At 38.5% G+C, this 144,085-nt stretch overlaps 2 protein-coding genes across 2 annotated transcripts; both read right to left on the bottom strand.

Annotated features, from left to right (window-relative positions):
- Positions 1–22,442: 22,442 nt before the first annotated feature.
- On the bottom strand, positions 22,443–129,360 carry LOC140246746 (uncharacterized). Its single transcript, XM_072326084.1, has 13 exons — positions 129,264–129,360; positions 125,746–126,051; positions 121,948–122,289; positions 120,240–120,362; positions 119,749–119,826; positions 115,849–117,389; positions 114,562–114,723; positions 90,145–90,327; positions 29,477–29,656; positions 27,469–27,639; positions 24,989–25,063; positions 23,536–23,584; positions 22,443–23,125 (listed from the first exon to the last, which is right to left on the bottom strand). The coding sequence occupies exons 1-13, from the start codon at positions 129,334–129,336 to the stop codon at positions 22,443–22,445; spliced, it is 3,966 nt and encodes a 1,321-aa protein (XP_072182185.1). The 5' UTR covers positions 129,337–129,360.
- Positions 45,940–54,681, bottom strand: LOC140226566 (uncharacterized). Its single transcript, XM_072307023.1, has 4 exons — positions 54,427–54,681; positions 51,542–51,639; positions 49,873–49,948; positions 45,940–47,148 (listed from the first exon to the last, which is right to left on the bottom strand). Exons 1-4 carry the CDS (start codon positions 54,561–54,563, stop codon positions 47,091–47,093), a joined length of 369 nt encoding a protein of 122 aa, XP_072163124.1. The 5' UTR covers positions 54,564–54,681; the 3' UTR covers positions 45,940–47,090.
- Positions 129,361–144,085: the final 14,725 nt, after the last annotated feature.

Raw genomic sequence — 144,085 nt, 5'->3', positions numbered from 1 at the left:
CTGTGTTAGTAATAGTTCCCAAAATGTAGATAACACATTGCCTACAAGGTCGGGATACCATGTATAACCTCTATGAGGAATTTAAATATTTCATGTTGTGAGCTAATTATGCTTCAACAACTCTTGGATAAATCTGAACTTGAATGAGCAGGACAAAAACCTTTCACTTTAACAGTCGATCAAGACCTCCAAACTTCAGATGATTTAAGTGGAAGCGGGTGGAGTCAATACAATTACAAAACCTCACCAGAAAGTGCATCTGGGCCGTCATCCCAACCAAAATGCTGATTGTATGCTTTGTTTATAATATCATCATAACCTGATGTACATCAACGTGTCAACTTATAAACTACTACTTTTCGCCCATAGGTGCGCATGTAACCAGACTCTCAGTATGAAGTATGCCTTTTTTCCAACTACTGGTGTGGGGCCTAGATCATTAAATGCGACACAGTATTACGTCTCCACTGAATCTATGAGACATTTTATCCAAAATGTAAACTTGGGTTGATGTCCACAGTCCTGCGACATGGGATGGTGGTCCCCTACAGTCGAACCCTATTACAAGGACACGAATAGGACATCCCGTTACTTTTAAAAAGGTTACATTATAACAAGAACATTCTCACAGACTGTTTTTAACACAACGGGGCTTGTCTGAGTATAAACAATGTGTGACTTCATGGAATGATAGAAAATTGCTTCTTTCCGCTTTATCTCACGTACTGATAACTTGAACATTATATGACCGGTAGCATGATATTTTTACATTTGGACAAATACATGTAAAACTGTAAAATAAAATCAAAACTTGACATGTAGAAGATAGAGACTTTAAAATGGAATCATGAGTCACATGGAGTCAATAAGTTACGTTGAGGAAAATACCTTTGTAAGTAAGGACGACAACATGAAAATACATCATGGAATGCTAAAATGGTCAATTAGCTTCAGGCAGCCTGTTGCGTACAAAAAGAAAAAAGGTCCATTACTTTTACTAAATTTTCCCCCTGTTTTGTCTAAGTAATTATAATTACACTGCTGTAAGCTCTCTCTTTACACCTCCTTGTATGTAACATGTGTGCTTACACAGGGCATAGTGTTGGTTATCAATCAATATGACGCAATGTAGAAGAAAAAGAGAAGAATCAAAACAGAGATGAGGAGATGTCAATATTGATCATATATCTGTTAAACTGTTGAAGTATATAAACGCTAGAGTATGTACAGCTGAAAGAAAAGCAGTATAAAAGTTTTATACTGCTTATAATGTACTCAATTTTCCATTAGTAGATCATAATGACAGAGATATTTGGCCATTGATGATCAAAATCAAAAGTGCAAGCTTTTCATTGCTGTTTTGATTGCGGCCGATCAACATCAAAGCACAGTCAGGTTACACACACAATAACCAGTTGTAGAAGACTTCACACATACGTACTAATTATTATTCTGTGTCATACTGTGCGTGGTGATTCTAGAAAGCATTTTAAAGGACATTGATCAAACTAAAAGACATAATAATGGATAGAAATAGATATCATGCAGCTTTGGTATATACTTTAACAGCAGCATGTATCTGTTGTGGATGTGTATGTGTGTATAAACGGGATGGGGTGGAGTGGTGGACATGTGTCTACGTTTGTGTGTGTGCGTGCGTGTGTGTGTAACAACAAAAGACAACACTTTGCATCTATACTAACACTACACACTCGCATTTTTAATCACCTAACTGTTGATAATGATAGTGCAAAATATCTTACCAACATCTCGTACTACATGCAGATCCTACAGTGAAACTCCTTCCATACAATGGCGCTGCCACATGCCTTGGGAAACATACGTTTCTGTAATAAGTGTAGTCGGTGATGGAATTTATCGCACACCTTCATGCCCGAATTGTTTTCATGTACATACTAGAAAATCTATTTATCTTATCATAAAACAAAATCTGCAACTGTGAAAGTTTTTACATTGATCTGCGTGACCCAGCAGCAGATGTCTGATTGTATTGAAATGGAATTGTCATGGAGTTGACAGCTTCTGTGTATGACTGCTTTTGTGTTTGTTTCATTGATGGTGCACATGCTGCAACTGTCCAGGAAAGAGAATAAAAAAAAAACATACTAGTATATAGCTGCCATCAGTATCTTTACAAAGTACTTATTACATCTTGAGTTAACACATTAAGTATCGACATGGAGAAATTCATTATGTTCATATGGAAATTGAATAAAGACAAATATGACATATCTCACAAAGACATGATCTATGCATGTTTAGAATTTGTAAAAAAAAAAAAAAGAGAGGAAAACTAATTATTTACACATAATATGTCTTGACTATACATTACTGTTACTCATAGCGACATTTACTGGATGCAGCTGAACACACACGCACACACACACACATACATGTATTTTTGATGATGACTACCTTGAAACTAACGAATTCTCGGTCAAAGTGAAGATAACTTCAAGTTTCCTTACAGTATCAATTTTTACACAAAAGCAATGACATGTCTACTCTCCATGCACGTTATGCATGAGTGGGATGTGAATAAGCCAGTTCACAGTTCCAATCTCAGCATGTGCAGATAAAGGTCATTGCATACCTTATATTGCAACGGATTTGCAACCGAGGTATTCAAAACCTAGATAGGGCTTCATGACAACTGTGTTTTAAATGAACCAGTTGCAGATTGGTATTTACAGGTGGATGTGTATTGTTGCGACACGGATTGTCGCCCCGACACGGATTGTCGCCCCCGTCACGGATTGTCGCCTGGCGACAATCCGTGACGCTTGTGCAGTTCCCAGTTTTTGACCTCGAAGGCGACAATCCGTGTTGGCAAAAAAAAAAAAAAAATTGTTGCCACACGGATTGTCGCCCCGTCACGGATTGTCGCCCCGTCACGGATTGTCGCCCCGGGCTCGGGGTGGTTACTCCGGTGTTAAGCTTTGGTGGGATGGGTATGACTGTTAAATTATGCGTACGTGCAAGGGCGTAGCGAGGGGGGGAGGTGTTTTGGGTGTTCAAACACCCCCCTTTGCCGAAATAGGGGTGTTTGAGGTGTTCAAACACCTCCCTTGGGCAAAAGGGAGGTGTTTGAGCTGTTCAACACCCCTCTTCAACAATGTTTAGATGTTAAAAAAATGAAACAAAAGCTGTCTTTACCGCTTTTATTTCCGTTTTCAATTCCGCCTTTCCTTTCTTTTGTGCTCATTTTCTTTCTCTCTCTCTCTCTTCCCTGCTTTGCTTTCTGGCCGAATCGCGAAGATACATTGCGCATAATGTTTACCGTTTACCGGTATTATACCGTACGCGGTACCGTAAATTGTGTATGATGCATAATTATTATGTGTGTGCAATGCATGCTATACCGATTCTGTGACGCGCTTTGTGTATTATCGAAGCATCGACGTTTCTACTTCTTCTCTTCTTTCTTTTCCTCACCTTCTTGTCTTTTTTACTCCTTTTTTTTCTTCATGTTTTTTCTTTTCCTTTTTTTTTTGCGTTTTGGGGGCGACCACACCCATCGTCCCCCTGGCTACACGGGTGTGGTCTGGGTCAGGTTCTCCCATTTGTTTATACACAAAATGCGTCGGTTACTAATTATCCAATGCTGTTTTGCGCCCTTTTCCATAATTATGCATGGCAGGCGTTACACCAAAAACGGCGATCTATCCGGTCTTCCCCTCTCCATTATCTTTTGTAAAAGTAATTCATGAAATTGGGGTCTTAAGTCTTAACTATACTGATGCTTCATACATTTATTACTAGTAGTAACATTGGTTATACGAGCACAATTTCGCCGGCGGAGGGGAGGGGAGCTGAACCTTTCGGCTTTTTGCCAAATTATCAACTTCCTTATTTTCCCAAAATAAAGTGAGAAAAAACGCTACACAATGCACTGCCTCAAATTTTGATTTTTTGTTCTTAATAATTGAAGTTAATTTAAGCTAATGTGTGTGTGTGTGTGGGGGGGGGGGGATTCCAGACTATTAACACTAATATAAAAACAAAAGCCTTTAGCTGCCACTTCCATTTCCGGAAAATGAATAATTTTTATTCCTCCAAAATTAAGCTACTATTACTCTGTCTCATGATTTGACCACAAATTTTGAAGATAAAATGATATGCAATAATTTGAATGAGTTTTGATAATATAGTTATTAGACCCATTCATATCCGGGTTTTACTCTTTTTTTCCTTTTTTTTTGTTGGCGGAGGCGCACAAAACTAAAAGTTCCTAATTTTTTCACGATCGACACTCCTAATAGCCCTGTCATGACGTGCCAGTATCAGCAGACCCAAGTTAGTTCTGTTCTGTAGTGTCTGGTGTGGGAATATTTTATTCGCCAACGCAGTGCATCTGTGCAAGACGAAAATGGGAAGTTGTTGCAGTGAAAGATTTTTTGTAATGATTCAACTATAGGTATCGGCTAAGATTTTACACTTAATGTCTAAGATCATTTAATATCAAATTATTTGCATTTAATGCGCCTTTTTGAACACCTCCAATATTACCGGGGGATGCATGTATGTTCTTGAGGGACGCACATTGCACCGTGCATTGCCCCCCCCCCCCCCACACACACACCATGGGCGTAAATCCCGGGGGATGGGGGATATATCCCCCCCCCCCCTGAAATGGAGGAGGGGGGATGGCCTGTACAATCACCCCCCCCCCCCGAAATTTGAGGGAAAAAATGGAGGAAGCAGAAATGTGATTGCATCAATTTTGGCATATTGCATGACGTTCGTACGCCCGCCTCCAGACAGGTAACAGAGCTGAATAGTCTTGTAGGATAACGCATACATAATTTTCTCAAGCGCTCGCACGCTTCGCTCGCTCGCAAAGACAGTAATATCGACATAAGGTATGACCCAGACGTTGACAACGTCAAATAGTATAGCCCTATAGGCCTACATTGTAAACATGTAAATCCAAAATTTCACCAAAAGTGTGCACTAGATCGCTTAATTTCAGGTCTGAAAATGCAAAATCTTCCTCGTCTGAGAGGGGGGTATCCCCCTCCCACACCCTCCCCCATTCGGTCGCTCCGCTCCCTCGCACAGATATTCCAACTCCAAGTCCCTCCCCCACCCACCATCATTACAGAACGATGCCTCTGGGATGATTGCTTTATTGACTTAAATCAAGAAAATAGAAAAATACAATACCTACAGGAAGATAATACCGGTACGTTATTACATACAAAGAAATGGAGATCCATATTACCATTTCATTGAATATATTTGGGCATTATTCAGGGCTATGCTACGTTTTTAAAGGGAGGGGGGGGGGAGTCAAAATCACCTGTCAGTCAAGAAGAAAGAAAATCAAAAGATAAAAGAAACAACAGCAAAAACTCCTCGTTCTTTCAAGGTCTGATTTTCCACCAAAAGTCGGCTGACAAGCAAAAGAAAAATAAACAAACAAAAACAAAAAGTCTTCATATTTTTGCTGCCACTTCCCTCATACTTTATATTTCATGCAAAACAGTGGTACATTCGATCCCTGTTAAGTGTGTGTGGTGGGGGGGGGGCGCCAAGCTTCCCCCCCCCCCCGCATCCGCTCGTAAAAAAAGAATAAAAAACTTACCAAAATGGTAATTCAAGGGTTACTAAACTGCTTTTGAAATCGACATGAAAGGGGGATCAAGAAATAAGATATTTTTCTAAGATTTCTTGTAACCATAATTAAAGAGGTATATAACGTGAAACATTGTGCAAAAAGTCCGGAGCCGACAAAATATTGCGATTCAGCATAATTCCTGGTTGGCATTCTGAATATAAGCAGGATGTGTGCAGTGTACTCAGAACATCCGAACGGCAAAAAGAGTCGCTGTAACGTTGCGCAATTTGATGTAGAATGTACACCTTTGTACCTTACGCTTCGTTTATTATATCAAAGCTAGATCATTAATGATTTTGCAGTGTTGCTTTACATACTAGTCTATATCAAAATGCCTTGCATTGCCAATAATAAGACTTGACCTGGGCTATTTCCTAACTTTTTCATGTATATAAAACACACACAGACACAAACACAAACAATAATATTAGAGGATGTTCTAAAGTGCAGGTTTTGGATATCCTTCCCCCATTTGGTCAACTGACGTCCCCTCGCTGGTCATGCCTCCCCAAATCATGAACATAAACCGACACCATTGACTACCCTCTCAATTTCCAAAGCGTAAAAATATAGCTACAAAAGGCAGTTTTTGGAGTGCAAAATGTCAAAATCTTCAAGCTCACTCGGTCCGCTCGATCGCATTTAATCGCTATGCCATTCTCCTGATGTTGCTGCCAGTAATTGCCAGTAGTTGCGCCCGGTGCGCCCCCCTTATTATAAAGTATAGCTACAAACGGCAGTTTTGAGACTGAAAAATGTCAACATTTTCAAGCTCACTCGCTCCACTCGCTCACATTTAGTTGTTATGCTATTCTCCTGATGTCACTGCCAGTTATTGACAGCAGTTGCGCCCGTTGCACCCCCCCCCCCTTAATTTCCAAAGCCAAAAAAGTATAGCTACAAACGGCAGTTTTGGGACTGCAAAATATCAAAATTTTCAAGCTCACTCGCATTTAATCGCTATGCCATTCTGCTGATGTTGGTACCAGTAATTGCCAGTACTTGCGCCCGGTGCGCCCCCTCCCCTCAATTTCCAAAGTGAAAAAATACAGCTACACAAACGGCAGTTTTTGGACTGTAAAATGTCAAAATTTGCAGGCTCACTAGCTGCGCTCGCTCGCATATTATAATCTTTATGTTATTCTCCTAATGTTGCTGCCAGTAATTGCCAGCAGTTGCACCCGATGCCCCCCCCCCCTTAATTTCCAAATCGAAAAAAATATAGCTACAACCGGCAGTTTTGGGACTGCATGTAAAATGTCAACATTTTCAAGATCGCTCGCTTCGCTCGCTCGCATAATAATCGTTATGTCATTCTCCTGATGTCGCTGGCAGTAATTGCCAGCAGTTGCGTCCGGAGCGCCCCCTAATTTCCAGAGCGAAAAAAAAAAGCTACACAAACGGCAGTTTTGGGACAGTAAAATGTCAAAATTTTCATGCTCGCTCGCTTCGCTCGCTCGCATTAATCGTGATGACATTTTCCCGATGTTGCTGCCAGTAATTACCAGCAGTTGCGCCCGTTGCGTCCCCTTAATTTCCAAAGCGAAAAAATATAGCTACAACCGGCAGTTTTGGGACTGTAAAATGTTAAAATTTTCAAGCTCGCTCGCTTCGCTCGCTCGCATATAATCGTTATGTCATTCTCCTAATGTTGCTGCCAGTAATTGCCAGCAGTTGCACCCGGTGCCCCCCCCCCTTAATTTCCAAAGCGAAAAAAAAATATAGTTACAACCGGCAGTTTTGGGACTGCATGTAAAATGTCAAAATTTTCAAGATCGCTCGCTTCGCTCGCTCGCATAATAATCGTTATGTCATTCTCCTGATGTCGCTGGCAGTAATTGCCAGCAGTTGCGTCCGGAGCGCCCCCTAATTTCCAGAGCGAAAAAATATAACTACACAAACGGCAGGTTTGGGACAGTAAAATGTCAAAATTTTCATGCTCGCTCACTTCGCTCGCTCGCATTAATCGTGATGCCATTCTCCCGATGTTGCTGCCAGTAATTACCAGCAGTTGCGCCCGTTGCGCCCCCTTAATTTCCAAAGCGAAAAAATATAGCTACAACCGGCAGTTTTGGGACTGTAAAATGTTAACATTTCCAAGCTCGCTCGCTTCGCTCGCTCGTATATAATCGTTATGTCATTCTCCTGATATCGCTGCCAGTAATTGCCAGCAGTTGCGCCCGGTGCGCCCCCTTAATTTCCAAAGCGACAAAAATATCGCTACAACCGGCAGTTTGGAGACTGTAAAATGTCAAAATTTTCAAGATCGCTCGCTTCGCTCGCTCGCATATACTCGTTATGTCATTCTCCTGATGTCGTTGCCAGTAATTGCCAGCAGTTGCGTCCGGTGCGCCCACTTAATTTCCAAAGCGAAAAAAATATAGCTACAAACGGCAGTTTGGGGGACTGTAAAATGTCAAAATTTTCAACCTCGCTCGCTCCGCTCGCTCGCATTCATTTCAATTGTTATGTAATTCTCCTGATGTTGCTGCCAGTAATTTGTCGTTTCATTCCATAATCCATAAGGAAAAAAAAAAATGACTGCGCAGTGGAATGTATCATATTCCGTTATGTATTGCAGTCCCCATTACAGTTTCCAGACTGACAGCACACGCACATACGCGCACACACACATACACACGCACGCACGCACAAGCATGCATACACACCCTCAAAATTACTTTTCCACGAGGTGCCCCCCCCCCCCCCTCCTCCCCCTGTCTTGACCAACCCGCCACGGTACGTCACTGGCTGCACCCGTCCGGTTATGGGCTTGTAATCGTGGTGATGGTGACTATCGCCGATCACCCCCCCCCCCCCACACTCCTCAGCACGGATTTACGCCGTTGACACACACACACTTGTTCAACGTCCGTTGGCAAAAGCATACGGATTTGGGAGCCCACAGACACGACGTAGCAATTTTAATGGAGAAATTTCTGCTGCGTCCGGGCTGTGTTTGGGCCACGGATTCACTCCCCGTATGGATGATGCGCGTGCTCTCTACAGCCATCGAGCGCACAACGAATTGACACCGTGCGTCTTTTACGAAAAAATATCAAAGACGCCCGGTGTCAGGGGGGGGGGCACATTATGCCCCCCCCCTACCAGATTTTCATTTGCCACTCCTTCGCCCTTTATGTACAATGATATTGTACAATATACAATATAAATACAATATAAAAAATGTAATATCCATGGAGCGTAAAGTGGGTAAGACTATAGGGAAATACTAAATTCGTTCTCATTTTATATCGTTTATCGCTGTCCCACACCTTCCCGGCCAGAAAAGTGAAAATAAAACCAAAAAACAAACATGCTGTCACCTCATCCCCAACCCCAAAATTGCTTTCCGAGTTTCGAAAAATATACATTCAAATAGTACAAGGAAAAAATGTTCAGCACCAATGGTCAAGCGATGTCATGCGTATATTATGGATGCCACCTAAAATGACCATATCTTATGTGGGAGGAATTTAGTAACTTGACTTTGCGGTTCTGCATCTCCACCGCTCCGAGTGTGTTGTAGCATTCCTTCAGGTAAATGCGCTGCAGCTTGGCAACACGAGTTGTGTGGCTTCCCGCGCGTCTCTGTGCCCCCATGCGAGTGGAAAACAGAAAACGTCGAAGGACGTAATCGTGTACAGCATCCGTAACTCTCTGGAAATATCCGTAAGCGGATGAAAGTGTTGATTTCGAAAACTTACGGTGGACGTAAACGAACGTAAACGGAAGGGAGGTAAAATGTTTTGCGGATGGTCTGCGTTCAAGCTATGGAGAGTTACGTTCAGTTACGGGTACTTACGTTTGGTAACGGTTACCTCACGTAAGTCTGCGTCCGTGGAGTCCCTCTGCGAAATTTGAACATTTCAAAATTTCGCAGGTTTGCCGCCTTCATTTTACGTTTCTTTACAGACGAGTTACGGACAGTTACGTCTACATACGTCCCTGCGGATGCCTGCGTCCACGCTGCGTCCCCCTGCGTCCACTCATCCGCATCTATCCGCGGCGTACGTAACCCATCGTAAAGCACTGTGTGACTGTTGCATTAGCACGCAGGAGATAATAGGAACAAAACATTCAAGCGACACAATTCCCACAACACGAGCAGCGCTCCATCACACACACACACACACACGCACACACACAAACGGACACTAAATTATCATGTGCACGCGCACATACACACTTCCTTGAAACCTCACCATGACTTTTTACATGGCATGTTTGCATGGATGTAGCCATGTAAGTTATGTGTCTAGTGTTAGTATTTCAATGATTATGTCAAGAACGATATTACCCAGCAAAATGTGCTTCGAGGGCGGGCGACAATCCGTGCCGCCAGCCCTCGTCACGGATTGTCGCCAGGCGACAATCCGTGACGGGGGCGACAATCCGTGCCGCCAACGCCCGTCACGGATTGTCGCCCCGAGCAGGAGGCGACAATCCGTGTAGGGGCGACAATCCGTGTCGCAACATGTATTCTTTCCAGCAACATTTAACAAAAGCCAGTGATGCAGCACTGACATGTAAATTACCCCGAATGACTTCCTGCATGGCTGTTTTCAAATGCTCTTCCTGAAGGCTATCCCATATTTTACAAAGTCTGTGGTTGGAGGGATCATTTGAGACTTAGCCTAGTGCTAACTGTGAACTGGCTTATTGTAATCCTTTTTCAACCTGTATGGTCCATCCTCTGAAAAAGAATTCAGTAGACAATCTTAATTTGTAGTAGAATCCAGTGAATGCTACAATGGTAATAGATCACATACAAGGATGTAGTTACATGAGAAAATATGAAGGCATGGTGCCACTTATGAAAAAAAAAAAAGAGATAAACAATAACTCACCTATCTCAGGAGCTTTATAATAAATAGAGCCCAAGTTATTTTTTTTTTCATACCCTCACATTTTTAAGAAATATGAACCCTTCAGTAACTGAAGATTTTGTAGGCTTACATAATGGTCTATGGCTCTTTATAAGGTGTGATATGGCTCTCATTTCGACAACTTTCTTAATGATGTTAAATAAATCTCTGCACGTTTACCTTTTCTCCCACAAGCTATGTTTACTTAAAAGCATATTGCATCGAGACTTAACCAAGAGGATTTTGTGTCACAGAAGTGATTTCTAATAAACGATTAACTATTGCATCCACAAAAGAAGCCGCTTCAAATTTTGTGGAGCATTTAATATCCACACACATTAGCAATATCACACCTTATCTTGACGTTATTATTGTCATCAAAGAGCATCTTAACTACAACATAGAACGAAACATTCAGTGCATCTTGCGCTTCAGCGGAAAGAACGGACTATTTACTAATATTCTCCATAGCCCTCCCCCATGTCCTCAATGGTATCTGTAGACGCTAGAAAGAGGCAGACTTTTAGGGATACATTTAGAAATACACATAAAAGGTAGAAGTGTAAAATAAAACAAGAAGAATAAGAAAGCGAAATTTCAAGTATCGTTCCCCACATCTACTTTGACAATTGTTTTAGAACAACCTCAGAAAGAGCAATTATTAAATGTTTATGATTTCTTGCTTGTGAATAATCATTCTTTGTTGTTGATGATCACTACGATAATTTGCAAGTCTCTATGCATACTACCTCTAATTGGTCATAATACTGCGTTCTGTTGGGATCGATATGATCAGCGATCCCCTCGACCACATACACTTTTTTGGAACATACTAATGAGTGTCATTTATTCACAGCAGCTATACTACACTGTCATGGTGCAACCACAAATCTTTCTCCCTTGTTCACACCATCATGCATAACTAACAAGACATAAGACTGAATTTATGCTGCTTAATCTCGGAAAGTATTACGAAATACACAACTTGAATGGTGAACTTTAGACACGCATAAGATGTTCTATCTAAAGAAAGATTTCATAAAAAAAAAAAAAAAATCAGAAGACTTTGAAGACAGGAAAGGGAGTTAATATCAAGAGGTCCTGGCAGGAGTACAGATACCTTCACAAAATAAGTCCAAGCAAAAACATTGTTGCGATTTGATGCTGAATCTTCTATTCATTATCAACATCATATATTGTTGAGTTAAAATGATAGAAAAAAAAACACATTAGGGACTTTTGCTTTAAACGTGTGATTGTTTGCTCTGCAGTAGCTTTCAAACATCTTAATTGCTAAAGCTACTACTAATTCTTAAATCGGCAGCAAAATTCACACCACAGCTTATACTAAAATGATCCTCGTTTTTTTTCCTGAAATTGGACAAATGTTGTCCATTTCATTTCGTTTTGTGCAGATAATTAGTATGATGAAATAACACACCTAAGCCCAATATCTCTTTCGAAGTAAGATATTAGTATACAGTCAAGAGATCAATTTACTGACAGTACACTTTCTTTTTGTGAGTAATTTCCCCTTAAATAGAACTCGAGTATATGATTAAATATTGAAGGATTCCGTTTTTCTTGATTGGGAATATCCTCACATTGAATCCTTTGAAAAATGTATTGGAGGTTGTATTTATGATTTTAAATAAATGGCTCGGAAATAGTGCTTACAACGTTGAATTTCACATTGTATGACAGAAGAGGGGGATAAGAATTCGTTCGTATTAGTTATTGTCAAGCGCAAGTGAAGTTCACTTGGATTGGCGCATAGGATATGAATGACCAATTCCGTTTGTTTGTTAACAAACATGGCATCGAATACAAGAAAATACAATACAATCTAATACAAAAGATCAAAAGTATATCTCAGAAACAATAAAAAGAAAATCTCAATAAATTTACAGCAGTGTCTTTCGGTCGCATACCATATCCTTTTTACGTGTTTTGCAACATACCGTTATGAACATCCATGCGCAGGTCTCCATCAAACTGAACGGGCTATAAGGATGGCTGAGATCTGTTTTGACGAAGTCCTTTAGGGTTTCTCTCTCTGAAATTCTTTACTCTCCGCCCAGTGTTCACCTCTTTCATGAGCAATCGTTTCTGTTTAACATCCTGCTCTAGTGGGTTCTAGTCGATTCCATAGGATTCTAGTAGAGTTAATCAATCTCTATGGGATCTGCTAGGATCTTTTCGCTCCTGCCAATGTCCTCCCGAACTACCGGAACCGGGTAAACTATCTGTAGTTCCTTTTCACTCTTCCTTTTCCAATCTCATTTCTGGACGTCACCATTCCTTCCTCGTCGATTTCAACGCTGTGACTCTTTTGATTTTGATTTGATTTTCTTTTATTGATTTCCGCACTATATCATTGCTCATGCAGATACATATACATTGCTGGTGCCATACAACTGCCATAAATATATACATAAACATTAATTGTTAACAAAGTAAGTTTGTTCATTGCCTTTACATGTACAACAAAACATAACAGCAATGCAATGAATAACACAGAAGGGCTACAGCTTAAGCATTGCTTGATTTTCATGAAGCCCTCATACATATGATACATAACACATAGGAAAATAGGAGGGAGGGATGACTTGCATAGAGATAGGATAGATCTTTGTTATAATGCTGTAAAATGTCAAAAGAGTTCTCATCTCATGCTGTGATATTGCTCTCATAGTGGCTTTTATTTATTTTATGTGTGTATCCATTTTCTCGTCCGTATTTCTACTTCTGCCTGTATTTGGTTCCTTATCGGAGCCGGTTATATACGCTATTGTGCAGAACCGTTCCTTGATCCGAGTCTTCTCTCACATTATGGACTGCTGCAAGCAATGCCAAGTTACTGTATTGGACATTGAAAACAAAACCAAACAACACAAATATTGTAAATATATAGCTCAAAACAAATAAACAAATAGACAAACAAAAGAAAAGTAAAAGAGATATTGAAGTATACAAATAACTGTACACTAAAATCTCATTCTCAAAATAAAAAGGTACCCCTAATAATTATTTCTCAGTATCTGGACATTTTGGGATTTCTTTTAACTTGAAAAAAAAAAAAAAAAAAAAACTGGCACTTCCCCTTTATTATCACTTATTATTACCTATACGAGGTAGTCTTGCGAGGCAATTGCATTTGTTATTTTGCAGGGTTAAAGGTCAGCAGTTATTATTTTGCAGGGTCAAAGGTCAGCAGTCAATATTCGTTTCGCCACGTCGCTGCGTGTCGGTTACACACACCGTACTGTACAAATAAAAAAAAAAAAATGTGTACAAACAGTGCAATCTTCCAGTTTTCGCCTTTCACTTTACACAGGGAGGTGGGAAGAGAAAGAGTGGAATCTCTCTCCCCACCTCCCTGCTTTAAATGTAAACATTCCGATCAACCACGAAAGAAAACATTCCAGGACGTCGATAGGTGCCGGTTACACGCTCTGCAGAAGAACGCTGATAAATCAACTCATACAAGATCGACCACTTACAGCAGCACTACGCGTCAAACAATGACTAGTTCATTGTGATTTGTGCTCAATAATTGAAGAGTGTGTTCGCAAAAACGTGTTAAAGTCCATTTTTGAGGATTTTGAAGTACGGTCTCTGTCATAAAGTACAAAATAATACCTTTGAAATGATAATTTGGTCAGTACATGTAAAGGTACATTTTTGAAGTTATGGTCAAAAAGAGCAAAAATGTTCTTATTATTCTCTTTATTTTTCTCGACCTTTAATCGCAAATATCTCCATTTGGCAAATATAGGCTTATCGGTTTTTGCGAACAAATCCTTCAATTGCACAGTAACCATCAGTTTTACAACTATCCAAATTTAAACAGAAGTAAAAAATAAAGTGTAAAGCGTTCAGATGTTTGAAGTGCGCCTGTTACAACTACATATGTATCTTTGGAGTTGAATGATGTATATGGATGAAAAAAAAATTCAATTATTCGACAAGTTGATGATCTACAGGTAGTCAAATGTGGCTTGATCTCAATACCATAGTGTATAGCCGTATTCAAATATTTTCTTAATTTACCTAGGGGATAGGTAATAACTATGATGTTAAATGGCCTTGAGGGAGATACCAGATAAATATTGCCCGCACTGAAAGAATATTTCTGGTATCTCCCTCGAGGCCAGTCAATATTATAGAAATATTCTTTCCTGACCACAGATTCACCACCCAAAAAAAAAAAAAAAAAAAAAAAAAAAAAAAATAGAATGAGAAAGGGGAACAAAACTCTAGAACATTTTGGCAAATTCTCCTCCCACATAGCCATAAGGAGGATTCGGTACACCGTTCAAGCAGTAGAGGTATTGGTCTTTGAAAATCATGCAATATATTTCATGAAATTCCGGCATATTCCATGACACAAATCCATGCAAAGTTTTATGTTATTCATTGATATGCACATCTACTGAGTACGAAAGCTTGTCACAAGAACATTGGTCGCTCGTCGGAAGCACGGTTTGTTGTTTCCGGTCACCCGCCAAGTGTATTGGATGACAGTCTGATGAATTCGACATCTGTTAGTCGACTATAAGGTCAGTGTCACATGTCAGACGTCATCCGATAAGGCCAGATCGTCCGGTGAAGGAACTAAGCTCAGAGCTTATTTCATCATCGGACGCCCTTCGTGATCGATTAGTGTGGGATGAGTGTCGAGTCAGTTTGTTGCGTGTCAGATTTGTATTGCGCAGCTATCGGGCGTGTATGTGTAGTGTCCAATGATTAAAAGTAATCGGACGTTCATCTGATTCCAATCTGCAGCCTGCCTGACGTGTTCGAAAGTCGCCCAGCAAAAATGCCACTTATCGGAGGGTAAACGATATTCTGTAACGTCCGATTACTATCCGTTGTGAGATCGAAAGGTTAATGGCTCATCAACTCAACTGCCCCTGAAACTTATCGTATAAACCTAGTATAACATCCGATGGTCAACGGTCTATAAAACGAAGGTGATCCCACGGTCAGCCAACACGGGCGCCTTGGCAGATTTCCATCTGAAAATAGCCGTTAGCTGTATACATCCTGACTGTAAAGATTGGGAGTTGACTACCGAGTCCCCTTATGTGTTTTGATGTGGAATGAAACCTTAGGTAAATAAAATGTGTATTGAGTGAATGTAGCAGTATTAGTTGAACACAACAGTGAAAGCTTGAGGAAAATCGGATGATCATTTCAAAAGTTATGAATTGTTAAAGTTTCTGTGCCGCTACTGCTCACCTGCTGGATAAGAGGACTACAACATTTTCTGATGTTACGTATGGAAAACGATATAACGAATTCCACAAAATTGATTTTTTTTTTTTTATGTGAAATGCTCACTTTCACTCGAATTGTTACTGACATATGATAAGAGAAGATATATCCCCCCGCCCCGCCTTTTTCTGAGTGAGGTATATAAAGTGATATTGTTATATTCCAGAAAAGTGAAACAATATGTTTTTCCCTGTATTTTCTTTTCGTCGTCTTCCATAGGCGACGCTACGAAATGTTGCAGACTTCTCATCCAGCGATAGCAGCACCGAAACTGCACAAGATTTATAGCTTTTCAACGGATTGACCGATTTTCCTCAAATCATTTCACTAAGGTTTTCAAATAATATTGCTGCATCTGCTTGATACATGCGTAGCATGCACGCTAATCCATGGGTACATTTGACATCATTCTTGTTTAGTGCCAGCAAATTCTCCTATGCCCCTATAAATCTAAATTCCAGTGGACTATCGCTCTTATGAACTTATACGCCTACGATTCCCTAGGATTCAAGGACAGAGGATACTCCGGTCCCTGTAACCCCTCATGCTACTGCTGAGACCCAGCTAGGGCTCCCTCAATTGGGAAGTACGGTTAAGTTTACGAAAAAAACAACAACAAACAAACAAATAAACAAACAAACAAATAATAAAATAATATCTGTTTATGATATAAGACTTGTTGTTTTGAATTGCTTCCGTTTCCTTCTCTAAAGACTTCAGGGATACATGTAATTGGCATTTTATCTATCGTCAGGTGATGTACTGTTTGGGAGAATCTACTCGACTCGATTTCCGAGTTTGGCGCAAATAAGCCCAGTATCTGTTCTGGGTTTGATAACCACGCGATAACTGACTGATTAGTCGGATTGGTGTCCTGCGATTGTCGGAAGTTTTGGATCAGTGTCAGATCACCCTCCAATCACAATCAGATGAACAGATGACTGATATCTGGCAGCTACCAGCCTTCGATTCTGATTAACGTCAGATCTTTGTTTGAATTGCTGGAAATCAGGGCCCCCTTGTTGGCTCAATTTTCATTGGAACACATCGGGACTCATCGGAACGCCGAAATTTTGGTACTTTGGGGATCAAATGAGCCTCCGCTAGGTCAGTGGAATGGGACCATCAGGATGTCTCTGTAATACCACCATTCTACAGAGATTTCTCATCGTTCACTCATCGGAAACTAAGTTTATCGCTTCCAGCAACCTACCGAAGTGTATCGGATCGCAGTGCGATGAATCAGACACGTGTTGGTCGACTATCAGGTCACTTTCAGGCGTTTCGGGGTGATCCGATGAGGCAAGCTGGTCTGATGAGGATCACGAGCGACATGACACTCACCTGATACTCGACCGAACAGTCGGATTCATGAGTCTATGATCTGATACACTTCGATGGTTGGCCAAAGGCAACAATCTTTGCTTCCGACGAGTGACCGAACAGAAAAAACTCTCTGTGGAATTTGGGTAAAACCCTGACAATGCCGAGAAATATCTCCTTTCTTCAGTAAACCAACAAACTTCCTCGTGTTTGCTTTATTATATCAACAAAGCTTAGGATTTCTTTCCTGCATTTTAACTAATAGACGAAAACAAGATGCTTACTATATATAACGAAATCAATCTCAGAACATAAGAAAAACCCTTCATGTACAAATTATACAGTAACACTTATACAGTGTACAAAACGACTCACATTATAACAATCACGTTCATTCACGATTAGGAATTAAACAGATGTGTTTTAAGGAGTTGCTTAAAGGAATTGGTTGAGGAAGCCTGACGAAGAGAAAGGGGAAGATTGTTCCAGAGAGAAGGACCGGCGTGGGAAAAGCTGTGGTCTCCCCAAGAGTGAGAGGATAGAGGAACATGGAGAAGTGAAGTACCAGCTGAACGGAGTCTACGAGGGGGTTGATATAAATGTATGGAGTTCTGCAGGTAGAGTGGCGAGGATCCATGGACTGTGTGGTTGACCAGTAAGAGAACTTTGAAGATGATACGCTTTTCAACTTGTAACCAGTGAAGTGACTGAAGAAGGGGAGTTATGTGACAGGATTTCTTCGTGAGGGTGACAAGTTGAGCTGCAGAGTTTTGGAGGCGTTGAAGTTTGGAGAGCTGTCGTTGGGAAAGGCCGAGGAGGAGTCAAGGCGAGAAGAGATGAGGGCGTGGACAAGCTGTTCTGTTGCACTTCTGGTCAGATAACTACGAATGAAGCTGAGGTTGCGAAGTTGGTATCTTATGGATCTTGATATGTGAGAAACATGGGCATTGAAAGACATATTGACATCGAAGATAACGCCTAAATTGCGAGTCTGGGGAGATGGGTAGACGACGTTATCGCCAACGTGGATGCCAAAGTCCTTCATGTCAACTTTGCCGAGCATTTGCTTTGAGCCCAGAACAATAACCTCTGTCTTCTGCTGATTCAGTTTTAGACCAGATGCACACATCCATTCGTGGATGTCTTTGATGCAAGCTTCAAGGCGTCTTACAGCTAATGACATCGAGGTGGAGGTTGGAAAAAGAGACACATAGAGCTGTATGCCATCGTAGCTGATGCCATGACTCTTGATGATGGGACCAATAGGCTGCAGATACAGGGAGAATAGGAGGGGGCCTCCTACCGAACCTCAAAACGAACATAAAGTCGCACACACTGATTTTGCGTGAGGACTGAAAATAAGTGAAATGGGTCAACCTAGCCGAACTTGATTTTTTCATACTTTCTGAAAGAGCGGGTCTTCTTTAACATTATGCTAAAATTTGGTATCATATAACAGGCAGGAAAGTGTGTTTTTTTAGCAGTTTATCTCGAACATTTTTGGTAGAATAATGTGATTAGGTGTGTCTTTAGAATCCCTTTTTCATTTCTGAAAAACCCTGTCCACACTCTTCACTTTCAACTCTAATAACTTTTGAAAGGATAGTGCTACTGCTTTGAAAGTTGGCATTAATTATGGACAGAATGTGTTAATGAGGCGTGCTTAATTTCAGTTCAATCTGATAATCCCTTCATTGCTGTTACTCTGGTGGTTTACTTCCTGTTTTTTTTTTTTTTTTGTCCCATTCATCGTACAGCCAGCACGGTTTGGTAAAGATTAAGCGTTTGAATAGACACTGTACTTCAGGGCCTCTTTTCTCAGTTCCCACTTTTCCTGAGTTTGTGCTTTCTTTCCAATATTTAGATAGGTTAGGAGAGTCCATTTGATTTGAGTTATACATCATTTTAAAGCTTAAAGTCTGCTCTTTTAGAATATGGTCTTAACTAAACATTTATGTCTGGCGACTTTTTGTTTGTTTTGAGGTGCAGGGTCACATATTGAAACGTGAGGCCAGATCCAGAGTAGAGGTATGTGTTGGCAAAGGTGATTTCTGCTTTCTGTTCAGAAGATCACTTGCAATTTTGAACAGTCGTTTTGAGTCTCCAGAGCAGTCCTTGATTCGTTCTGAGTAGTATTTCCTCTTCGCTGTACGAATCAAAGACAGAACATGTTGGCGATACAGTTGTTGTCAGCTCTAAAATCTGTATTTATCTACGACTGACGATAAGTCTGGTTCTGCTATGAGATACACTGTAATTAACACACTTCAACACTTCGTGAGTTTACTGAACAAAAAATGCAGCTCTTATGCTATTTATTTTTCCAACAAGACTTCATAAACAAAAAAAATATATATTCTAAAATACTTACCCCCCCCCCCCGAAAAAAAAATATTACAACTGCGGTCGTATTAACACCAAAGAAATTATAGAAACGTTCAGGAGCAATCCAATGAGGTAATATAATATGCTAATAAATCCTTTCCTCATGTAAACACATTCTAGACTAATCTTATAAACACATCCTAGACCCGGGTTGAATGAAATACCTGTGATTCAATACTTTACTGTGCGCACGTGTGGTTTCAATGTATACTGTCCGACGGGAAGGGGGGGGGGGGGTGTGAACTAGTCTGTGCGGTAATGCAGAAGTTGCCTGGATAATCGCGATGTCGAGGATGTCGTCCGGCTGGCGGAAATTGTCGTTGTGTCGACCGAGATGCCACCGCTTGCACCGGAGGACTACCAAGGTACGGGAATTCTGTCCGGGTAGCGGGAATTGCTCTCACGCTAACCGAGATGCCGTTGAGCTACTAGCGATGATTCCGCCGAGCGTATTTGCTATGCCGTCGAGATAACGATGATTCCGTCGAGCCCAGTTCGTCGGTGTCGATCTATATGGGGATATTATAACCACCTCTCATAACATTATATATTCACAGGGTAATCTCAATCATGAACCACAGTTCAATACTTTCTTATACTTAACCAATAATGCTCCTGTATACTTCCACCATGACAACAGACCTATATGTGACCCTGCACTTCAAAACAAACAAAAAGTCGCCAAGACATGAATTTTTAGTGAAGACAATATTCTGAAAGAGCAGACCTTAAGCTTTAAAATGCTGTATAACTCAAATCAAATGGACTCTCCTAACCTATCTAATTATTGGAAAGAAAGCACAAACTCAGGAAAAGTGTGAACTGAGAAAAGAGGCTCTGAAGTACAGTGTCTATTCAAGCGCTTAATCTTTTAACCGTGCTGGCTGTGCGATGAATGGGACAAAAAACAGGAAGTAAACCACCAGAGTAACAACAATGAAGGGATTATTAGATTAAACTGAAATTAAGAATTCCTCATTAACACCTTCTGTCCATAATTAATGTCAACTTTCAAAGCAGTAGCACTATCCTTTCAAAAGTTATTAGAGTGGAAAGTGAAGAGTGTGGACAAGGTTTTTCAGGTTTTTCTATTAAAAGACACACCTAATCACACTATTCTACAAAAAAAAAAAATGCTAAAAAAAAACACACACACTTTCCTGCTCATTTTATGATACCAAATTTTAGCATAATGTAAAAGAAGACCCGCTCTTTCAGAAAATATGAAAAAGTCAAGTTCGGCTAGGTTGACCCATTTCACTTATTTTCAGTCCTCACGCAAAATCAGTGTGTGCGACTTTATGTTCGTTTTGAGGTGCACGGTCACATATATACATACTACAGAAATAAACCATCGCCGTGTATATACTCATAACTCACTTAACATATAAACATGACAGATCATCTCATATAAACTATCTCTATCAAAAACCAGCTAAACTGTACTCTCTTAACATCAAATCCCTTTCTCATTATAACTAACATTTAAATCCTTCAGCAATCAAAATTATCACTTAACAAACTTCTAACTTCATTCACTTTAATTATGAACAACAAAACCTGGATTGTATTTTCCTGATACAACCATAGAAAACCAAAATACACTGGTATCCACAGCTATCGGTGTAAATTTAACCATTCCACCTGAAACATTCACCTGCTGACTTGGCCTGTCTTCCTGCCAAACTACAACAAATCCTATTGCACTCTTATACAACATATTCAATCTGATATGTAGCACAATCTTTACTCAAACAAACTTAATCCACACATTATTATAGTGAACCAGCGAACATAATATGAATCTCTACATAAAAAATAACAATGACAAACTCAGAATATTACCAAAAAAAAAACACACTTAGTACAGCTACAAAACTACTTATGTCTGATTTGGTGTTCATACCCTCAAGTAATGGTGAGGAGGAGACTTCAGCTGTTGTCAGTGCCTGCAGCATGTCTTGCGCGTGCCCTGCCGTAATGCGTGGGGCTGCTGTGCCATGACTCTCCTGCCTGAAATGCAACGCTGCGTTGTAGGCCGATCAGCTACCTCTCTACTCCTATCACCAGTGAGTTAGAAGATTATGTCACTGTATGTAGGGGACTCGGTGGAAGAATTGTACTTGTCCACATACAGTGTGTTGTATTTGATGTATCTGTCTCTGTTTTGTCAACTGTAATGTTTGTTTGTGTATGGCCCCCAGTAAGAACAGTACTTGCCTACCGATGGGGCTACCCTGTTGAAAAAAGACTAAATAAATAAAAAATAAATAAAGCATGTCTTGCTCTCACAGATGTTCAGATCCAACTGATTTTTCCCTCCAAATCTACTTTCCTTGTCGCCTCTAATATAACTCCACCCTCTACTGTGCTTAAACTGTTTCCAACTAGCTTTCCCCTTTTTATTACATGTCCCTTTTCTTTCCAACTAATTCCCCCTTTTGGCTTTAAACCTATCTATCCCAACTATCTCCCCCTAACTAAATACATGTTCTTTCATACCAACTCTCCCTTTCTACATTAGCCATTTTACCCTGACTCCACTGAGCCTCCCTCTTTCTTCCACACTGTCCTTTCTCCCTAACCACTTCTCTCCACCTGGCTTGCCCGATTCTAAATTTCTATGCTGTTTACGCCTGCTGTCCCCATTTCCCACCTGATGGCTTGCCTGAACAAAGGAATCTCACACATTCCACACTCGCACTTTCAGTCACATCGTGACATTTGTCGATGTATTTCGAGCTTGGAAGATCGCCATTTTCTCTCATGTTGCCCACGTAACAGTTTTGCTTCTGCGATTTCTTGCGTGTACCATTCAGTGTTTGGACGAACAATATTACAGAACGCTGTCGGACAGGAGCATGCTTATTTAGAGTCTCCTCAAGAATAGAGTTATAGTTGTTGACGGCAATGTCTGCATTGGTCAACATGCATTTATCCGTCAGTTAGGCTTTATCCAGATCCTCCATGAAGCAGCTGGCCTTTACAGACTGGATGTTTCGGGACACAATAGTTTGTCGTGATGATTTCTGACTTGTTATATGAAGATGACATATGATGGCTGAGTGGTCGGAAATACCATCGATGACACTGACGTCAGAAAGCACGATTACATCAGTTTCCTTTCGTGAAATGAGCAGATCCAAAGTATGGCCCCGTATGTGAGTTGGCTGCTGGATATGTTGCTGTAGGCCATATGAGTCAAGAACATCAATCAACTCTCTGGCATCAGGAGCAGAAGTGTCGACATGAATGTTGAAATCACCAGCAATGACCAGACTGGATTGTTTGAAGAGACAATCATCCAATAAGTTTGAAAACTCTTCCAGGAAACACCTGAATGGAACTGATGATCTAGGAGGTCTGTAGATAACTACCAAGTGCATCGACTTTGAGTTCTCGATTACATCCATCTGCACCATTTCAAAGGACTTGAAATTGTTGACCTGTGTATGAACTTTGACATTCAAATGACTCCGATATAGGAAACCAACTCCACCACCGCGTTTCCCTATCCTGGGAAAATGCTTGAAGGTGTACCCCCTGGGGCTAAGCTCTGCAATGACAGCATCGTCGTCGGTGTAAGATAGCCAGGTCTCACAGATGCTGACTACATCGAACTTGTTGTCTACAACAAAGTCAAGAAATTCACTGCTTTTATTCCTGAGAGATCGTGCGTTGATCATACAGAAAGAGGTTGTTGGCTCTCTCATTATCCGTTTTGTGCTTCTGAAATCTTTACTAAATTACCTTGGCAGCTGCTCTCTCTTCTGTTTTGTGAGGGGTCAAAGTTACTTTGAGCAGTGACAGGTTTTCTCCGTCTCCCATGACCAACAAGCACTGGAATCAAACTTTGAGGGATCCTCCTTCTGTTAGTCCCAGCTTTGCAACCCCTACGTGTAAGTCTTCAGAGAGCACGATGCTCATCAGGATCATATGTAGGTGGATGCAGCAAGCATGGGGTCTGTCTGATGTGTAAGCTGGTGATATACCTGCATGTATGTAGCTGGAAAGGACATGCTTGGTCATTAATAAAACCTTCATCCTTGTTCAGCATAAAGAGCGGGGTAGATGTGTAAGTGAACTTCTGTTGATGGGAGGTTGAATGACCAGAAGTCATTGTAATCTTCAATAGACCTCCACAGAGATAAAAGGATGACAGTGAAAGACTTGGCGGCTTACTGCTTCCCTCACAGCTGGCTAATCCATGAAGGTGATGGTGCACAATCCTAGGCCACTTGTGGTGCAGAACTGACCTATTGTGAATGTTCGTCTTCTGGAATGCTATTGTTTGAAGTCCATGTTGTGTGAAAGCTGTTGAAGAGATTGATGCACCTATGTCCAAAATACACAGAAAAGTCAAAAAAAAAAATGATCCAAGATATTCTCCAACCAGGAGTCCTTTCAGCGAGAGTGCAGCAGCCCTTGATGATCAGTGAATTCCAATTGATATGAAACTCATGATAGATCTCAAAGTGGAAAAGGCTAAAAGCAGTCGAAAATGAGGAGCCCAATGTCGAGCTGCCAGGTAGTAGCGCTTCACACATAACTTACAAAAAAAAAAAAAAAAAAAAAAAAAACCGGGAATGGAAATGGTACAACTGTCTCAATTTTTACGATATTCATTAATGGGAAAACATCAGTTATAAATGTAACATATATGCCTTCATTTCTTTTTTTTATGACCCGACATGTTTTTCACGTTTTTCAAAATTCATTTTCAACGTAGTGTACCATTATTCGTACATTCACTTATTAATGATTGCATCTGAATACTGGAGAGGTGTTTGCTTGATTACTGTCTCCTGTTTCGACATTGACAATGATTACATTGTTGTTAAGTTCTGAATAGGACTTTTCGGGACTATGCAACATTAACAAGTGAACAAGCCTGTTCAACATGTTTTGTCTGCCGCCCTCATTGACATCTGTCTTACCTGCGACATTTCAAGGAAAAACCATAAACCTCCTAAATTCATGAAACAGATATACTGTCAGTAACTTCAACATCTCCCTTTACCTTGAGGTTAGATATCTCTTCCTTATACCTGATAACTGGCAATGTTGTTACTATTGACGGAATTTTACAAACATTTTGAATTGTGCTTACTCCTTTTTTTTTCTGTACTCATCTGACGAAAAGAGAAAGGCAATACGTTTATCCAAAACGCGAGTATATTGCTTATAAAAAAGCTACAAAGGGGAAAGAGGTTTGTAGTACCTTTTCCTGTGGTTCCCGACGCGTTATCCTCACAATTATAACTTATGTGAGCTCATCTATAAGTTTGTGATGTCGTTCGATCGATTTACATTATTTCTACCAACATCCACACATTCATCAAATATTGGAAGAAAAAAACAACCTTATGTATAAATTGTGACATAAGGTAAGATAAGACAACTTTAGAACAAATCAGATCAGATCAGATCTTGTCAGATCAGATCAAGTAAGATAGATAAAAACCAAGTCGTATAGAAACAAAGTCCATACCTGTGTAGTTGTGCCTCCTGACATTTCACTGAGCAAATGTTTCAACGGTTTTTCATTGATAGTAATGCCCTCAATCTGTAGAATGAAAAGAAAATACCTTAGGCCCAGTAAAAAAAAAAAAAAGATAGTAGTTTCTCGTCCGGGTTTTTTGAGCAAGGCGATGAGGGAGGTCCTTACTATTTGATATCTTACTATTTTTTCGAGGATTGTCAAAATGAAAGTACATGGTGTAATATGTGTTCTCGTCCGGTAATTCTGAGAAAGGTAACGAGAGAGGGCTTTACTATTTTCTATATCCAATTTATGAAATGAAATATATCACTCTGGTAGCTGTCTTATGAGAGACAAGGTCCTAAGTTTATGTCTTGCCTGCACTCTGTGCATTTTCAAACAAATAGATTATGTACCATACTTGAAATGAAACTTCATGCATGCAGATGAAATACATTTGCTTTTTCTTTCCACTAAAGATGTCAAGGGAAAATGACCATCTTAATACTGGTATTAGTGTTGTAATGGCATTTCTGATACCAGTATACTTGCAATTCTGATGTATTGTGCTATTAAATGAAAGAGGTATAAAACATGTTTTTCAACAAAGAATGTACGACTGAAATAAATTCCATGATATTCAAAACACTGCTTTATTCATCATTGGTGTTTGTGACTTTTTGTGTCCACACAGCTGGTATGTATCTGCATTTCTTCACAGTACAATTGTAGCACATTCAACTAGAAACTGCAGATGGATGTCAAAATAATACTGATATGGCATTATAGCATTAAACATTTAAAGATGTTTCTTCTTGTTCTAAAAAGACATTTGATAATCACTCATCATTTGGATGATGAATGATTGTATACCACACTACAGATGATACGACTCACGGCCGTGTCCGTGAATTTACATCGTAAAGAAAAGCATCCCGCAGAAATACGAGATAAACCAGAATCCGTGGAAAATTATTTATTTTGTAGATACACCCATTTGATAATTCTGCATTTGCTGGAAAAGTGCATTCATTTTCTCTTCAAAATAGAACAATACATCGCCGTCAGATGCAACGTTACAGAGCAGAGTGTACGGGCTACTACACATTCGAATGTGTTCATGCGTGCGTGCAGACAGCTGACAGACCAGCTGAGTGGTGTTTCATAAAGCTGTTCGTAAAGTTACGAATGACTTACGAGCGACTGGTGATCAGTTCTTGTGCTGAATTATGGAAATTCTGATAAGTATAGCACATCAGAACTGATTACCAGTCGCTCGTAAGTTGTTCGTAACTTTACAAACAGCTTTATGAAACAGGGCCCAGGGGATGGTACCGGTGACCGACCCTGGACAACTACCCGACAGACACGCACACTTTCCCAATACGGTGCGGCACGGCCACTGCAACGGCACCGTACCTTCCGACACTGCACACACATGCACATAGTCACAATGACATGAAAATGTATAGGGCTTACAAACTCGATACAATCCTCACAAGCATTTGTACAGTACAATTCATCCGCTTGAAATATGAGAAACGGGGAAAAATACGAAAAATGCGCGAAATATGCGTGGAATATCTGCGATTGATCGCAAAAATGTTGCCGCTATCGCGTTCACGACGTACCGAGTGCACTGTACATCACAGCTAGCCCGCCCAGGCCCGTGCGCCCGCGCCCATCCAACTACTGTACAGTTCGACTGCTTTGTGGGTCATTCCTTCTTGCCGAGCTCGCAGTGTGAAATGCATGCGTTATTACATACGTACTACAGAAGCTACAGCTACTAGCTAAGTAGAGGACGCAAGGCGTAATTAGAAACGAGACAGCACGATTGGTAGGTAAATTGTCGATTTTTTTTTTTCGGCGGCCGAAAAAATAGAAAATATCAAAAAAGTCGATGCGGCAACTGAAAATCAATGCGGGCGGGGAGCGGGCTGAGACGAAAATTATGAATTTCTTGGTATTTTCAGCGCCATTTTGAAAATAGTAAATAGTAAAAAAAAATCGATGCGGCGGCCAAAATCGATGCGCGCGAGGACGAGAAACTGGTTTCTTTTTTTACTTGGCCTTAAATATATTTTAGCCATACTCAGTCCCCGATAAGTAGAATCTCATCGCATTTTTTCTTCATGATTAATTGCAACATTTTTATTGTGATATTGCTGAAGATTGATACAGCTTATTTCGCTTTGACTGATTTAGACTGCGATCAACTTGAGTAGTTAAATAGCGGAGATCAAATGACATATTACAGTATAAATGATTTTGGAAAATCGTTACTTGTAACATAACTACGACAGGCATGAAAACGGAGATCATAAGACCGGAAAGATATTCCCAAAAGTATTCTTAAATGTCGCCATAAAGGTGTTTCAATGCAATGGGAAATTATTTGAACTCTCTCTTTCTCTCTCTCTCTCTCTCTATATATATATATATCTCGACCAACAAGTGAAAATCGTAAGGTATCATAATGTATTTACCTTGGAGCTTGTAATCTGTGAAGCCATTTTCGTGAAGAATGTGCCAGGCAGGCCGCGCCATGAGACATAGGCACGTTCAAGATGAGGCATTTTGCATAGAAATTCTGCAAGGTTTGCTGTTGTTGCTTCCGCCTTTAAACTTCCGCGACATATTATGGAAAGTTTGCGAATCTGAAAAAAAAAAATAAGAAAAATACTTCCATCAAAATATCTTTATTTTTTTTTTCCTGTAGGAGGGAGAGGAAGCGGTCTTCACAAAACAACGAGGCATATCTTTCCATAGTATAGATGCCAGAAGATATACACTTATACAATATGAGGCCATGGTTTCGAATTTGGTTTAGCCAATTGAAGTGTGGAGACAATAATGACAGGATGATTTTCGTTACACTATCTTTTTGGTTTCAACTGGTAAGTTACCGGCGTTATGTGCAGCTGTGGCTACTACTTCTATCTAGCCGAAATGTTGGAGGCCAAGTATGCCTCTTCAATCTTCAGGGTTCCCTCTAATTGTGCAATTGAAATTATAAGGCTGAAAAATGAATATTAAATAAATCTACAGATGAATGCTAACGCTTGTCATTATTCTCTCTATTCTGAGTTTGATATGAGTGATACGTTTCGCATGTCACCTAGCACTTCTCGAATATTTCGGAACGTACGGTACTTCCTAGACTTCTTTGAATTCATTTCTTTAAACAGGCAGGGGAGCATTATAGACGCCCTACTGCCCGAAATTGCACAAATGACCATACGAATAGGGACTATTCAATTTCGCACGAAGTTTGTCTCGAATTTACAAATACCCCGATGTTTATGCGATTATAACTGAGTTTGGACATTTCCTTTTTTGTGTGTCCACCTTGCCCTATTTCGGGACAGTGTGACACCTGCTCAATGAACGCGCGAGGATGGGAGATATCGAAAATCCCTATTCCCACACGGAAATTGACAATCCGTCAAAGAAAAAGCATTGGAAATGTTTCTACTTGAACATTAAGTTCAACTATAAACGTCAAGGAATTCTACGTTTGATTTGCTGATGAAAATTGAAATTTGTTTATAAAGAATACACCATTTCATAGCTTCGTCCTCAAAGAGATGCATGTACTTCTACGATGATTGTGTTCACTTAAGAAATGGCTGGATAGGTCCGTCGACAACGTTGGTACGGGAAGTTAATTCCGTATGGGTGAGAGAAGAGATTACTCTTGACCGCTTACTTTTCTAATTACCGCTTACTTTTCTAAAGAATACGAGTAGGCCTAAGATTTATTCATAACGATGATATGATTAAAAAGGGTGCAGATGGATGGAATAACATTGAGCTGAAAGAGGTCAGGGTATGGAAGACAATTATGACGTAATTCTCGACCTGTATTAAGGTGTTTTGCAGCCGAGCATGACGAGTTCTCGTTTTCCGGTATGTCATAATTATGCCGCTCAAACATGAGGTCATAAAGCATACGCTGGAGACGTTTCGGAATTCTAATTTCTACAGTATTTACACTTACATTATGGGAATTTTCGAATGAAATCATATAAGCCACACTGTCTGGGTATTTCGCTTCACCCGATTTCAACTCGGGTTGGCTTGGATCTGCACTTATCTAAGTGTATATTTTCAAGCCTTTTCAATTAATTTACGACAAATCCTAGAGTAAGGGAACTGAGAGTGGGGATGACATGCTAGATGAAGTGAATAAGACTTATTTATAAAACCCCTCTCATTTTTATTAAACCTGTCTGGTCAAGTATTTTTTTTCTATTAAACAAAAAAAGCTCCATATAAATTGTATGATACTCTTTAACCTGCTCTATACAGCGTCCTATGAACATTCCTTTTAACAGATTAATTGACAACTGCAAGATAGGAAAAATGTCTGTATTGGAAACTGGTCAACAATATCTTACCTCAGTAAATTTTATCAAAGTAAACATAAACGGTTCAGTAAAAGGATCTTATTCGTGACTAAAAGTCAATCATGAATAATCATGGAAATCATACCTGACATGATGATGCAAGGTCGACGGCTGATGAGAAAAAATTATCCGGCAAATAGAGGAATTCCAGACTGAACCTTGAAATATTTGGCATAGTACACACCCATCGGGCACAATTTTCACCCAACGACGATTGATGAGAATCGTCAGTCGATCTGGAATCAATGAGATGCAGGTCTTGGATCTGCAGGGGAAAAAAAGAAAATCAAGTCAAATAAACAGATGAACAAACAAATGAAGAGTTTGTTTGCAAAAACCGATAAGTCCATATTTGTCAAATGGAGATATTTGCGATTAAAGGTCAAGAAAAATAAAGAGAATAATAAGAAAAATTTTGCTTCTTTTGACCATAACTTCAAAAATGTACCTTTATGTGTAGTGACCAATATATCATTTAAGAGGTATTATTTTGTACTTTATGGCAGAGACCGTACTTCAAAATCTTCAAAAATGGACTTATCGGTTTTTGCAAACAAACTCTTCAAATAGACACAAGTAAAATCAATAAAATACGAGAAAAATGAATGAATGAACCAACGACCAATGTAACGTAGACACCAGGGATCAGAAGCCTTATAGATATATGAGAAAAATTAATTATCTCTCTTTCCTAATCGCGCATACTATTGAAGTGCAAAAAAAAAAAAAATGATACGTTATGTATAATGCATATCTCGAATATTACGAGTGCTAATGGTTCAATGAGCACCTGTCGTATAACCTTACACATTGTAAAGACGGAAATAATGCCATTGTCTCCGTTTTCAATATAGTGACAGTGGAAACATTGACGTCTACTAAAACGAATGGTAAAAAAAAAAAATGTAAAGCTAAATACTATGATATTGTTCCATTCATCCCTATGAAACAGCATTCGTAAGAAATGTTCTAACCTTTTAAAAAGCTTTACCAATGACTCATTTTTGTTTGTTTCAGGTAGGCATATTCATATTTCAAAAAATCAAAGGCCCTTATGATATGATTTTTAAGAAAACTGACATTAACTCTCATTCCAAATCTCGCATACTATTGAAGAACAAAACAAATAGTATCCGTTCTGCACAATGCATATCTGTATAGTATAACGAAAGTTAAAGGAAGTCCACTTTCATATGTGACCCTGCACCTCAAAACAAACAAAAAGTCGCCAGACATGAATTTTTAGTTAAGACCATATTCTGAAAGAGCAGACTTTAAGCTTTAAAATGATGTATAATTCAATTCAAATGGACTCTCCTAACCTATCTAAATATTGGAAAGAAAGCACAAACTCAGGAAAAGTGTGAACTGAGAAAACAGGCTCTGAAGTACAGTGTCTATTCAAGCGCTTAATCTTTACCAAACCGTGCTGGCTGTGCGATGAATGGGACAAAAAACAGGAAGTAAACCACCAGAGTAACAACAATGAAGGGATTATCAGATTAAACTGAAATTAAGCATGCCTCATTAACACAATCTGTCCATAATTAATGCCAACTTTCAAAGCAGTAGCCCTATCCTTTCAAAAGTGATTAGAGTTGAAAGTGAAGAGTGTGGCAAGGTTTTTCAGAAATGAAAAAAGGATTCTAAAGACACACCTAATCACACTATTCTACCAAAAATGTTCGAGATAAACTGCTAAAAAAACACACTTTCCTGCCCGTTTTATGATACCAAATTTTAGCATAATGTTAAAGAAGACCCGCTCTTTCAGAAAATATGAAAAAGTCAAGTTTGGCTAGGTTGACCCGTTTCACTTATTTTCAGTCCTCACACAAAATCAGTTTGTGCGACTTTATGTTCGTTTTGAGGTGCACGGTCACATATACACGTAAATTGAATGAATGCAGCGATATTATTAAAAGACACCAATGAACGTTATGGGTAGATCGGACAATCCATTCAAAAGTTATAATCTTAAGAGTATCTGCTCAGGACTGCTGGATGAGAAGACTACTAGTACTAGATGTCACATGCGTAGAACGATATTAGGAAAATGTATATTACAACATATTTTTTTTTTTTTGAAGAAAGTGCACATTTTCTTGACTTGTCAGTGGCGTATATTACGAGTAATATTATTCCTCCTGCCTTGTGAAAAAAGTGAACATATAATGAATGTTCTTTATGTTTCTTTATATCGTTGTAAACATGTGACATCACAAGCCGTAGTAGTCTTCTCATCCAGCAATGACTGAGCAAAAAAAAAAAAAAAATCAATACTTTTGAACGGATCGTCCGATATTCCTCAAACGCTCACTGATGTTTTCTACTTTTAATACTGCTGCATTCACTCAATCCACATGTCTATGAAGGTGGACTTATCCTTTAGTGGTTCAAAGAGCACATGTCGTATGACCTTACACATTGCAGAAGCTTTAAATAAAGTTTATTCTAAAGGGTGGTTGATATCTCAGAGGAGAGAATTTATCGCATGAATAGAAAAGGAGACCTAGGATCCTGTGAATATCACGAGTTACAGACCAATTTCACTTGTACATGTGGATAATAAACTTCTCACATAAAACGTATAAGCAAAAAGATTTTAAAAGTTTTGGGTAAAACAAAGTGGGATACAAGAAAAAACAAGAAAAACAGAGAAGCCATACGGTTATTAGACAGTATGACTTGCCATTGTATGACATAAAATAATTGATATATATGCCATAGCTGTTGTTTGAGAAAGCGTGTTTCTCTGTTTCAATTTCGTTTTTATTAAGTAATATTAAATGGTTTTAATTCGGCCATTCATTTTGCTGTTGAGTAAAGATAATTTCTACAGATGAAGAGTTTGTTCGCAAAAACCGATAAGTCCAGATTTTGAAGTACGGTATCTGTCATAAAGTAAAAAATAATACCTTTTAAATGATATATTGGTCACTATATTATAAAGAAACATTTTTGAAGTTATGCTCAAAAGAAACAAACATTTTCTTATTATTCTCTTAATTTTTCTAGACCTTTAATCGCAAATATCTCCATTTGGCAAATATGGACTTATCGGCTTTTGCGAACAAACTCTTCAGATATAAGTGGTTGTGTCACTAATCGTATAGGGGGGGGGGAGGCATCCACGAGATATCTTACATTAGGAGAAGGATTTCCTCAAGGCGACCTAATTTCAGCTCCCCCTTATGCATTTTTGCGTTTTTCCCTTTCTCATTTTTACATTCATTTTTCTTGAATTAGGCCATGGGCTAGTAGGGGTCAACCTGCACCCCCTCCCTGCACCTAACATTCATTGTTGTTTCCATGTAGCCCTTGGTCTGGAGATTCAGAAAAGCGATGTTAACAAAAAAAAGTTAGGTCCAAAGACCCGTCCCGTAACGTTTTGTGACGTCACATCCGGAACGACCTTTTAGTGAATATGGGGGAACAGCATTTGAGTATTATCGTAAAAATGTGGTCCCCATGCCTTTATTATTCAATGATAACCAAAGATTTTGGTATTTCTAGATTCCTCAGAAAATGGGAGATATGATACAAAGCAAAGTTTGGCAATATAAGTCCTCAGATTGTCGTCATCGACAACGAAACGGGCAACGATGTCGACAAAATTTTACAAAATATTACACAATTTGTGCATTTTTTCAAGTTTCACCCTTTAAGTTTGAGTATTTTCGTGAAAAATTTGTTGAATAACTTGAAATTTGGTCTGGATATTAAATGACTATTCCTTTTTACGAAAACAAAAGGTTTTGGTCTAATTGTAAACTTATCTTCTTCTGTAAACATTCAAGTGTGCATGTGCGGTGTTAGAAATAAGCCACCCTAATGCCCTTTGTTTGATTTCCAATATCAAATATGAGTTACAATGCATCTCTTTATCATGTAAATTCACAAATTTAATCATATTTTCAGTCAGCAATCAAAGTTGCCTTAGAATGAGAAATCAAAGGTACCCATGGTCCTTTTTGATAATGACGTTGGTCCCGACATCGAAGATGAAGACGCCGTCAAAGACTAAACTTACGACATAGCAGCGATTCTTTTAAATCTCTTTTAATCTCTTTTACAATTTTGTAAAATATTGTAAGTCATGTTTGCAATTGGGTCAGTCACATAATGCGTACATTTCCTTGTTGGTAATGGTTTTATTAACGTCAATATCTGTTTGTTTGTTTATTCCTTTTATTTCACTGAATTGATATTCATTTGATTAATACACAGTATGACCTAAACTACTCTGATTTTTTAAACCATTTTCTTTCAACAATTTTGCAATAGGGGCTAGCAGATCATCAACAACGAAATGGGCATAAATGAGGTTGACAAACTTAGTCAGCACACGTTTTTTGCTAATTCAGATATCCATTATTTTGTGGTTAATTCACTGCAATATGTATATGAATTGGAATTCAGTCTTCATGTTAAAGGATAAGTCCAGCTTCATGTACATGTAGGCGAAGTGAATGCAGCAATATTAGTAGAATTCCACATCAGTTAAAGTTTTGGGGAGAGCGGACAATCCATTCAAAAGTTTTGAAGTTTTTAAGTATTTGCACGGTCACTGCTGGATGAGAAGACTACTAAAGTGTAAGATGTCACTTGCGTATAACGATATATATACAATGTAAGGAAAATATAAAGGGAATTTTGCATTTTTTTTTTATACATGCATTTTTCTTCGACATGTCAGTGGCTTATATTACGGGTATTATTCTCCCTGCATTCTGACAGAGACAAGTCAAGTGTTCTTTATTTTTTAAGAAAAGTGAAAATATGTTGAATTTTCTTTGTTCTTTATATCGTTCGGTTCTACACATGACAGTGGAATCACAAGCTATATTATTCTTCTCATCCAGCAGTGGGGGAGCAGTAACTCCAAAAATTCATAACTTTTGAACGGACTGTCTGACTTTCCTCCAACTCTCACTGATAAGTTCTACTAACATTGCTGTATTCACTCAATCCACATGTCTGTAAAGTTGAACGTGTCCTTTAAAGATAATATAAAGTTTTGGTATGACCTCAAAAGTTTCCCTGAATTTCCTTGTCTTATGGGGTGTTGCAAGGAAGTCGAGTTGCGATTAATTGCAAATATCTATTGCAACTTTGCGATAGATAGATCTATTGCAACTTGCAATCAATCGCAAGTTGCTGTTGCAAGAAAGGAGCTTGCAATTAATTGCAAGATGCAATCATTAATTGCAAGTTCCTTTGCTGTATTTTGTATTTATAAAAGCGACTGGCAAGACAAGCCTAGCCAATTTGTCCATTTTTCAATGCATTTTGCATGCATGAGATACTCCATATAGCTCAATGTGTTGTGTGTCTCCTGTGGTGGAGGTTTGCTGTGCGATCGTTGGGGATTCGAAACAGAGTAAGTTACAAAAATTGTCGATTTTGATCCCATTATTTACTCATTGTGTCTTGTATTTAAAAGAGCTAGTTCCTTAGACTAACTTCTTGTAAGAATTTTCTTGAAAAATGGGAAAATGTGTTTCCTATAACTGACAGAGTTGTGGCCGTCGCGACCACTCATTGGGCACACAGTACATCAATCATAGTCCCACACATAGCTTTTTGTGTTAGCATTTGTTCTTGCATTGGCAAGCTCCTTTTCTTTTCTTTTCTTTTTTCTGCTGCCAGAGGCAGGGCTCTTATGTCTATAGGCTAGCTTAAAAAAAAAAAGTCAATGTCAACTAGACTTTCTGAAAGTACTCTAGACGCTATTCATTATCGATTCATTATCCATATCCGCTACTTTCAAGCAGGATTAGGAGCTATCGGTAGAGTGCTGGTGAGTGCCATGGCGATGAATAGGTGCTAGGCCTACGCTGCGCCTTACACAATGTACGTAATAAAGTACAGTCTATACTCTAGTCTAGAAGAGACTTGAACCATCTAGATTTTACTTAGCCTAGGCCTACCCCATTGGCCTCATTCCCCTCCTGTACATGTGGGCTAGTTATTTTGCAGTGATACTGTCCATGTGACGTGAAAGCTTGCTGAATTTTTTAATTGATTGTGTAAATTTATTTTTGATAGGCCTAATCACTCGATTAGACTCTGTGGTCTAGGCCTGTGTTAGGCCTATATTAGTATATAAAATAGTCTGTAGTTAGGCCTATTTGTAATTTGGGCTAGTTTCTAGACCTAACTAGGGGTTTACATCTAGGTAGGGCCTAGAGGTTCTAGGCCTAGTAGAAGTTCTACTTTTGCAGGTCTTAAAGAAAGTTAAAGGGTTGGCCCAAGGGTACGTGCTCCACGATTTCACTATTTTAGTCCATTAACGGTTAGAACTAATCAACCGTATCAACCGTATCAGCGACCCCTACACAGACGTGTCGTTATTGATATTGGTGTGGGCCTAGAGCGCCCCGGGGTTTAGTCTAAAACCTTCTTTGAGCAGGGAGGTGAAATCAAAGAGGTTGGAGAACTTCTTTGGGTGGAATAGACCTTGCTTTTTTAGGTTGTTCTGTTCTGGAATTTGGACGGATCAATTGAAATCTTGCAATTTAGTGTTGACTAGCTGGATCAATAAAAAGATTGCATCTGTTTGGGTAACTATACACAGCCCAGGGTCCCAGTCGCTGTACTTCGCACCGCATCTGGTTGGGCTACTGTTGGGGGGGGGGGGGATTGAACCATTTCTATAGCAAGTACCTACAAGTAATCAGAGTTGCAATGATAGTACTGTAGTGTAGTGTATCAAACAGTGCCAGTAAAACTTTAAGTTTTGTAATACAGTGTGTAAATATAGGTCTATAGTCACCAAGGCTGAAATTTCAGACAAGAAGCGTACGGATAAGATGAGCAAACTGACTGTAGGATATCCAAGCAGAAATATTTACATGTGTCAGTGCTTTTGTTGAAAACAAGTGCCAGTGGTTGAAGGGGTACACTTATGAAAGCTACCCAGGCCTGGAATTCAAGTGATTTACTTGATGGAGTCATAACTATTATGAGTACAACCATTCTTTATGCTCTCTTTGTTTGTGGAAAGAACAAATAGGCCTTGTTAGAATGCATTTAAACAAATGGTATTTATTGACACTTACCAATTAGATACCAGAATTTGCACAGTACCGTACTCTACTACTTACAAGGTGTGTGCCACCCTATAGTGTAGTTGTATGTAACCCCATAGGCCTACCCAAGCACCATGTCACGGTGACCTCCGGATTTGGGAGATGAGGAAACATAGTTGAGAGTGCTTGCAATAGGCAGAACACATGAGAGCCTAATGGATGTGTGATTTGTAATGTACATTGTATAACATATACGGTACAGCACTAAAAATATTGTACATGTCTGCATATGAATATGAGTGGGGGTGATGGATTGATGGGAAGTCAACAGTCAACCGTGCCTAAGTCGATTTGATTTGGACTAAAGAAATAGATTCTGCTTCAAGAAATTTTGGCTTATGAAGATTAAAATTAATAGAATATAAAGAGAAGAGGATGTGAAAAGACTGTAGACTTTGGTGATCATTTGACTTTAATATGCAAGGTGAATGACTGTATAGAGGGTTAATTTGTTACAGAGGGGAGGATATGAAAGCAGTTCAAAGAGTGTTCCAACATTATTGTAATATCAAGAAAAAAGTGCCTGCTTCTAAACATCAATGTCAATTTTGTTCCTACACTGTTTGGTTGTAATTTTGCAAATTCTCATTGCTCTTTTGTACTTCTGCAAGATGAGACAATTTCATCTGTTCTATCAGCAGGGATAGGAAGAAAAAGAGGAGAAAAACCATGTTTCTTCAAGACCGAGACTCACACCAGCATGAGAATTCAAGCCAGTGCACACAGACAGTAAGTGAACATTGTACATTGTACGATAATTTCCAGTCAAGAGAGAGAATAAAATGTGTAGAACCTCTCAGCTTGAAATGTGAATATATTGATTTGTTGGAATCTGTCATTATTGTTTTAGGATAAATTCTGATGTGATATCTCATTTGAGGATACGTGTACAATGACTTCATCCTACTGAACAAGAAAATGTACAGCATGGCATAGTAATGAGTAAAGAAGACTTCGCAGCAGTTCATACAAAATTATAAGCAAAAATGATGCATTGAAATTTACATAACACAAAGTTACCCATAATGAAAGGAATGTTTTGTACAGCAATGGCTTATATTATGTTTAATAAAGAGTTTAGACATTCAAATCTCTTTATCAAGCCCCCTGAAAACTGAAAAATGCTCTATATATCCTGACAGTAGTATTCATGCCTTCATGATTCAGGTACATTGTATTATTTTGGCGCATGAAGTTGCATGTAATACGAATTCTTCAGTATATTACTGATTGTTTGAAATTTCCCTCATTTTCAAATTAAAATGTTGGCACCATCATACCATTACACAAAACGCCTTTTGGATGTCCACAAAATGACTTTGTGAGTGCAATGCTTCCATTTTTATTTCCCATTTCTTATTTCTTCAATATTTCTTGTATCATGTATAGGTATAACTTCTGTGAATCAAGGGGAATGGCAGCTGAGGGCAGACAGGCCAAACTTGATGTCAAGAGACGGTATACACTGCAAAGGATGTGCAGCTCGCTGTCAACAATGAGGAAAAGTGCGAACAAAACAAGGCAGTGATTTTTTAAACACATTTCATGAGGCTGAGGTCATCACTCTTATAAAACAAGGGACACACGAAGCAAGCAGTGTTTCAGAGCTGCAACAAGTGCATGGGTAATAATAATCTCGGCTGCATCACATGCATCCAAGTGTGCTAGCTACAGTAATAGCACGTTGTACTTTTCAAAGATATTGAAGAGTCCTCTGGATATTTTGCCCCTGTCACTTATTCTGTGTGAGTCATTTATTCTGCAGTATAAGCACTGATAATGGGATAATCAACCTTTTACTGAACCAGTGTTCAAGAAGTTACGTGTAATATCCAAAACCCTCCATGCAGAGATTGGCAGAAAACATATTGCAGAGCCCTGTTTTGTTCTTTTTCATGGGAAGAAATGTTCAGTCCATGATGTGAGTATGTATATAATGCAGGGAGGTGACTCACCTCCCTGGTATATGTATGTACACCACAGTTTGAGTTTCTAGAGAGCTGTAGGACAATTATAACTTTAATATACAAGAGTAATCTGGCCATGAACATCATGTCTATGGACATGTTTTACTATATTTTTTTCTTACCCTGGTCCATTATACACCGTAAATACAGCTATTACTGTATTCATAATCTGCAAGGTAACAGTTCACTGGTCCTTGTTTTGTTATTCAAACCACAAAATATGGTTTGTTACTCTGAAGGCTTGTAAGTCTCAGCCATATTCCATTTCAGGCTATCAAACCTTTAGAATAAGGAACATTCAAAATAACAAACAGTTGTATTAAAGGACATCATCGAACTCAAAACTGCCAAGGTATATTGTGAGACATTTTCTGTTTCTTGGTGGTAAAAAAAAAAAAAAAGTTCTTTAATAAGTACTGGTTGAAATTATGATGATCTTGATCTTGTTTACAGTTGTGTAGCACCACCTGGGGGCAGATGAACCTGTGCTGTGGCAAGATGGCACTGAATTTGATTTCTCGGCAATTGAACCACTCATTTGTATTGCATTCATGGGTCCTGGATAGTTCCCACTAGAAGGCTAGAAGGTAGTTACGAGATATGTAGTAAACCATATTTTCCAACAAGCTGCATCTGTTTCACACTAGCACAAAAGATCAGTAGATACTGCTGTGGGCCAATTTGCAGATTACATTACTAATCAGTTGTACAAAGTTACATGTATACAGTGAACACAATGGTGAATCTTTTGTGGTTAATATGTTGTTTCCCAATTGACATCATGATATTGTAGCATAATTGAACACATTTCTAGGGCATTTGCATACATTTTTGGGCAAAAAATTAACAGTTCTGCATGTCAGAAGTATCTGTGACATTTGGTTACCTTAAACTTAATAAAGACATGTTTGTATGAGTAGATCACAGCACACGTATACAAATGCAGATAAGTTACATGCAGATAAGCTAACTTTATGCTTGGTTGTCTTGATATTCAGTACTGTATTAGTACCTCTATGACCATGCATGATTAAAAGATATGCATGAGTGCATGACAGTGGGGAACACACACATGAGTATTCAGCCATAGATGTGAGTTAATTTTGAGCTCAGTTGATGGTATGATCTGGGATAGATAGGGTTTATGCAATGGGAAGAGAAACTTGGTGTAATTCAGATATGAGTGCATGATGTTATCATGAAGATGTTCATGTCATACACTACATAAATATGTATGTGTTCAGTCGTGCTGAACTGCAGAGAAGACATAAGGTATAGAATACAGATTTCAATGTGGAGGATTTGCAACATTTAGCGATAGGCCTACATGTCCTTGGAAGAGAGCATGTGAAGTAATCCTATTTATGAGGATAGCTACAGGTAGTTGACTGAAGGGTTTCCAGCAGACTGTCAACCAGTTTGCAATTAAGCATGTTACAGAGACTGTTCATTTAATTTATCAGTTTTAAGTATAAATGAATCTAATTATTGATCTAAAGAAAATGGAACAATCACAAGCAAGGGATTATTGAAAACATTTTTGTTCACTGTTTTAATGGAGTCAATCACACAGTGAATAGGGAGCTATGTATGGAGCAACATACAAGAAACAATCAGCAGTAATGAATTATTGAACCTTGTAATTATTCCAGTAGTTTAATGTTACATATATCATAATAACATGTAACACTTTGATTTACTCACCCCTTCTCATTTTGTAGGTGTAACTAGTGTTTCATAATGAGGAGTGTATACTAAGTACACGTGTAATTGGCTCTTCTGTACTCGGCAATGTGTGCATTGTCATTAACTGCCTTTTCATACTTGTAGTATGCTTTTCTTTTGCACATTTCTCTGTACTATCATTCATTATATGAACATTTCTTTCAATATGAGAGCAACAAGAAAAGAGGTACAATGTAGGGGTCCTACGTATCTGTGAAAGTGCATGCTGTCTTGTTCAGAGAGACAGTGTGTCTTTTGTCTCCATCATGTCTTGTCATCAATTGCCCAGCATCATCTGATATGGGGCAAATGGGGGGGGGGGGGTGGATGAGGAGCAAGCTTAATTTGCGATACTGTTCGCGCCATATATTTAACAAGTATTTATGAAGACTGAGACAAATTGTGCAAGTAGTTCAATTCATGATTGTGGGGTACAAAGTACTGAATGTAGAAATATATGTTTGCAGATGCACCCTAATGTCAGTGTCAGAGTTGATATTTTTGTGTGTCTTCAAATTCATGGATACATGTAGCAGCTGTCTTGGGAAATTCATGAAGATATATACCTTGCAGAATATTGAGCATATACAGTAGGTTAATTTTAGTGTGGTATGGTGTATATCATGTAATGCATCATATTCATACTTTACGTCATAAAAAAATGTCATTCTAGTGCTTACAGCTGCTTTAATAAATACTTGAAGTGCACCTTTAAAGCCCGTCTGCATTAGTCATTATTTTGATGCCACAACTTTTTTTGTAAAGAGCGCCATCTATCAAAACTTCCGGTGGCCGGGTTACATCCACGGAACTCTAGTCAAAACTCTAGTTCTGTGGTTACATCGTTATTTTATACTGTGGCTGCGCTGATCGCCGCCTGCCGGTCAGCGCACGATCTCACAGCAGCTTGTGCGCATACGCAGAGCCGAGAAAACACACACAAGCAGTGCATATTATGGTGGGGTACCGAGAGCCCAGCCCGGCCCGCCCGGCGCGGCCTCGATCTTTCGGCCGATCGCGAGGGAACGGGTTACTTGTCGCGAGAGAGATCCACGACAATCCACTCACTCAGCCCAATGACCTACTCACCAGCGTAGCGAGCAGAAAAACATCGCTGGGCGGTGAATTACTAGTACTGTAATGTGGCCGTCGGTTTCTTCGTCGGGCCAGCGAGCTGGGATTTGTAACTTCTGAACTATAATTATTCGCCTGATTATGGGTTGGTCAATTACAATGACATGTGATTAGTGATCGCATTTAGTTTGTTGGTTGTCAATTCCAGCTCGTAAATAAACGTAGTACAGCATGAACACGTATTGTACCAACGATCAATCACATTTCCACGAAAATTTATCACCCACCTCGATCTCCGCGGTATCCTATCTCCCTGTGTAGGCGATACACCGATAACGGTTTCGCTATACCTCACTTTCCCGTACGTTTTGCATAGTTCATTTTGTGTTGTTTATTTTTTCATTACATGTACAGTTGTATATCATAATCAATGTCAAGGCCCTACGGCTACAACTGTACAAATGCTTGTAAACATGAATCACATGCATAAATATGAATATGTCAATAAATAAAAAAAAAATAAACAGTCCAGGAACCAAAACAGTAAAGATCGAGAAGGACGACTAAAACCCGTGTCCATGAATGTTACTGAAGATGGTCGATAGTAGGTGGTTGAAGATAGTAGGTCCTTATAATAATGATGATAGTAACAATGAGGATGATAATGGTGATAATAATAAGAATAAGAATAGTAGTAGTATTAGGAGTACAAGTAATTGTATCAGCAGAAGCAGTAGTAGTATAGTAGTGACTATAATAATAATGATACAGTAATAATAATGATAAATTACTTCATGAAGCGTTGAAATCCAATCTGCAAAATGCTCTTAATCAGTCTTGTCACAGAATAACAAATCTAATGGACAAGTATTTCAGAAATGGCAACTCTGCAACATACATAAAACCAGGCCTCAGTGGATTCCATCTCCCTGTTAAAAACAAACCTCTTGAAATTTGCGCAGCAAAGGCTACCAAATAATATAGAAATTGTCCGAAAGAAGCAAGTGAAAGGCTTGCATAGAAACTCATTATGAAGGAGTCCTTGGGACCATGGAAATTACAGTATATCCAGCGAAATTGAAGGTTTACACAGAAAATGTTTTCAGCTGAATAACTTATGAAAGCATCGCACCAAGGAACAACATTTTAGGTATTTTTATACCGAGATATAGGAGATTCAGGTGTATTACTCTTTATCTTTTGCCAAACACACATCTCCAGAAGGATCAGACCACAAAGGACTTAGTTAGGCCAGTAGGCAGGTGCATATTGCCAATTCTGAATTTGTACCCTTGCAAAACTTTTCATCCGTGAGCACTAATGATTCGTAATGAATTCAACTTTATAATTTCGTCCCTTTGTACACTGACTACTTATAGTACCATCCAAAGATAATGTTGCAGAAAATTTGATTCAAAAGACGGAATCCATGCACATGCAGGTGCAGGGTTATAACTTGGTTTATCCCGAAGCTCAGACAAACATTACATGAGCCCTGTCTATAGCTTTAGGGTTGCTAGGGAATCCATGATTGTAGAAGTGAACTCAATACGAACGTTTATTGAGCCGTCACTAAGGTTTTGTCATTACTAACAAATAACCAAAAGGCATGTACACCACACATGACGCCAGTAATGATGTTCAGTAAACAACAGGTGTAATTCTGCTGGAATATCATCACAAGGAATATTTGTCATGTGGACAGATGCATGATACACACAATCTAATACAATATGTATACGACATACATTGCTTTCCTGATATTATAGGTTTTGTGTATTCTTGAACAAAGGATCTCTACTTTGTCCGAAACTTTGACCGAAATGTCCGACCCTTTTCAGCAAATATAATCTGCGCTGATTTTCAAGACAGTAATCGTCTTAGCAAAAAGTCACATGAACTGTCATCACTCGGGGAAGAAAAAATGTCCATAAATTTTAATACGTGTACACAACTAAAATTGTCTACTGCTTGTGACAGGATAAATTTCGGAATGTATACCGTGTTATTAGTGTACTGCATATTGTATGCAAACTTCGGCAACAAAGGATCTCCATAGCAACCCTTTGCGAGCAACCAATTCTAACCCTGTATTCTATCTTTTGGATCCAAATGTTTTTGACACAGGTTGAATAGTCTCTGTCACGGTGCAGGTAAGGAAATGTTCATAAATTTGAATACATTATGGAAATGGTCTGTTCGAATACAACTGTACGTTACAAAATGCTCTGCTGTCGTGCGGGTTGGCAAATAAAACGCCTAAATTCCCTCTACAGATCAATTAGCAAATTCTCAATAACCTCAAAATAAAAATAAAGTGGTCATATCGTATCGATAAATGTATCTTTTTGTGACCTGTATAGTCGGATGTCGTTCCCAATGTTTCTACATGAAATGCGGGCTACTTGTGATTAGGAATTCTGACCTTAGTGTGGTAACTGAAATAGTCGAGCAAGACATGGCTTAGTGTTCAAATTTCATGCATACTTCCAATGATTTCTAGACCAATTCGAGAGCTTGTTCCAGCTCATAAGGTGTTTTCTCCAACATTCAGGAGGAATTTCAGTCAGAACTCTGAATCCAACTATTTTTGACAGGTTCTCTGGGCTGTTTCTGCCACTAAGCAGGGACGAAAATATGACTTGAAATTCACTACAAAACTGGTCTAGTACACTATGCAGGTGAGTGGAACAAAGTGGAACACAAGATTTGTGAGTATTGATGTCGGACTCAGAAACGAAGTCGCGTTTCCTTCTTTACCAGAGTTAGTTGCATAAATCTCAGGACACCTAGGACAGAAAAAGAAACGAGTGATTGTTTTCTTCTTTGCTCTTTGTGTTTATTGCGAAACTGTTTCAATACACATGTATAGTACCATGGTTATCATGTACAAATGCTAAAGGGATAGGATTAGCTTGTGCTAATGTGAAAACCAACCACAGAGAAAAAATATATTATCAAAACGAGATCTGTAGGAAATACACCAAACACTCACTACCACAGTTAATGTATGTGTAGGCATAATGACAACACACCAACTTACATTATATATTTCTTTCACCATCCACTGCACAGGGATTTTGACAAGGGTGAGCACATCCCGTTTGCATGTAAATCTTGCACATATGTGACCGGCGACAACGGTTTCAGGCAAAAGTCGGGAATTTTAAAAATTCACTTTTTCACTGAATCTCATTGCCCATTTCCTAAGCTTTGCATTGATATAAAACACTTGTATTCTTCGGCACCATAAGTGGGCATAGAAAGAGATATAAAATGCCCTTTTTAAGTTGTTAGCCTGACAAAATTGCGAGAAAACAGGCTTTGAAGATTCACCTCTTTCTCAAAGACAATGTCCGAGCGGCGATGCGAGGGGAAAATCACCCATCCGTACGATGGTGCCAATCGATGTTAAGCTCCGCCTCTAGCAACCACATCGCCTTCTGATTGGCTCACTGAGAGAGTCAAATTTCCCGGGCACCTTCCACGGAGCTCAGCGTATGGAGCCGATAAACAATGCATTTCGCTCGGGTTTGTTTACCAGTACGTCTTTCAAGATGGCGAATACGATAATTGCACGTATGATGTACATGTACAATGTACATGTGTATGGTGCACGATTTACGCAATGGCATCCACATGCCATGGCCGTGTGCACGTAACAGGAGCGGTGACGAATCCACACATACAAATCGCGTTTTCATTGTGGTGCCATTTGAAAGCAGAACATTGCTAGTGCTGGCAAGGGTCACGCTTCCTGTTTGTTTTGCCTTTACAAGACATGCATATGTTGCTTTATTCGGGGGTGCTCATTAAATTAAAACAAACAAACAAACAAACACGACTCGTAAGTTTGGTGCGATCTTGACGTGTAGTATTTGAATATAATTGGTCACATGTGACCGCTCCTTTCCTCTCATCTACCTTCCATTTTAGTCAGTCTGCTGCTGTCATAATTTTTACTACATGTACAAGTAGACAAATTTGAGAATATTTAGTTTTCTTTTCACACGATTATGTCATGCTACATGATTTTTGTTTCACTTCCGTTGTCGAACATTGCGGTAGAATAGTTTGGATAGAATAAGCCAAACGAAGAGCACACACTACAGAGCGAGCGTATAAACCACTATAGCAAGAACAATGGAGCATGTAATCGTGCACGCGTGGACAAAGCATTCCCCAAACGCATGCAACTGGTGTCTCCGAAAGCCAAATTATGTAAATGTATGCGACGCACCAGCCAATCGCGTGCGAGACCCTGCGCCGTAGCAACGCTGAAGATATTGGCGCGGCGTTCGAAAGAAGCTCGAAACTGACGAGTGCGATCCAACATAGGGTGCTTAAAATTCCATTTTCGATAGGAAAAACCTAGTCTTATGCTATGAAATTTAGTGTAGATGTAGAAAACATATCAAAGATTCGATTTCTGCAAAAAACCTAAATCGACAAAAATAATGGTCAAAATCTTTGTACCCCGCCTAGGAGGGAATTTGCTCTTGCGACTTTTGCCTGAAACCGTTGTCGCGGGTCACATATTCTGTCTTGTATATTTTGGGGGATAAGAGGCTTTGCCATTTTCAACCTTCAAATCCATGATGATGTCGAGTTGCGAACTTCACAGTCTACATCAAACCAACAGTTTATCATGGAGGTAGGAGATAGACCGCCATGTGTTGATATAGAGAAGCATCCCACCTCACGAACTATAAACCCTGTTCTGTCAATGAGGATGTGCATATCATATTCATATATGTTTTGCTGGCAGAATGTGCATACAAACGTTTTAGCATAGGGATGGGGTGAAACAAAGTCTAAATAACTAGTTACCGCAAGATGGAGGCATAATAAGTAGCTTTGCAGACAATAAAAATACAAAGAAAATGTTTAGAAATATCTGCAGCCTTTGCAGACAATAAAAATACAAAGAAAATGTTTAGAAATATCTCCATCCAATACATACTTGTATACACATATTGGTAAAATGTCTTGTACAATTTTTTTTTTCCACATGTAGTTTTATACATGTATCAGCCACAAAGGAAGTTCGTCATCTCTGGCGTGTTCTGTTAGATTTACTCACCTATTCAGCATTTTACAATATCACTAGTGTCTTGAAATGAACATAATGTCTCATACAGTAATTGATACCTGCATATAAGTGCATAAAGAATCACTCATGCGTAATAGATAGTAGGCCTACAACAAAGGGATACTTCACTATGTTACATGTACTATGAGCACACATCTCATAGAATAATCGTAAGACCTAACCAAACTAAGAGCAACCAGTGTCGTCTATTGAAAGTATGTTGCAAGATCCAAGATACAAGGAAAATGGTTGTGGAAGGAGTATAAAGTTCGACCCTATAACCATCTCGGTACCCTTTGACCTCCTGATAACCTACATAGTGCCCGTTAGCAGATGAGTACTGTACTCGGTTCTAATGGCCCAGACAGAACAGGAGGGAACCACTCTTCGATTGCCAGCGCCCAATTTGTCGTGCTGCCAATGGACGTACAATGTATGTGCGATATGACGCGTGACGGTATGATCTGTTGCCCCTGTCTGCGGCCCAGGCGTGCTGGTTCTCCAGGTTGTGGCGAACGATGTCGAGTACAGCTGGGTCCAAACAGAGGCGACGGAATCGTGCACAGAGCGAGTGACACTGCATGTTAGCTTTTCTGCAGCATTTTTTCTCTACGTCATGCGCCATCTCCCTGCACCGCCCACATTTGCACCATGGAGGCACGGCTTCTGGCTCTGGCTCTCGTGGCGGCTGTGGCGGTGGATGAACAAACTGCTCGAAGAAATCTTCCAATAGTCCAGCTGTCCTTTTCAAGTTCGTGATGGCCAGCTCATTGACTTGATCCCTGGTGAGCGCCTCCACCTTGGCCTACGCATGAGAGACAGAAATAAATAAGAAAAATAATGAAACAAATTCTGCCTACAGCTGTACATCAAAGGTACTGTAACACAAAATGCGCATGCATTAATTCATTGACTGTTGATTGTTTGTTTTTGTTTGCATGTTGGTTGACTAGACATTATAACATTCAATGGTAATAGATGATATTATCATGTATTAAGACTTGTTGCTGCAATAAAGGATGCCCATATGGCAACCCTAAAAGCTTGTTCGAGCTCATGCGATGCTTGTCCGAGCTTCGGGAGCAAGTAGGAGCATAAAACCATATTGTGTCTCTTGTGTCCAGTATTGTTTGTTGCAGGTTCTAGAATTGTTGTCAATGCTAATGAACGGGTTTCTCATGTATTCAGATTGTATTTTTGTAAACAAATAATGACAACCCAACAAACTTTGTCCGCGCTCATGTGAAGTTTGTACCAGCGTCGTGAACAAGGAAGATTATATATTCTGACTGTCTGTGACAAGTTCTTCGAATTGTTGTCAATGAGCGCATGGAAGGAAACAAGTATAATTGTGTAAATCTGGATACAGTACGAAAATGGTTTATGGAGCAGATTGCAAGTTTCTCCTCCAAATTCAATACGGTCTGTGGGAAAACCAAACCACGTCTTATCAAACCCCACAAGCCACAGGCGATTAAATTACCACTATAAAACATTGTCTTTGGACTTATATGCTCTAGGCGTCACATTAGTATGATGGTTTTATGGCAAATACGTTTCTAAAATATTTTATGTTGAGTATATGGGTTCAGGTACATAATTTTGTCAGTCAACTTAATCAATATTTGTGAGTCAAATCATGTAGAAAATCTTTCATTGTACCAATATATCTTCCATATTGTAATTAATTTAGCAATGCATCAGATTTTCTTGAGGTAACCCTGAATCTTTGGTCATTACTAAACTACAAGATACAATGTAACACGACATATCAATTTATCATATGCAGCTCTGATTGGGATTTCCGATACTTGGCTTAGAAAATTGATTCTGTCTCCTAAATTTGATTTGGAATTGACGAAATTGTGCTAACTAAACTGTGTTGCAACCTTTCCAAATTCATACCGAAATCGAACAACTGATAAGCCCTACATGTACAAAACTTGCACACTGTATAAAACTTGTACACTGTATATGTGGCTTCATAACAAACTTCAAACTTCAAAAAGTCTACTATTTTTCAAGTGCATCCACGATTTCCCTGCAAACACATGTCAAGGTAACCAGAACTATTTCTGCTATTCCTGTTACTATACTCTAAAGGTACAGTAGTTAGGTGAAGATTCGATGAACAGAAGTAAATGGGAGGCTTCTTATTTTAATGTCCTATTGACTTCACAGCAGCAAATCTTTATCAATGCTTCAGTGTAACTAAATGTATGTAAACAGGATTGAAGAGAAAAAAGAGCAACAAACGCTTCTCTCCCTGTCTCCTCTTTCCCCTGCCATGAACAATTCAGAAAAAAAATACCCCCCCTCCTTTTTCCCCTAGCGTGAATGACGAGAAAGAAAATCCGCAAGACTTCCTCGAATTCTTGAAGTTCTTTTCTGTCTCTTTTTTTTCCCCTCGCACATGAAAGATGCAAAACACACACAGACCCAAGACAGAGACCACTACCATCAGAAAAACAAAAACACCAACTACTAGTAAAGAGACAGAAGTGCTAGACAGGGTTGGGGCCTGGGAAGGGCTACCGACAAAGGAACACGGCGCGCACACGCATTCTTTCGTGAGATCTTATTACAACTGGCACCTGGTCATGGCCTGGGAACAGCGCCAAGAGTATAGTCTTGTCACAGACCCCAATTATTAGACCTGGTAACATGGTACCCAATAGGGTTACAGCTCGTTATTCCAAAGGTTTGTCATTCCGAAGGCTCTTCAGTCCGCAGATTCGTTATTCCGAAGATTTGTTTTTCCAAATATCATTTCGGATTAACAAATCTTTGGAATAACGCCACAAATGTTCAGATTGATGAACCTTTTTCATTTTCGGATTAACGAACCTCTAGGTATTGGGAATATGTGTGTTTCGGAGTAACGAACCTTCGGAATAATGAACCTTCAGAATATCGAACATTCATTATGTTTGTTTGAGGTATATGTACATTGTACATTGCTCTAGTTTATTGAGATTTGCTACATCCACCTTTGAAGTTTTACCCAATTTTACCCAAAGTCTAATCAAGTGATTATCCCACCTTGCTTCACCCTTGTTCAAAGTTTAGTGAAATTTGCTTGATCCAGTCTTGAGTTTTAATATCACACAGTGAATTTTTAGAATTTGACCTTGACCTTTGACTCTTGCCAATTTTACACAAAATGTTATCAAGTTAGTGCCCTATCATATTTTACCCTTGTGCCAAGTTTGCTGAAATTTGCTCAATACAGTCTTGAGTTATTGCATAAACTGTTTTAGATGACCTTCACTTTTGACCTACGACCAATTTCTAATCAAGTGATTGCCCAATCATACTTCATAGTCGGACTATGTTTGGTCAAATTCCGCTCAGTATTACTCAAGTTATTGCGTATACTAAAGTAGACAGACAGACCTACAACCCAAAAATATCATGCCTCAAGCACCCATCGGACAGAGGAATAAAAAGGATTCATGGTCAAATTTGTGGGCATTTTATTGTCAATAAGCCTGTGCATAACAATGATAATTTTTAGTTTGATACTCACCTGACTTGGTTCAGGAGGGTCTTAGAGTTGATCGGTGAAAACAACACTCCTCTGCGCAGAGGAGCTCTCCTAGGAGCTGTAAACACAAACAAAGCATACTTAATTAACCACATACATGTAATGCAACAAAGTCATAATTACTTTCAATTATACTAATGACATATATTTTCCGAATGAGTGTCAGTAAATGACATTTTCATGTCGAGTCAAGTACAAAATTTTACAGTTTGATCCTAGATTTTTAGAGTCCTAGATATCAACGAGCAAGGTAGCACAACACTCCTAGAAAGAACACATCAGTATGTATTATGGTCAAGAAAATTCTCAGGGATACGTGAAAAAAAGAAAGTACCCAAAAATATTTATATGCTAATTGGCTGAAAAAAAGTGCAGATATAGGGTGTTGCAAATGCTCTTTTACACACAATTTGTGATCACGATATTGTCTTTTTAACATGGATGGGAATAACATATTGAAAAGGCAATCATTGTACAGTGCATTTACCATGAAAAGTATGATGTGTGGCAAACAGCAGCAATGATCTTGAGTATAATACAGTGTACTTCTCAAAAAGTAAAGGTTACAAACATTCTTTCACAACAAACTCCTAAAATTGAATGGTAATTGGTCAATGGGTATACACTGTAGGACACACTGTGTAGAGTATAGAGTACACATGTATTGTTCCTTTACAATGTAGCTGAGGGATCACACTCTTATCAAAGCAATGGTTTTAAGAGTTTTAATAAAATCAATTGATTTGTATACCGGTATACGAAATAAAAACATTTTTTCTGAATAACTCACAAACTAAACATCATCTGGTATACTAAAGGCAGTATTCTGACCAAAGAAAACATGTTTTTTTTTTATGTTTTCTCTGAGAGGAACATTTGGATCAGTTGGATGGCCATTTGCATTCTTTCATTCCTCATTCAGAACATTGCTTCCAATGCACAAGTTATTTCAGCTGGCATTTTTCCTCTGAGATACGAGGCCGAAGATATCTTGGGCTGCAGAACTTAAAATAACACTAATTTTGCTGATGGTAAACTTCCACTTCAGCAGAACATTTCTGGAAAGAAATAACAGGAACAATGAGTACCGGTATATAACTTGATGTTTCCAGCAGGATACATCCTAAATACTGCATGCTATTTTATGGGTAAAATCAGCAATTCCCAGCACTGTTCGTTACAAGGTATCCAGAAATTGGCCAATCATGAGCTATTTTCCATGTTTGGTGTTAGATATCAGCATATCTATCCAAATCAAAATAACTCATCCCAATGTCATGACTGCTTTAGTTGACCAATAAAGGTCTTGAGTTTGAACTTACTTAGTAACTGTAAGTCACCTTTTTTTTTTTTTTTTTTTTTTCGTATCACCGAACAGATGATAAGGAGGTTTGTGTATGAATACATTACACTATTCATGTACTGTGTCTTCAGAGGCAACCATCTACTATTAGCCACTCAGGAAAAACAAACTGTATGGGGGAGGGCTATTGACAGGCTAAATGAATATTCCAGAATAGTCGGCATCTCTGGGTTTATAGGATATTTTTGTTATCCATCCCGACAGGATTATGCTGTAAGAACAAACAATGATCACAAAATAAATTTCGGACCCTATCAATACTACAATGTACGCTTCAAGAAATCTCACTTGAAGTATCTACCGGCTGGCCCAATTCTTGAGTCCTTGGGAGTTCGAGACGTATCTGGACAGAGCTTCCTGCAGGTAGATCTTCAGCAGTAGTTGCTCTGAAAAACATATGAACTGACAGCTTGTACTACACAATATAACCAAAGACATCTAACTTTGAAGAAAAATTAAATCTCATTGTTATTCCACACAATGTATTTCCATTGGCACAAAATTCCAAGAGTGCCTTGAAACATTGACATCGCCTTAGGGCTCTGTTAGACACTGTAGCTGACCTCTGTGTGTAAAATACCTTTTTAATCAACCTGCAGAGCATGCAAAGAGTAAGGTTTCCATGCAATCAAAATCGTCCAGTGGACATTATGGATTCTGAGGTGATTGACAATGCACTACATATTTCAGAGGAGCACAACCTCAAAGAAGACAATGCTGTACAATGTTTGTCAGCAACTGCAGAGGTGGAGATGGTTTCTGTCTGTGATGTTGTGCTATCAGCTGCAGAGGCTACAAGTAAGTCAGATTATTCTGATGACCGAGAACTAACACAAAGAAGATGCACAGGGGCAAATAAGTTTATACATCGTGTATACTTTATGCCCAACATCAAGGTAAATCAAGGCAAGAGCAGTACAGCATAAAACATAATGTTAGTTGGATACCATGCATACAAATGTACTGTACCCCAGACTTTTCATATCACATTAGTGAATATTATATGAGAGGTTTCAGCAGCACACTAAAAACATGTAGTCTGTCCCCTTTATTACCAATCATGCAGCAATGACCATGTTGAAGAAAGATGAAAATCCCAATAGGTTACAGTAAAAGATTTCTGTGAAACAATACACCATACTGCATGGCCCGGTAGCCTACTGAGATGGTATGACAGTGCGCTAGAGTAGCGTGCGACTGTGCTTTCGTACCAGTAAAGGTGGATGAGACATGGAATTCTTTCATTTCATAAACTAGTGTAAAATGCAATTTCAATTTAAGCGATTTCCATGAATTCCAAACCACTGTTCACGCATCTTTGGGGGCAGATCTACATAATAATCATAATATTGGCTACCCTTTCATGGTATACCAGACATATTGCATTCAGCTTGACGAATATTACACTCGTCCATCGTGCAATATTCATCTGGCTTCACATAATTGATCAGGTATACCACTCAAGGACAGCCAATTACTCCGCTGCAAAGCTATCTTGACATCAAGAAATCAGTATTTCTACTACACTGTATATTGATATTATGATGGCAAAGAAAAGGTGCTGAATTTGATGGGAGTGTACATTGGCGTGTAGGGTCTGTACAGTGTAAATGTATGAAATAGCAGTTTTGCATGTGTGACAATTATACATTGTACAAATGTGCCTGTACCTTCCTTTTGTTCTGGCCTTGTATTTCCAATAATGCCCACAAATCAAATCAATTTATTCTGATATGCTCTCTTTGACCTTGGCCATTTGACGTAAAAAACACCCAAATTTTCTCATTTTAAATCTTAGTAAAATTGGTGTCCAGTTACTGAGCCCCAACTGTCCTTAGTTGTTATATTATACAACCTACCGAAACAGGGAACTACAACTGTAACCATACTCGAAAAAGTACAGTACAGGTACGTACATGTATGAAAGGCATAATGAATTATGTCTACGTCTTTCATACAGTCCAGCTCGCAATGCAACAGCGCTGGCAACTAGGTGCAAGTGAGCTCACAAAATCTGACCAACGATAGATTGTGCAATCCTGCAGCCAGGGCCTCCAGTCAGTCCAAGGGTTTGAATACCAAATCTTATTTTTGTAACCAGTGGAGGTGTTGCGTGCAGGATTGTGCGATAAGTGGTAACCCATATCCCATGGAGGCACAGGCTGCAGGTCTGCGCAATCTATTGCCGGTCACCATGTGAGTTCAATTGCACCCAGTTGTCTGCAACGTTGCATGCAAGCTGCCCTGTATAAGACTGTCGCTACAACTGTACATGTAGTCAAGCATTTTATTACCATAAGGTTTTGTACGACCAAAAATTATTTTCAATAGCTGATTTAGATATACTACACGATGTGCAGAAAAATATTCCTTCAAATTTCATGCTCTTTATTGAGTTTTCATGAAGTCCAACACAATGAGTGATGAAAGCTCCAGATGCGTTATCTCTCGCACATAAATCTTTGCTAGTACTAAGATAACTAGACGGTAAGAGTTACAGATCTAACGTTAGTACTAGTCAGCACTAGTAGTCTAGTAGTGATTAGTAGTACCAGAGCAAATGTACACGCGGTTCCTAGTCCTACTGTAGATCTAGGCCTACAAGTATATGTAGGCCTACAGCTGATGTGCTGTCCCCCTGAATATTACCACACATGTGAGAAATGACACCAATCTCGAGATTGCAATTGGAAAACAGATAACATATCTTGAATTGATCATGATTTCCCTTCCTAGAAATTTTGACAATTTGTTGAGACTGGGTTAGTGAGGAACAATAAGCTAAAAATGAAAACGTTCATATACGGCTAGTGATAATTTACATGTATGGCTGGGTCTACTACTGTGACCGTACACGTTCACTAATTGACTTAATCAGGCCTAGGTCTAGTCATCGAGTCATCATAGTACTTTTTGTCGTAAGTTGGACGTCAGTATTTATTGTGATAATCATTAAAAAAAAATGTGAATAAGGCTGTTTTAAATTGTGTCATCGTTCATCGCGATAGTTGCATGATCAACGCTGCGGTACAACTGTACCGGTAATTCAAGTAACGGTAACGTTATCGTTACATGGATTTGGAAGGTTATAAATTCAGCGTTCAGTGAATGTCATTTGCAACTGAATAAAAAATAGGTACAATTATATATCATAGAAGTTGAGTTTCACCCACCTTGGCTTATCAGAGGCTTCTGACTCAGTCTGAGTGCATGTAGAAACTTTCACAACGGGTTGATCCCGCAATCCTGGCACACAGTGCTGATGCCCAGTGCGAGTGGTGGACATCCAGCAGATGACCAGCAAAGTCATCCTGTGTTGAATGGCTTGATGGGCCGTGAAGGGCAACGTTTATCTTGTTCATTTCTTGCCGATAAACAGCTCGCACCTCCTCCCACTGGATCCAGCATTTACCAAGTCGTATCCGCGACATAATGGCACGCAGATTGAAGTTCGACACAAAGATCAGAATAAACGATATCTGAGTGTTGAAGACAGTGTTTGAAAGCACCGAACAGATCGCGAAGTGATTTACGTGACAACGTACGCATAACCATGGGATGTACCATCGATCATGGTATACATACTATGCACTGGACTGCGCATAATGCGGGATCGAAGCAAGCCGCTGCGCTGCAAGGCCATCCCCTACGGGAACCTGGTGGTCTGTGTGTTAAGTCTATGGGGATTTCAGAATTCAGTGTGGAAGGGGTTAATTGCTGCACGCCGCTTGGCATTATGGGGGAAATGCTGGGCACCACAGAGAAAAATGAGCCTTATGATGGCGCTAGACATGTTTCTTGCCAGTGCAGACGCACTTTAAAGTACCATCCTGACATGCGCCAAAATTTCTTCTGAATTTCCTGAAAACTGCAGTTGAATTTAAATCTGCATTTTTAAACTTGAGTTTAGGGTCAAAATGCACTGTTTCCATGACAACAGAATTTCAACTATACTCCTGTTAAATGTGTCCATCACAAATTTGCACTGACCTTGCTATGTGTGTTTGTGTGTGTGTCTGTCTGTTTGTGTGTATACATATGTGTAGTACCTCGTTAGTACCTGGTGAATTTGACTACAGGTACTTCACAATTGTGGAAGTAGTTCACTCAAAAAGATTTGAAGAAAATATGCAGTAACCATGGCAAGACGTCACATACAAACACAAAGAGTGTCTTGCATAACTACACCTTTGGATCATTACACGCCCTACATACTGAATTTGAAATAAATAAACTAATTAGTTCGTTCAGCAATGTTTTGGGTAGTTACCATGGCAACGCTTTCCCCGACAGACACACAAAAACATGTCTTGCATATCTACACCTCAATGTCATTATGTACACCAATTTTGAGTTCAGTTGCTGCAAAATAGTGAAAGAAGTTCAAATCTTAAGATTCTAAAGAAAATATGCCGTTACCATGGCAACGCCTTGTCGGGTACAAACACAATTAAGTGTGTCTTGCATAATTGCACCTATAGATCATTATACATACTAAATTTGAAACGAATTGCTTAAATACTGTGAAAGTAGTTCACTCCACAACGTTTTGGGAAATTTGTGGTTACCATGGCAACGCTTTCTCTGACAAACACAAAAGACATGTCTTACACATCTACACCTCGATGTCATCATGTACACCAAATTTGAGTTCCATTGCCTTAAAACTCGAAATAGTTTCACCCCACATGATTTTTCAAAGAAAAAATTGCCGTTACCATGGCAACGCCCTGTCGGGTGCAAACACAAAGTGTGTCCTGCATAGCTACACTTATAGATCATTATACATACCAAATTTGAAACAAATTGCTTAAATACTGTGAAAGTAGTTCACTCCACAACGTTTTGGGAAATCTGTGGTTACCATGGCAACGCTTTCTCCGACAAACACAAAAAAAAACATGTCTTGCAAATCTACACCTCAATGTCATTATGTACACCAAATTTGAGTTCAAGTGCCTCAAATGTGTGGAAGGAGTTCACTCCACAAGATTTTCAAGAAAATTAGCATTATGCCGTTACCATGGCAACGCCTTGTCGGGTACAAACGCAAAGTGTTTCTTACATAACTACACCTAAAGATCATTATACAAATAAAATTTGAAATGAATTACTCAAATACTGTGGCAGTAGTTTACTCCACAAGGTTTTTGGGAAATTGTGGTTACCATGGCAACGCTTTCTCCGATAAAGACAAAAAAAAAGGTCTTGCACATCTTCACTTCGATGTCATCATGTAACCCAAGTTTCATCAAAATTGCTTCAAAACTGTAGATGGAGTTCGCGACGCAAGATTTTCAACGGACTGCCCGACCGACCACATGCTGATTCATAAACTAGTATACTGAGTAACCCCTTATACACTTTGTGTATGTTAAAAAAAAAGAAGTATCTTACACAATCATACATTACATAAAATGTCATTTATACGGGATATTTTCGTCCTTTTTCTTACAAGAAATGATCAAATTTGGAGATTTGTCCCCCAGCATCTATATAAGCAGCCGCAATAGGCCGGTTTATAATGTATGCACAGATCTTTAATTTTGCACACGGCCGCAACCTCGGGCAAACAAAGGATGCGAGCCTGCAACGTCGGCTGCTGCAGCCGTCCCCGATACATCCCCACATGTAGACTTACGTGAATGTTGTGTACATGTGTACGATGCATCAACTTCGACTTTACCTCGTGGCATTTCGTGTGGCTCTAAATCAATTCCCAACCTTAGATGAGGGAAAATTCTGCTGTGATCAAACGCAATTTGGACTATAATTTCGATTTTATTGAATTTTGGCTTCGATTTTGTCTTCAGTAGTTCTGGAAATGGGTGGAAAACACTGCTGCTACGGAACATACAACAGTATGACCGCATCACTTCAAACTTCAATGATTTTAAGCATTATGATTGATTGTGAAATCTAAAGTAGACAACGAATCTCTCATAATCGATATGTTTCCAAGGATTTTTTTTTTTTTTAAGTTAGACTCAGACTGATTAGACTTCATGAAATAGAATGACGATTTTGACCTATTTTTCTATTAACAATAACAGTTAGGGGGCCTAGGCCTAGCCCTATATAGACCAGATCTAGAGTAGATCTAGACGTAGACCAAAAATTAAAAACAAAAACAATGTTAGACCTAACCTCCCTGACATTCGCAGTAGGCAACATTTATTTCCCCCGTTGACTTATTCATCACGACCCAGGTCTGGTACGTTGGTTTGTTGAGGTATGTCCGGTCGGCCTAACCTCACTAAGGAAAACACGAAAAGGGCTCGTGTCCGAAACCTCGTTGAACTTCAGGCTTGAAACACTCCCATCCGCGAAAAGACGGTAGTCCTCAAATGACTTGTATCCCTTTAGCTTTTCCAGTCATAGTCAGTCCGATTGATGATAAGGTAGTTGAACACGTCAAAGAGTCCAAAATCTGTCAAAGTTGGATGGAAACCCAGCGAGCTTGTTAGGATCGGAGAACGAGCAGCCTACAAGAGCGAGCTTCTCCTGCAGTGACCGGCCGGTGTCCGCCCGGGAGAGGTCGGGATCGATGGGCGAATCCAAATCGGCTACGGCAGTTGCACTAGTTTGATGAGTTTCTCCTTGTTGTAGCCGCTTGTGCTCACACCTATATCCCTCAAATACTCAGTTAATTCCTTAACTGTCCAATTCTTCCATGGCTTGCTCGAACTTTGGCTAGAACTTGAAGCTGACGCCATCTCAAAGCAAGATTATAGCAAACAAAAGTTGTCGATCATCCGCAGCGAGTAATGATCGTAGACAACACACGCGTGAATGCAAAAACAGTGTGGCGCGCGCGTCCGCGCTTGCCCGACCTAGTTACAATCACTAGGGTCGCTCGGCCGTAATAAGGCAAAACAACGTAACTCAGAATATCATGTTCTGAGAAAAACGAGTTTGAAAATTCAATTGGTTCCCATTTTTCCGTCATAGGAGTAAAACACTTTTGAAACAGCGAAGTTTCTTAGGCATTAATAAGGAATATCTCGATAAAATTTCAGTAAAATAGGACTTCCCGTTTTAGAGTAATTGCCATGTTTAGAATAGATACAGCATTTTACCGAATCACAGCACTGTGCTGATGAGTAATTCTAGTTTGCCAAAAGAGCGTATCCTTACTTACGTTGTGAGAGAATCCTTACGCGGCAACATATCAATTAGGCAAAAGAACGTATCCTGACTTACGGCGCGTAAGCATTCTCCCGCGAAGCCACTTCAGTATGCCAAAAGAACGTATCTTGACTTACAAATATCTGCGCCTTAACCCTTTCATCAATGTAATTAGGCAGAATGACGTATCCCGACTCAATGGCAACCTCTATCATTTATTTATTTGACAATTTTCCTAACTGGATAATAAAAGTCCCGTTATATGTTTTTAAATATATATTAAGAATAGTAAAACAGAGTAGCTTGCAAGATTATCGATGCAAGTGAACATTTTCATTTTTTTTTCTGAAAACTTACCGAGTATGTGTTAAAATGTAATTAGTTGTTATCTACCAATCACCGTACATTTTTATTTTTCTTTATTTGCATATACAGTTTATAGTTTATTGAGATGCCCATTCTTTATTTATTATCTTTAAGTGTATGCTTTTTATCCCTTGATGTAAGATTTTTCATTGGGAACATAATTATACATTGTATTTGGTTTATCATTCATTTGTTTTAACAAAAACATGGATTTGGATTAATATTGACAACTAAAGTACGAGTTTGGGTAAAGTTTGTAAAATGGATTTCATGACAATTCTTATGCCATGTGCTACAATAAAGATGAACTTGAAATATGTATAATTTTTAGTATGACAATGCATGAGTGGCAAATATTATGACTGTATGAGAACTGGCAAAAAAAAATAAAATCAAATGGGTATTGAAAAAAAATTGTATAGACATCTGCACATACACTTCGTTTCAAAGACACATACACGCAATTTAATGTGTTGCTATTGAGACTCCTATTTTAATTTCTATCTTTTCTTTGATTTATCAAACGATTTCCATTGAGATGAAAGGATTTGAACAGAAAGAATGATATTTTGTACTCTGTTTATCGTTATAAGTTGTTAATGTTTGGTTGATTGCATGAATTGTATCCGTAAGGTTAAAACTTCTAATGATAATATGCCTCAATTCTTTGAACAGCAACAATAATAACAATGATTTATCAGGTAATCATGAATCCAGGTTTTAATGTTTTTAGGTGTAACTTGACCACTCACACACACACACACACACGCACACACACACAACCAAGCAAGTACAAAAACACACAAAACACACACACACACACACACACATACACACCTCAGACTTGTCAGAGTTGCAAACATTCTCTCAGTAGAATAACTTTGAGAAAGACATGACAGAAATGTAGATGCAGAGACTGATTTACATCTTCTAAAAGGTTTATAGGGAAAAATGTGTGTACATCTGTTTCTCAAAGACAACAGCATTACAAAAATCATTAGATTATTTGCAAGTCTTAAGAATATGACATAGATATCTACGCTTTCTTATTAAAATTTAAGAGAGAGTTTGACTTGCCATTATGCTTTTATCACATTGAAAGCAAATCAGCAGTAACTAAACGTTATCATGATGGTTAATAAGAAATAAAAAAAAAAAGGTAATTTACTTCCCGAGTAAAGTAGCTTACATACGTACCACAGTTGAACAAAACCCTGGGAACAAAATTTTCGACAGAACATAATTGTTTTTTTTTTTTTTTCTGGAGATTAGTTATACTATTACCATATCAGACCTTCGCATCAATTTTTACCTTGGAAGATCAGAACATCTACAAATCAAAAATTATAACTAGCACACATAACATTTTCAATCCTTACTGTTGTTGAAGATCAAGTGTAGTAGGAAGTAAATACTTGGGTAAAGAACAATTATTAGGCAGCATAAACGAAGGGAAAATTTGCAACAGTATTCACTTTAAACACATTTCAATAAACGTCTTATCACAACAGCGATTTGCTGTGCTGCAATACATCTGCGTTGTCTGAGAGCTCCCGAAGGGATTAGGCTCAAAATAAAATATGAAAATTTTGCAGGAAATAAGGTTACCATTTCCCTGGTTTTCTGAAATATGTTGACATGTTTCAATCGACATGATATTGATTTTGAGGGCAAGCATTTACAACAATATTTGATACGAACAAGTGACAGTTTTACCTAAAGTTGATAGTCATCATTTCAAAGGGCAATAAGCCCTCATCATATTTTTTTTTTCGAAATAGAACCTTTAGTTTCATATTAATATAAAAACAAAATCTTTCTCGTGCCTTCATAACGTGAGAATAGTCATTAACACTTCACAGTTGAGTTTTGCGAGTTCTTAATTTAATTGTGAAAGATTTACCTGATCCTATATAAACAATCCGAGTGTTATTTTTTTTTCTTCTAGAGTTGACTGATCTAGTGCACAATCCACTCCATCTTTCATAAGATTCTGACGGGCGTGCACAGCTGTTCTGAAATTTGTATAGTTGCTCTTTTCTTTGCTTTCGAACTGCTCGGTAGACCACTGCAGGAAAATGTAAAAGAAACGGAAAAGAATATTTAATACAAAATAAGGCACTCTGTATTTTCCATAAAAGACAGCTAGTGAATTTTAATTCTGCTTTAGTTATATTATGTGATTAAATTCTTCATTAGACATGGTTGTGTGTAACAAATCCTCTCTCACAGATCCCCTCCCACTGCCAAAAAAAAAAAGCAAAGAAAACGAGAATGAGTATTTAATATCGAAATACACTCACAATATCTATTATTCAACATCATACAAATACCCCGTGAGGATATACAAGGCTGTGTGTTTGTTTTTGAGAGAGAATGGTGACTATTTCGTCAGTTTTCATTTAATATTATTTTTTTTTTATCGCTAAGGAATGACCTGTGAAATGTGGTATTCTCAAATTATCAAAGAGTCATCATCATGGATTCCGCCTTCTTTTATTTTTTTCTTTTATAATTCTTCCAAATGCCGGCTTGTGTCGCCAGTGATAATGACAAAGGTGGGATTCATTTCTTCCCCCTTCTTCTACTTTTGTTGTATGAATTATTAGGTGATTATTCAACTTGTACCTTTTATTGTACTTGATACACTGCATTCCTTTTCTGTGCTGGTCTAGGCTGGCGGTTGGTGTGGACACTGAAAAGAGAGACATGGAAATATGTATTTCAACACGAATGTTAATATCATCTAAAGTACGCGATTGGGTCTGAATATTTGAACTTTCCATAGTATTTAAAACCACCTAACTTAAGAATATATAGATATTTGAATTCTATGAGCTTTTGCCCTCAACATTTTTATGGGGAGGGGTGGAACGTATAACATGTATAGGATCTACCATGGCTACAATGCATTTTTTTTTTGTATCGAAATGAAAAAAAAAATGTTTTAAAGAATATGTACAGCTGCCTAAAACTGCACAAAGAATACCCCCCCCAAAAAAAAAATGAAAAGATAAATCAGGCTTCCATAATTAGCAGGTACAGAGTACCATTAAATATGACTTTATTTTTGTAGGCTAATTTTAAGTGGATAGTATTCCTGTATGAGTGTATGTATGAAAACACCACAATCATATTCTTCATCCTTTCAAGAAATAACAAACAAGATCTAAGACTACTTGTGTTTAACCAAAGATGTAGACCAAACATTATTTGTTGTCCTTGCTGTTCTTGCCAAAGTAATGATGTTAATGTCATTATTAGAACATATCGTCTTCCATCAGTTCATGTTGCCACTGAAGACTAAATGGAATTCATCAGTATCAAGCTTTATTGTCATTAGCTTGAAGTCGAGTCTACTGTTTATTATAAGACTTTTAGACCAAAACTGAATTTGAGGTAGAAGACGTCAAGTCGATGATCATTACAGTATATTGGGGTCCACTTAATTTATTTGCGCATAGGGCCTAGGTAAATTTCTTTTGAGAGTCACTACTTGATCTATTAGACCACTAGTAGTAGCACAAGTATCCTACATTTACATAGTCCTTATTACATTAGTAGAACCACAACCACAACCATACCAATGAGCCACGTTTTGCCAAGCTCACCGAAAGGAAAGACTGTCATACTCATAGCTGTAAGTTTGCTCTTTATTGTCATAGCTTGCTGAGTTTTTTGTTTATTTTTTTACTCATCGATTTCTTAAATCTAAGTGAAAACTATTACCGAAAGTACTGGACCCTACGACAGTACTAGCAAAGCGTACTGTCGTCCAGTCTGTACAGCCCAATCGACGTACTTCGCACGGCTTCTGGTCGGGCTAGATCAAACTTAGACCTGACAAAAAAACGTAAAACTTACCGGTGTTACCGCTGATTTTCTTTGTGGTAGCATTAACTGGTCAGGAGAATATCCATTCCATGACTGCAAAACAGAACAATGGGCATGACTTCATGGTTCACACTGCAGCAAAGCTTGCCTGCCAGTCAACCAGTCGGTGTAACTCTGCTTTTTCAAAAGCTGTTGTCGCAAGCGGCGCGGCAGCAGCGGCGGCACTACATACACTCACTGCCGCGGCTGAAATGGATCTGCAGCACGTAGCCGTAGGTCTAATACACATAGAGTTATGCAGTGTAGCGTGTGTTGTGATGGCCACGATGTTGATACGTTGTTTTGCCGTGCTGACTGTAGCGCGCATGGCCCTGATTTTATACAGCAAAGCGCTGTATGATGACATACGTTCGTTTGGCGTCGCAATTTCCTTCTTTTTTCTTGAGAAACCACCATGAAAAAACAGTGTATGTAAAGATACGTTCATTTGCCGTAACAGCGAAAATGCTTTCTTTGTCATTTCTATACGTATCTCAGGTTACGTTGTTTTGCCTAGCTGGAAACGGCAAAGTTGTGAAAAAGGTGTGTAAGATACGCTTTTTATCTCTGAAATGGTAAACATTTGAGAATTGAGACATTCATCATTAAAAAGAGCGCATTTTATTTAGGAGCCATAAGCTCATAACTCAAAATGCCCAAATATTGAGTTACGTTCCTTTGCCTTATCACGGCCGCGCTGGGGTTGACGTCATTATGCATATCATTACTAAACCGGTCTATTATGACATTTGTAATCTATTGCAAATCGATTGCAAAATGTGCAACTACCCCTGAATGTATTGCAAAGTTGCAATTGATTAGCAATTGATTGCAGAGATGCAATCGATTTGCAATCAATTGCATCTTTCTTGCAACAGAATTGATTGCAACTTGCAATTGATTGCAAATTTGCAATGGATTTCAGGATTTGCAATAGATTTTGGGGACTTGCAATTAATTGCAGGTTTCTTGCAACACCCCCTTAGTTTGTGTTTCAGGTTAAAGTACCTTTCATATGGCTAACACTGTGAGACTTACTCGCCCCAAAGTGCTCTCATGTCTTAGTAATCATGCAATAATGGTTTCGTACCAGAGCCGCCGCCGTACGGCGGCGAGGTAGTACACGTATTGTACGAAACCATTATTGCATGGTAACTGCGACCAGCAGCGTGCAGCCCCATACGCATACTGAGTAGCTAACTGCGACCAGCAGCCCTATACGCATAGCTAAATGGGGCTTCGCATTCTAGCTTACAGGATCATGACAGATTTAGTATCGCGGGTAAATATCAACTTAAAAATTCAAAAATTTCTTCAATTTGAAGACTTTACCAGTTAAGTTGAAGTATTGAAAACAGGCTTCGGGCAACGTTTGGTTTTGCCAATAGTCCCTTTCTGTTCGAATTGACGACTGAATGTGACTCGGTCGAGAGGACCTTGGGAGAGCTACACTGAATTGACGGCCAGCGCATGCGCACACAAACATTTTATCCGTTCATGGATTTGAAATTTGTTCGCATGTGATGTGTGCGTATACGCTGGCCGTAGTAATCAGTGTATGTAGCTCTCCCAAGGTCCTCTCGACAGAGTCACATTCAGTCATCAATTCGAACAGAAAGGGACTATTGGCAGAACCAAACGTTGCCCGAAGCCTGTTTTCAAGACTTCAACTTAATTGGTAAGTCTTCAAATTGAAGAATTTTTTGGATTTTAAGTTGATATTTACCCGCGATACTAAATCTGTCATGATCCTGAATGCTACAATGCGAAGCCCCATTACGCTATGCGTATGGGGCTGCTGGTCGCAGTTAATTGCATGATTACTACGAAATGAGAGCACTTTGGGGCGAGTAAGTCTCACAGTGTTAGTTATATGAAAGGTACTTTAACCTGAAACACGGAAATTCAGGGAAACTTTTGAGGTACCAAAACTTTTTATTATCTTTAAATAAATAGCCATCTTCGATTAAAAAAAAAAAAAAAAAATGAGCCATTAATTTCATCCTGGCCTCTTTTGTAGACGTTCAGGATGGCATGTGCTGAGTACGAAATAAGAACCAACAAAATTTCCTTTTAGGTGACTAGTAAATTGATATAATAACTTGTATATTTCAAGTAAAATCGGAACTTTAATCATTTGCTTTAATCACCAAACATCTGTTGAAATACATTTGATTCAGTGATGACGGCAAAGACAAAATTGACATTGTACAGGGGGTGTCGTCGAAATCACAAATTCAACTGAATTTAGCAATTAGTTTGAAATGACCCTAAAAGATTAACACTATTAGCCATGGGAAAACAAGACTTTGATTACATCTGCTTTTTGCCATTTCAACAAACTCGAATCCTTTAAAGAGAATTAAGTACAAGTGTATGTATTATTAATAATCCTGTGGTCTTTTAAGATGTTTATCGTGCATGCAAGGTGTGTGAAACGTAAGTTCTTTTCTGCTGTCTAGCAAATCAGTTTTTCATTAAAGATCAGAAACTTCAAGTATTATAATTTTTATCAAAGAAAATGTAAAAAAAAAGTAACTAAGATGAATTTGGCTTGAAATTAGAAATTAGAGGCAGCTATACAGTTCTCTTATCGGAAAATAGCATACAACAAACACATACTGAAGCTTTTCGACATGCACTCATCAGAGTAAAATCGCATGAATGAACAGAAAGCCAGAAACGAAACAATATAAAGGAAGCGAAGGAAACCATACGGGCGAAATGATGAGCTGTGATTGGCTGTCAAGGTAAACAAAATTAGCCTTGCTGCCAGCCGTTTGGTTGATTAATGCTAAAATAATGCAATCGTTCTTACGAACTCTTTCTGACGGCACAGAATGGAGTCCGTGAGCTGAATGTATACTGCCTTGAGCATGCGCAGATGCGTGAAACTTCTCACTCGACTGAGAACATTAAACCTTCTCTTATCATTTCTGATGACCATAATGACAACATAATTCTATCATCTTCCACGACAAATCATTCAATGTTAATATAAAGGCATATGTAATTTTCCAATTCATGGGACATTTCTGAAATGGTTATTAGACAATGATAGTTCAGTTACCCATAATAAGAGTTTGATTTCATAGATCATATAAGGCATATAATACATTCCTATTTTACTAAAAGTTGGTTACTTTTAGATCCTCAAATTCTCATAGCCTTTTTTTTTCAAGAGTATTCTTTTGCTTAGTCAGGTTTTGTAACTTGTGCTTTGAATGTATTATTAGCATTGTACTTAGTCAACACTAACCGATTGTATTTGTGATACCGTTTTTTTAAATTTTCATTCCATCTGAAAGTATAAAAAACTTTTGAATGTAACACTGTTCACAGTAGAACTGGTTATTATTTATTATGATGTTTCATATAAATTATTTGCTAATTGTCATGTATTTTTCCAGCATGATTAACTTCAGTTCAAATTATTGAGAGCCCAACATCGAAATGCTTCAAATGATTACCACTGGCTTAATACCTATATGTTGAAATTGATGAAGTCATCTACCAGCTCTAAGTTATCCTTTTAAGGTCTGACACTCGTTTGCTCATGAACATTGTTAAAGTTAAACTCCAATGTCACTATCATTGTAACTCTGTGATTCTATTGGTTGAATGAATTCATTTTCACTAATGTCACTGTCACCATCAGTATCGGGCTCTGTTTCATAAATCATGGTGCCTAACAAGATGTCGACAAGCTGATGCGGAATCATCTTCCAATCCTGTCAAATTCTGACATTCATTTGCACATGATTCTGAGCCAAATTAGACTCCAATGTCGCCATGATGGTCATTTTCTGAGTGCGATATCTGTTGAATGAATCCATTTTTACTCATGTCACTGTTGCCATATCTGATTCATATTCAGCCACAGTGACTTCCAGGATGCATGTCCACAAGCTGACGCGGCAGCACCGTCCTCCTTTGTGGTCTACAGAGGTCGAATAGATCTTCATCCTTTGTCCATCCATGTCCTTCGTTTGGATTTGTTGCTAGCTTTCATATTCTTGTTTGATAATTGCGTAGGATATGCTGCTCTAAATCCTTTCAGAAGGGCGGTACCATAGCCAGATCAAAAGTTTTTACCTTTGTGACATTAGCCATTTTACCGCGGCAGTTGGACTGTAAAAAGTTGGAGGGCATTCACCTTCATATTTCTTATGTTACCATACAAGGCAAAAGTGAATCGTTTCAATTCATCCATCATCTCAGCTATAACATTTCAAGATTCACCAAACATTGGAAATGCAACATGAAATGACTCATCAGCCTCAACATTGCTTTTTACCTTCCCCTTACGTTAAAGGCACTAGTGGTATCGCAGCAAGTAAATGCGTGGAGTCCTACAAATTCTGTGCATACAAGGGCTGAATCTTGAAATGGGAAAGCTGCCGTGATGGATGAACAATAAAGATTTTTCTGTGTTTTGCATGGTAACAGAAGAATTTGGAGATGAATGCTCTGCGATTCTTAACACTACTGTCTAATTGCGGTAAAAATGTTTATGTCACAAAGGCAAAAAAAAAAAAAAAATCAGAAAAAAAGAAAAACCTCAGAGACGTCTCTGAACAACATTATCTTCTAGCAATTATCATACTAATAATATGGAAGCTAGCAACGGACCAAAATAAAGAACATTGATAGACGAAGGATGAAGATCTAATGCGACCTCTGTTGATTTCAGCTCAGGGGAGGTGATGCCGCAAGGTGTCCTGAAAGGCACCATGACTGATGTATCAAAGCCCGGTACTGGCAAAGCAGCAGTGACAGGAGTGAAAATAAATTCATAAAACCAATACGCTCAGGAAATGACAATGATGTCGACATTTGAATTCGATTCAGAGCTCATGTGCAAAAGAATGTCAGACTTTGAAAGGATGGCAAAGTGATTTGGGGTCATCCCACAAGTTCGACACCCACGAACCATACAGCAAAACGAGTCGTACAGCCCATGACTTCTACAGCAGGCAAGGCCCATGTGTCCGACAGTATGCTAACAAGGCCCGCAAGTTTGACACTAGGCAAACAAGGTCCAAGACCAAGAGTTTGACACTTGTCTAAGCAGCACACCCCCCCCCCCCCGTAAAAAAAAAAACCCGACATTACATCGTAGTGCCGTAAATGTGTTTTTCCCTTGGGTCTTGTTTATTACATGTACGTGTTAAACTCGTGGGCCTGGATTGCCTAGTGTTAGACTCAAGGGTGTGGAACTCATGGGCTGTACGACTAACAGGCTGTATAGCTCGCAGGCTCTATGACTAATGGGCTGTACGATTCGTGGATGTCGAACTCGTGAAGTGCAACCGGTGATTCAGCGTCAGCTTCTGGACATCCATAAGGCACCATGGCTGATCTAAAAAACAGTGTTGTCTACATAAGATGCCTGAATTAAGATGATTTTTTTTTTTATCTGTTTGTTTGTTTTTAAATCAAACATGGCTCTTTATCTAAAGCCAAACTAGATTAATTTCATTGAATGAATGAACCACAAATAATGGATATTTAGATGGTATAGCGTGAGAACTTGCAAAGTTTTGTCAACCTCATGCATGCTCACTTCGTTATCGATGACCTGCAAGTCCGTATTCCCAAATTTTGGAAATAAAATGATTAAAAAAATACAAAAATACAAAATCAGATAATGAAGTTAACATAATCATTACCACCGAGAAAATATACATCATGATTGAATCGTGATTTGAACTCGCGTCCTCCGATCGGGAGTCGCCAGAACCGCCAAGAACCCAAAAGTTGCCATTCCATAGTTAAGAAAACATCATAGTAATTTAGGCCTCTTAAATTCCATCGTCTCCATTATGAAACATGTAATATGTCATTTCTGTGACAAGTACAATGTAGATGCAATTTCTGCAGAAAATACAGGAAAAAATCTTGTAAAACTATTATCCATCATGCCTGATACAGATTTATTGTGCCAGTGAGTGCAGCGTAGTTGAGATAATTGTTTTAATTATGAAACTAGTTATTAGCCTTAATCTAAAGGGTAAATCCAGTTCAAATAAAATTAGTCTGATAAGAAAAGGTAAAATATTACGAGTTCAATGGTAAAATTATGATCGAAATCGCATGAAAAATAGGGAAGTTATGACATTTTGAAGTTTCGCTATTTTTGAGGAAACAGTAATCGGTCAATGTGAATATGCAAATGGCAAAGTGAGCAAGTCATCCCATCACATCTTGCCATATAGTTTGTAGGCCTACATAAAATTTTGACATTTCCAGCTTTTCATTCAAACGCCGCAATTATGCTCGAGGATCATATCATAATATATCTAACATCACTATTATGAAGTTATGCAACAAGAAATGACATCATGAGTAAGATTTCAATGACAGAAACAATTACTTTTCTTCATTTTTTGTACACGATCAATGGAAAATTGTGAGGTTATGATATGATCAGCTCACTCATTTGCATATTCTTATCTAATGTACAAGAACTGTTTTGCAGAAATTAGCAAGAACAATCTTCCTAATTTTTCATCAGATTACAGTCAAATTCTTACCGTTGAACTCGTGAGATTTTTATTCTTTTCTGTTTATCAGACTAACTTCTTTTTTAGACTGGATTTCCCCTTTAAGCAGGATTTCAGTTTATTTCAAGGAAATAGAATGTCAGTAGAATTGAAAAATCATTATCTTAATTTCATTTATTGTGAATTTATCGTTAAAATCAATCAATTGAAATGGAGATTTGGAAAACAAACCCTGCTTTATCGTAATTCTAGTCTCTGATGTCGTCTTCATCTTTGATGTCGTGACCAACGTCATCATCAAAAGAACCATGGTCACCTTTGATTGCCTATTTTAAGGCAACTTTTATTCAATCAGGTGATTGCTGATTGAAAATGTGGGATTAAATTTGTAAATTCACATGATAAAGAGATGCGTTGTAACTCATATTTGATACTGGAAACCAAACAAAGGGCATTAGGGAGGCTCATTTCTAACGCCGCGCATGCGCACTTGAATGTTTACAGAAGAAGATAAGATTACAATTAGACCAAAACCTTTTGTTTTCGTAAAAAGGGATAGTCATTTAATATCCAGACCAAATTTCAGGTCATTTAACAAAATTTTTCACGAAAATATACAAACTTAAATGGTGAAAATTGAAAAATTGCACACATTTTGTAAGATTTGTTTGAATTTTGTCCACATCGTTGCCCGTTTCGTTGTCGATGACCATAATCTGAGGATTTATATTGCCAAACTTTGTTTTGCATCATATCTCCCATCTTCTGTGAAATCTAGAAATACCAAAATCTTTGGTTATCATTCATAAATAAAGGCATGGGGACCACTCTTTTAGGATAATACCCAAATGCTATTCCCCCATATTCGCTAAAAGGTTCTGGAAGTGACGTCGTAAAATATCACGGGGCGGGTCTCGGGACCCATTTTTTTTTTACATCATTTTTCTGATTCTCCAGACCAGAAGCTACATGGAAACAACAATGAATGTTAGGTGCAGAGGGGGTGCAGGTTGACCCCCAATAGCCCATGGCCTAAATTGAAGTAGGATTTGTTTGTTTGTTTTTTATGTGTATAACTGAACATGCTATCCCTTTATCTACTCAATCATTTACTGAATTTAGTGACACACAAACTCCGAAAAGAAAAAAAAAAATGTACCGCACATAAAAGGAAGAAATTTTCAATCATCATTTATAGATAATGTCATTGAAAAACAGAAAAACAGAACAAGGTATAAAAAGACACCCAGGTTACCATGGATTTCAAGATCAATGCTTCGTTCAAGTAATAGGAAAAATAGTTTGTATTATAAGTACAAATAGGAAAAAACTGGGCGATCGAAGAAAACAAATACATCATACGAAAATACTTCGACAATAATTTTACGTTCTGAAAAGAAAAAATATTACTTCGAGCAAATAACGAGCTATAAGTTTCATATAAAAATACTTTGAAAGTTTTAAAACAGGCCATGAATGTTCCGAGTTAAAACTCTGACATTGACAAAAGTAAATTGAATAATGAAATGATTAATGATCCCTTTCAAATTGCAAATATTTATAATTTTTACTTTTCAAAAATAGGCAAAAATTCTGCTCATAATATTCCTGCAACAGAGACTCATTTTACTGAATTTTCAGGTCAGCCTTACTCTGAATCCATTTTTATTACACCATCTAATAGATTTGAAATCATTGATATCGCTTCCTCTTTTGAAAATAAACGAAGCTCTGGTTATGATGAGATAGATAATTTTATACTTAAGGGTGTTATATCCTCGTTTGCTGATCCACTTGCTCATTATATTCAATTTGTAATTCTTAACGGTGTGTTACCTGATAAAATGAAATTAACTAAAGTAATCCCACTATCTAAGAAAGGTGATAAATTTGAAGTCAGCTTTTTATCGCCCAATTTCATTATTATCCTCGTTGTCTGAGGTTTAAAAAAAAAAACTTATTTACAATGGAATGATCAATTTTCGAAGGCACATTAAGCTTTTGCGAATTCTCAGTTTGGTCTTCGTGAGAAACATAGTACTACGCATGCTCTTTTGCATTTTGTTGATAGAGTGGTTCATGCAATCGATAATCATTCTCATTCAGTATTTTCTTGGACTTCTTCAAGACCTTCGACATCATCAATCATGATATTTTACTTTATAAGTTATCGCATTATGGAATGCGTGGGAAGGCCTTGGAGTGGCTTAAGAGTTATTTAGTTGATAGAAAACAATTAGTCGCAATTAAAATCAATGGTTTAGTAATCAGAGAAGTTAAATGTGGCGTCCAACAGGGAAGTCGTTTAGGGCCGTTATTGTTCATTATTTATATCAATGATTTTTTTTTTTTGGTCGTGTATCCGACGACCTCTCTTTTATTCATTCGACAGATGACAATAATGTATTGTTTGCCCGTAATGATATTGATTTTCTCGTTCACAAAATCAATATTGAATTGAAAAAAGTGAAAAACTTGATTAAGCCAATAGCCTATCACTCAATGCTCAAAAAACGAAATATATATACTTTAAGTACAAATATAGTATAAGATGATTCTCATCTACAAAGAGTATCACAAACAAAATTTTGGGGTGTCATTGTGGATGACAAACTTTCCTGGAAATCACATGTAGATAATATATTGCAACATAATTTCGCTTAGTGTAGGTGTTGAAAATAGATTGAAACTTCATATTCAACAAAAATCATTACTTATGTTACATTCGTCGTTTATATTGCCTCTTCTTAATTAAGGAGTTATAGTTTAGGGCAACACGCATCAGGAATTATTAGAGAGAGTGATCTTTCTGCAAAAGAAAGCACTCCGTGTTATTTGTTATTCCCCTGTACGTTGTTATACAAAATGAGATGTTTTTTGCCTCTAACAAGCTCTTAAAATTGTGGGTTTTTTTTTTTTTGGGGGGGGGGGGTTAATTTAGGGCAATTTATGTAGGCCTACAAGTATAGATATAATTTGCTTCCGTCTATTTTTGATTCTATGTTCTCAAAAATCAATCATTTCTTGAATATCCCACCAGGCGTTCCAATGAATTACATTTACCTCTTTTAAGAACGACGTTTGCGCAAAACACACTTATTAATGTAGGCCCAAATTATTGGAATTCTTTGAATCATGACATAAAAAACGCCACATCCACATATTCTTTAAAGAGGAGACTGAAGTCTTTTTTATTGCAATTGTGTGACTCTACAGTGCTGAACTAACCATTCGGCCTTCTTTCTTACATACTGACCTGTTCACTTTGTCCCCTCTTCGAAGAATTAGTGGTTTGTTTTTTTGTTTTTTTTTACCTGGATATTTGTTGTAATCTATGCCATTTTGTCCAAAGCGTCTAGGAGTCTGTGGAATTTCCGTATGTTACTCCTGATCATACGTCCCTCTATTTACTTGTCTTTTTTTTTTCAGGCGTTGAAATATAACTTTTCCCCTAAACTCTCATCTGTTTCTCTTGGCATGCTTCTGCCCGAAATCGCTGTCTCCGTTGTGCGTTTTTGTCTTCTATTTTTACTTCTGTTTGTCAGTCTTGTCCATCCCGTTTTGTCCTGTACAGTCTCTTCTTCAGTAGTTTGTTGTTGTTGTTGTTGTTGTTGTTGTCTAGTCTTGTCTCATGTTTGTTCGCGTCTATGAAAGTGTATTTATCTGTTAATCTCATTTTCAGTGGGCTTCCAGACGTCTTCCTCCTCTTATTATTATTATTTTTTGTATTTACGATAATTCAATTTATCTTTCCGTCAATGTTCTTGTCCAGAGGGGCCCACATTGTACAAGCTCTGTCTTTTTACTGGGTCCCTCCATAAGAAAACTTTAACTATTTTAGTCCGAAATTTCACTGGCAGAACGTTCGACATAACAAAACTGATTTCGTTTGAAAAGCAACATGTACTTCACTTCGATCACTACTGTTGCTTTTTTACTATACAATGTATAATTACTATAGGTCCTCAATTGTTGTACAGTCTTTTCATTTCACAATGTTCTGTTTACCTTATTCTCTGTCATCAAAGGGAGTGAAACGTATGTTTTGTCGGAAAATGAAATACACTTACAATTTTGAAAAAAAAAATAAATGAAGATTGTTGCCACTTTCAAAGAAGGTAAGAGCCAAGATTGGGGCAGAATTGATACTTACCTTACTTACGCAGTATATCTTTGGGTGCACATTTTAAATGTCTCAACTGGCCTCGTGCGAAATAAAAACAAAATCGCAAAAAAATATTCCAATGCACAAGGTAGGGGAGAAGGAGACAATGTCAATCATTTCAGATCCGTATTTTCTTAACTTCAATGTCTATTTCTTTTTAAAGAATGATATACATCAAGACAGTAAGATTTTTTAAAGCCATTGCTAATTTTTCAAATTCTAACTTTGGGTTCAGGTAAAATCACACCACTACGCGCGCACTACTCACATTTGGTTATAAAAAGTGAGCGAACAAAAACTAAAGGATATAACTGCCTTTTGTCTGGTCACATATTCATTCTATGCCGCTCTTGCTAAATATTTCTTTTTTCAAAAACTCTTTTCTCTATTTGATTTGGAAAACACGCTAAGAGCTGACTAGCTCACCTTCCAACTAGCTATTGGTTGAACAACTGAATTAACAACGACAAGAGAGGGCACATACCTGCAAAGGGAAGTGGTTATACATTAATAATTTCTTAACTGAACGGATCTTTATTAAAGGAACAATTTTGCAAACTTGCATGTTACGAAGAATGGGACAAAATATGATGATTCAGAAAATGATGATTCAGAAAGTCAGTCACATTCGAGACCAAAAGTCAATCATTCATCGTCAAAGGTAACATACCTGACATGATGATGCTAAGACGACAGCAGTTGAGAAGAAATTTTCTGTCAAATAGACATTTTTCAGTATGACCATCGAAATATTTGGCATAGTACACACCCATCGTGCCAAATTTTCTGACAACGACGATTGATCAGGAAACTCGTCATTCAAGCTCGTAACAACCAGATTTAGCTCCCGCATCTGTAGGGAAATGAAATCAGATTAACTTATAAAAAACAAAGTAAATACAAAAAAAAAATGAAGTTATGAACAAGCAAGCAAATTAATGTTGATGCCGAGAAAGGCTCTTTGATATGATGATTAAGAAAATAGACATTTACTCTCATCCCTAGTCTCGTATATTCTTTTAAGTGCCCCTAAAAAGCAATCAGTATACGCGCTGTACAATGCATATCTCGGGCATTATGAAAATTAATGGTTCAAAAGTTACCCTCTTGTGTTCATTCATTCATTTATTCATTCATTCATCTATCATCTATTTCTCCATTACACTCTTAAAGGTGTGTGACGTTAAACATTGCATGAGCTTTCAATGAGCTTATTCTAAGGATAGTTTATCAATATCTCAGAGGCAAAGACTTATCATATGAATAGAAAAAGAGGACAAAGACCATGTAAATATTAAGAATTATAGCCCAATGACATTCTGGTTTGTAGATTGTAGCATTCTCCCATAAAAGGTATTATTTATCAAAAGCAATGAAAAAAGTTTTGACTTATATAATACATATGAATCAGGTTGGATACATGGAAAACAGGAAGAACTGACAGGGCATATGATTAATATATACATTACAATTTCCTATTGTATGACATGAAATATTGATATCAATTTAATAGCTGTTATTTAAAAAAGCTTTTGATTCGGTTTTGATTTCGTTTGGATTAAATGACATTAAATGGCTTTTATTTGGCACTTCGTTTTGCTGTAGAATAAATAAAGTATGCCCCCCCCCCAAATAAAAAAAAAATACAATCACATTTTCGCATTGATAACACCAATATCATTCAACTGTCTGAAAGGTACTAGCCCACATTTGTAAACCTGCAGCAATTGGTCTCATAGTTAGCATGGAGTTTGGGTATGATTGCAGTAACACCTGTGTAAAATTTCGTTCCAATTAGTCCATTACTTTCATAAAGATAAATGAAAATGCACCGTATGCATGCGTATAACGCTCGCTAGCTCCCGTACCGGTCCACGTACGTACTACTTGCATGCGATACATGTGTAAGTTACATGTACGTACTAGTAGCTAGCCCCGGAGACCGCGCCGCAAGGCGCGGTCCTGGCGGCTACCTCGCAGCTGAGCCGGAGCAAAAATCACTGCCACATTCACGGCGACTTCACAAATAAAGCACGGCTAAATTTCTATCATAAACACAGTGACAATTAATACATTACCTTTTCGACTTGGTTTTTCTCACCCATTTATCTAGAAACTGCAAAATTTTCTTCATTTTTTTTAGGAGTAATAAGCGGCCTGCCCTAGTGCAACAGTGGAGAGACTTGCTGCTATATCAATTAGTACGCATTACGCATGCTCTCAATGCACTGCACTGCATGCATGCTGTGCGCCTGTGCAAGTGATTGTGAGTTTCAGTGAGCATCGGTGAGCTGAAGATATTCGCGTTATAAGACAACATTTTCTGCATCATAAGCAATGAAATGCATCAAGCAGTCGCCGAAATTAATCATTTAGGTTTAATCGACCCATGTAAGTATTCCTAGTAGTTTTTGTTGAAAAATTAAGGAAATATAGCCCCGAAACGGCGCCCGTTTTGTACAACTCCTCGATCTGAATTCGAAAACGGCACAGCCCCAACGCTGCGTAAATGAGAAGCAGACACAAATCGAGTTTCCGAGTAAACAGTCACCTTGAAGGCATTTAATAGAACCCAGCTTCAGACCAGATACCCAGCAGTGTGTAGCAGACAGTAACCCTACAGTCACCATAAGGTGGCGCTATATAACAAGCTTGACTTGTAACATTGATAATCATTAACAACACTGGCGTGATTGCCTTTCTTCTTTACTCTTTCATTTTTCACCTGAATGATAAAGAAAATATAAAAGCTCTACTTGAGCTTAACAAACCATTACCTTTAAAATGAATAAGGGTGTAAACTATTATAACATACAAGTAGTTGCACTGTTCATGACCTATGATACTTTCAAGAGTAAACTGCCATGAACTATAATAGGCTGGCTTATAAAAACACTAAGCTAACACCTGAAAATAACAATTACACTAACACCTGACTTAGACACCAAGAGTGTAATCATAAAAACTTATTGGGTACCGTACGTTTAACAATAACACCAGATACGCATTCTACCATCAATTCTTCTCGTCAACGTTAAAGAAAACAAAAACAATCACGAATTGTTACAAGTATATAACCATCACATCATACCAATACCTCTCTCAGACGTGCTGACACTGAGTCATACAGTCCTGATTGACATGAAACATACCGTTCAGCAAAAAACAACAGGTTTGACAATCATGTACGACCTGATGGGGCGAGCTAGGATGGCATGAAATAAGTAGCTCCTATAAAGGCATAGACTTACACAGTATAAACAAAAATATGAAATGATGTACAAAATGTTCATGTGGGGACACAGGAAATACACATATCTATATGAAAATAGAATTACATATGCACGTAGCAGAAAACATTGATATGTACGAGTAAAGGTGCAATTAGGGACAGGCACCAAACAGACACCAGAGATGTAAATATATAAAGGTTACTGGGAAATATTAAGAAGATAAGGGTATGTGGTAAAAATAAACCTGGTATTACATACACTCAGAAGCAAGAAGGCGTATGCACCCACTAAGGATATAAGCATCATATGTTATACACAGCACAAAGGGGCAAATCACTGAGACAAAAGCGGGGTGACTGAAAAATAATACACCTATAGAACATATCCACGACTAAATTATACGCAGAACATACCAAGACAGCTAGGTGAGAGACAATAAAGATAAACAAGGATGCCATACAAAGACGGATTGGTAGAAATGAAGAATAAACATGATACAAGTACAGATTAAAAGAAAAACAAAAAACGCCCGTTTGGGGCACCTCAGAAAAAAGGTTATGTTAAGGGACATAATGTAATAAACCAGATGGGGGAAATGAAATAACATATGTGGCACCAGGATAACATGGCTATAAGAGAGGTACATTGTAAGGATACACAGTGAGTGAGGGGGGGGGGGGGGACATTAGTCTGAGGTAGCCAACAGTTCGCACAGAAAACAAAATACATGTACATTGTATATCATTGATTAATACATCAAATGTGACCGGCGACAACGGTTTCAGGCAAAAGTCGGAAATTTTGAAAATTCATTTTTTCACTGAATCACATTGCCCACTTCCTAAGCTTTGCACTGATATAAAACACTTGTATTCTTCGGCATCATAAGTGGGCATAGAAAGAGAAATAAAATGCACTTTTTAAGATGTTAGCCTGACAAAATTGCGAGAAAACAGGCTTTGAAGATTCACCTCTTTCTCAAAGACAATGTTGGAGCGGCGATGCTAGGGGAGAATCACCCATCCGTATGATGGTGCCAATCGATGTTAAGCTCCGCCTCTAGCAACCACATCGCCTTCTGATTGGCTCACTGAGAGAGTCAAATTTCCCGGGCACCTTCCTCGGAGCTCAGCGTATGGAGCCGAAAGACAATGCGTTTCGCTCGGGTTTGTTTACAGTACGTCTTTCAAGATGGCGAATACGATAATTGCACGTACAGCTGTATGGTTTACATGTACATGTGTATTTGGTGCACGCATTACGCAATGGTATTCACACGCCATGACCGTGTGCATGTAACAGGAGCGGTGGCGAATCCACACATTTACAAATTGCGTTTTCATTGTGGTTGATTTGTCTATATCATTGGCGACCTTTTTGAAGGCAGAAAATTGCCAGTGCTGGCAAGGGTCACGCTTCCTGTTTGTTTTGCTTTTACAAGACATGCATATGTTGCTTTGTTCGGTGGTGCTGATTAAATTAAAACAAACAAACAAACAAACACGACTGGTTAGTTTGGTGCGATCTTGACCTGTAGTATTTGAATATAATTAGTCGCATGTGACCGCTCCTTTCCTCTGATCTCCCTTCCATTGAGTCAGTCTGCTGTCATAATTTTTACTACATGTACAAGTAGACAAATTTGAGAATATCTAGTTTTCTTTTCACACGGTTATGTCATGCTACATGATTTTTGTTTCACTCCCGTTGTCGAACATTGCGGTAGAATAGTTTGGATAGAAAGCCAAGCGAAGAGCACGCACTACAGAGAGAGAGCGTATATAAACCACTGTAGCAAGAACAATGGAGCATGTAATCGTGCACGCGTCGTGGACAAAGCATTCCCCAAACGCTGCAACTGGTGTCTCCGAAAGCCGAATTATGTAAATGTGTGCGACGCACCAGCCAATCGCATGCGAGACCCTGCGCCGTAGCAACGCTTAGGATATTTGGCGCGGCGTTCGAAAGAAGATCGAAACTGACGAGTGCGATCTAACATAGGGTGCTTAAAATTCCATTTTCGATAGGAAAAACTTAGTCTTATGCTATGAAATTTAGTGTAGATGTAGAAAACATATCAAAGATTCGATTTCTGCAAAAAACCTAAATCGACAAAAATAATGGTCAAAATCTTTGTACCCCGCCTAGGAGGGAATTTGCTATTGCGACTTTTGCCTGAAACCGTTGTCGCGGGTCACAAATAATCATCAAACCTAGGTGGGAGGCGTCGGGAGCGCTGAGGGCGCCCAGTGGGGGTCACATGGGTGGGGGGACAACCTGGACCGTTAATAGTCGGAACAGTGGGGGCAGGTTCCTGGGGCAGAGGGGGAAGGGGGGCTTCAGGAGGGGGCTCCTGCAGGGGGACACACGGGACATCTGGCCCAGGAGGCAATGAGAGTTCCTGTGGAATGTCTCTGCAGGTGTAAGGGGGCAACAAATCTCGCTCGTCATCTGGGGAAAGCAAGTCTGTCTCATCTTCGTCGGACATCTGGTGCTGGGGAGGAGCCACAAGGGGAACAGGGACCCTCATGCATTGCGATGTCTTTACACGATATGACGATTTTCTGAGCTGAGAGCCAATGAATTTGCGAATGTTACACCACTTGCCATCTATTGATGTTACAAGGTATCGAGGGCGTGCGGAGGACTTGCTGCGATCTGACCGGAGATAAACAAGGTCCCCAACTGCGAGAGGGTCATCATTGGGGAGGATGCGGGAGGGAGCCTTGGAACGCTCGCTGTGGGGATGGTTCGAAAGGCGCTGTTCATGTTGTGAAGAGATGAGGTCTGCATCCGACAGTGGAATTTGGCTGTGCGTGAATTGGTCGCGCTGAGTCCACACTTCACGTGCAGAAAGGCCACGCGAGCGAAGACGGCTATTGAGTCGGGCAGTGGCGAGGGACAGGGACAAGGATGTTAGTGGTCCTCCGGAGGGCTCATGCCGCAGGATTTCATCTTCGAGTTCACGAATGGCCTTCTCAGCAACCGGGTTCTTATTGGGATTTTTGGCATGACGTACTTCAATGGAAAGGTGAAACTGGGCGAGCAGGGCATCATCTTGTAAGGAGGCGAAACCAGGGGCGGGGTCGGTGCGGATGACAGCAGGGGGCCCATCGAGCGGGCGAAGTTCCACACAGAGACGGATCAAGGTATCGCGAAGAGTATCTCTGCGCTCATCTGGAAGGAAACAAGTGGCGGTGTAGGAAGTGACACATTCGCGGAGAAGTAAAATCAGTTGTTTCGAGCGCTTGATGACATCAGCGGCGAACGATGTACCCACGGCTGCGGGGGGATCGCCAGTGGTCTGAGAGACTACCGTGTGTGGAGCATTCCGCAGGGATGCACACTGATGGCAAGTGTCGGTGACACGTGTGATGGCAGAGTCCATGTCCAAGGCAAAAAAATGCCGGTTGACAACGGTCTTGAGTTGGTGGTGGGTGGGATGATCAAGTTGGAGATGGAGCGAAGTAAGCAGGCCATCAAGAACGCTACGGGGGATGATGATACACTCGCGAGGTGACAGGAGAGCCTGTTCACGGCGGACAACCAACAGCCCATCTCTAGCTATGGTAGTAACACGGAGATAGCGTTTGACGTCTTTGATATTGGTCAGTTTCTTAGAAGGTCGGGTGCCCTGGAGAAGGTGAGCATGAGTGCGTCGCAAGTCTGGGCACTCAGATTGTATGCTGACCCACGCTGGCCGGGAAGTGAAGGGTAACTTCCGCTTCCCTGTGAGCACGTCCGTAGGGGACACTCTGTGAACAACAGAATCCTCTGACGAATGAAGAGGCATACCTGACAAGAGGAATCAGTGCACTCTGGGGCATTCCTGCTAGCAAAATCTGACGGAACATTGGCGGATCCAGCCAGATGGAGCACGGCACATTGGAACCGGCTAACTGTGGACAGGAAGGTTGACACACGTGGGCTGGCAGAGAACTCACCACGACAGAGTTTTTCAAAAGCCTGTACACAGGGCTTGCTATCTGTGAGAATGCATGGCCGGTGCTTGGACTGCACAATGTACGGGCTGAAATACTTGCAGGATGCTGCAATAGAAAGGGCCTCTATCTCACATGGGAGCCAAGTAACCTGCCGATCACGAAGTTTGGAGCTAAAGAAACCAGCAACCTGTGGCTTTCCTTGTCGTGTTATGTACAATGTGGCACCAATACCATGATCTTTGACAGCACCATCAGTAACAATCCAGAGCTGGTCGGATGGTCGGGGAAGGGTAATGGCACGGGGAGGGGGGGGGGAGCTAAGGCTTCCTGAGCGGTCTTGAAAAATGAACGCAGGTCATCGGACCAATCAATGCGATCACTTGACTGACCACCAGCAATTGCGGCGTCCAGTGGTGTGAGGAAGATAGCGCAATGTGGGAGAACACGGGCGAGCATCTTATATGCCCCAATGAAGGAACGCATTCCTTTCACAGTAGTAGGAGGGGGGCATGAGGCAAGCCCCGCAATGCGATGAGGGCTCGCTTGTAGGGTCCCTTGGGACCAGATCAAGCCCAGGACCGTGGTAGACTTTGGGCAAATCACAGTCTTACGGGCTGAAAGATGAAGGCCTGACTTTCGGAGGGCATGCAGGACACGTGACCAATTCTGGAGGAGCTCCTCGGGGGTATCACCACCAATGAACAAGTCGTCTGCAAGTTTCACAACAATACCTTCCACAAGTAGATCCCCAAGCACGCGACACATCAGCTCTTCAAGAGCAGTTTCTGAGCCTGGCATGCCCATGGCACAGCGTGTATACACACGGACTCCACGATAGGGGGTTGCAACACCACAATACTTCATCGAGGCCTTGGACAGGGGAATTTGATAAAAAGCATTGGTGAGATCTGTGGCAATGAGATGTTTCCATTGACCAATTTTTCTGAGGGTGGAATCCACATCAGGCATAAGGGAGGGCTGAGGCTTGGCATAACGGCCTACATCGGCAAAAGCTGTAACAAGGCGGAAGCCGCCGTTGGCCTTCTTCACAAGGAAGGATGGATTCAGGTACTCAACAGAGATGCCCACATCTTCTGGGCGAGCAAAGACACCCTGTTGTTCTAGTTCATCGAATTTCTCTTGGAGATCAACCAAAGAGTTACGGGAGTAAAGTGGCAAGCGACCCTTGCGTTGGGGAGGCTGAACCGGGCCCATGTTGACAACGGCCTCAAACGGGCCAACAGCACCATTATACCCAGTGAAGGCAGGGTCAAAAACATCATCGAACTCCGCAGGGAGAGACTGAAAGTCATGTTTCGTACCAATGGGGATAATGCAATCAGGATCGAGCAATATTGGGTCAAAAAAACGATGCTCAGTATCACGTGAGACACCACTGGGCACGGGCCTATTGGGTACACGGGGGAGGTCATCAGACTGAGGCTCTGAAGGAACGTAGACCGGACGGACCTGGCAGAAATGTTCATGTTTACGGATCAGGCGGGGTTGAGGCGTAAGATTAGGGATACGCACTTTGCCTGCTACACTGGAGACCATGCACGGTTCAGGCCAAGATGGATCAGTTGGGGAACACCCTTCTGAGGGACAATCCTGGGCTCAAGGGCAAGTGTGTCATGAGACAGTAGCTCATCAGGAACTGACAGCTCGACGAATTCACCAGGCAAAAGCACAGTAGACGAGATGGGGCACGAAGGACATGAGCACGGCGAACTGCATGTGTCACATTGTCCGAAGGCCTGCGAGAACCATATGAAATGATCATGTCATCACCCACACACACCTGGCGTTTAGCAGGACGAACCGACACATCATTGTGCTCCATGAATGGGGTACCTTCGAGTACTTCTACATCAAGATTATCAATGACCAAACCCTCAAACACGAATGACTTGCCGTCACGAGTGAAAGACAGAGTTGTCTCCCCAACAACATCAAGGGGGAAGACCCATCGGCTTGATGACCAGACTGCGAGCTGGGTTTTATGACACCCTGGAGGGACTGGACAGTAGAAGCTCTGATCATGTTACCAGTAACACCACTGTCGACAGTGATGCGAACGACCTGGTGCCCGCAAAACGCATCAAAATAATTATGGAGACTGACGGACCTGGACTCTGAGGGCCGATGAAGAGTCGCTGGTAGCCGTATCATCCTTCAGAGGGACAGGCTCAGACAGGTGGACCTGTTCAACTTGGCACAAATCATCAATCTCATCATCAGACTCTAAAATACGTGCAACCTGGCGGGCCTTAGCAATGAATCGCCTGTCTGCTTCGGGTAAGTACGTACACTCACTTAAATAATGAGTGTCTGGCCGGCGCGCTTCACGACAGAGAGGACAGTATTTACTGTTGCGCTGGGGGGTGCGGGTCTGCAGATTGCGGCGACTGCGGGGCATTGGAGCACGCTGGGGGCGTAGGCCTACAGGGCGCGGGGAAGGGGAGGTCAGGGTGCGCATAGCACGAGAACTCTCTGTGGTGTGGATTTCATCCAAAAGACTATCTAATGCCTGAGAGATTTCGGGTTTCAGTAAAGCTAGGGTACGAGAGCGCAATTCTGTCCCGTAGCGCTGCTTGACCAGGCGAGGAAGATCTGAATGAATGAGTTGGAGCCAAGTGAGGACGATAAGGTTTTCCAAGGTGGGAGTAAGCTCCTCATCTTCGCTAACACGCTTACCATGGTGAGTTATGCCACCTGCGGATGTGAGCAGGTTGTCTTCGATAAAGGCCACCACCCTTTGGTAGAGGTCCTCAGGACGCTCATCCGGCTCTAGTTTGATGTCACTGAAATCAAGAAAGTGAGCGCCGGTACTTTGAAACCCATAATGAAGCCTGATCTTCCCCCAAATATCGTTGAGGGAGGTGGAAGTCTTGACTATGGAATTGCGTGAGATAATGGGACAATAATTAGCAATCTGTCCAAGCATAAGCTCAAGCATACTGGCTTTCTGGTGTGCTGATTTTCGAGACCCAGTCGGGACGCTTTCTGGGTCATCAACAAAGCCACGGAGTGGGCAAGATTTAGATTTTTGAGCCCATGAGCAATCGTCATCTAGGAACGGCGCAAAATTTGAGTCTAGGGTGAGAGTGTACACTAAGTTTTGTCGCCAATTTTCGAATGAATTGACTGTTTCACGTTTGGTGAGACACCATTTCTTGGGTGCTCTAATTGGAGCTGCGGCCATCACTAAAGCCTATAGGTGGGACCGTAATGTAAGAGAAAAACAAGGAACTTACACCAACTCTGGATCGTTGGCCGATTTGGAGCTCAGCAAGCTTAACGTCTGCTTGTGCAGGTGAAAACAAATCCTCAGGAGTAGGTAACGTTTCCAGAGCTGCCACCACGTAAATGAGAAGCAGACACAAATCGAGTTTCCGAGTAAACAGTCACCTTGAAGGCATTTGATAGAACCCAGCTTCAGACCAGATACCCAGCAGTGTGTAGCAGACAGTAACCCTACAGTCACCATGAGGTGGCGCTATATAACAAGCTTGACTTGTAACATTGATAATCATTAACAACACTGGCGCTGCACGTTGGGGCTGGTCGCAGTTAGTACGTAGCTAGCCCGCGCTCGTAATTCGATTTTGGGTCGGGTTGACCCGGTTTGAAAATTGATTTTAAAACAATGATTTTCTCTCTTTTATCGAATGGTATAGACAAAGAGCAACAGGTGAGATATGTTACTGTTATGACTTGTACTTGAAGTCATATTGGACCTGTTTTATGCAGTTTTGATTTTCGTGGGTTTGCAAATGTGGGCTAGTACCTTTAATGCTATAATAATATGGTATAATATAGAATAATATACCATCTTAGCTCTATGATGCAGAAAACCCCATTTAATAATTGGTTAAGCGGTCACCGAGAAATGTGGATTGTTGTAAAGCATGTCATGAGTCTGATTATCCCAAGTTTAGCACTTCGATGCTCTTGTGTGTGAATACAATAGACTGAACGTCGAGGGAACCCTAGTCGTTTTTCCCAACTGAAAAATACATATTTTTTACATATTTTTCCGACATTTTTGAGTATTTTCCTTTAAACCTGCATATTTTTGTTTTTTGGAAAATACCTAAAAATAACATATTTTTACCTGTTTTTTTTTTTTCTTTTTTCCTGTAGTAGTACAATAAAAAGAAAATTCAACAAATATATCTTTAACAAACAATATTCGGTGTATATAACTGTATGAAAAGAAAAGTACATTCTCAAAAACATATTTCCAAAGGTATTTTTACATATTTTTTGTATATTTTCAAATGCAAAAATATCGTAAACATTTGTTATGGGGGTGATTTTTGAAATATTCTTATAATATTTTTATGACATTTTTTTTTCTAGCAGGGAAGAGATTCCTGACATCCTCTACAAAATTACTTTTCTCTTTGACCACTGAAGCAAATCGAATGGGGTTTTCTGTAAGACATTGCTAATGAGTTAAAGTTTCATAACCTGTATTTGTATTTAGATTGCTTCACTATTTTCAATCATATCATTGAGGAGGGTCCCATCGTACTTCCTTTTATTTTATTCTTTTTTTGGGGGGGGGGACATACGGTATAATTTCCACAGACATGTACTTCAATAACTGAATGGAGGGGGGTGGGGAAGTTATCCAAGGGATATCTGTGAAAAGGACAAGTAGTTCTCTTAGGCGACCCACTTTCAGGCCCCTCCCCCCTTGCGCTTTTGTTCTTTTCCCTTTATCATTTTTACATTGATTATTCCGGAACTCGAGTAGGGTTTGTCTTTATGTCTGCAACTGATCATTCTAGAATATTCTTTTATCTATGCAATCATTTAGTGATTTTTTAGACACACTTCACTCTAAAATCTCTTTAGATCCCACATCTTTATATGTTGCTAATTTGAAATAAAGACAAATCCCAGCTTGCGCGAAATCGATATCTAGGTATTAAAAACATTATTCATTATGAAGTAGATTCTTTGGTGTACATTATAAACGTCATAATTGACCTCGTGCCAGATAAGAAGAACGAAAAAATTATTCCAATCCGCAAGAAAGGGGAGAAGGATGATTTCAATTACTGCGACCTTTTTTTTTTTTTTTGTTAACTTTCATTTCTTTAAAAAAAAATAATGATGTACACCCCAAAGTATCTTTTTATTCTTATTTTTTTCTTAGCCTGTGATATAATATTAAATCTTCAGTTTTGATTCAGAGAAAAACACTCCACTACTCAAGCACTACTTACAATTGATTGAAAAAATGGACGAACAAAAACTAAAGAATATATCTGCCTTTTGTCGGGTCACATATTCATTTTATACCACTTAAAGATAATAAAAAGTTTTGGTACCTCAAAAGTTTCCCTGAATTTCCGTGTTTCAGGTTAAAGCACCTTTCATATAACTAACACTGTGAGACTTACTCGCCCCAAAGTGCTCTCATTTCTTAGTAATCATGCAATTAACTGCGACCAGCAGCCCCATACGCATAGCGTAATGGAGCTTCGCATTGTAGCATTCAGGATCATGACAGATTTAGTATTGCGGGTAAATATCAACTTAAAATAAAAAAAAAAATTCTTCAATTTGAAAACTTACCAATTAAGTTGAAGTCTTGAAAACAGGCTTCGGATAACGTTTGGTTCTGCCAATAGTCCCTTTCTGTTCGAATTGATGACTGAATGTGACTCTGTCGAGAGGACCTTGGGAGAGCTACATACACTGATTACTACGGCCAGCGCATACGCACACATCACATGCGAACAAATTTCAAATCCATGAACGGATAAGATGTTTGTGTGCGCATGCGCTGGCCGTCAATTCAGTGTAGCTCTCCCAAGGTCCTCTCGACCGAGTCACATTCAGTCATCAATTCGAACAGAAAGGGACTATTGGCAAAACCAAACGTTACCCGAAGCCTGTTTTCAATACTTCAACTTAACTGGTAAGTCTTCAGATTGAAGAAATTTTTGGATTTTAAGTTGATATTTACCCGCGATACTATATCTCTCATGATCCTGTAAGCTACAATGCGAAGCCCCATTTAGCTATGCGTATGGGGCTGCTGGTCGCAGTTAGCTACTCAGTATGCGTATGGGGCTGCACGCTGCTGGTCGCAGTTATCATGCAATAATGGTTTCGTACAATACGTGTACTACCTCGCCGCCGTACGGCGGCGGCTCTGGTACGAAACCATTATTGCATGATTACTAAGACATGAGAGCACTTTGGGGCGAGTAAGTCTCACAGTGTTAGTTATATGAAAGGTACTTTAACCTGAGATAAGGAAATTCAGGGAAACTTTTGAGGTAATACCAAAACTTTATATGTGACCGTGCACCTCAAAACGAACATAAAGTCGCACACACTGATTTTGCGTGAGGACTGAAAATAAGTGAAATGGGTCAAGCTAGCCGAACTTGACTTTTTTCATATTTTCTGAAAGAGCGGGTCTTCTTTTACATTATGCTAAAATTTGGTATCATAAAACGGGCAGGAGAGTGTGTTTTTTTAGCAGTTTATCTCGAACATTTTTGGTAGAAGAGTGTGATTAGGTGTGTCTTTGGAATCCCTTTTTCATTTCTGAAAAACCTTGTCCACACTCTTCACTTTCAACTCTAATAACTTTTGAAAGGATAGTGCTACTGCTTTGAAAGTTGGTATTAATTATGGACAGAATGTGTTAATAAGGCACGCCTAATTTCAGTTTAATCTGATAATCTCTTCATTGTTGTTACTCTGGTGGTTTACTTCCTGTTTTTTGTCCCATTCATCGCACAGTCAGCACGGTTTGGTAAAGATTAAGCGCTTGAATAGACACTGTACTTCAGAGCCTCTTTTCTCAGTTCACACTTTTCCCGAGTGTGTGCTTTCTTTCCAATATTTAGATAGGTTAGGAGAGTCCATTTGATTTGAGTTATACATCATTTTATAGCTTAAAGTGTGCTCTTTCAGAATATGGTCTTAACTAAAAATTCATGTCTGGCGACTTTTTGTTTGTTTTGAGGTGCAGGGTCACATATTATCTTTAAGCTAATGTTTTTCAAAGACCATTTTCTCTATTTGATTTGTTAAACACTCTAAGAGCTGACTATCTCACCTCCCAATTAGCTATTGGTTAAATAATTGAATTGACACTGGCAACAGAGGTCTCATATCTGCAATGGAAAGTCCATATAATTGCATTCACTGGGAATCTGTGCAATGTAATAATATGTTACTCCGTGAACGATATGTATATGAACAGACGTCAGATTTCGTTTTCTCAAAGCCAGAACCGAACGGTTACGACAAACAGCAATCCATAGGTTTTCAGTAATCTGGGAAAGCCTCTCTTCAGATGAGAGAATCGACATTGTATTTGATGATATGTCACATACTCTACAAACTCTTAAAAGTACTTTTCTGAAGAGGGTTTAAGTACTTTTGTTATTATTTCAGAGAGTGACGGTCATAACGGCGGAATGAATACAACATAATAATGTTGCCCTTCTCATATCCCCATTTGTTTCTGTATGACTGCATGTTTAATTTACTGTGACTGATACCATGTAGATGTTATTTTATGTAAAGACTTGGACATAGGTCATAGGGAGTGGAGCAGAAAACTGCGGGTCATGATGATTAAGTTAACCTGTTCTTGCCCCTGGCAGCCCTGTTTTTTATAACAATCTAGGGTGTTGTGGTTTTCTTCTCTCTGTCTCTCATTTGTGCTTTGAGTGCTAATCTAAAGGCAAGTGAATACTTAGGCGACTGGCTACAATATCAAAAATATCATGCCGAAACAGATTTTATAAAAGTAGCCACAAACGGTTGACAAACTCGCTAATAACACACACACACACACACACACACACACACACACACACAGGCTGATTCAGAAACGCAATCAACTTGCGGAACAAATTTGTATCATACATTTATTATGGAGAGCTCGTCTACGAAAGGGGTCAGATCCATTGTTTTCCATCAAATTCATTTTTTGTTTTAGTCTTAAAAGCAAAACAAAGTTCTGGGACGCCTGCAAAATTGTCAAATTTCGCTACAAATGTACACGTTTTTCTAAGAAATGTGTGGAATAATACTGTGAAAACAAGATATTCTTCGGGTAAGGGCGAATATATTGAGAGAGAGAGAGAGAGAGAGAGAGAAAAGACATGAAATGTTTAACTGGGGTCAAGCTAAATCGGAATCTGGGACAACTCGGCCTCACTTTAATGGTGGAGTCGAGTTGTCCCTCTGGATTGTAGAGTGTTGTACTATGGGGACGCTTCGCGTTCTGACTGGTCGCAGTTATTGGCCTAGTTGATACAACGCGCTCGCCAAAGAACCTATTTGGCGCGCCTACAAAATGAACGTGTGCCTATGTATAGAATAATGGCGATCAGGAATTGCGTAGAGATTGTCTGAAATTGGGCCGAGTTGTCCCTAGGACCGAGCTAACCTGGATCCTTCTAGAATAAAAGTCTGTATACAGACCTTTAGTTTTGATCTAATAATGCTCCGAAACAACTCATCATCCCGGCAAATTGCTTCAGCTAGGTAAGTTTCTTGGTAGACTCTTTCGATATATTGCAAGCAAAATATGAAATGGTGGAAGACGGGCTCGCAAACCCTTACCAGAACTATGCTTTCACTTTAATGTGTTGATTTAAGTAGCTCTATGATGATATTAAAAAATTGAAATTTTGTCAAAAAAGTTAACAAATATTGGAAAGGAAAATTCAGTTTGTTTGCAAAAGGGTCTAACTCCAACAGAGGGCACAATGACATGCCTGAGTGACTCCCGATCCAGATTAACACTGGTTTTGGCCTGCCAGCTTTCTATGATTATGGCGTTTGTGAGTTAAAATATTTCCCTCAAAATTACATTTTTGGGATTGAATTGGAGAGGAAATGGAAGAAGAAGTCCAAGAACTGGCTGAGATCACAAATCATCGAAAAAATTGTCAACGGAATGAATAGGAATGGACCAGAGCGAAGGAAAAGAGGCGCAGAAAAAGTGAAAGTGTGTGTATGTGTTTGAAAGCATTTGTGGGTGTGCATTATGCATGTTTTAGGGTGTTTGTGTGTCAGTGTGAGTGTGCGTGTGTGCATGTGAATGATACTGTAAATGAGTATGTGAGTGTGGATGAGTGTGAATATGTGTGTGTGTGTGTGTGTGTGTGTAGCTCGTGTGTGTCTGTGTGAGTGTGACAGTGTGAGTATATGTGTGTGATGATAAGCATGTGTGTGTGTGGATGTGTGTGAGTGTGTGTGTGTGTGTGTGTGTGTAAGGAAATTCAAAGATTCTTACAATGGGGAAAATTCAGTTTGTGAAAAAAAAAAAAAAAAAAACTCTTTCTTTGGTCGGGGTGGGGGTTGAGGAGGTTTAACCCCAGTCACCCACTACGAGCATCGTCATCACTATTATTTCTTATCGTTTTGATAAGATGATTAAATTTCACCCATCAAGAGCAAAGATGTAATGACAACTCATAGGTCAGTAACATTGATCAACTGTTCAATGTTTTGTTTGCAAAAGGGGTTCAATCCAGACAAACACGTTTGCGTAACATTTATGCAATATGTGAGAAATGAAAAAGCTTGATTTCCTCGAAATGGTCTAAAGTGGATCAAACCCCTTTTCCAAACAAGTTCTTTTTTTTTGTAAAGTCAAAGGTAACATATTAGTTACGTGTACCTGACATGATGATGCTAAGCTGACAGCTGTTGAGAGAAAATTACTGTTCAAGTAGCGGCAATCCAGACGAAACTTCGAAATATTTGGCATAGTACACACCCATCTGGCCAAATTTTCTCCCAACGACGTTTGCTCATTAAAACCACTTTTCCAGCTCTGAACAATTAGATCCAGGTCTTGGATCTGTGGGAAAAAATGAAATCAAAGAATAAATGAAAAAAAAAAAATATGAACAAATGAAATTAGGTAAATACGAGTAAAATGAAATCAGAATAATCAACCTAATGAAGACGTCGAGAATCGGCCTTTCATTTACTCTCTTTCTAATCGCGCATATAATGAAGTACAGAAGAATTAGTATAGGTTCTGCACAATGCATATCTCGACGGAAGTTAAAGGTTCAAAGTGCACCTTTCGTATGACCTTGATACATATAAATCAGGTGGCATATATGGAAGACAAAAAGAACGGAGAGGCCATACGATTAATAGATAATACAATTTTACATTGTAAGACATAGAGTATGCTTATTATAGCTGTCATTTCAGAAAGCGGTTTTTTTTTTTTCATGTGACATAAAATGGATTGGATTTCGCCTTCCATTTTGCTTTTGGGATCAAGATAATTTCCATAATATCCACAGATGTGTACATCATGGAAGAACATCCATGGCATATCGTAGAATAGGAGAAGGAGTTCGTCAAGATGACCCGCTTTCACCTCCCCCCCCCCCTTATGCGTTTTTTTCCCCTCCTACTTAGCATTCTAAAAACATCCCTTAATCCACTAGATCGTTCAGTGAAATTTAGACACGCGTAACATGAACACCATTATTTTAGTATTGTTATTAATTATTTATAAGTCATTAAAATTGTTGCCAATTTCAAAGAAGAAAAAAAACATGCTGTGACGGAATGGATGAAATATGGAATGGATTAAGACTATCATTTCTAATATAATCAATCCTTAGGTGCATACTATAAACTTTTATGTCACAACGTACCTCGTGCCAAATAATAAGATCGCAAAACTTATTCAAATGCAAAAGAAAGTTAGGGAAAAAAGATGACGTCAATGACTACAGACCTGTATTTTTCTTATCAAAATGAATTTTTGAAAGAATAATATACCTCCGAACAATAAAAGTTTTTTTGTGTGTGTTTTTTTTTTTTTTTTTTTTTTTTTTTTTAAGGTCCAGTTTACCTTTGGGAGCAGTGATTTCAAAAACGTTCAAGATATCACATTTTATGCATACGTGTAGGTTTGTTGTATCACTATTAATGTATTGAGAAGATTCTGTTAGTGCACCAGGTATTTTTGCTTTCATTAATGTTTCTCTTTATTTTGGTCGTACGTTGCATCCGTGCTCCTCATCTTTACACTCTGTTCAGAATTTGGGACCCTACGCTTAACAAGCTCGCTTTTAAGTAGGTTCCGTCATATTTCTTTAGCGTTATATATAGAACCAAACGTACGATGACTGACCACTATAATGTTTTATATTCTTACATTAATTTACTGTACATCCAATCCGGATATTATGATTCACTATGTTTTTATTATATTTGATGTACATTCCTTCATTGAGAAGTATGAAAATAAATTGAATTGAATTGAATTGAATTGAAAATATGAGGAGATATCAGCATTTTTCTCAATAAACCGTAACTGTATACGGTTTAGTCTGGAAGCATTCTTATTATAACTATTGCTCACATTCTGTGTATTTAAAGATTTTTAACGTCGACTATACGGATTCAAATTTTTACAGTGGTTGTTCCTACCCCTAACTCACATTTAAGAACTATTTTAAAGCACTAATGTTAAATTTTTGTTTCATTTGCAAATGGCAAATTATGCCTTTAAGCCATGATAATTTCTATTTCTTTTTAATTTTAAGCTTGGATTTTGGGAAAAACCAAAGCACTATGCACGCACTACTTACATTTGCTTAAAAATGTGAGTGAACATAAGCTAACAAGACATAACCACATATTGTCGGGTCAAATATGCATTTTACACCGCTCAAACTAAATGTTTTCATATTACATCCTTTTCTCTACTTGATTTGTATCACATTCTAAGAGCTGACTGGCTCACCTCCCAATTAGCTATTGGTTAAATAATTGAATTGACACTGGCAAGAAAGGTCTCATATCTCCAATGGAAAGAGGTAACATCAATAATGTCTTAACTCAACGAATTTTATCAAAGTAAGAAGAAGCGGTTGGCAAAAAAAGGGGGAAATCGTTATTCAGAAACATTATCACATTCGGGACAAAAATTCAATTATTCAAAGTCAAAATTAACATACCTGACATGATGATGCCAAGACGACAGCTGTTGAGAGGAAATCATGGTTCAAGTAGGGGCATTTCAGATGAAACCTCGAAATACTTGGCATAGTACACACCCATCGGGCCAAATTTTCTCCCAAAGACGAGTGACCATGAAAATCTTCTTTCCAGTTCTCAACAAGCAGATCCAGGTCTTGAATCTGTAGAAAAGAAGAATCAATTCAAATGAATAAATGAACAAACAAATATCAACAAATCAAATCAAGTAAATATCAAAAAAAAAAAATGAAATGAAGAGCAACCGATGGGAAGAAGACTTCTGGAATGGGCCTTATGAAATGATATTCAAGTCATCTCACATCAGCTCTCTTTTCTAATCTCGCATCTATTTGAAGTTCAAAAAACTTATTATACGTTCTGCACAATGAATATCTCGATTATTACCGAAGTTAAAGGTTCAAAGAGCACCTGTCGTTTGACCTTACACATTCTACAAACTTTTAATGAAGCTTTTTCTGAGAGTAATTATTCAATACCTCAGAGGCAAGGGTGTGTAGAAATAATAGAAAAGAGGAACAAATATCATGCAAATACTAGTAATCATAGACTAAAAAATTCTAAATGTCGATTGTAACATTCCCACATAAAAGGTGTTATCAAAATAATGAAAAGAAAAGTCTTGGCTCAAATAATACATATGAATCAGGTGGGATAAATGTAAAACATGGAGAAAGGAGAAGCCATACGATTAATAGGCAATGCAGTTTTCTATTGTATTACATGAAATATTGATATGAATGAATGAATGAATGAATGAATGAATTGCTTTATTGTCCATAAAGGAATTCTCTTTTCACTGGTTTTTTACATGCATGTAGTCCACATAGTGAACAAGACAAAAATTACAATTACATATTACAAATTGACAAATTCATCGTAATTCAAAGGTACATATTGCATAACATATAATTTTGTTTAATACCTGTTTAATAATTGTTATTTCAGAAAGCGTTCTACCCGGTTTCGATTTCGATTTCGTTAAGTGACGTGAAATGATTTGGATTTCGCCTTTCACTTTGATTTGGGATCAAGATCATATCCATAGATATAAGCAAGTGTGTAACTCTTAGGGTTTATCCAGGAACTATCTTAAGGTAGGACAAGGAGTTCGTCAAGTTGAGCCAGGGTTTCACCTCCCCCCCCCCCTTATGCGTTTTTGTGCTTTCCCTACTCAGCATTCTAAAACCATTCCTCAGTCTACTAAATCATTTAGTAGATTTTCAGACACAAATAACTCCAAAACAATTTATTGGACGTTATACATAAGGAAGTAATTATCAAGAATGTTGCTGATTCCACACAAATAGAAAAAACCCAGGTTGCGACGGAATGGATAATTATCTGCCAAAAAAATAGTATTTCTTATTTAATATATCCTTAGATGAATATTACAAGCATATCTCTCACAACTGTCCTCGTGCAAAATAAGAAGATCGCAAAACTAATTCCAAAGCACAAGAAAGAGGAAAGAGGAAAGGGATGATATCAATAATTATATTTGTCTTACCACCAATCTTTGCAATTTTTGAAAGAATAATGTTCATCGAAAAAGTTTTTTTTTTTTCAAGCCATTGATACATTTTCGAATTTTCTGTTTGGATTTGGGGACAATCAAAGCATTACGCACGCACTACCTACACTTGCTCGAATAAAAAAAAAAAAAAAATAGCGAACGAAAACTACTTCACATAACAAAATATTGTCGGGTAAAATATTCATTTCACACCCTGAAGCTAAATAGTGTTAACTTTTTGTCTTAATTTTATTTCTATCACACTCTAAGAACTGACTAGCTCATCTTCCAATTAACTATTGTTTGAATAATTGAATTGATCTTGCCAGGAGAGTCTCATATTTGCATGGGCTTGACTACTCTAACATGTCCATAGGTGTGTAACTCATAGGTCATCCACGAAATATCTTAAAGCTGAAGTCCGGACGATTATCAGCCGTTTTCCGTGTAAAGAACAATATTTCATGAACTTACTACCCTTTTCCCGACGAGAAAAGACCATCAAATACATTTACTATGATTTTTTTTTCTACATAAGGTATTCTTCATGTTCGAATCCGTCGCGAGCAGCCCTTCGTACTATTTGTGACCGTGCACCTCAAAACGAACATGTAGTCGCACACACTGATTTTGCGTGAGGACTGAAAATTTGTTAAATGGGTCAACCTAGCCGAACTTGACTTTTTCATATTTTCAGAAAGAGCGGGACTTCTTTTACATTATGCTAAAATTTGGTATCATAAAACGGGTAGGAAAGTGAGTTTTTTTTAGCAGTTTCTCTGGAACATTTTTGGTAGAATAGTGTGATTAGGTGTGTCTCCGGAATCCCTTTTTCATTTCTGAAAAACCTTGTCCACACTCTTCACTTTCACCTCTAATAACTTTTGAAAGGATAGAGCTACTGCTTTGAAAGTTGGCATTAATTATGGACAGAATGTGTTAATGAGGCACGCTTAATTTCAGTTTGATTTTATAATCCCTTCATTGTTGTTACTCTGGTGGTTTACTTGCTGTTTTTTGTCCCATTCATCGCACAGCCAGCACGGTTTGGTAAAGATTAAGCGCTTGAATAGACACTGCACTTCAGAGCCTCTTTTCTCAGTTCACACTTTTCCTGAGTTTGTGCTTTCTTTCCAATATTTAGATAGGTTAGGAGAGTCCATTTGATTTGAGTTATACATCATTCTAAAGCTTAGAGTCTGCTCTTTTAGAATATGGTCTTAACAAAAAATTCATGTCTGGCGACTTTTTGTTTGTTTTGAAGTGCAGGGTCACATTTGTCCCAGTATGCATTGCGCGTGACGTCACAGACTCACTTTCCTCAGCAGAGCTCCGCGATTGCAGCCCAGCTACGCATCGATCTCCCATTGCACTGCTGACTGCGGCGCGGTATCTCTGCCCCCCCCCCCCAAGGAAAAACGCAGTATCTAACATTTTTGTTGATTTTCACTTTTTTGCATAAATATAGTCAGTGGACAATCCTTGTTCGCATAAATATAGTCAGTGGACAATCCTTGTTCATATGACATATTCAGTTTTTTGAAAAAAAAAAATGTTTGGAAAGCTACTTTTCCGTAACTGCCAAACGCAGTATCTACACTTAATTTGCACTTTCCCCTAGGAAAAACGCAGTATCTACATAATGAATGTTTCCCCAAGGAAAAACGCAGTATCTACAAAGCTGGTCTTAATTACCAGACACTGTTATTCATATAATTATGTGAATACTTTGCCGGTTGTTCTGTAATTTGAACGTAAATTACTTTCTTTAAATAATAAAACATACTGTTCAAAATATCTAACCGAAACAATAATGATTAGTAAATATTTTGATGAGATCGTGATCCTTATATAAAACACAGTGTGTGATTAAGACTAACCGAGTGCACACTAAAACAATACAGCACAGCACTGTTAATGACAGCAGCTTGCAGCTAGCTGCACTGAGCATACAGTCTGCACAGGGCCCGGCTAGACAGCGTACAGAGTGTGTACTTGGATTGAAACAAAATGTTGTCGCGGGAAAAATTACTTGTGAGCCTAGCCCTCAAGAAAAATTTATCTGCAGATAATGAGTAAGTTATTCAAAACTATTTCAATATTGAAAGAATAAAGCTGATCGTTTGTCACACGAAGCGAGGTAAACACAAATGCATGTTTGTCACACGAAGCGAGGTAAACACAAATGCATACATTTGTGTTTACCTCGCTTCGTGTGATAAAAGATCAGCTTTATTCTTTCATATTCTACCTCGATGATGAACATCTTCCGTACTATTTCAATATTAACTTGTTGTGAAGTAACTTTGTTAGGCCTAGACCCTAGTCAAAATTCCTCGGGCTCCGAATCCGAAAGGTTCGACGAAAGGCAATAGATCTATTTTGTGTTGTGTTGGATAAACGTCAGATTGTGTAACATTATAATCCTATATTGTAATCCTATTTAGAAACTAGATCTAAGTCTAACTAATACCCCTTTCAGGTAATCGCGGTTCAATTATCCGCATCCAAATAATACGGATGAAGTAATCAAAATCGCATTCATATATCCCATGAAGTGCGCACTACTTTTACGGTGCGAAAGACGGGAGTATTTGTCATGGTTACTGCGCACGCCTCTATAATGACGTAATGTTTCCGGTGATATATACTCACGTGTATGCACAGCTCTCGCTCAAGCTCAGCAATCAGCGGTTGTGCGGGAAATCGAGTGACCTTTGACCGAACTGTGGAATGTTAGTGCACATAAGTCGTAAAACGCGTTCATGTATTCTCGATCAACTCCTCATGCTGCAATAATGCTGATAATAGCAGCATCAAAATAATGCGCACTTTTTTTGCTCCTCTCCCGTTCATGTAATCAAAATGTTACGACTTAGTGTTCCTATTATCCGCATCCACGATTACCTGAAAGGGGTGTTAGTCTAAGACTTGTCTAGACAGTAACGTTTGAGTCTTGCGTCTCTTTTCTAACGTTAGACTTAACGTTAATCAGAACTTTCAGGGCCCGTATCCCGAAAGTCTAAAGAAAGATCTAGTGCAGGACTAGAATAGGCCTATTAGGGCAGGCCTGTTTATAAAACTAAGTAAGGGTAAGAAGTCTAAAACTAAAACTTAACCACTTAACAAATCCTAAGTCTAGTGAAGTGTCAATGTTCAATTATCTACTCCATACCATACTGTCTTAAAATTAAATAGCTGACAATAGATTATGTGAAAAAATAGGTAAATGGACAAAATAGAGACAGTTAAGAATAAGCTGTATTTGAATTCTTATCTAGACCCTAGTGAGACTGGGTTGCGTAAAATGCATGCATGATCCCATGCTGCATGCTACAACTTACAAGTAAAAAAAATTACATCACAAATTTACATGACATGAAAAACTTTGGTTCGATCCAGAAGGAATAGGCCTAGAGAGCGGATGTCACTTCGATCTAGACCTAGATGTATTTTTTTCTAATTAAAGAGTCGTATCTCGTGTAGGGCTTACACTAAACCTTCTAGGCTATTTTTTTTTTCTGTCAGTATCGTGCATGTTTAGCCTGAGGCTGTAGACTCGTGTAGCCTGCTACGTAGCCAGCCTAGAATAAACGATATAGAAATTAGTCTAGATCGATCTAAGTCCAGACATCCGATTTAGATTTATTTTGGTCTAGACAGACTGTAGCCTAGACTGTACATATCTAGATCTAGATGCTAGTTAGCGGCTAGGCCATGTACACTGTAGCATCACATTACAGCCCTGGCAAGCGTCATGTTAAACACGTAACGTTACAGCAAGATCGGTCTGGGAATGTAAGCAAAACGTTCCAAGAACGATCTGTTATTTGTTAATGTTATGAAGCCGGCTCTGTAATCAGGGCATAAATGGGGGGATGGAGGATGCATCCCCCAGGGCCCAAGGTTGAGGATGGTGCATAATGAATACTTGTACAATGATGTATACATGCATACATAATTATGGCAGAAGATTAATCCTAGTCATTCCGCTGTAGATACTGCGTTTTTCCTTGGGGAAATTCGTTCCGTTGTAAGATACTGCGTTTTTCCTTGGGGAAATCAGTCAATGGCATGGGGTTTCCCCAAAGTATCTACATTTTCATCAATAACTTAAAAACAAAACAAAAACACAAAATGATATTTTTACTGGAAAATTGGTAGCTAGATAGGCTAAAATGCCACAATGAAGGAATTTTTCAAAAGAGTATATTTTCCAGAGGCTTTGGCAAAAATATAAAATGGTGAATATCTCGGTTGTTGAGAAATAGAGCTGGATGTAGATACTGCGTTTTTCCTGGGGGGGGGGGGGATCTGCATGCCTGCCGAGGTCTGCCTAGTTGGCGCTACCGCAGGAGTCCGTACACTGTTTTAGGAGTGCTGTTGCCAAATGCTGTATTCCTTTATTCAAATGATCTTCGGTATATATCTATATAAAATCCGTCAAAGATTAATGTAAAATAGATGCAATGTTATAACATTTTAATTCTATTGAAATATTATATGTATTGTAATACTGCCGTACTTATCAGTGTCCATCCCATCATTTACAATTCATTGGCTATTTTTGTCATCAGAGTGATCAGGCATACATTTACGTCTGCAGCTGGCAAAAGCTATCACAATCCGCGATCGTTTTTGTCGACTTCTGAGTGTAAACAATCTGAAATCAGTCTGTCAATTTCAGAATTATTGCCTCTCTTGTTGTCCGAGACTATTTGTGACCCTGCACCTCAAAACAAACAAAAAGTCGCCAGACATGAATTTTTAGTTAAGACCATATTCTAAAAGAACAAACTTTAAGCTTTAAAATGATGTATAACTCAAATCAAATGGACTCTCCTAACCTATCTAAATATTGGAAAGAAAGCACAAACTCAGGAAAAGTGGGAACTGAGAAAAGAGGCTCTGAAGTACAGTGTCTATTCAAGCGCCTAATCTTTACCAAACCGTGCTGGCTGTGCGATGAATGGGACAAAAAAACAGGAAGTAAACCACCAGAGTAACAACGATGAAGGGATTATCAGATTAAACTGAAATTAAGCATGCCTCATCAACACATTCTGTCCATAATTAGTGCCAACTTTCAAAGCAGTAGCACTATCCTTTCAAACGTTATTGAGTTGAAAGTGAAGAGTGTGGACAAGGTTTTTCAGAAATGAAAAAGGGATTCTAAAGACACACCTAATCACACAATTCTACCAAAAATGTTCAAGATAAACTGCTAAAAAAACACACTTTTGTGCGCGTTTCATGATACCAAATTTTAGCATAATGTAAAAGAAGACCCGCTCTTTCAGAAAATATGAAAAAGTCAAGTTCGGCTATGGGGTCTATAAGGTTGACCCATTTCACTTATTTTCAGTCCTCACGCATAATCAGTGTGTGCGACTTTATGTTCGTTTTGAGGTGCACGGTCACATTTAGTATGTCTGACGGTGGTAAATTACGACAGTATAACTTGAACCGCGGAAGAAAAGCCAGCGCCAGCTTCATCATAGTACCGCCGCCGGTAACTGCGACCAGCAGCCCCATACACGTAGCGTAATGGGACTGCGTACTGTAGCATTCAGGATCATGATCGGGTAGCATCGCAGATAAATATCAACTTAAAATCGAAATTCTTCAATTCTTCAATTTGAAGACTTAACAGTAAAGTTAAACTATTGACAACAGGCTTTGGGCAACGTTTGGTTCTGCCAATAGTCCTGTTCTGTTCAAATTGATGACCTAATGTGACTCGGTCGAGAGGAACCTTGGAGAGCTACACTGAAATATTGACGGCCAGCACAGGCGCACTCACAAAGAGACATCTCTTTGCGCACATATCTCCGATTATGCGCTGGCCGTCAATTCAGTGTAGCTCTCCCAGGTTCCTCTCGACCGAGTCACATTAAGTCATTAATTCGAACAGAAAGGGACTATTGGCAGAACCAAGCGCTGCCCGAAGCCTGTTGTCAATACTTCAACTTCACTGGTTAGTCTTCAAATTGAAGAAATTTTTCGATCTTAAGTTGACATTTATCCGCGATACTACCTTATCATGATCCTGAATGCTACAGTGCGCAGTCCCATTACGCTACGTGTATGGGGCTGCTGGTCGCAGTTACCGGCTGCGGTACTATGATGAAGCTGGCGCTGGCCTTTCTTCCGCGATTCAAGTTATACTGTCGTAATTTACCACCGTCAGACATACTAAATAGTCTCCGACAACAAGAGAGGCAATAATTCTGACATTGAGAAGATCGCCAAATAAGAAGATCGCAAAACTTATTTCAAAGCACGAGAAAGAGGAAAGGGGAAAGGGATGAGATCAATAATTATATTTTTGTTACCATAAATCTTTGCAATTTTTGGAAAGAATAATATTCATCCGAAAAATACTTTTTTCAAGCCCTTGATATATTTTCTAATTTTCTGTTTGGATCTGGGGACAACCAAAGCACTACGCACGCACTAACTACATTTGCTCGAAAAAAAAAAGTGAGCGAACGAAAACTACTAGACATAACCGAAAATTGTTGAGTTAAATATTCATTTTGATATTTGTATCACACTCTAAGAACTGACTAGCTCATCTTCCAATTAACTATTGGTTGAATAATTCAATTGATCTTGGCAGGAGAGTCTCATATCTCCATGGGCTTATACTCTATTGTCTATAGGTAGTTTGTCAGTATCTCAGAATCAAAGATTTATCATATTTTATAAACTGAAAATGAGGACAAAGATTCTTTGCGTATTAAGAATTATAGACCAATCACACGTGTAAAATATATTTCATCATTTCGCACAAAAACTATTAGTAAAAAAGAATTCGAAAGGAAAGGTCATGGCTTAAAAATACATATGAAACACGTGGGATACATCGAAAACAAAAGGAATCGAGAGGTCACACAAGCAAATATCAATAACCGACTTCCCATTCTATGACATAATATCTTAAACGTGTGACGTTCTTTTCATGGTAAAGTTATTAACCCACATGAAAAGTTCTCGGCCAATTCTGGTTCTAGAATTTCGTTTATAGAAGGATATAATATTGTGCATACAATCTCAATTATGATCGTGTAATCCAAGCTTTTAATTTAGGCAAATTCAAGTAAAGTACAAAGAAAAACTATTTTGAGACAATACACTATCATGGTGGATTCTCCTCTTCGATATTCTGTCATATCTCTTTGCTTCCCCCAACGATTACTTTGATTATGGGATTTAATACCTGCTGGTATTATGATTATTCCGCTTATTTTCAGCTGTTCATAAATTCATAAATAGAATACCAAATTGTCGTTATCACTGGCAGATCTATAGTCCAGCGGATATAGAGGACATGTAGGGTGAATCACGCATATTACGATAAAAGCACCTTACTTGGTACACATGTACATGATGCCAATACAAGTCATTCCTGATATGGAAGCCACTCTGATTCTGCCTGTGGCGGCCATTTTTTTTTTTTCAAAATTGCCGCCATGTGATATAGCAATGCTGTTTATTTTGGAAACTATGAGTCCGATTGTCGTGATTGTTGTACCAAAGCATAGGTTTTGAGGGTCAAGGATTCCAATAAAATAATTTCTAAGAGGATAAAACAATGGCAACCTAGGTATTAGCGGCCATTTTGAAAAAAAAAACATGGCTGCCGCTCTACATTCTATTCATTTATCTTTAAAACAAATGGATGCATCTTCATGATTCTGGTAGAAAAATATGTTTTTGAGGTTCAATTACTTAAATGGATACATCTTTTCTTGTATACAACCATCACATCCTATGTTTTGGCTGCCATTTTTAAACATGGCCACCGCATTATACTATACTGTACGTCTTTGAAACTTATTGGGGTCAATTATTTTAAACAAGCATTTCTTGATGAATACAAGTAACACATTTCGTTTTCATGTCCATTTTGATAAATATGACTGCCGCACTACATAGAGTATGCACAAACACACACACACACACACACACACACACACGCATTATATACAGTGTGGCCTAGAATAAACGGAAACGTGATTTTTCGCAAATATTTGCACATTTGCATTACTTTGATGCCCAAATGTATGACATAGAGATATAGCGAATTTATTTAGAAGAAGAATGACACCAAAATCATCCGATTTGGTTAGTAGTTTTCATTCTACAGATGTTTTTTTTTTTTCTAAAGACAGGTCGAGAGTAAATTTCTTATTCATTTATTTATTTATTTTGTGTACTTTATACAGGGTAGTCTCTTCAGTACATAACCGCTTTACAAGAGAGCCCTGTGTTACATAAAAACAATAAAATACAATTTACAGTTTGAAACAAATTTTAAACAGTACAATGTTACAATCTATAACAATATATTACATAGAATACAATACAAAATACGAAAAGTTAAAAAGGCAATCAAAGTACAAAACTGAATATAATATAAGTTGAATAAACAATGTAAAATTAAAGAATGTCTTACATTCAGGATAACAGTATACACTTTTTATAACCTGTAAAATATCACACATGGTTGAAACAAACAAACAAACAAATACGATCTATCCATTATCCCCTATCCCCACTCCACCCGCCCCCTTTTCCGGATGATACAGTGTAGTTGCTGCGGAAAGATGTTTTTGTTTTAAAAAAAAAGGGTATATTGTCGGCAAGAATATATTCAGCTAAAATGAAAACAAAAATCTAACTCTCATATCCACATAATTTCTTTACATATTCAAACTACACTTCTATTTGTACATGATGAATAATCACTGTTTGGTTTGGGCAAAACTCAGATGGCAATAATTTTATAAATTTAAAAATCAAAAGTCAAAACTTAAACGTTTACACTGTTTCTTTCAATTTTCAAACGACACAGAAGTTTGGACTTGAATAGGTAACATATTAAAATGCAATGTGCCTTGATACGAAAATGTTAACCTCATATATTCTGTACGTGGTTTAGAGACAAAAAGAGGATTGTTTGCAGCATATCTTGTATAATAATATATCGGTCTATTGGAAATGAGTTTCTTTAAATACATGGGTGTACGATTATTGATGATTTTAAACATCATTATACAATGATTGCATTTAATCCGTTGTTGCACTGATTGTCAATTAAGCAACCTTAACATTGATGTATATCGATCAGCATTTAATATCATTCTAGCGTGTCTGGTTTGAGTACGTTGAAATCTTATTATACTTCATTTCGTCGTATTACCCCAGATGATGCTACAGTTATCCAAATGAGGAACAAACATAGTATAATATAAATCAATCAAATTCTTCTGATTTCTTAGCTCAATTCAACAAATTTCAGCATCGAACAAAAGCCGCTGCCTTGGGAGACTAATAAAGAATTGAGGCCGCACATCACAATGTGGAATGCTTGAATAGGATTATTGTCAAAACGGTACTCTCCGTTGCTGACTTTTGAGAAAATAAAGTAAGAAATTAGTGATCAACAAAAATATGTCTAGAAAGAAAAGTACTTACCCAAGTTGGACAATTTTGTTTTGGTTTTGACAAAAAGAAAATATTCGTTTCTTTTTTCTGAGGGGCCACCCTGATACACCCTCACTTGCCATAATTGTCCCATTGACAATAATTGTTCACCTGTTATTGGTAAATGAATCTCTTTTGTTGTTGCGGCGTTCACTTCTTTATTGTTCATTGATTGTTGCCGGTTGACCATACCTCTATCACATTCAGTATGCAAGTAGGTATTGATCACGCTTTCGTTGACCGGTGGGTGGAGTGGTGCCGAGACGATGGCTGCGATGGATGTCGCTGGCGTTGATTTCCACATCAAGCTTGTTACGCAATAGGCTCCTTATCACATCGTCAGTGTTCTCATTGTCGTCATCGCTCTCGGGTATACCAGAAAATACCAGGCAGTTCCTCCTTGTATACTGCTCGGAGTCGTCGGCGGTGGCTTTCAAGTTCGCTACCTCCTTCTCGAGTGCAACGGTCCGGTCGCTGTGCTCGCCGACATCGAAATCGATGGATTTTTTTCACCTACTCGCATAATGTGTCGCCGATTTCATGAAGGAGTTTGCTTTTGATGCTGGTTACAAGGGTGGCGATGAAGTTTTTGTCGTTGAGGAGAGTTCCCACAACGGTCTCGATGACAGAAGAAAGTTCACTTTCGTCATGAGCACATTCGTCTATGAGAACTTCAGCTGCAGTCGATTGGGGGCCGGGGTAGGTTTAGTGTCAGTCATCGGATGGCTGTCGGCGGTCGTTTTAGAGCTGTTTCGTTGCCTTCGGCTTTCACCCCTCATGACTATGTAGTTGCCACTCGCCTATTTACAATATACGGTTGGCGGAGCATCAACACTCGTTTACACACGTGTACTCTTTGTCGTTCTTCGTCGTCATCAAGTAAGTAAGATCGATTTACTGAATATTTTGTTCTGCAGTTTTATCTTCCAATAATATGAACCTAAAAAATTGTATTTCTTTGAGGTTTTCCTTAAATTCATAAAATAACATAATCTTTCTTGTAGTTTATTTGTTGCTAGTAGACTCATGTGGAGCTGCAAATGACAATTAGATGCAAACCTATAAAGATGTATTGTATTATACCTATTATATTTACTTTATCGTTTGATGTATAAGATCAGTGTAGTTCTAAGTATCAGAACAGCCTGGTCAAGCATGGATTTTATAGACATACATGAAGTGTGTTTATATTTGATATAAGTAACCCAAGAAGTTTTAGAAGTTTTCTCACACTTAGTGTCATGTTTCCAAAGAAAACAGATGTACTATATTGGTTGAAAAACTGTGATTTTCATTTCATGGTCCAGGGACCAGAGAAAGCGTGAGTCTATATCTAGAAAATGTATAATCTTGATTAATATGTACTTCAGACATGAAATTGTGCAGATCATGTTTTTCACATACACTGTACACACAGAAATTCTATAAAGGAAGTTGAGCATATTTTCCAGAATGCTTACAAAGTTAACTATGCTCAGATGTTCCACATTATAATACTAAAAATGAGTGAACAAGTAATTGTTGACCCCTAAAACAAACGTTTACACCAGAATCAATCCATGATGGGCAGCCCGCTTTCATAACACTCGTATGCTATATAACTGGAGGGAGGCCATATTTATTAGATGGTCGCCAAAACAAAGGATATGATGAACCTATTCACTATGCTAAAACATCATTATATTGAAAACCTTCACCCCTAAGCTATACTTTAACACTTGAATCGTGATTATATATGTTCTGAGTTCGAAGATATCGAAGAAAAACGATATATCCTACGCGAACGCTGCGAGGAACCGCGCTGCCTCCCCACCTTCCATCATAGTGAAGTTCACTTCCTACAAGGCCAAGTTCAAGATGATGAGGAACCGTAGGAAGCTGAAAGGCTCCGGCATAGTGATTGCTGAAGATCTGACAAAGAAGAACGCTGATCTACTTTCCCAGATATCCCGTCACACAAGTGTAACTACCTCATGGACTTCAGATGGCCGTGTCTTTGCAATGGTAAAGCAAGACAATGGTCGCCTGGTCAAGAAACCCATCAGAAACTTGTCTGAACTGAACTCACTGAGATGATTCGTTGAACTCGTATACCCTTACACTTTGCCAATGTTATGTTTCAGTTGTCCACCAAATGTCTGTACACAGTATCAATCGTTATATACATGTAATTTTGCGAGTTATCTTTACGATAATCCACGATGGTTTTACTCGATCCTGATATTCACATTCCTCATTAATATTTTTCTCTTTTTTTTCCTCTCATTGTTTCTGAATTTTCTGAGATTCTTTCATTTTGTTGTTTTGTTGTTGTTGTTGTTGTTTTTATTCTTCTCTTTTGTTAAGTGTTCATTCTTTCTTTTTTTTTTTCTAGTTGAATTTGTAACATTTGTCCTTGTAATGCCTGTAGTCCAAGAGCATTAGGTCAAAACAGGCCTTAACCTGGACATTTTTGGTAACAAGCTGATTTTTTCAGGATAGGTCCAGGAATATGTCTAGAATAACATACTAAAAGTCCTCATAAATCCTCCTTGAGCGTTTTCCGCAATCCAAGATGGCGTCCAAAATGGCCGCCTCTTCTGTTTTTTCTCATAACTTTGCAAGTAGGTTTCCCCAAAACACACTTTAAATGTCTACACATATGTTTTGAAGTATGAGGAACTCATTAGAATACATCTTAAGAGATGCTGAAGCACGCAAGTACCAATAAGACCGCTTGAGTTCTTCCAAAAGTCCAAAATGGCGTCCAAAATGGCCGCCATTTCATGTTTTTCTCATATATTTGCAAGTAGGTTTCCCCAAAACACACTTTAAATGTCTACACATATGTTTTGAAGTATGAGGAACTCATTAGAATACATCTTAAGAGATGTTAAAGCATGCAAGTAACAATAAGACCGCTTGAGCTCTTCCACAACCCCAAAATGGCGTCCAAAATGGCCGCCATTTCCTGTTTTTTTTTTCTTATAACTTTGCAAGTAGGTTTCCCCAAAACACACTTTAAATGTCTAAACATATGTTTTGAAGTATGAGGAACTCATTAGAATACATCTCAAGAGATGTTGAAGCATGCAAGTACCAATAAGACCGCTTGAGCTCTTCCAAAAATCCAAAATGGCGTCCAAAATGGCCGCCATTTCCTGTTTTTTCTTATAACTTTGCAAGTAGGTTTCCAAAAAACACACATTAAATGTCTAAATATATATATATATGTTTTGAAGTATAAGAAACTCGATAGAATACATTCTAAGAGATGTTGAAGCACGCAAGTACCAATAAAACTGCTTGAGCTCTTCCAAAAATCCAAAATGGTGTCCAAAATGGCCGCCATTAACAATTTCATCTCAAAATTGTTTAAATATATAGCATTCATTGATAAACCGTGATATTTCATCCTGAAAATATTCAACAAACATTTCAATTAAAAATGTGGTTGCTGTCCATACAGTATTCAAATCAATTTGAATGTTAAAGTCTAAAAGTGCGTCCTTAATCGCTTATGACATTACGAGGGAAACATTTTACCATCAGTTTGATGCGAAACAGACAGGGCGACATATTTTGCCATATGGTCCATTTTCGTCACCTAAAGCTCGGAAATTGAAAACTTTGTGCTAGCCTTTTTTACCAACAGGATGCAGTTGATGTCTACCATGAGGTGAGTTCTATTTGAAACATTCAGTTATCATTAAGGAAGTAAAACTATTATTTTTGGTACACATGCTAAATACATGATCAAAATTTGTGTCTTCCTGCATGTACTACACAGTACTGTGTAATATCACTTGACAGGAAATTTCTGTGGAGTAGTCTATCGTTACACCTAAAACATTGTATTGCATCATTTTATTTGTTTCATGTAGATGAAATGAATTATAGTATAATAGAAATCAGAGAGTGTATGACACTCGTACCTATTGGTACATGTATGCTGTATTTGTATAAAAGATGCATTTATTGTGTATCATGTCATTCCTATGTTGTGTTATGCTAGTATACATTCATTATTAATAATGGTGGACATTTCATAGTGCTTTTTTCCATTGGATACAAAGTGCTATGAGATGTCGTCCCTGGTTGTCATAGGAGATAAATATATCACCAGGCTGCGACAGTACAAGTGCAGTGCACATCTAGGGATAACAAAATAAGTAAGTCTTCAAGTCACATATTACATGACAGTGAATTTCTGTGGAGTAGCCGCTATCATCATCATTTTCCTCTCGGGTTTCCCTGCGAGATTTTCTCTGCCCAATACAATTCCTACCAGACATTCTGGCACCGCACAATGAGTTGATTCATCCGTAATTTAACTTCACAGGTATCAATATGTAAACATGCTACAGTACTGTGATTGTGATGTGTTATTGAAATTGCTGAATCATATGATGGCATATCCTTCCCTCAAAGCATCTTTAATGTCAACACATTAATTTTTAAATCTCTTTTGATTAAAACGTAGCAACCTGATTTATCATTTCCAAGCAGCTATCTGAAGTACGTTTCACATTCAAAAAGAAAACAATGTTCATGACATATTTCTGTTATTACAGATAATGGATGTGGTTTGCATCATTTGCAAAGAAACATCACCTGCTACAGTTGAAATTGGGGAGAAGGGGCGGAGGACACTTGTGATGTCAAGTTTAGAACGTGGTGATGGCTTCCATGAGATGCTTCAGAATGCTCCATGCTGTTTGTCGCAAGAATTACACAAGGAAATGTTCCGTAGTGTCTTTCTCAAGACATAATATATTTAGAGATTTAAAGTGCATATTGAGGTAACTTAGTCGCAGGGTCATGAGAAAAACAGGAAATTGCAACCATCTTTGGCGCCATTTGGGATTTTGGGACGAGTTCAAGTGGTTTTATTGGTATAGATATGCATGTCTCAAATTTGCGAATAAGAATTTATCTAGATTCCTTGACTCCCATAACATAAAGACATTTTAGTGTGCATAATTGGGTTACTTAGTTGCAGGGTTATGAGAAAACAACAATAGGGAAAGGGGCATTTCGGGCGCCATTTTGAATCTCAGGATTACCTCAAGTGGTTTTATTGGTAAATGCGTGTTTTTGAAAAATTCCCAATAAGTATATGATTCATTTCATTGAGTCGCAAAACATGTATTAAGACATTTAAAGTGCGTGTTGAAGTACCTTGGTGTAAAAACAGAAACGGCAGCAATTTCAGACGCCATTTTAAAGAGCTTAAGCAGTTTTATTTGTTTTTGTGTGTTTCAAAATCTTCCGATACGTATTGTATTTAGTTCCTTATGCTTCAAAACATATGTTTAGACATTTAAAATGTGTTGTAGGTAAACCTACTTGCAAAGTTATGAGAAAAAGAGGAAATGTCGGCCATTTTGGACGCCATTTTGGATTTTTGGGAGAGCTCAAGCGGTCTTATTGGTACTTGCGTGCTTCAACGTCTCTTAACATGTATTCTAATGAGTTCCTCATACTTCAAAACATATGTTTAGACATTTAAAGTGTGTTTTTAGGAAACCTACTTACAAAGTTATGAGAAAAACATGATATGACGGTCATTTTGGACGCCATCTTGGATTGCGGAAGAGCTCAAGCGGATATATTGGTACTTGTGTGCTTCTACATCTCTTATAATGTATTCTATTGAGTTCCTTGTACTTCAAAACATATATTTAGACATCTAAAGTGTGTTTTTGGGAAACCTACTTGCAAAGTTATGAGAAAAACATGAAATGGCGGCCATTTAGACGCCATCTTGGATTGCGGAAAACGCTCAAGGAGGATTTATGAGGACTTTTAGTATGTTATTTTACACACATTCCTGGATCTTTCCTGAAAAAAAAATAGCTTGTTACCAAAAATGTCCAGGTTAAACCCTAATGCTCTTGGACTACTGATATTGATTTGTATGAACAAAAACTTCAAGAAAACGATATTTTGAAAATTAATGAATATTTGTCTTCTGTCTGTAATGATTCATCTGACTCTAACAAAAAATGTTTTCTTCCAAATGAACTCAATGAATTTTTAAAGAATAATAACAATTTGTCTTTGTGCAAGAAAGGTGTCACCTGTTTACATCTAGACTCAAGAAGTTTGAAAAGAAATTTTGATAATCTGTGTTCACTATTGAGTGGTATTGATTTACAGTTTTCTGTTATTGAAATTTCCGAGACTTGGTGAAAAAGTGATGATCCTAAGTTTGATATTGAAGGTTATAATTTTGTTGAAAATTCTCGTTACAATCGCAGAGGGGGAGGAATGGGTGTTGGTATCCACGATAATTTGAATTTTGTACAGAGAGTTCATTTAGATTTATGCACAGACTGGATTGAATGTATATTTATTGAAATTGATTTTAAACCAAAAAATATTATATTTGCTACTGTTTATCGACCGCCAAATGCTCTCTTGCCTCAATTTATATTTTCATTGAATGCAATATTATATATTGTTACCTATACGAGGTAGTTTTGCGAGGCAATTACAGTTGGTATTTTGCAGGGTCGGGAGTTCAGCAGGCGACATTAGAGCATATCACGAGCATGGGGGGGGGGGTTACATATACAGTGGACTTCTGTTATAACGAAATCCTCGGGACCGTCAGTTTTCTTTCGTTAGATCGGAATGTTGTTATAACTGAACAAATAAACAATAGAAATACATATAGTGGATGACATTGCAGCTCAAATTTTTACTTCGTTATAACCAGAATTTTGTTATAACCGTGGTCGTTATAATTAGGAGTGCACTGTAAAACAGGGAAGTGGGAAGAGAAAGAGTGGAATCTCTCTCCCCACCTCCCTGCTTTAAACGTAAACATTCCGATCGACCACAAAAAGAAAACATTCCAGGACATCCAGGGTGTCAGATACGCGCACCGCAGAAGAAAGCTGATAAATCAACTCATACAAGGTCGACCACTTACAGCAGCACTAGGCGTCAAACAATGACTAATCCATGTGTGCTCAGTAATTGCACAGCGACCATTAGTTTTACAACTCTCCAACTTTAAACAGAGAAGTAAAAATAAAGTGTAAGAGCGTTCAGATGTTTGAAGTTTGCCTGTTACAACTACATATGTATCTTTGAAGTTGGAGTTGAATGATATACATTGATGAACAATTTTGCAATTATTCAACATGTTGACGGTCTACAGGTATCATAGGTATCATAGCGTATAGCCGTATTCACATATTTTCTTAATTTACCTAGGGGATAGGTAATAATTATGATATTGACTAGCCTTTCTTTCGGGAGGTACCAGATTAATGTTGCCCGCACTGAAAACATATTGCCCTCGTCTTCGACTCGGGCAATATGCTTTCAGTTTGGTCAATATTTTCTGGTACCTCCCTCAGGGCCAGTCAATATTATATAAATATTTTAAGGAAAATAAGTTATTGTGAATTTCCGGAGATTTTAACCTTAATTTATATGATATTGATTCTTGCCCTCAAGTTAATGAATTTATTGATATGTTTATGACTAAAGCTATTTACCCAATTATTCACTTACCTACACGCGTCACAAATCATTCATCTACGTTAATCGACAATATATTCACTAATGAAATGAATTATTTGGTACCTGGTATTATTTTGACAGATGTATGTGACCATTTTCCAGTTTTTTGTTTGAGTATAAAATGAGTGAAAGTTCTAATTTTAGATATCTTGAGAAACGATTGATAAATGAAAGTCATTTGGCATGTGGATAATGTGATGCTAATATTGCATATGATGATTTTTATTTTCAATTTATATATTTATATGATAAGCAGATGTAAACGCCGTATAGATGAACCGTGGTTTAACAATGATTTACGAAAATTGTGTAATAAGAAGTATGTTTTATATAAAAAATACATTAAAAATCCAACAATTTATAGAAAAAAGGTGTATGACGTCTCTGGGGCGATATGACCTCGTATCTACAAAATGTCCAATTTTCAGGAGAGCCAAAAAACATAGCCTTTCCTTTGGCATGCCGTGGTGGCTTCATTTATGGAGTAAGACAGTTGGGATTTGGACAGGACATCACTTAACCCATTATTTGACCAATAATCAAAAAAAGTCGTTTTCACCAAAATTGTGGATACAAGGTCTTATCACCCCAGCGACGATAAGCAATTTCGTAATAAAGTGAATAATGAGATTAAGCATGTTAAGAATGATTTTTTAAGAACAGGTTTTGGGAGGTTAGATTTGATATTAAAAAAAAAACTTGGCAATTTATTAATAACGCTTTGGGTAAAAGGAATGTACAATTTTGTATTGATTATCTTATGGAAGATGATAGGAAAGTTGAAAATAGTAAAGAAATTGCTCAAGTTTTTAATGATCACTTTGTTAATGTAGGTTTGTATTCAAAGAACACAATTCAAGACTGTACTAATGATAATTATACTCAGTCTGTGAATAAAAATGAGATTACAGCATTTCTTAGCCCTATTACCCGAGGAGAAGTTGTAAAAATTGTACGTAATTGTGACAATGGTTCAAGTTCTGGTTATGATGACATTGATATAGCTGTTGTAAAAAAAAAAAGTAATACATGTAATTTTTTATCCTTTATGTGACATCTTGAGTTGTGTTTTATCCACTGGTATTTTTCCAAACAAACTTAAAATTGCCAAAGTTATACCAGTTTTTAAAAGTGGTCCAAGTCATGATGTCAATAACTATAGACCTATATCTGTGTTATCTGTTTTTTCTAAAATTCTTGAGAAGTGTATATATGATAGATTACTGTTATTTTTAGACACATATAATATAATAACACCATGTCAATATGGATTTCGTTCTGGGCACTCCACGTCCCATGCTTTGATTAACCTTATTTCAAAAGTAACTAATGCACTTAATTCTCATCAATCAATAATTGGTTTGTTTTTAGACTTAAGCAAGGCTTTTGATTCTTTAGATCAGTCTATTTTATTAGATAAGTTATATATTTATGGTATCCGAGGTAATCTCTTCAAATTATTTTCAAATTATTAGGATAATCGGAAACAATTTGAATTGGTTAATGGATGTAGATCTGAGTTGTGTAGTCTCGGATGTGGAGTGCCTCAGGGTTCAATACTTGGTCCACTTTTATATGCAGATGATACCAGTATGTTTATGTCTGATGATAATACTAATACTTTATTGTTACGTTTTAATGAAGAGATTCAAAAAAAAAATTATGATTGGCTTCTTATGAATAAATTAGTTTTGAATGTGAAGAAAACTCAATGTATGTTTTTTTTTTTTACTAATAAGAAAAGTGATATACAGAATTCAGCAATCTATATGAATAACAATCTTATAAAAATTACGAGTTCATTGACATTTCTTGGCGTCATTATTGATGATAAATTGTCTTGGCATAAACATGTTGATTCAGTCTGTAATAAGATTTCTAAATGTATCGGTATTTTATACACTTTACGATATTTTCCTCATGATATTTTATGTATAATTTATAACGCTATCATATTAAGTCAACTTCAATATGAAAACGTTGCTTTGGCAAATACATCAAATTATTCTATGAAGAAGAAAGGAGTGAGAATCACATGTCACGCCAATTATCTTGCCTCCACTAAACCTCTTTATATGAAATGTAATGTTTTAGATATTTTTGAATTGAACAATTATATTATTGGTGTATTTATGTATATATATTTTAAAATTTGTATTCCCCCAAGTCTTTCTTTCTTGTTTCAGTCAAATAGTGCTATTCATTCGTATTGTGTGAGAAATCCTCTGAATTATCATTTACCTCTTGATAAAACAAATGTTGGTTTATATTCTGTTTTATATAGAGGACCTTTAATTTGGAATAACTTGTCACAGCCAATTAAAATGAGTCCATCTTTAAATGTTTTTAAACGAAGATTTAAATTATTCTTATTGGAAAAAAGAAAAGTAATCTACACATTCGGGTATTACTCTGGGTTTGTTTGTTGTGTATGTGTCTATTGTTGAATATGTATTTTCAATCACTTTGGTTTTAATATCTATGTACATTTATTTGTACGACTTGATATGACTTTTATTATAAATGCTTTTGTTTTGGTGGCAGCTGCTTATAAAACTTTGTTTTTCTTGCTGTCTCCATAATCTGTTACATTTTTATTGTCAATTTGAATTTATTTATATACCTTGTCTGAATGTTTTTTATCTGTTTGAATGAAATAAACGCGAATTGAATTGAATTGAATATTCATTATCTGTTGTATGGCAGTCATATTTATTACACTGGCCGCCAAAACACGATAACACGATTCATATTCACTTACAGTTGAATTTATCGGATTCCTTTACCCAAAAAACATATAAGTTGGTACCAGAGTCATGACCCTGTGTATATACATTTTAAGGATATGTTATAGCTAGTATGGGGGCCATGATAACATGTAACATTGCTCCGCGAGACTCACTGGACTTCGAGCCCAAGACCTTTATTGCATAGCAGACATGTTACCGACTGAGTCGACTAGCCGGCCTTACCTTGGATGATCATCCAAGAAAACCGATTTTGTAACATTGCAACTTGATATGTTGCATTGAGTACTAAGTATATGTAGTAGGGCAATACCTAAGTATCATACGCAAGAGATTGGATTTTTTCGGTTATGTTTTTTTTTCTTGCGTCTAGTATTCCCTATTTTTCACGAAGGTGTTTCCTAAAAGAAAGTCAACATGCTAATCATTGATTACACCAGTGCGCTGTATCTTAATTCATTGACATTTTAAACTCGTTCCTCTTCCATAATTCGGAAAAAAAATAGTTTTTGTTTTGCTTTTCCTTTTTTTTTTCCAACGACCATGATTTTTTATGTACATCAATTCAATTTTTTTTTCTTAACCGATATGATCCCATATGAACACACGGAATAATGTATAACGTATGTGATAGTTATTATCTTTATCATTGTCATTACTATTCTCATTATTCAAAAGTGATAAAATAAAACTTTTCTATTGAAATGAATTTTGGAAATACTGTAGTAACAATCCATATTCCTGAATGTAATAACAAACATGATATGGAACTACTGTCATGAGGTCTTACCTGGCAGTTTGGAGCCTCTGTGCCCATTATAGTGTAGAAGTCGTTATGCAATTGTGGGTAATTCAATGTAACTTTGCGCAGTACAGGGCTTGAACATATCCCCTCCGCTAGGTAACGTGACACAGTTTTTCCGCAATTCACATCATTGATAAGTAACGTTTTCTAAAGGGAACGATTGATTGATAGAAATAAAAAAACTGATAGTTAAAGGAAGAAGGATAATAGAAATACATATATATGTATAAATTATATATTATATATATATATATATATATATATATATATATATATATATATAATGGGCTTACAATTTGGAAAAATAGACCACGAAAAAAATACAGCAGAGAGAGGTGTAACGGATTTGTGTACAACACCATCCATGATATGTTCGCTCTCTGTTAGAATTATCCCTGCTGGAAAGAACACGATTTCCCACACTTTGTATGAAACACAATTCAAAACAATTTGTGACCACATTGTGAAATCTTTTCAATCGTTAAATACGACCGAGAATATGAAAATGTTTTATTATTTTACAGCGTACACCAGAACATTACTATTTTGAATACACCGTTAGAGAAAAAAAAAACGCACAGGGGGAAATAATCTGCACACTGTTAAATACGCTTAAATTAATTCACGAATTAACATAGTTGACTATGTAAACAAAGCGTGTACACACAGTTTGACGATGTGTTCTTTTCAGTAGGGATATCTACGCAGTATGACAAATCGCTTACATTCAGAGCATCTTCAGTGTAATTATTATCGATCTGTAATGTTTAATATATTTGGATATCATTTTGGTAGCTGTACAATATCGCAGATCCGTATTATTTTACTCAAGTGCAAAAACACTTGCACTTCTCTTCAACTGATATCACTGCTTGACACAACAAAAGAATGTTTCCCAGAGGCCTGGTAAAATACACTTTGCAGAACATTTAAACAAAGAATTGTGCTTCAACAAGATTTACAAGTTTCCGAGAAAAAAAAAATGACGTCACTTACGGAAAAATCTACACCAAGAAAGGAAATCAGTATAAGCCCATTACGAAAAAATATTAATACTAAACTGTATAATGCGCTTCTTCAAACATTTGCAGCTCTTTATTTTTCATAATCCGAGCCAGAATTTAAAACAAATGAGAACAGAAAGGGATTGGCAATATCATTGTCCAGGTATTCACACTTACAAAAAGAAGCACTCAATAGATTAGGGTTCCAAGTCCATTCTGCATAGTAGTTTGGCACTTTTAAGATTAAAACCCAAGGTATATCACTCACCGCTTGCTTACAGCGCCCCATGAACACAACGCCTGCCTTTGTATGTTCTGACATACCATGTGATAGCTGGTAATCTTCCCATCGTTTTCCCACCGCTCTGGCGGCCTCTTCTGTATGACATTCAAACGCAACGTCAAGGCAGAAATGCTGGTAATCTTCCTTTATCAGGACGTCAATGATATCAAGGCCAAGGTCTTTCCGAAAAGCCGAGGAGAAGTAGAGTAGGTAGCGAAACTCTTCATATCGACTGAGAAGCTTTTTTTTCACCTTGTCGTACCTGGAGCGATCATCGGCGAATAAATGTTCAATATGTATCCCCGCAATGTATTCTTGGAACAGTTTATGGGGAAACGACACTGTTGACACGACGAAGGATGGAACAATGACATCACGCCGACGCTTCCTGTCTATGATATTTTTCTCTATTGTCAAAATTCCTACTTTGCAGCATGTTTCCATGGCATCCTCACATTTCTTAAAATGTTTTTCAGGAAACGAAAGCTTCCTTTCTAATAATCCATTCAGGGCTATTTCACTAATGGCTTTTACTGCTCTACTAACGTCTTTTATATCCTCACGAACGTTCTGTAGATTTCTACAAAATTTTGATACGTAGTGTTCTTTCAGAAAACTGATCATTTCCTCAAAAATCTCCGAAAAAGTCTGCATTTTTTGCAGTTCTTTTCGTCTCTCCTCACTAAAGTCATTCCACATGAGGCAAAGCATTGCACAGTAGATTGGAAACGGGGCCATGTTAGATCGAATAATATCGTTTTCCTCCATGAAATCAAGCAAGGTTTCGGCTAATGCCTCCCTCTCTCTTATTTGAAAATACCTTTGAATATAACAAGACAAATTCGCCTTGTTAAATCCTTCGATGCTAATAAAAGTGTAAGCTTCGGCCAGATTCTTGGTCATTGTAAAGTCATGTATTATCCATGGCCTTGTGGTCACAATTACCTTGCACGATTCATATTTCTCCAACCGTAATATTTGAATGACCTCACTGCTGCTCTTTCCTTTTAATTCCCCGCTGAACTCGTCGAAGCCATCAAACACGAAAAGAACTCTATTCACATTTGTAAAAATGTAGTCATTTATTTGGTCTGGTGTGACTTCATTGGAATCACACAGATATCTCTCCACAATGCCACCAATGGTTTTGTCAACAGTGACATCTCGAAATGGAATTACGAGCAACATCTCCATATCCTGGAGAATCCTACCCTGACACCAGTCCCAGGCTATTTTGGCGCAAAGTGTTGTTTTACCGACACCTCCCTCCCCCTGGATCCAAATGCGCTTTGAAACATTCCCGATTCCATCGTTGGTCAAAAGATCCTCGTACGTTACTGGTGTTGTACTCATGTCACTTTGATCTATTAGACTCAAATTCGTGTAAATTTCATCCAGGTTAACACGTTCCATAAAGTTGAGTGGATCCACTGTGACCTTACGTTGTGTATTATGGTAATACGCCTTCAAGTCATTTTTACATTGCTGTACTTGTTCCTTCGTGAGCGAAACGTAAGGAAGTGATCCTGTACAAAGTGAATAAGAAAGGACAAAAGAGATTTATGGATGCATATGAAGACCTGAATATAAGAACGACCCAAGTCCAATTTTTGGCCAAACTCAGGTTGACATGGGAAATTGTATCTTATGCATGGACTCATCTTGTGTATAAATGATAAATCCTAATTACCCCCGGAAGTGCCTGAAATGAATGAGCTAAATCTTATGTGAATGTACGAATAAAGGACTTGGTTCATTTTTACATTCATATTATAGCGCCCTCTCTCATCCTTCTCTCATCTCATATAGCAGAATACCATGTATGTGATTCAAAGAACGACCCAAGTCCATCACACAAAATGTAAATGTTAATTGTCATGATTATATATCTTCTAATTTGTACACGTATAACAATGTTGCCTTCCCATCACAGTTAAATAGAATGTTATTGGACAACTAAAAAACATATGAAGTTTTCTTTAAGTTTACTCGAAATGGTCTTCCATTTACTTGGGTCGTTCTTATATTTAGATACCCATGTATATTGTACAGGGATTGTACCGAAAGATATCCAACGTATACGTAAAAATAGTATGTAAGCAAAAGTATTACAAAGTCATTTGAGAGGACCTGCAGGTTGACTTACAGTTATGAATGTTATTTACAAACAAGTATTTACGATTGTAATTTTAAAACAAATATAAAGCGAAAAGCAGCACAAGACCAAAAACAAAAACACACATACATTATGTGCCTTATTTTTTTCGGGGGGGGGGGCTGCAAAGCATACTTAAATGGTTTTGCATTGGGATTGACAAAGTGACTAAACTGTTGTAAATAGTTGTTGTCCGTCATTTTATTGAATATTCAGACGCAATAACACTTATGATATTGTTATTTGCAAAACTTACTGTCCTGGAAATAATCAGAATGAGTTTATACAAAACAAAGGAACAAAAGAAATACTACAAGCAAACTACACGTGAACTTTGTACATTAATAACTCATTTGCTGAGGACAGAACAGAAAAATTCCTCCCCGAGGATGTAGGATTTTTGTCGGTGTTAGTGTTGCAAAAATATCTCGAATAGTTGTGAAAAAAAAATGGTTGAAACTTTCACGAACAGTTGCTAAGGACACAGAAAAGAGATGACTAAAAATTGGTAGTAATCATCGGGAAATTTCAGTTCAAACAAAATTCAATCATATGAGGTTACAAACAATAATTCTGAGGCCGATATTATATTGGAAGCTGCATAACTGTTTTTTTTTTTTTCTCTCTCTCTCTCTCTCTTTCGGGAGGGGTGGTGATATATCTTAAAGATAATAAAAAGTTTTGGTACCTCAAAAGTTTCCCTGAATTTCCGTGTTTCAGGTTAAAGTACCTTTCAAATAACTAACACTGTGAGACTTACTCGCCCCAAAGTGCTCTCATTTCTTAGTAATCATGCAACTAACTGCGACCAGCAGCCCAATACGCATAGCGACCAGCAGCCCCATACGCATAGCGTAATGGGGCTTCGCATTGTAGCATTCAGGATCATGACAGATTTAGTATCGCGGGTTAATATCAACTTAAAATTAAAAAAAAAATCAATTTGAAGACTTACAAATTAAGTTGAAGTCTTGAAAACAGGCTTCGGGCAACGTTTGGTTCTGCCAATAGTCCCTTTCTGTTCGAATTGATGACTGAATGTGACTCTGTCGAGAGGACCTTGGGAGAGCTATATACACTGATTACTACGGCCAACGCATACGCACACATCACATGCGAACAATTTCAAATCCACGAACGGATAAGATGTTTGTGTGCGCATGCGCTGGCCGTCAATTCAGTGTAGCTCTCACAAGGTCCTCTCGACCGAGTCACATTCAGTCATCAATTCGAACAGAAAGGGACTATTAGCTGAATCAAACGTTGCTCGAAGCCTGTTTTCAAGACTTCAACTTAAGTGGTAAGTCTTCAAATTGAAGAATTTTTTGGATTTTAAGTTGATATTAACCCGCGATACTAAATCTGTCATGATCCTGTAAGCTACAATGCGAAGCCCCATTTAGCTATGCGTATGGGGCTGCTGGTCGCAGTTAGCTACTCAGTATGCGTATGGGGCTGCACGCTGCTGGTCGCAGTTATCATGCAATAATGGTTTCGTACAATACGTGTGCTACCTCGCCGCCGTACGACGGCGGCTCTGGTACGAAACCATTATTGCATGATTACTAAGACATGAGAGCACTTTGGGGCGTGTAAGTCTCACAGTGTTAGTTATATGAAAGGTACTTTAACCTGAAACACAAATTAAGACAAGGAAATTTAGGGAAACTTTTGACGTAATACCAAAACTTTATATTATCTTTAAGTTATATTGGAACAGAGTTTCATACGCATCATCGTGAATTCCACGTCAGCATGGTCAGGCCTCTGTGTTTTGAACAGTCTGCAACAGGGACACGAGCAACATCCTGTGAAATACGAAAACATGAGCAGAGACAAGATTGTGAGAGATAAAATGATTTATGTATGAATACCTCTATGATTGATGTACACCTTCATTAATTCACATTAATGTTATGGTCAATTGTTCTCTCTTATAGGCTTCCATCTGAAAGCATCGTTTGAGTAAAGGCCTAAACGAGAATTTACTATCATAAGATACAATAATGATTATAAACAATTATTTGTATCTTGTCTCAAACTTGTAATGGGTATACTTTAACAACACTGTAGAAGGTTTAGAATAATGAATTAAGATTAATAAACATTACTTTAAAGTAAACATGCAATAACTTAATTGTGATAGATCTTCGATAAATGGAGATGTAATAATCACTTTGATTTTGAAAGTACACGTCTAATAGTCGTCAAAAATTCCCACCTTGTTGTAAATGGTATGTATGGCGCTTTCGCAAAAGCATTCCGACAAGGAGAAATAGGATAACTACAGCAGCAACCACAACGGAAACTAGTCCAATGGCGAGCCCCAAATTATTGTTTTTTCCTGAAATTGGAAGAAGAGAGAATCGAAAAAAACATAAGTTAATCATTGTGTTACGATTTTTCTCATGTTCATAAAGATTCTGGAAATTCCACATTGTGTGTGAAGTCTCGAAAACAACAACAACAACAACAAAAATAAAACTAGTCGACAATAAGGTGATGATAAGTGCACGACCATAAAACGCATTATTCATATCAGCATATTGGTTGGCATTGCAAGAAGTCGTGAGGTCGGAAGTTGTACTTCTCTCAATCTGTTATAGATGGAAGAATAGATGAATCTCCATTGTATGACTTAATCAAACAGTAAATGATGGTTTATTAAGATAATATGTGACCCGCTACAACAAAATGATCCTAAAGTCGGGCGACGTCGATTATTTGAAAATTGCATGACAAAATTCCCTAATCTTTCTGCTTTAAATTGATATATAACTCATGTTATAAAAATAATCGGCTGCGGAGATATCGATGTTTAAAAGAGAGCATGTCGAGACGTCTGGGAAATCACTGTTTCGAAAAAAACGCCCTGAAAGTTTTCCTTGCGACGCAATCGCGATCAAGGGACACGCAAGTTAGTTTTCACCTACGGACAATAGAAGGTAAACCCTAGCAACCCTCGAAATGCTCATTCAAGCACAGCGTCGGCCGTCTCCTCACCGACCAATCAGTGACCAGGATGTCAGGAGAAGCGGCTGGGCATAGCGCACCCCGCCCGCACGCTCCAGTCGACTTGGCAGTGTGCGAGCAGGGAGGTGGATTTCTTCCACCTCCCTGGTGCGAGCTTCACGCTTCGGTTAGCGGCAAGCAGCAAACTGACCAATGAGATCACTCCGGTCGTTGTTAGGGGCGGAGCCTATGTGTGGCGCTCAATCCAAATTTTCGAACCAGTTTCTGCTTCATTGAAACGCCAAAAAACATGGCCCAGAAAAACGCTATTTTTTGGTCTTTCCTTTCATCATTTTGCTTCAAAATTTCGACAGATGATAGAAGACATGTCAGACTCCAATGATATGTCAAAATCAGAAAATCGTAAGTTTTGACCAATTATGATGCTCTGACTTCAAACTCGATTTTCACGGCTTCGACCGTGCGCGACTTTAGGACCTTTTTGTTGTAGCGGGTCACATATATGTTATCATTTGAGTATTGACGAATGCCTTAAAGGGACTGTACAGTACTGGTTGAGGTAGGGATTCATGTTTTGAACATTCCTAAGTGAGATAATGAAAAGCCTCTTGTGAAATATGAAAGAGCATGTAATTTAAGAAGGATTGAACGTTTATTTGATGAAAATTGGTTTTCAAATGGCTGTGATATCCAAAAAAAAAAAGTGCTAACTTTATTAGGATCTCTTTGTTTCACCTTGTTTTTGGATATCTCAGCCATTTCAAAACCGATTTTCATCGAATAAACTTTTGATACCCCTTGGAAGTGCATGCTCTTTGACATCTCATAGAGTGGTTTCTGAATATCTCGCAAAACATTAAAAGCTAAATCTTCACCTCGACCAGAACTGTACACATCCTTTAAGCTTAAAATTCATCATCCAGATATCATATGTGAATGACAATATTTCACAAAACCTGGTAAACGTAGAACTGTGATTCCTGTGGTCAACGTTCCATTCAGCGAGTCACCAGTAGCCACGCACATGAAGGTCTGCTCTGCCAGATGCATTGATGAAACAGTAATTGTCTCAAACCTCTCGTAGGTGTCATCAGATAGTGTTGTATGTTGTGATACCGTGGAATTCAATCTCTCTCCCGACTTGTAAGTCCAAAACACCGAAATATTAGGCTTGAATCCACTGACGACACAGGTAATATTAAAGGAGTGAGTGTTGGAGGATGTTTGATATGTGCATTGGCCTTGATTTTTCAGGCTCTCATCGACACATTCCTCGATTATATGTTTTGAAGCCATCGCTAGAAAAAGAAATACAGTGTATTAAAACGACGTTAATTGTGAAGTTTAATGACAAAAACAAAACAAAACAAAACCAAACCAAACAACGAAGCTATTTTGAATTTTCCCAGGCCCGGTACGGGACACCCTGTTTCCAGAATATATAACTTCTTTATTTCTTTGTAAAAAGAGGAGACAGAGGACACAGGAAAGAGGGGAATATCCCAAGGACTGACTCATTAGTCATCACTGGCGTAGCCGGGGGGGGGGGGGGGCGATGGGGGCGGTCGCCCCCCCCCCCTAAGATTTGGACCGGGGATTTGGGAGGCGGGAAAAAAATGCGTGTATACTGTATGCATGCACATGAAGCGGGTCTCCTTTGCAACCTTTCATGAAATAAGATATTTTTTGGAATATTTCACTCAAAGTGTGCACCAGATCGTTGAATTTCAATTCAAAATATGCAAAATCTCTCGTGCTTGGGAGGGGGTATTACCCTCCCAACCCCCCCCCCCTCTGTCTCTCTTTCCCTATACTAAGTACACTTTTTAGATTTACAAAAAATTATGAATAATTCTGAGTGCACAAGACTTATCACTTATATTCCGAAAACTCAAAGTTCCCTCATGTATACGGGGAATTTCCCCTTTTAATCGACCCTTTCCTCCCTCAGTCCCCCCCCCCATCAGTTTTTTGTGATTTCCCAAATGTTGATTCATGCGTATACGAGATATCTCAATTTCAACCTTAAAAAGGCAAAAGCTCCATCGGAAGGGAAGGGTGGAGATATCACTCGCCCGCCCCTTCCCCCTCAACTCGTTAAAACACGCAAAAACATGCATCAAATTGCACCATTTGAAACATCAAAATGAAAAAAGTTCTTACAATAGGAGGGGGGACGCCCCTCTCCCACACCCTCCCCTCCCCCTTTGCTCGCTCCGCTCGCTCGGGTTCAGTCGCGTTCATGATATTCAGTGAAAAGAATTAATTCTAGAAATGTATTTGAATTATACCATTTTAAAGGCAAATTGTTCAATAATAATCTACACTAAAATCAATACTGCTACATTAAACCAGTGGGACTGTTTCACGTCGATAAAACGCGCAAAAGCATGCATCAAATTGCACTATTTGCCAAAATCAAAATGCAAAAAGTTCTTACCGTGGGAGGGGGACATCTCCTCCCACACCCTCCCCTCTCCCCTCGCTAGCTAAGCTCGCTCGGGTTCATTCGCGTTCCTGATATTCAGTGAAAAGAATTAATACTAGAAGTGTATTTGAATTATACCGTTTGAAAGGCAAATTAGTCAATAATAATGATCTACACTAAAATATACTGCTACCTTAAACAAGTGGGACTGTTTCACGTCGATAAAACGCGCAAAAACATGCATCAAATTGAACCATTTGCAAAATCAAAATGCAAAAAGTTCTTACCGTGGATGGGGGACACCCCCCCCCCCACCACCCTCCCCTCACACACCCTCCTCTCCCTCCTCGCTTACTAAGCTCGCTCGGGTTCAGTTGCGTTCATGATTTCCTATTCAGTGAAAAGAATTAATACTAGAAGTGTATTTAAATTATACATTTTTATAGGCAAATTGTTCAATAATAATCTACACTAAAATAGACTGCTACCTTAAACAAGTGGGACTGTTTCACGTCGATAAAACGCGCAAAAACATGCATCAAATTGCACCATTTGCAACATCAAAATGCAAAAAGTTCTTACCGTGAGGGGGGACACCCCCTCCCACACCCTCCCCTCCCCCCTCGCTCGCTCCGCTCGCTCGGGTTCAGGCGCGTTCATGATATTCAGTGAAAAGAATTAATACAATTTGTTTATCTAAATTATACCATTTTATAGGCAAATTGTTCAATAATAATCTACATCAAAATAAACTGCTACCTTAAACAAGTGGGACTGTTTCACGTCGATAAAACGCGCAAAAACATGCATCAAATTGCACCATTTACAACATCAAAATGCAAAAAGTTCCTACCGTAGGAGGGGGGACACCCCCCTCCCACAACCCTCCCCACCTCGCTCGCTCCGCTCGCTCGGGATCGGTCGCTTCGCTCCCTCGCAGACTAACCGCCCCCCCCCCCCCAAGATGAAATTCTGGCTACGCAGTTGTTAGTCATACCGTAAGTAGCTACAGAGTCAAACGGCCCGCGAACGATTGCATTTATTGCAGCAAACAAGCTGTGAAAATAGCCATGAGTCATACAACTTCCAGTCATACAGCCTGTAAAGTAAACAAGTTAAACCAATTGAAATGCTTCAAGTTACTGTGGTGTGTGTGTGTTTTGTGTATGTGTGTGTGTTTTTTTGTTTTTTTTTTTTGTTTTTTTTTTTGCAACTGGTGTGACAATTTGCCCTAAAACGGTGTAAATAAGCACTGATTCGAATTGATCGATTTTATAGTTACACAAGTCCTAGTATCCGGGGCAAAGGATGATTATTATAGGCATACATTCGAGCAGGATTCGGCCCTGATATTACGATATCCAGATTTCGCGGATACAAAGATAATTATGATCTAATGAAGAAACTCATGGTAAATTGCAACTTTTGACTTCATTCAACTTTTTCCCCATTCTTGTGACCTTTGAAATCCAAATAACATTGAGTTTAGATCCTTGTAGGACATCTATCTTTTACGTTTGATTACCGACAGGCATGTTTTAGAATATTAATATCAAAGCTATGATAAACATCAAAGCATATTCTGATATTTGACATCATTTGACATAGTTATCCTTTGACCTAAAATTCTAATTGAATATCTATACCATCTACGTTCTGCTAGTAAAAAGGTTGTGGTTGCAAAGTTTTATGTGTGTGTTTGTTTATTTGTAAGCATTACATCAGACTAACCTTCAGTAGTTCATTACCGGCGTCGATAGAAAAAAAAAAAAAGAGGACTACTGCAGTTTATGACGTCATGAACAGAAAACAATATGAAGGAAATTGCTTAAGTAGAATTTCACAAATTTTCATTTCTTGTTTGTTATTTCGAAGGAAAGAATATAAAATTACAGCATGCTCAATTAAGTTTAATCGGGTATTCCCCTGCATTGTTTCTGCTATGGAGTTTTACAACCCTTTTTAATAGATTTTCGTTTTGTCCCTTTCATTGCACTGGGTATACCAATCGTTCGTAAGATTCAGCGCTTGAGCAAGCCTTATAATTCAGATCCTCTTGACTCAGCACACGCTTTTACCTAAGTTTTTATTTGTTTGTTTAGTGTTTTTTTATTATGCAGTTATGTTAGCAGAGGCAATTTGAATTGAGTTTTACATCATTTTATCTTATAGTTTGTTTTCAGAATCAGACCCTAACTAAAAACCTTTGTCTGGCGACTTTGTGTCGCTTTTGTGATGTAGAGTCACTTATGAACTGCATTCATTTATATATCATATATTACATTTTTCTCTTGTATGTATGTCTTCAGAGCAAAATATTACTCACAATAAACCGTAATGCGGGTGGAATTCTCCATAATCTGCAGATTGCCCAGCACCAATTGGCAAAGGTAAAGACCTTCATCTGCCACCTCCAATTCTGTGATGACGAGGCTGAAGTTCTCGTCGATGTCGAAGCGTTCCTCAAAGCTCTGAAAGATTCCATCGAGGAATCCAGCCTTGGTCACATGCTGACCTGAGATGGTCTCTTTGACCCAGTAGACAGCGGAAGGCTCCTCGTGGAAATCACACGACAGTCGAATGTCTTCCCCTTTCCATCCTAGAATGTTTGGGGTAGTACCTACCACTGAGGCTGCACAATGAAAAAAAAAAAAGAAAAAGAAAAAGAAACGAGACGGTAACTGCCATGCATACAAAAATTGGTACCACTCTGTGCCAGCTCATACGACCTCAGGTATAAAGAAAATATTGTTTGCAGCAAATAGATCATGCCTGATGTTAACATGATTAATGGATGCACCTCCATTCTCTACGTAAACATATACATACAAAAAATACACAAACAAACATACACAAACATACATAGAAAACTAAACCAAACTCTGTATTCGAATGTTTTGTTAACTTTGTTTGTTTGACACTTGTCGATTTTGCATATTGATCAAAAGTATGTTGATAGCCAATTTTCACGTATATTTTCATATCTTAAAACCCTTTTCAATCAAGCCGTCTGAAAAGAATTTCATTTCGGGGGCACTGTGTAACTCTTATTCTCTCATGTAATAACTTAAATTCTCTACAATCCAAATTTAATATTTTTGTTACACGTTCAAAATACTACAGTACAATGAAATATAAAACCAATGGAGGCGATTTTCAGTCATAAGTGATATAACGCACACCTCAAATAAAGTGCACTCCCGTTATGACGAACACGGTTATAAAAAAAAAAAAATCCGGATAAAACCATGTAACAGTTCATGTCGCTTGCAAGATTATTCACTCTTGTTTTTTTTTTTTTTTTTTTTTTTTTTTTTTGGTTGAGTTGTTGGTTTATAACGAAACTTAGATATAACGACAGAAAACGGCCACTCAAGAGGACTTCGTTATGACCGAAGTCTATACTGTACATCTTAGCTCACGGTTAGTCCTACTGATTGTTTGAAAGATAGAATGACCGGTACAGGTTCTGAGATAAAGTATTTCCATAGATATCCCATTGTATTAGCTGTCACACCTTCAAGATAAGTATCATTCTTAAATATTGTTAAGAGATTAGTGATTGATATTGATTTTGTTTAAACCATATTGTACTTTTTTTTTTCTTCTGGTTTTAATTTTCGTTTTGAAAATCTAAACAATCATATAGCTCTTTCAGAAAGTATGAAAACCTGAAGATTGACTCTGTTCAACCGTTCGACCATTTTTTGAGTCCTCACGTAAAATCGAAGGGAGCGACTTTTTGTTCGTTTTGTGATGCAAGGTCACAATTCTTTGTTAGATCCGCGATGGAACCATAATGTTTTTGCTATTAAAAAAGAAATACCGTTGTGCATAGCGTATATATTACAACATTGATCTCCCCTCCCCCCCCCCTTGTTTAAATTTCGATAGGACATGAACTTGTTCGTTTAGGCCTGAGCAAACGGGCAAATAAACTAGTGCTTGAGTGTTCTTGTCCACCGAATGCTGAATATGATTCCAGTCTACAGGAGCAAAGACCGATCTGAGATGTATTGACATGAGTGCTGGGTGTGGTAAGAGTGCAACCGATTCAATAATCCAATGAATTTGGATACGCAGATGCCAAAACCGTTGCCAAGTTCTTTAACTTGAAAGAAGGGGAAAAGGTTTTTAGGTGACGGTATTTCAATGTCTTGAGAATTTTAACGAAAGTTCCCCTTTCTAGTATGAAACAGTATAATGAAACAAAAAATTAACCGGGGAAATCGATGGCGGTTTAAAGGCTGGAAATAAACATCTTGCTCACACTCTTTCCTTCCAATAAGAACTGCGTACCCATGTTCCTTTAGGTGAAGAAATACGGCGATCCACATACATAATAGGGTGGAGCTGTCTGAACCTTTTTGTCACGGATTGAAGGTCACTATGCCATTACCAGTATCCTACGTTAACTTAGCAGCCTGGCCTGTCAGGAATCATGAAAGAACTACCAACAAGTGAAATCAATAGGCTACGGCCATGTGGTGATAGTTAGATACCGTGGAAAGTTGATTTCACAATCGTATCGACAACGATGAACAATAGACCATAACTTTGCAAACTTACTGACTTACGAGATGCACCGTAATTCGGCAGTGATGAATATGATAATTATGGCAATACTGTTAAGAGTAATAAATTAAGCATGATCAAATTTGAGGGTAAATACTGAGAAAGAACTGGGACAGATGGCAGTTCATGAGTGCATGCCATTTTAAATAACAGATTATGTCATTTAGACGTAATTATTATGCAGGTTTAAGGGGTTCTATGCGTTGCATTGTGTTTTCAAACAGGTCACCAAACAATTATAAGTATGACTCTTTGCGAAAGATGTTTTTGTCCGAAATGCGAAGAAGTCTCCTAACAATGAATACTTTTTTTTGTCTACACTATTTAAAAAAAAAAATGACATGAGATATAGATATTGTAGATTCATACACAGCAGGTCTGCTTTCTCGTCACCAAACTTTTGTAATTAAAGGTAGTATGATAGAAGATTCTTATCTGTTTTTCTATGCTTTTATCATTTCCATAAAATATTCATTGAATGTTCAATCGGCTCCAACCATTTTTATAATTTTTCATCATTATTATGAGATCATAATCATTATTATTATAATCATCAACATCACCACCTTCATCATCCTTCATGGGGAAGCATCTTTGTCACGTCAAGCGTTTCTGATTCTTCCTTTGAACGTTGAGTTCATATAATATAGTATAATTATGGGTGAACACTGTGCTTTTCACGACCATACATTGCTAATTCGTTTATTCTTTTACTCCAGTTGTAGAAACATGTGATATGAAAGGAAACGACAGATGGAATCTGGCATCATGCAAACATTCACAATTGCTCTTCGTACAGAGTTAGTTCTGATTTGAATGTTTCTTTCTTTCTTTTTTATATTTTGATTGATATCCTCTTAAGCGGGTTGTCAACTCGTGATTTTCTTTTCCGGCTTTGAGCTAGTGAACAGAACGAAGAGAGCAAGAAAGCATAACAGTGAGATAGACAAACAGTTCAATAAACTAAATAACACAAACCCAAAGAGAAAAAAGGAGAACCTGAGTGGGTGTATGTGGCTAACATGCGTTGTCTGTATGAGAGGTATTCATTGTATCCACATTTTATGACAGAGAGTTACCGCTTCCTCGTTGCCTCCATACAAGAAACTTAACAAAGGAAAAATGCTTCGTCATGTTTACATTAATACAATTTTTGGTGATGTTATGCTTGGGTTTTTCGCTTCAATTAAACTTTTTCAGTGTGACAGGTTTGGACTCAACAACGCGTAGATGGGAATAAGCACAAGTTATATTGTTTATCAAACTTACCTTCTGCAGAAGTTCCATAGAAGACTTCAACGGTCAATGTTAGTAGCAAAACGAGGTGGTGTATTCTTTCCATCGTAGATAATCAAAGACAGACGCAGTGTATGATTATAAAACAGAGCTAATATACGTCTGGATTGTAATGTCCGACAAGTCTCTCAAATGATCCTAAATATCACAGTCCTCAAGATGGCACATGGATGCCTAATCCCACCCTTTTGAGTCAAACATAGTTCTTCTGCACAAAGAGTGTTTGGAAGTGAATGAGCTTTGACACTCTCTGACTATAATGGCGGGCTGCAATCGTTGGCTGAATAATTGTTTGGTCCCTACGTCGTGCGTTATGTGACAACTGAGCATTGACATTGTTATTTCACGGGAGACTTCAGCCAATACAAAGCTCGCTGAAATGTGTAGGCGGGGGGAAATAGAGAAAAAGTCATGTAGTGCACGGGCACCCGACTTCAGTAACATTTTCAAGGTGTGTTATAGAACGTTCCAGTAAGCGTTGACTGCGCATCTATTATGCTTTGCTTTATGTAGCGTAGTGAATGTATGGTAATTCGGTTGTGATGGTGGGACTTAAGTTTTACCTTCCATGAAAACTCCATGGTACACGTATCTCTTTTCCCCCGATTACTTACACTCTTAGTATAAACTTTAGAAACATGTGAATCAGCAGTTGCAGTATTTTCTTTTCAGTGTACTCAGAAATTATCTGAAACATCTGAATTTACACTAAAATAATCCTAAATTCCCTTACAGTATTGAAGCATTTGTAACGCTCGGCATGAAAAAAAGGTGGCGAACGGTGCAGCAGGGTGTACCCCACCACCACCACCACCACACCTGGAAGATGTTGAATTTTCAGGATAGAATTTCTGCATTCCAGCGCACTCTTTTGGAGTATATTGTGCTTATCAAAAAAGAGGTAATCCAAATTTGGAGGGATAGTATTTTATAATTGTAAGCTATGTAGAGTAGAGTGTTGATTGTGAGGTACGAGGACTTCTTCCTCATTATTATTGCAACCAAATTTTGCTAACAAACACCATACATGGCGGAGCATATGAACTTTAAAAACATCAATGACATAATTGTCCTTTTCCAAATTTGCGCTTGAGGAGCAATGCAGATCTTCCTACATGGATGTGATCTGTCAATGAAATTGGCTTAACCATTTGGTCCACCTGCAATAATGCAAGTTCTTGTTTAGGTTTTTTTTTCTTCTAATATTTAATGCTTCATTACCTTCAACATGGCCAAGATTTCAAAACCTTGGTCCTTCCCGTAATATGCTAATTTAAATATTGCCCATTTTCCTCTCTTCATATTGAAGTTATGGTTTGTCGCTTAAAGATGTGTGTTGAATATTAACAGAAAAAAATGGACTGTCTGGGTTGACATCTGTGGGAGTGACTGTCAAAGTTATCGGATAGATTCGAGGCTATTAACAATAAAATATTAGGAGAAACCTAAACACAAACCCTAACCACAAACATGCATTCGTACAAGCTGACCTATTTGCCCACTTTCATTGACAGAATCTATTAATACAGTGGGGCATGCATTGTTCCTTCACAGTAACACCCAAACTTCTAAAGATTACAGTTTGTCATTGTTGTTTTTAAAGTTCATTTGCTTAGTCATGCATGGCATTTTTCAACATAATTAGGTACAAATGGAAAGGAAAAGGGTTTGTCTTTCCAATAAACTATTATTGTGCTCTCCAGTGCTGAAATTAAATGTAATTATTTATATATATATATATATGTATATATATAGAAATATATATATGTATATATATATATAATATATATATATATATATATATATATATATATATATATATATATATATATATATATCGTCGTGCGCGTGGCAGATTGTCGTTAGCGCGCTTACGTACGCATGGCAGATTGTTGTTAGAGCACTTCCGTGCGCATGGCAGAATGTTGTTAACCCTATGCGCACTCCCACACCCTAACGACAATCTGCCATGCGCACTCCCACGCTGTAACGACAATCTGCCAGGCGCAGGGAAGCGCGCTAACGACAATCTGCCATGCGCACGACGATATATTGAAACAAGGAAGGAAAAACTGACCAAAAACAATTTTAATAACAAATAGCGAAAACTTTGAGCAAAGAAAATTGGTTTTCATCGGGATTCGAACCCGAGACCTCCGGATTACTAGACCGGTGCTCTACCGACTGAGCTTTTGAAAGCCCTAGATCGGTGTTCGTCCCAAACCCTTAACTCTCTTTGCTCGTGTGGTCAGAAGCTATAGTGTGTGTATGTGTGCCACACACACACATTAACCTGACATAAACTCAAATGATGTATATCAACTTTGGAATAAATGTGAGGAATTGCCGAAGCGATGCAGCTTTTTGTAATATATTCTGAAAAAAGGAAGGAAAAACTGACCAAGGGCGTACCGGGGGGGGGGGGGGGTGTTTTGGGTGTTCAAACACCCCCCTTTGCCAAAAGGGGGGGGGGGGTGTTTAAGGTGTTCAAACACCCCCCTTGGGCAAAAGGGAGGTGTTTGAGCTATTCAACACCCCTCTTCAAATGCTTAGATGTTGACTTAATGAAACAAAAGCTGTCTTTACCGCTTTTATTTCCGTTTTGAATTCCGCCTTTCCTTTCTTTTGCGTTCATATTCTCTCTCTCTCTCTCTCTCTCTCTTCCTTGTTTTAATGTTTGTGTGGATGATGATACATTATGGAGTTACATAATATCATACGCACTAAAGAACTCGTGTACAGTACGTGTTAATACTAAGTTACTGCACCGCGCGCGAAGCTGACGCGCAAACAGTAGACATTCCCGATCCCTGCTTTGCTTTCTGGCCGAATCGCGAAGATACATTGCGCATAATGTTCACCGTTTACCGGTATTATACCGTACGCGGTACCGTAAATTGTGTATGATGCGTAATATTATGTGTGTACAATGCATGCTGCGCTGCAGCCTATTATAGGCACATTGCATGCTAAGTCAGTAGTATCAACTACCAACAGTGGCTTATGGGGGGGGGGGAGGGGGCAAGGGGCACGTGAAAAAAAAAACCGAGAAAAAAAAGAAGAAAAAAAAAAATCTCGCCCGGACGGGGGGAAGGAGAATGGGGGGGGGGGGGGCAGACAACCAAATCAAACAAGATAAAAACAAAGCATGAATTCCATGAATTCCATGTTTTGTAACGCTGAAATATAAAAATTTTCGGCTCGCTCGCTGCCCCCACTCGCCAAAATTTATCAACAAAAACAAAACAAAACAAGAAGAACACAACGTAATGATGACGTGGAAATATAAAAATTTCGGCTCACTCACTCGTAGTAATTCAGAGTATTTTTCCAAGTCCTTAGTTTGTTGGCATAAATGGTTATCTATGAAGCCGTCACTATATCTTGATTAGAATATTGTAAGATTTAATAACCAAAAAATGACAAGAATTCCATGTTTTGTAAGGTGAAATACAAAACCTGTCGGCTCGCTCGCTGCGCTCGCTGGCCAAAATTTATCAAAATTTATCAGATTTTATATCACCCTAAAAAAAAAACACCCTTTTAAGTGCTCGAAAAAGCATATCAAGTGGACTTTTTTAAAGTCCCTACCGGGATGGGATTGGGGTTGAACACTGTTGGTATAAATCGTTATCTATAAGACCGTCACTATATCTTGATTAGAATTGTCATTCGGAGATTTAATAACCAAAAATGACAAGAATTCCATGTCTTGTAAGCTGAAATATTAAAATTTTCGGCTCGCTCGCTGCACTCGCTCGCCAAAATTCTTCAATATCTATAACATTTAAAACACCCTCAAAAGGCCCCTTCTATATAAGTGCTTGAAAAAGCACATCATGTGGACTTTTTTAAGTCCCTACCGGGATGGGGTTGGACACTGTTGGTACAAATCGTTATCTATAAGGCCGTCACTATGATTAGAATTGTAATTCGAAGATTTAATAACAAAAAATGACAAGAATTCCATGTTATGTATCTACATAAAGCTGAAATATAAAAATTTTCGGCTCGCTTGCTGCGCTCGCTCGCCAAAATTTATCAAAATTTAGGGTAGCCTATACATTTAAATCACCGTCAAAAGACCCCTCTTAAGTGCTTCAAAAAGCATTTATCATGAGGACTTTTTTAAAGTCCCTACCGGGATGGGGTTGGGGTTGAATACTTTTTCAGAAATTAGGGGTGCAATTTTCGCGCTTGCCACGGGAGCCGTTTTCCCTAGATACGCCACTGACTACCAAGTACAGTCAGTATAGTAGCCTACTGGAAGCAGCAAGCTCTGGAAGCTCTGGGAGTAGCAAGTTACTTGCTACTCAATGTAATTAGTAATAGCACATGGACTTGGTTAACCTTTAGTAATAGTAGATATGAATCTTTTCAATGACTGAAAGTTAAAACTGAAAGATAACTGAGTGTGAGTCTACAAATTGTGAATTGTGGTTGGATGACTTTATTGCGCCTAAAATTCATTAGATATCTAGGTCTAGGAACAGTGGCGTAACTACGGGGGCATGGGGGGCACGTGCCCCCCCCCCCCCCCCCCTCCGCTGATTAAGAAAAAAAGAAAAAAAAAGAAAGAAAAAAACCTACGAAAATGGTAATTCAAGGGTTAGTAAACTGCTTTTGAAATCGATATGAAAGGATGATCAAGAAAAAAAAAATACTTTTCTAAGATTTCTTTTAACCATATAATTAAAGAGGTATAACATTGTTCAAAAAGCCCGGAAACGACAAAAGATTGTGATTCAGCGTGATTCCTGGTTGGCATTTTGAATACAAGCAGGATGTGCGCAGTGTACTCAGAATATCGGAATGGCAAAAAGAGTCGATGCAATGTTGCGCAATGTTTGATAGGTTGTACACATTTGCTATCAAAGCTTGATCATTGATTTTGCAGTGTTGCTTTACATACTAGTCTATATTAAAATGCCTTGCATTGCCAATAATAAGACTTGACCTTGGCTATTTCCTAACTTTTCCATCTATATGAAACACACACACTCACAAACACAAACAAATTAGGGGATGCTCTATATGAAGTGCAGATTTTTGGACATCCTTCTCCCGCTTGGTCACTTCGACGCCCCCTCGCTGGTCATACCTCCCCCAATCATGAACATAAACCGACACCCTTGACTACCAGTGGCGGATACAGGGGGCGCACCGGGCGTCCCCTCCCTCCAATGCGAAAAAAAAAAAATATACATGTTATTGTAGATACAAACGACAGTTTTTGGACGGTAAAATGTCAAAATTTTCAAGCTCGCTCGCTTCGCTCGCTCGCATTTTAACCGTTATGCCATTCTCCTGATGTTACTGCCAGTAATTGCCAGCAGTTGCGCCCGGTGCGCCCCCCCCCCCCCGAATTTCCAAAGCGAAAAAATATAGCTACAAACGGCAGTTTGGGGACTGTAAAATGTCAAAATTTTCAAGCTCGCTCGCTCGCATTTAATCGTTATGCAATTCTCCTGATGTTGCTGTCAGTAATTGCCAGCAGTTGCGCCCGGTGCGCCCCCTCCCCTTAATTTCTAAAGCGAAAAAATATAGCTACAAACGGCAGTTTGGGGTAATGTCAAAATTTTCAAGCTCGCTCGCTTCGCTCGCTCTCATTTTATCGTTATGCAATTCTCCTGATGTTCCTGTCAGTAATTGCCAGCAGTTGCGCCCGGTGCGCCCCCTCCCCTTAATTTCTAAGGCGAAAAAATATAGCTACAAACGGCAGTTTTGGGACTGTAAAATGTCATAACTTTCAAGCTCGCTCGCTTCGCTCGCTCGCATTTAATCGTTATGCAATTCTCCTGATGTTGCTGTCCAAGCGCGCCGGAACACTTCTGGTTTTGGGGGGGCAAAATCTCAACGGGGGCACATTGTGACGATGTGAGATCCTCGGCGCGTGAGCGAAGCGAATGAGCGGGGGGGGGGGGGGGTGGAAAGGGGGATACCCCTCCCCCCCACTGTAGGGAGCTTTTGTAAAACAGGGTACAAAAGTCGCGTTTATAGACCAAATTTCTAAGGAATTAAACATGGTGAAAATAATCAGTGCGAAGGACTGTGATTATCACATACGGGAGTACATAATAATGTGATGGTGTGAGATCCTCGGCGAGGGAGCGAAGTGACCGAGCAGGGGGAGGGTGTGGGAGGGGGGATACCCCCTCCCACGGTGGGGACTTTTTGTAAAAACAGAGTATAAAAGTCGCGTTTATAGAGAATTAAAGCAAATTTCTGGGGAATTAACATGTTGAAAAAATCAGTTGGAAGGACTATGATCATAACATACGGGAGTACATTAATAATGTGATGGTGCGAGATCTTCGGCGAGGGAGCAAAGCGACCGAGCGGGGAGAGGGTGTGGGAGGGGGGATACCCCCTCCCACGGTAGGGACTTTTTGTAAAAACAGAGTATAAAAGTCGCCTTTATAGAACATTTAAAAGCAAATTTCTATGGAATTAACATATTGAAAAAAATTAGTTGGAAGGACCATGATCTTAACATACGGGGGTATATTATGTGATGTTGTGAGATCCTCGTCGAGGGAGCGAAGCGACCGAGCGGGGGAGGGTGTGGGAGGGGGATACCCCCTCCCATGGTAGGGACTTTTTGTAAAAACAGAGTATAAAAGTCGCTTTTATAGAGCGAGCCACTTTCACTTTGCAATTTATCTGAAATGTACTCATTAAAAGCTTAAACGTGATCGCATCGTTCGAACAATGAAAAATATTCTTATACTACTAGAAAGCAAAGAAGAAAATGAATAACATACGGGGGTATATTATGTGATGTTGTGAGATCCTCGTCGAGGGAGCGAAGCGACCGAGCGGGGGAGGGTGTGGGAGGAGGATACCCCCTCCCACGGTAGGGACTTTTTGTAAAAACAGAGTATAAAAGTCGCTTTTATAGAGCGAGCCACTTTCACTTTGCAATTTATCTGAAATGTACTCATTAAAAGCTTAAACGTGATCGCATCGTTCGAACAATGAAAAATATTCTTATACTACTAGAAAGCAAAGAAGAAAATGAAATATGTAAGGTTTACTAAAGGTATGTTTCAGCGGGCACACTCGAGGACACGAGGCTACCATCTATGCACAAAATTTACTCATAAGTTACTATTAGTGTATAGATACAATAATGTATGTTGTTAGTGCACTTTCGCCCCGTTAGGGGCGAAAAATTTTGCATTTTCAGTTAGGAAATTACAACATTTAGACAAGAAATATGCCTTTATTGTTCATTTTGGTCTTTAAATCAGTGATTAATTATTTGTTACAGGGGGCACTTTGGGGGGGCAAAAACTCGTTTTGCCCCCCCAACATTTTGTTTGGGGGGGCAAGTGCCACCCCTGCCCCCCCGCTTCCGGCGCCCTTGTTGCTGTCAGTAATTGCCAGCAGTTGCGCCCGGTGCACGAAAAAATATAGCTGCCAACGGCAGTTTGGGGACTTAACATGTCAAAATTTTCAAGCTCGCTCGCTCCGCTCGCTCGCATTTAATTGTACAGTTATGCAATTCTGATGTTGCTTCCATGAGGTGCGCCCCCCCCCCATGTCTTGACCCACGGTACGCCACTGAACACCCCCCCCCCCTCTAAAAAGATCCTGGGTGCGCCTATGAAACTGACCAGAAACAATTGTAACAATAAATAGCGAAATCTTTGAGCAAAGAAAATGGGTTTTCATCGGGATTCGAACCCGAGACCTCCGGATTACTAGACCGGTGCTCTACCGACTGAGCTATTGAAAGCCGAAAGAACACCGATCTAGGGCTTTCAATAGCTCAGTCGGTAGAGCATCGCTTCGGCAATCCCTCACATTAATATTCCAAAGTTGATTTACATCATTTGGGTTTATGTCAGGTTAATATGTGTGTGTGGCACACATACACACACTATAGCTTCTGACCACACGAGCAAAGAGAGTTAAGGGTTTGGGACGAACACCGATCTAGGGCTTTCAATAGCTCAGTCGGTAGAGTACCGGTCTAGTAATCCGGAGGTCTCGGGTTCGAATCCCGATGAAAACCCGTTTTCTTTGCTCAAAGTTTTCGCTATATATATATATATATATATATAATTATACATAACCCACTACATTTGGATTACCTTTCTTTTATACGAACTATATCTATCATGAGAAGAAAGTGGTTGGTGGAATCAATCTCCTCTTTTGCAAATGCATAGTAATTAGTGTTATAATGCTTAAGTCTAAGGAGGACGGTGGCCTTAGTTTTGGGAGATTATACCCTCGTTTCAATTAAGCAGGGGGATTCTAAATCGTAAAGCTTAGCATTGCCATTGTTATTTCACTGGCAAGTTCAGGCAATACAAAGCACTCTGAAATGTGTAGGCAGGGGACAGAAAAGGAAAACAATTCATGTAGTCCTCCGGGAGACGATATCAGTAACATATTCAAGGTGTGTTATGAGCGTCCCAGTAAGCGTTGACTGCACATCTATTGTGCCATGCAATGTAGCGTGGTGGGTGTAAGGGAGTTTGGTTGTAAGGTGTATGGGAGAAACGTTTTACCGTCTTTGCAGTGCTTATTGTACCTGCATTTCAGATATGATAGTGCATGATAACGGGATGCATATTTCCTTTCTTTCTAATAACATGGACTCTCATTTAAAACTTTAGAATCATGGAAATCAGAAATTGCAGTTTGTTGTTTTTTTTTTTCTTTTCTTTTCAGCGGACTCTGAAATGATCTGAAATATCATTATTTACACTTAATCCTGGATTCCCTTCCTTTCCTGAAACATATACGCAAGCAATCGGAATGAAAAGCTGGTGAATATTGTAGCATTGTGTATTCCCCTATCCGGCACAAATGAAGTTTTGCCTTTACAGAAAGGAATATCAGCATTCCGGTTCACCCTGTTGGAGTAATCTGGTGCACGCACTTGAGGGAATGTTCGGAAACTTGTCAATTCTGTGTAATAATAACGTATACCTAGTTTGCATAGAGTTTGGAAGAGGATTATCACACAAATACACGCACACACACATACATACACTCACATACACAAAAAAGCAAGAGAAGTTATGCATTTTTGTTTTAATCAACCTGGAAGAGAGGTCTATCTGTTAGGCATTTTGTTATAATGCTTGGAAAGCTGACAAATCGCAATAGTACTAAAAGTAAGGGTAGGGAAATGTTTGACGTGGTTAGCCGCTTCCATGGGAAGGAGCTTTTGCTTTTGAAGAATTTAAATTCAGCAATAAGTGCACATTTTGGACGGAATATTTGGCTGGGTTTCTATCACAATTTAGGCATGCATTCATCACTCATGTTCTCCGAAGATGAAAGCGCAATGATCAGACATGTTCACAGTAACTACTACAGTCTTAAAAAAAGTAACAGTTGACCACATGTAGACACATGTACAATCTACCCTTTCAAGACAAAGGAAGATATGTGTGTCTGTGTGTGTGTATGTGTGTGTGTGTGTGTACATGTGACTGAAAGAGTAATCCATCATACAAATAAGATGGCGGGCTGCACCCATTTTCATCTTTGCCGAAGTCCCTTAAGTTCTGTGACGTTGAAAAAAAAAAGAAGAACAAAAAAAAAAAACATTTGTCATTGTGTCACAGCAGACTTCACCAGTGCCGGTTCGGTGCGGATTGTGAGTTTTTTTGGTTTTTTTTTTTTTTTGGTTTTTTTGACGAAACCATTGTCATTCATTTCCTTTTGTGCATAGTCTACATGTGGTTTAAAGGGATGGCATAGTATTTGTTAAGGTGATGGAAATTGGTGTTGAAGCGCCTAAAATTTACAAAAACAGTGTAAAACAAAGCGATCCTACCAAAGTGTGGACCCGCCTTTTATTAGGACCTTTTTTACAACCACTTTTCGTCAAATAAACTTTGGATTCCTCCTAGAATTATGTATTCTTTCACTTTTCCAAGATATTTCTCATAACCTCAAAAAAAAAAATCATCAACAATATTGAGAAAAAAAAAAACAAACGTTGGAAACCTGAAGCTCTACGTAAAACGAACCTGTACAATCCATTTAAATATGCAGCATACTCAGAGGCATACTTTCTTTTTCCTACATGTATGTACAATACATTTCAAATACACGTAAACCTTGGAATTATCTGAGCCTGGACCCATGTAAAATTCATAATCGAGAATGTATGCCAGCATTTCTATTTGTATTGAGCATTGTTAACCACACGTTTTGCAAAAAGTGTGAACTGAAAAAGAGGCATGTCACTGTAAATGGTATACTCAAGCATACAGCCTTGACGACACCCTAATACATTTAAATCTTTTCTGTAAACATCTGTATGCAGTGTAATGATTTCGATTCTCTAGGAAAAAAAAAATAATTATTACAATTATGTGTCCATAATTATAAAGACACGGTTGTATTACAATTCCAGGAAAATGGTGGTCATTTTACTAGTCACTACTTTCGTTTGTAGTAATATCTACCGTACATGGTTGCTTGATATTTCTGGCTACTTGATAACAGCGAGATAATTGTTTTCAATGCCGATACAGGAATACATTTCAAAGTATGTTGTCGACCATACAGTAAATATCTGAATACATTTGATCTACATTACTCACAATTGTCTACATGAAGGGGCTAGATATTTCTTGTATGCAGTGGCTTAATGTTATCGTCGTTTAAACATATTTTGTATCGTCATTGTACTGTATACCATTGTTCTTGTGCCAAATATTCACCTACCACACAGATAAAAGCACATACGTAGGCTGTACACATACAAAGGTACATAATGCAGACACAGACATGTACAACCTTACCCGAGGACACGTACACACACACACACACACACACACACACACACACACACATACACACACACGCACACGATAATGTAAGTTAAATCAGCCAGGCATGTACTCTATGTCTTCTGTTGTCTTCCATGTCTTATGTATATAGCCACAGAGCTACACAAATTTGGTGGTAGCCTTGTATCTTCAAGTTTTTATTTATTTTAATTAAAAAAAAAAACCTACAAGGTGTCAATGTTAATTTTAGCTGTCCTGCCGTAATTGACAGCATGCTAATGCATATAAGCCGTGCAGTTAATTCGAGCCTGTGTTCTGTTACAATAATGGTCTTGATTCGCTCTGCATCATGTGATTGTAAATTGTATTCGCCTGCCATCTTAGTGTCAGCTAGGTCTTCGATATAACCGCAACTATGAAAAGCTTCTCATGATCATTTCAAACCACCTCCCTCTGTCGAATTACACTTAGCGAATTACCTGCCTGCGCCAGCCATTCACATATTCACATTCACATTCGCTAAGAGTAAAAAGAAACGAAACAAAATAAAACATACAGTGACGCATATTAAAAGGTTAACTCCTCTCTGTAAGTTTGAAATCGTCACGCTGATATAATCTTGTATATCGCAGTCTTCCCAGAGAGATAAACCCTTTACTAGTACTGGTATCAAACTAATTCACTTAAGTTCATGGTGAGCATTACATACCAGCACTGTATAATTCCTGCTGATATTGGCGGAGTTGGAATAAATTACCAATGCCCAAAAAACCAAAGAATTCCGATGACGAAGAGAATGTTTCTGTCCTGGTACTGTGTAAGGAAAGTTACATAGAGTGAAGCAGAATTTTTTTTTCTTTCTTTCTCTCGATCCGTCTTATAAAAGCATTACACATCAAAAAAAAAAAAAACAACAACAACAACAACGAAAAAAAAAAAACAATGCTTGGGGTAATAACAACGAGCTTGTATTTTTTGTTGGAAACGTCTTTCCTCTATGAGAGATGCCAAAAAAAAAAAAAAAAAAAAAAAAAAAAAACACCTAGTGATATCAGTGATTTACATATCCCAGGACTGGGATTGACTATTAAATGCTGTCTGTTCATCAAACAGTTTGGAACAGTATGGCATGACTGAAGTCACGTATACTGTTGAGGTGAGTAAGAAAGTTAAGTGGGGGAAAAAGAACAGGACTAAGAACATTAATGTCTCGAACGTATGCTTAACCATCGAACAACAATTGATGGAGTATGTAGGAATTGCAAGTTAAGCCCTACGTACAGCTTTCCAATCTTTGTGGCTCTTGTAACGTCTTCTCACACAACTTCTAAAAAAATACTCAGTATCTCGTGGAAACATAATGTTCTACATGGATATTTGGTTTGTATGCTTCAGTATTTGCGTGCTGGTTTTGTTTGTGTGAGGTGTACATGCGTTTGTGTGTGTGTGTGTGTGTGTGTGTGTGTGTGTGTGTGTGTGTGGCTGTGTGAAAGAGTACTGTATACCTTATACCTACATGTAGGACCTACCCCCAATGGTGGCCGCACCCGATCTCTCAAATATGGCGCACCATACGCCTTTGAAGTTGTTGTGTCACGGGAGACTGCGCCCGATCAAGGAGCTTCAAACACACAATGCTCCTCGACTCAATATAATGGAGATTGTGTCTTTTTTAATCTATTTTTTTTCTGGCGAAAACCTGTTATTCCCGGCACCTTCTGACCTTGTGTACAAAGTCCACATGCAGCTTCACCATGATGTAGTATATTCAGAGGCATACTTCCTCTTCTATAATATGTAAAATGTCCGTGTCATGTATTGTACGCTATGCAAATATGTGGGCCTATATTTGTACTTCGATTCACTGCACTATGAACTTATCAAAAACTTCTTCATCAATACTTCATGCAAAAAATCCCATTTGGCTTTAAGAATATAATTAACCAATGTTGAAAAAAAAAATAACGATGTTCAGGTTTGAAATTCTTCTATTTGTCTCCCTCTACAAAATAACTGTGTTAAGTTCGAAGCTGATCTGTAAATTAACAAACATGTGGGGGAAAAAAGAACCAGTGAGAGTCGAACCTGTCTTCTACTGCTTTTCTGGTTGCGACACTACTACCAGGCTGCCCTTATTTGCCGGAAGGGACTGCAGGAATACGGAACAAAATCGTACACCTCACCTCCTACATTCCGACCTTGTTATATTAAGTAGTCCAAGGCGGAAAAGGCATATAAGATGAAAGGAAGATAATTATTCAGAGAGGTGAAGGTTGTTCGTATTGAAAGGCTTAACATAACATTGTCGAAATGTCGGATCGTGGGTATTTGTTTCATGCTCACACTTATGTTCAAAATCTCCGCTATTGTGTCACACGACACCATATTATATCCGTAGGCAGTGTTGAGTTCTTATAAATTCACTTTAGTTTGTAGTAGGGTTTGCATAATGAGCACTGTTATAATGCTAGTGGTCGAATTGGAATCAATAATCGTTTTATACCCAAATCAAGGGAGTAAGATGACGCTGAGAAGGGTTGTAGAACCCACTAATGTCCAAATCGCCCACTAATGTCAAAACAAGCACTATTGTCATAACACTTCCACGACAGATGTCAAAACAACCACTAAAGTCTAACACGTCGACGACAAATGTTCAAACAACCACTAATGTCATAACACGTCGACGACAAATGTCAAAATTGTCACATTTCTTTTAAGGAAGAGTTCAATTAATTTTGAACAAATGGCTCTTATGGCAATTCGTTTATGTAATTATATTCTCTCGAATTGCTCGGGTTATGAATAATATGTGACCCTGCTCCACAGAATCAATACAAAGGCGCAAGCCATGGATTTTCAGTTAAAATCAGATTCTCAAAGAGCAGTTTCTAAGCTTTAAGATGATGTATAACTCAATTCAAATGGACTCGCCTAACCTACCTAATTAATGGGAAGAAAACAAACTGGAGAAAAGTGTGAACTGAGACTCTGAAACACACGGTCAATTCAAGCGCTTAATCTTTACAAAGCCGTGCTAGCTGCGCTATTAAGGGACAAAACACAGGATGTAAACCACGGGAGCAATAACAATAAAGGGATTATCAGATTAAGCTGAAATTGAGCATGCTCTATTAGCAAATTCTGCCCATGATTAAAGTTAACTTTCAAAGCAGTAGCGTCATCCTTTCAAAGTTATTAGAATTGAAAGTGAAGAGTGTGCAAACAATTTCAAGACCTGGAAAGCGGCTCTAAGACTTCTTTCTACTCTTCACCAAAAAAAGGGTTGTAGAAAAACTGCTAAAAACACACACTTTCCCATTCATGTTATGATGCCAAACTGGAGAATAATGTAGAAGGATAGCTCTTTCAGAAAATATGACAAACTCAAGATTAAATTGGTTAAACCATTTCACCATTTTTGAGTCCCCACTGGTATCAAGGGATGCGACTTTTTGTTTGTTTTATGGAGCACGGTCAAATATGATATTCATCCGGAAAAAAAAGATAAAAATAATGCTAATAATAATACCAATAATATATACAATAATAATTACAATAACATTAATAATGATATAAATGATAAGAAAAAGATATCTTGATTTTTTTTTTTTTTTGTATCTGGTAACAAGGATAGGATTGGGCTGAAACTACTGGGACCCTCATTTTTTTGTTCATAATCCTTTACATTTCTTGAAAATGGTGACCAATGATTTTTTTTTTTTTTTCGAATAGAGGTCCGTTTAACCCTACCGTGGGTTTGGTAAAAGTTGTATGGACAAAACGGACCATTATGCTCCGTTAATGCTCATTAGTGTGATTAGATTTACCACTGATTCTCTGAGTAAATCCCCCGTTTTGCGATTTGGCTCAATTTTGTGTGGGGACGTGTTTTTGGAAGACTAACAAAGAGTTTTGTTAACACAAATGATCACAGCAATATTGATGTTACCTGCTGGATTATTATTATTTTTTTTTGGGGGGGGGGGATAACAGTAGTTATTTTGAAAATTAACTGGAACGACAGAA

Source organism: Diadema setosum, chromosome 3 (assembly GCF_964275005.1).
Source record: "Diadema setosum chromosome 3, eeDiaSeto1, whole genome shotgun sequence".
NCBI lineage: Eukaryota > Metazoa > Echinodermata > Echinoidea > Diadematoida > Diadematidae > Diadema > Diadema setosum.
The sequence above is the reverse complement of the archived record's forward strand: the minus strand, read 5'-3'. Positions and strand labels throughout refer to the sequence as shown.

Excerpts from the sequence above, each read along its gene's own strand:
- LOC140226566 (XM_072307023.1), bottom strand. The coding sequence starts at position 54,563 with ATGACTTTGCTGGTCATCTGCTGGATGTCCACCACTCGCACTGGGCAT. Across the intron at positions 51,640-54,426 it reads GAAGCCTCTGATAAGCCAAG|AGCAACTACTGCTGAAGATC; the intron begins GTGGGTGAAACT and ends TATGTTTTTCAG. Across the intron at positions 49,949-51,541 it reads CCAGCCGGTAGATACTTCAA|CTCCTAGGAGAGCTCCTCTG; the intron begins GTGAGATTTCTT and ends TTGTGTTTACAG.
- LOC140246746 (XM_072326084.1), bottom strand. The coding sequence starts at position 129,336 with ATGGAAAGAATACACCACCTCGTTTTGCTACTAACATTGACCGTTGAA. Across the intron at positions 27,640-29,476 it reads ACCTTGCATCATCATGTCAG|ATTCGCAAACTTTCCATAAT; the intron begins GTATGATTTCCA and ends TTTTTTTTTCAG. Across the intron at positions 23,126-23,535 it reads TATGCTGAACAAGGATGAAG|ACAACAAGTTCGATGTAGTC; the intron begins GTTTTATTAATG and ends ACTTTGTTGTAG.